We start from the raw sequence: 144,179 nt of genomic DNA on the forward strand, positions 1-144,179 counted from the left end.
ATTACCCTGTAAGATATCTACCATCCTGATTTTACAGGGGGGATTTCTTATTTCTAATTACTTCTATTTTTATTAAAAGTCTTCTTGTAAGAAAACTGAATGCTTTTTCATTGTTCTCAGATCCAAGGGTTTGGGTCTGTGGTCACCTATGCAAATTGGTGAGGCTTTTTATCCAACATTTCCCAGGAAAGGGGGGGTGCAAGTGTTGGGAGGATTGTTCATTGTTCTTAGGGTCCAAGGGTCTGGGTCTGTAGTCACCTAGGCAAATTGGTGAGGCTTTTTACCAAACCTTGTCCAGAAAGTGCGGTGCAAGGTTTTGGGAAGTATTTTGGGGGGAAAGACGTGTCCAAACAGCTCTTCCCCAGTAACCAGTATTTGTTTGGTGGTGGTAGCGGCCAATCCAAGGACAAAGGGTGGAATATTTTGTACCTTGGGGAAGTTTTGACCTAAGCTGGTAAAGCTGCTGCATCAAAGCCAGCCCTGGCTAGGAGTGATCAGCGACACTGCACTGGCTGATAGGTGCCATGAGCTGGGTGGGTCTCATCATCCTTCTTCGGGTGCCGCTGCAGAGGCACGCTCCTAGACCAAGGGGGAGGGAAACAGGCACAGGGAAGGGGAGTGACCGCACCCCCTCCTTCCGCACCCCACCCCCTGCCCCATCCCTGAGCCCAGTCCAGCACTTCAAACGCTTTGGCCCCAGCCCATAGCCCCTGCCTGCACCACAAACCCCTCATCCCCAGCCCCACCCCAGAGCCCACCCCCCCCCCCACAGCCGGAGCCCTCACCCCCTTCCCCAGCCTGGAGACCCCTCCCACACTACAAACCCCTCGGCCCTCTCCCCCAGCAGCAGGTCAGAGCCAGGCATAGAACCCAGGTGTCCTGACTCCCAGGCTACTGCCCGCTAGGCCGATGTAGCTGGGCCACCCAGATGATGCTTAGCACATGGCTCCCCCATGTGATGGGTGTCATCACCCCTGTTTCACAGAGGGGGAAACTGAGGCACAGAGCAGGTGAGGGGCTGGTCCAGTGGGTGCCTGAGCCAGTGTTCGGTGCTCCTGGCTCCCAGACCTGTGCTGAGACAAACATCCACCCCCTTGGCACTCGCTGGGTGGGCTGGCAAAGGGGATGCAGCAGGACAGCTGCAGCCCCTAGTTTGAACAGGCTGCAACCCCAGCACCTTTCACCAGCCTCAACCCCCAAAACAAAGGCCCCTCCTAGCACCAGCAGCTCCCTCCTGAAGTGTCCAGCCTGGAGCGCCCCCAGAAGGTCCTGGGAACAGCTCAGTAAAGAGTCCCCTGTTTGCCTTCTCTGTATGCCCCCTGCATCAGCCCCCTACCCCAGGCCTGTCCCCCCAGCTCCAGGGAGTCACACCCGTCAGCGACCTCCCTTTTTCCACCATATGCTTTTCATTTTAGCCTGACTTGAGAAACTGGAAGAAGTGGGGGGGGGGGCAGGGTGAGGCAGTGCGATGGGGGCAGGGGGTAAGGAGGTGGGGTGGGGGAAATGAGGGGTGAGGAAGGGGTGGAACTGCAGTTGTGGGTGGGGGGCATGAAGAGTAAGGGGGGAGTGGGGCTGTGGTTGGGACAAGGAGGCGTGTGGGTCAGTAGGGTGGGGCAGGGAGGAGGAGGTGCGTTGGTCAGTGGGATGGGCGCAGGGAGGAAGCATGTGGGTCAAGGAGGAGGAAGCGTGTGGGTCAGTGCAGTGGATCAGTGGGGTGGGTGCAGGGAGGAGGCGTGTTGGTCAGTTGTTCCATGTCAGTCAGTGAATCATTCCCCCCCGCCCCTGTGTACTGCATCCCTATCGAGGACCCCCCACCCGCCAGGTGACCAGGCCATTGAACAAGCTGCAAGAGGAGCCAGTGAGTGCCCCAGCTGGTGCAGGGGTGCCAGGGCGAGGGAGAAGCTCGGAGCTGTGCTCTGGCTGCATTTCTGTGCCCTCTGGCTCTGCTGGGGGTGGGGGATGTCTGCGCTGTCAGCCCTGTGCTGCGGGGAACTGGGCTGAGACCAGCTCACCTCTGTGTCTTCTGGGCCACACCTCAGAGGCCCTTGCCCCCTGGAAGCTGAGTGAGTCAGCTGGGGGATGGCAGAGCTGGTGAGAGAACCCAGGAGTCCTGATGCCCAGCCCCCGTGCTGTAACCCCCAGACCCTGCTCCCCTCCCAGAGCCGGGACAGAACTAGGGTTGCCAGGTGTCCGGTTTGCAACCTGAACTCCCGGTCGAAAAGGGACCCTGGCGGCACCGGTCAGCACTGCTGACTGGGCCACTAAAAGTCCGGTCAGCAGCACAGCAGGGCTAAGGCAGGCTCCCTACCTGCCCTGGCTCCGTGTGGATCTTGGGAAGCGGCCAGCATGTCCAGCACCTAGGCACAGGGGCAGCCAAGGGGTCTCTGTGCACTGCCCCCACACTGAGCATCAGCTCCATAGCTCCCATTGGCCGGGAACGGTGGCCAATGGGAGTGGTGGGGGCAGATCCTGCAGCTGGGGACAGTCTGTAGAGCTGCCTGGCCACACTTCCATCTAGGAGCCGCAGGAACATGCCGGCCACTTCCAGGAGCTGCCTGAGGTAAGCACTGCCCGCGCGCACACACCCCGCACACCAACCCCCTGCCCTAGCTCTGAGCCCCGTCCCATCCTCCGAACCCCTTGGCCCCAGCCCAGAGCCCCTGAACCCCTCATCCCCAGTCCCACCCCAAAGGCCGCACCCCCAACCGCAGCCCTAACCCCCGCCCCCCAACCCTCTGCCCCGGCCTGGTGAAAGTGAGTAAGAGTGGGGGAGAGCGAGCGATGGTGTCAATCAATTAAGGTGCTGGGGTATGACTGGTTAAAGAATTGTTTTGCAATGTGCTAGGATTAATTAGAAAATTGTTTTGTAATATTTTAGTAAAATGATGGTTAAGGTCGAGCTAAGCAAGACTCAAGTTTCACTACGTAAAGGTGGGTCCAAAAGGAAGTTCTTTGGAACCAACTCCAGGACACAGCCCCAAGGTCAGAGCTGCCAGACCTCAACACCCGCCAATCACACCGTGTGGAAGCTGGAGTCCCCCAGATGACCTGACCCTGGCTGGCAATCAAGAAAAGGTCAGCTGCCTTATTGGGAGTGGTGAGTGGTGAGCATTGTATGCGGAGCGGGTGCATTCTGTTTTGGTGACTGTCAATAAATAGAGGTTAAGGATATTCCTGTGTAAGGCTCTTTCACTGGTAAAAGACTCCACAAACCTGCAGAGTGTGAGGTTACGCCCTGAGCCCACGGAAGGGTAATGGTGGATGCCCTAGAGCGTGAGGTTACGCCTGAGCCCTAGGAACTGGGTACGGGTTGGTGCCCCTAGAGTGTGTGAGTAACGAAGTATTGTGTGCGTAACAGTCCTTCTCACACAGGACTGGAGTCAGGATTGTCACCCCCATTTAACAACAGGGGAAACTGAGGCACGGGCTAGTGAACGTGCTTAGAGCCAGCCCAGGCGGCTGAATGGCACCCGGCCTGAGCTCTGGCCCTCCACAGGGTTAGCTCGGGTCTCAGGCCAAAGAGCGCCATGCCCCTGCACCCTGCCTGTCGGGGCTGGCTGGGGCTGGGGGGACAGACCTGGTGGGGCGGGTTGACCCCTTGGCGCCAGCATGGGCAGCGTGGCCATGTGGCAGCCTGGACGTGGGACACGTGGCCTGGGGGAGTGGGGAGCTGATGGGCCGGAAGCTGGAGGCCGCTGTTCTGTTTCCTCAGAGTCACTTCCACAGGCTGCAGGCTCAGGGCGTGATTCACCCTGTGACAGCCGTCAGGAGCTGGCCGGGATGGGAGCAGCAGGCACCGTGCTGGGGCCCTGAGAGGCAGCCGCTGGAGATCACTGATGCTGTGTCACCCTCCAGGAGAGATTGGCCCTTCTGCACCAGCCAGCCCCATCTGCAGGTGGGGGGGAGGGGCGGGGGGGGTCACAGGGTACAGCTATGGCAGGGCTCGGTTTAGCCTGGGGAACCCTCAAGTTCATCTCCTTACTGAGGCATTGTCTGGGCCAAACATGGCTCCAGAGCCCCCCCCTTCCCCCGGATTACCCCCCCTCCATGAGCTGCCCCTCCGCCCCCAGGGGTGCAGAATCCCCCCTGCCCAGGCCGCTGGCTGCTCTGGCTGGCTGCAGAGGGGATTGTTCCCCCGTGCAGCGCACAGGCCCTGCCCACAGAGCCACGTGCAGCCCTCAGGTGCTGCACTGCCTCCTGCTGGCTGCACAGGGGTCCTGCCCCATCAGGGAGCCATGGGGCTCACCTGGCCAGTGCAGATACAAGAGCCTGACCCAAAGCTTTGCTGGTGAGTCCATGGGGCAGGGAGAAACTTGTCCCTGCTGAGCTCTGTGCAGGCCCTGGGGAGCCGTGCCCTGGCACTGCCCTTCAGGCCAGGCTTCCACAGGTATGTAGGTGCCTAACTGCTGGGGTTCAGTGGGACTTTGGTGCCTAAATCCAGCCCTTAGTTTCCCGTGCCCCAGTTTCCCTCACATGATGAGGGTAGTGGCCCTGCAGTTGGGGGAGGGTTGTGAGGATAAAGGCACTGAAGCCCCTGAGGGGCCCAGGCACTGGAGGTATGGGAGCCACCTTACCCAGAGCTGGCAGGATGGGAGCAGTGCTGGGTTTGGGTGCGCCCTACAGCAGGGCTCAAAGAGCCACCTCTGCCTTCCTCCCCGGAGCCCACAAGCTGACTGTTGTCGCTGTGGGTTTTATCCAGTTCAATGCACCGCCCTGGCATCACCGTGCAGGAAAACAACCCGCCCACTCCCTGGTGCACAGCTGAGCTAGGTGTGCCGAGGGGACCTGCCCTTTGCAGCCGGCGGGGCGTGGCCCAGTGCCAGCTGCAACTTGGGGCAGCTCTGCCTGTCTGTGCTGGGGCACCAGCGCCACTGGGCTCTGGGCTACTGAGGCCTGAAACTGCCGGCGCAGAAAGGCCTGTGTGCCCCTTTCCTACGACAGACACCCCAGGACCCTGCGTTAGCAGGGAGCCCCGGGGTCACGGCGAGAAGGGCAGAGCCACAGCCATGGGGAGAAGGAGCCGCGGCCTGTGGCCATGATAGCAGATTGTGGGGAACGGGGTCACTCTCCACTGGGGCAGGGTCGCCCCTCTGCCCTTCCCCCTGGGAAGCTGTTTGGGTCAGGGGAGGCACAATCTGAATCTGGGCCTGGCACTTTGCTCAGCTTTGAGTGACACCTCGGCCCCAGGGGCACTGGGCTGGGGGGGGCAGCCCCTGGGGGGATCAGCGCCTGTGCCAGTGGGGAGGCACCTCTCTGCTCTCAAGCCACCTCCTGCATTCAGATGCCCTGTGAGTGGGGCTTGTAGGCAGGCTGTGGAGGGGTCAGCCTGGGAGGGATGCTGCGGGGGCTACAGGGGGTCAGCCTGGGCTGAGCTGGGAGGATGCTGGGAGGGTGATGGAGGGTGAGGCTGGGAGGGATGGTTGGGGGGTGATGGAGGGTCGGGCTGGGCTGAGCTGGGAGGATGCTGGGAGGGTGATGGAGGGTCAGGCTGGGCTGAGCTGGGAGGATGCTTGGAGGGTCGTGCTGCGAGGGATGGTGGGGGGCAACAGAGGGTTGGGCTGGGCTGAGCTGGGAGGGATGGTGGGGGGTGACAGAGGGTTGGGCTGGGCTGAGCTGGGAGGATGCTGGGAGGGTGATGGAGGGTCGGGCTGGGAGGGATGGTTGGGGGGTGTTGGAGGGTTGGGCTGGGCTGAGCTGGGAGGATGCTGGGGGGTAATGGAGGGTCGGGCTGGGCTGAGCTGGGAGGGATGGTTGGGGGGTGTTGGAGGGTCGGGCTGGGCTGAGCTGGGAGGGATGGTTGGGGGGTGTTGGAGGGTCGGGCTGGGCTGAGCTGGGAGGATGGTTGTGGGGTGATGGAGGGTCGGGCTGGGCTGAGCTGGGAGGATGGTTGGGGGGTGATGGAGGGTCGGGCTGGGCTGAGCTGGGAGGATGCTGGGAGGGTGATGGAGGGTCGGGCTGGGCTGAGCTGGGAGGATGCTGGGAGGGTGATGGAGGGTCGGGCTGGGAGGGATGGTTGGGGGGTGTTGGAGGGTTGGGCTGGGCTGAGCTGGGAGGATGCTGGGGGGTAATGGAGGGTCGGGCTGGGCTGAGCTGGGAGGATGCTGGGGGGTAATGGAGGGTCAGGCTGGGCTGAGCTGGGAGGGATGGTTGGGGGGTGATGGAGGGTCGGGCTGGGCTGAGCTGGGAGGATGCTGGGAGGGTGATGGAGGGTCGGGCTGGGCTGAGCTGGGAGGATGCTGGGAGGGTGATGGAGGGTCGGGCTGGGCTGAGCTGGGAGGATGCTGGGAGGGTGATGGAGGGTCGGGCTGGGCTGAGCTGGGAGGATGCTGGGAGGGTGATGGAGGGTCGGGCTGGGAGGGATGGTGGGGGGCAACAGAGGGCTGGGCTGGGCTGAGCTGGGAGGGATGCTCGGCTGTAGTGGAGCTACAAAGCTGGGGGTTGTAGTCGAGGAGAGAGGTTGTCTTCACGGTGTTGCTCAAGGATTGTCTTGTAGGCAGTTGGTGCTGTGGGCTTGTGTGGAAGAATGAGGTGGGCAGTAGAGGTGACTGGGTTGGCAGTACCAAGATACCTGCCTCCATGGTGCTGCAACCAGCTTGGCTGGGGAAGCACAGGGCTGAACTTACAGCTGATGTCCCCAGTCCAGGCCAGATAGGTGCATGGTGCAGTGGAACCCAATGGGTGGGAGGAGACTACCTCTCCCCCCATGGCGCCCTCACAGACAGCCAGTGGGCAAGGGGCAGCTGTCTATGCCCGGGGGTCTTAGTGTTTGCAGTGTAGCTGTAGCCAAGTGGGGCCCAGCATACAGAGGGGGGTAGGGGGGAATCTCTTTCATTGGACCAACTTCTGCTGGAGAGAGAGAGCTTCAGAGCCACACCAAGCCCTTCTTCGGGTGTGAAGTTCTCCCAGCTCACAGCAAGGGGCAAGTGCACAGATTGCTCAGCGTAAGGAGTCAGCACATGTTGTAAGTGACCATGTGAGGTGTGGTGGTGCGTTAACACCACTGCAGGGGCAGGAGAACAAGGGGGCTGGTGGGTTACAGGTGGTTGTAATAAGTCGGAGAGCCAGTGTCTGTTCAGCCCATGATTTTCAGTGTCTAGCCGTTAGGAATTGAGCCTTAACCACTAGCCCCCCTTTTTGTCCTATGTTAACAGGCCACTCTACCGCGCCTGGCCCCTTCCACCATTTGCTAACTGTGACGGTGCACTCATATGATGTTATGAAAATATGCGAATGAACGTGAATATGATGTAACTGGAATATGCTTCATGCAAAAGGTCTCTTGTAAGGTATCATTACAAAGCTTATAATCTACCGTGTGTGTTCATCCAATGTGTATAAATGTATCGTTCTTGTATCTGAAACTAGAAATATGAAATATAACTCTGAGGTCCTATTTGTAATTACGCAAAGTGTGGGCCATTAATGGTGGCTTGGAATCTTGATGGCTCCCATTAACCAGGACAATTGGTTGTAAATGGCTCTGTTTACTTGTAAGTCTTCCTGTATACGTGTGCTAGCAAGTGGGTAATGAAGTCTTACAGTGACATGTGATCCCGTCACCTGAACTGGAATCCATCTTTAACCTGGTGCTTTTCCATTTAGAAACCCAGAAAGGGACAGAGGATTCCTGCCTTGTGCAAAAGATGTATAAGGGGGTGGAACAGAACAAAGGGGGCTGCAGTCATGAGAAATCCCCTAGCTACCACCTGAGCTGGAACAAGGGCTGTACCAGGGGAAAGGATTGTGCCCAGACTAGGAAGGTGTCCAGTCTGTGAAAGAAGCTTATTGAGACATCTCTGAGGGTGAGATTTTATCTATATTCAGTTTTCTACTGTATTAGGCTTAGACTTGCGTGTTTCATTTTATTTTGCTTGGGAATTTACTTTGTTCTGCCTGTTATTACTTGGAACCACTTAAATCATACTTTTTTTATGTAATAGAATCACTTTTTACTTATTAACCCAGAGTAAGTATTCATACCTGGGGGGCAAAGAGCTGTGCGTATCTCTCTATCAGTGTTATAGAGGGTGAACAATTTATGAGTTTACCCTGTATAAGCTTTATATAGGGTAAAACAGATTTATTTGGGGTTTGGACCCCATTGGGAGCTGGGTATCTGAGTGCTGGAGACAGGAGCACTTCTTAAGCAGTTTTTAGTTAAGTCTGCAGCTTGTGGGGGATGGGCTCCCACCTCATCTCTAGGGGATCAGTAATAGCTGTAGTGACTAGCAGCTCCAGGGCACTGGAGCAGGGACAGCCCCTTCCCACTCCCCCCAGGAGATAGCAGCCTCCAAGCATCCCCTGGGGCAGGTGTTTATGTGACTGCTCTGCCCCAGAGAAAGCCCCCAGCCCTGCCCTCCTACATGCTGCACCAAAGCCCAGCCACTGGGAGCGGGTCCCCTGGGCTGCCTGCCTAACAATGGCCCAGACCTGCAGGGCTGGGAGAGACCCTGAGCGATGCCAAGGGAATCCCCCTCTCCCTCTCCAGCAGGATGCCCAGCCCCATGGCCTGCAGCCTGGAGAGAACTCCTTAGAGCCACCCCCATCGGGAGCCAGCCCAGGACGTGGGCTGGTCCCGGAGTCACTGCTGCACTGCAGCCCCTCCTCGCTGCTACTGCTACCCCCAACCCACTGCTGCCCCCTTGCACTGCCAGCCCCATTCCCTGTGCTGCCCTGCCAAAGCAGGATGGCGGTGGGGGCAGAACAAGGTAGGGGCTGGGTCAATGCAGGTCCCATTTCATCCATCTCCTCTCTGAGTCAGCCAGTTTTTCCAGCCTCTCCCAGCTGGCCTGGGTGCCATCACTTGCTGGCAGTTTCCGAGGCTCCTGGCCCAGGGAGAGTTAGGTTTCCAGGCATGCCTGGCACCTGGAAATGCAGGTTCTGGTGGTGGGGGGGCACTGGGGAATGGAGCCCCCCTGAGCCTGGCAGACAATCCCTCGGGCACCCATCCCAGCGTGGTGCTGGTGGTGGGGTGCTCAGTGCACTCTGTAGAGCCATGTTGTTATTGATGTGGGAAGCCGTGTTCACCTCCCCAGGCAACAGAGCCAGGAAATAGAACCCAGGAGTCCTGGCTCTCAGCCCCTCCCCCTTCCTGCTGTAATCACTAGACCCCACTTCCACCCCAGAGTTGGGAACACAGTCCTGGAGACCTGATTCGCTGTCCCTCTGCTCTAACCACTTGACCACCTGCCCTCCCACCGGTGAAGAAGGCAAGGGAGACTTGACAAAGGGATTCCCTATACCAGCTCTCCAGTGCCATCTGCTGCCCCAGGAGCCCGGTTTGTTTTACAGAGGCCCTGGCTTAAGCATTTATTTTCAAGATGAAATTTTTTTGATGAAACACAAGAACAAAATCAAAACAAGTGTTTATATTAAAACAGAGTGATTCTGCAAAACAAATGGCATTATAACTTATTGTAGCCTTTTTTGGAGGCAAAATGTTTGAGTCTCTTATCTTTCTCAAGGCAGGACTAAGTATTATCTAGACCATCCCTGACAGGGGTTTGTCCAACCTGCTCTTAAAAATCCCCAGTGATGGAGATTCCACCACCTCCCTAGGCAATTTATTCCAGTGCTTCACCACCGTGATAGGTAGGAAGTTTTTCCTAACGTCCAACCTAAACCTCCCTTGCTGCAATTTAAGCCCATGGCTTCTTGTCCCATCCTCAGAGGTTAAGATGAACTACGCCACCATCCTCCTGGTTTCCAGAAATGCTCAGCCGGCGCGGGGCCCTGCTGCTCGGCAGAAGAGGGTGAGGGCTGGTCTACACGGGCACTTTACAGCGCGGCAACTTGCTCACTCAGGGGTGTGAAAAAACACCCCCCTGAGCACAGCAAGTTTCAGCGCTGCAAAGTGCCCGTGTAGACAAGGCCCCAGGCTGGGAGCTATTCCATGGGGCAAGGACCATGGCCAATAGCCAGGGCTGGTGTTCAAGGGCTGGGGTGGGACAGGCTGCACAGTGCCTGAGGCTGAGGAGCCAGGCCATTTCGTCAGGAGCCAGGGGTGCTTTGCCCTGAGGGAGGTTGCTGCGCAGGGGCACGCAGATCCCAGCTCCCCCTCACGCCCACAGGGTGGGCTGCACTCTGCCGTGGCTGGGGAGGGGTCGCTGGTGTAAGGGGCGGACTCAAACCCTCCCTCCAGAGGTCACTCCTGTCCTGTCTCCCACAATGCCGCAGGGCCATGCCTACCAGGACAGCATCTTGAGGGGCAATTGCCACCTCGCCGCCCTCCCAAGCCAAAGCGAATGGGGAGTCCCCCAGGGACCCAGAAACAAACCAGGCACTCTAAAACTCATCCTGCCATCCCCAAACCTAGTGACTCCAGCCAGCCACCCCGCCTTGGAATCCGACCTTGGCTCAGCTCACTGGGCAACATCCACCCCAGAGCTTAATCTGTTCCCCCCCGGCTCGTCCTATCCGCAGTAACAGGATAAGGCCTCTAGCTTGCCCTTCCCCCATCAGCTGCAGCTTACCTCAGGAACAGGCCTGCCCCAGCGCTCGCTGGTTACAGATAAAATGCCAAATTAACAGTTGGGTCGATGCTTTATTTTTGCAATTAAGAAGTATACCTGCCACCCTCCCCGCACCTGCAGCCTGCAGGGCTTCATGGGGATTATTCACTCCACAGTGGAGTGGGTAGTGGCTAAATGCTTTTATCCTCTCAGGCTGAAACACAAACATGAGGCTGAGAAAAGCAGGTCTGCAAAGAACCCGACTTAAACAAGTCTGGAAGCAAAGCCCAGAAGGAGATTGCACAGGCAAAGCCTCAATTGCAGCCTTCCAGCCACACAGCGCCTCGGAAAGCGTGGAAAGAAAGAAAAGCAACTCTCGGCCCCGTGGGGTGCCCGCCGCATGTGAGAGGAGTGAATGCAAGGGCTGCAAACGCTGCCTGCCCTTCAAAAGTCCCAGCATTGACATTCTGAAATAAGGTTTCCATTAGGCGGTCTGTATTTCACAGCCAACATGAAATAGACAATTCGCTGAAGCTATTGACAGAAATATGCTGCTTCTTAAGGTGCCATAAAGGGGTCAACAGTGTTTGAGATGCTTCTCCAGCCTGGTGGGATGGATGCTCAGCTTCCAGGCTGCTCTAAATGCTCCGCACATAAATAAAGGGGATTTCAAACTCCTGTCTGACAAGCACAGCTGCAGGCCTTGGAGCCGTTTGTGCTTTAAAAAATGTAGTCACAGGCAGCAAAGATAAACAAGGAGTCACACGCGTTATGAGAACCCCAGCTCTGCAGGGACCTGGGAGGGGTTATTTAAAAGTTTATTCCCCCACCTCCCCAAATCAGACATTTTTACCTGGATTAATTCTGGCAGGTGCTTGAAGTGTTTGTTTCCCTTTGCAATACCCAAAACACAATTTTGAGACTATTTTAAACGGACAGCTAAAAAATGTGATCAAAGCAAAGGCAGCAGAGCTGATGCACCGCAGCACCAGGGAACTTAACACTTTCTTAAAGAACCTTCCCAAAGCGGAATTGTCCTAGGGACTATTCAAACGGTGAGCTCTCGCTTCAGCTCAAGTTCTAAGGGCACAGCACCAAACAGCAACAGAACAAACCTATCCCAACGTAAAAGTTCTCTGCTTCTGAAAGCCAAACTCGTGTGACATGCATGGCTGACTTGTAAGCCTGGGTCCTGCAAACATGTATTTAATGTATTCAATGGGACCACACGTGACTACAGAGAAGCACATTTAGATAAGCCTTTATACAACCAGGTTTAAGTCACCTTCTTTGTTAGCTCTGGGCCACAGCTGGCTGCTGGCATAGATTGCCATCGCTCCAATGTAGAGTTCTGACAGTTTCCCCTAGCTGATGATGTCCTTCTGTTTTAAATTGTGTGTCACAGGCTTCAAAACTATGGGGATTTTTTCTTTCATTCATGAAAGATTTTAGAAATAGCTTCCAAAAGAAAAGTGTGAAGAATTACAGACAAGTGTTCAAGGAACAATCTCTGTTTACACTAAACTGGTAACAGGTTCATATTTTCAATAACTGACTTAGGATGGTGAACTCCTTTGATTTTCAATGAGCTTAGACTCAAGTTTCTCATTCACTTTTGAAAATGGGATTTAGGTCTTGGCTATCAAGGGAATCCCATGAAACTGACTGATATGTTTTGCAGACTGCCAAGGCTGAAGATTAGGTTAGTCATTGTGATTGGTATTTTGTTGACATGTAAGGTCAGTGTCTATGTTATTACTTTACCACAAGTTATACAAACTGAGGAAGATACTGACAGATGCAGTAGCTAGTGCACTTCAGACTCAACATTACGTTCATTAGAATTGGTAATTTGGTTCAAGCTAAGGCTGGGGGGGTGGGGTTGGTTTTGTGACAGAATAAATTAGGAGTCTTGCTGTTTTACGAGACAATGGAATTTATGTTGAAATCTTAATTTTGTATTTCCTAATATTGTTTGCATTGGAAACTGAGAAATGAGTGATGGGCATGACTGGAACTCAGGTCAATGCAGCTGTTTGGGAATAGTGATGCCAGTGGTGTAACCCGCCTGCAGGGGCACTCTTATTCCAGTAGAAGAGTGGGTTACTGGGGGTGGTTTAGCTTAAACCCCTTCCTCAATTGATATAAACCAAACCAAGGCCCTTTGGATACTGAACTCAATGTCCACGAGCATCAGACCCATGCAGCTAGAAAGTCTGAATTTTAACCATTCACTTAAACCAAAAAATATTTTCCCACACCAACAAGGCCAAAGGCTCTTAAGTAATTTAAGCACTGGAAATGTTACCTACAGCCTAAAATCTATTTGTGCTGTTCTAGGTTGCCACTACTGGGGGCTCATTTTCCTCTTGCTAGACTGGATCAATTACCTCCTTTAAAATCAGATTTATTCTTCAATGCACCACCTTGTTAAAGGCATACACAGCTCATTCACACCAATCTCACTATAATCTAGAATTCACCAGTCGGTGCTGGAGGTAATGTAATCTACCATTCTGAGACGATGGAATTCTTGAGAGCAGATAGGGCTGCTTATAGGATTAGAGAGATGCTATAAACAGGTTATTTTTCTTTTCATTTTTGTCGGAAGACAAAGGAAAAGGAAATAAAATGGCCTGCTAAAGTGGTGTAAGATGAGAAGGCAGTGTGAGCAATCCAAAAAGCAGGTTTTATTGAAATACGAACAAAATTACAGCCATGGACAGCTTTTAGGAACAGCATTTCCAAAACATGGGGAACAAAACAAAAGCTCAAACTCAGGTTATTTTCACCCCTGAGAAATGAACTAAACTCTTAACGGTGTCTCTTTTCTCTACATGGCTCATTGTTTTAGCTTTATGCAGTGTAACATTACGGCGCTGTGCAACGCGCAAACAAAAACGCACAGTGATGTCCCCAAAAGCACTTAAAGTGCAGCCAAAGCAGCTCCCTCCACAATGCTGATTTGAGCGCGTTGGGCCAGGTTTCCCGGTAGCCTCCATTCTTCTTCAGGGGCGCTCCTGGGTCATCTTGAAAATCTGCTACCAAGTTGTTAGCATTTTCACAAGTGCATCTAACCAGCGCAGGAATGGTGGCCCAGCGGCTATTAGCTAGTACCACTGTTGCTAATGGCCCTATGTACCCATAATCAGACTAGCAAGTTGTAGGTTTTCAGCCCATCCTGAACACTTCCACAAATAAAACTTTAGCTCAACGCACTTTTTTTTTTTTTTCAATAAAGGAAACCAGAGAGTAACTTTTGCCAACGGGCTTCTCAAACTTCCCCTTGTTTCTAACCCTGGAGGAGCATCAAGTTGCTGGGTGGTCAGGTGAAGCTTTCTTGTAAGGAAGACCACCACTGATTTATCCTGCATACAGACATTCTGCCCCAGCTCACTGCTGTCCTGTGCCTTGAGACAGTCACTCCCACCACCGCGAAGCTGCTGCGACATGCTACCACAAGTGCAAGGGCACCAAGGAACTGGGCCCCGTCTCTCTCTGCAGGAGGCACTCTCCAAACACCAGATCTGGCTCCGATTTTGGAAAAGGGCTATATTTCTACACAAGGCAGATGGTGCTGGGCAGTCTCTGACAGCATAGCCCTGGTTTCCAGCTCAGGTACAAGTGCCTTTGGTGGGTCCTAACTAATCCTAACTAACCCAGGATAACTAACATGGAGAGAGGGTTGAAAAGAATCAATAGGATTGATTCCTCACAATCCAAACCCACAAATGAAAAATGTGCGGGTGTTAGAGCAGCAGAGAGCTTGTAACCTCAAGAGACAAGAGCAGCTGAGTGCAGAGTTCAGGAGCGCTTTGCCTAACTCTGCCAGAGCAGAGGGGACATCAGAGTAGGTTTCCTTTTCTCTAAGATGTCCCCTTGCAGTTGCAGTACCTTATCTGCAATCTACAAGATAAAAGGTTATAAACAGCCTGCTTCTATTGCAGTTAGGCTCCCCCAAACTGCCAGACCCCTTTTGGGTATGCTTTGAAAGGGGGAGGGGTGTGTGTGTGTGTGTGTATGTTGGTTATTTATTGCATGGATCTTTTAGATCAAAACTCAACCCAGCTTCTGATAACAAGTTAGCTGTAAGGTCACATGTACATTTTGTTAACGCCCTACTAAGGTGGGGCAGGCAGGGTAAGGTCAGAGCTTGTCAGTATGAGTGCTGCAGGTGACAGGCTGGGACAAGACACAGCATTGACTGACAACAGGGGATTATTTCCATGATCACACAGTGGGGGGAAGGGGTACTCTGCCCTAAACCCAGCTGAGAATTTTCTTGCCCTTTAATACTGGAGAGTGGGAGTTTGAGAAACATGCAGCTTTGGCCTAACTGCTCCACTGAAGCCAGCGCCTTCCACTAGCGTCACCAGGAGCAGTCAGGGTCTCTACACACGGAAGTCTCCCAGAATAGCGACATCTGTCTCAGGCCCCATGCAGACATACTGTTCTAGAATACGAGTGCCTTTTTCTCATTTAGCTTAATCCACTTTGGAGGTGGATTAAGTTTTAAACTAAATTAGAAAACGATACTCTTATTCAGCAGTAAATGTCCACACAGGGAGTTAATCCGGAACAGCTATTTCAATAACTTTCCCACTGTAGACAAGCTTGAAGGCCAACACCAAGCCCTTTGGGAAATCCCAGCGGTAGCTCCACGCAATGCTGTTTCAGTTCCTGCCCTGGTGCTGATGGGCACGCTCAGTGTCTGAGGTCTGTGCACCTTCCTGCCTCCACAAATCTTTGAGGCAACGCATCAGAATAGCTAGCCTAAAAGAAGTCCCATGACATCTGTCCTCTGGAGGAGAACATGCTGACCTAACAGGACACGCAGAATGTATTCTATGGAGGCGCTACAGACTGCGCCAATCTGGAGTGCGGAGGTTAGTGACATGCTGCCACTATGTACAATTGTTAGGGAGAGTTATTCTGCATACACTGGGATCTTCACAGACTAGTTTTAATGGCCAAACTAAAGATGTATAGTTTGCTTTGCTGCTAAGAAGTTGACTACTTAACTCTGCCCTCAAGAGAAATATGTTCAAGTTGCAAAGACTTAAAAAAACTACGCAACAAGTTTTATCACAGAGCTGCTGCTAATGGAGGGGAAGGTGCTACTTACCCGTTATCACAACTTTTTAGACATTGCTCTCATCAGGTTTGCAAGTGGGACCTACTAAACCACAATGCCAGGAGTGGAACTCTGAAATCCCTCCCAAGAGAGTATCTCGTGGATACAACAATGGGTGTATGAAGAGCTCACTAACCAGAGCACATATTTATTTCTTGTCAGAAAGGCAGGGTGGCAAAAGCAGATTTTGCTACACTTGCCTTCTGACCAAACACACTTCACTCCCTCAAAGGGCCAGCCCTATAGTTGTTTCCACGGTGACAAGCGGATGTCAGGCGCAGGATTATTCTTCCTGTACAGGATCAAGCAGTGATGCTCGGCTAAGAGCAAGGAGGGGCCTTTGCTCTTTACTCAGAATATCAAATCTTCTCTTTTGTGCGGTGGAGGGGAACAGGACAAGACAGGTTTGACGAGAATGTGATGGCCAGATCCTATGTCTGGCTGACATGCAGATGCTGGAGCCAGCTGGGGATAGAAATATCTTCTAGTGTAATTAATGCAGGGTAAGGACTACCACAGTTCTCCCGAGACTGCTCTTTGGGCCAAGAATGGCTGGAGCGTATGTTGCTTTAGGGAGGCCCACTCCAGCACTTCTCTGCCCAGGAGAAGGGAGCAGGTAGCATGAAACTCGTTATGATGTCAGGGAAATTCCTGGCTGCCCTCTGTTCCCTTTGCTCTGCTGGACAGACACAGATGGGACAGAGCTACAGACCAGGATCTGGCTGGATATTCTCACGCTTTAATGTTGTCCAGATCACGTGACACCAGGTGTTAGACTGGGTGGATGTTCCAGGATGCGTAATGTTCCTGCCACCCCAGCCCTGTTCTTACAACAATTAACATTCCCTCACCTTCTCCATGAAGCACAAGGACACCCACACATGCCCCTGCTCAGAACTAAATGGCACTCCCTGTGACGGAGTACAAAAATCATTTGCAAGTCCCCACAGCCCAAGAGAGTCTGAGCGAGACTAGAGAGGGGCACCAGGCCAGAGGTGCTCAAGCAGCGGCATGCACTGGGCATCACATATGTGAAGTGTGGTGTTAGGGCTGCCACGGTGGGAGGGCACAGTGCAACTGTTTTATTGATAAGGCAGCCACTTTTCAGCAGAATCCCCCATCCCAGCTCTCTTACAGATGAACTTTTAGGCCTAATCTAAACAGCAATGAGAATATTTTGTTTTAAGACTTTTTGCTTTGACTCCCCCATACACCATCTACAGTCTGAATGGCAGCTCCTTTTTCACATCTAGGTGGGTGCGCATAACAGGCAGGCCTTAGAGCTACAGCTGATCTGATCTTGGGACACACAAACACATTCAAGGTCTCTGGAGGGAAACAGAGGGAACCAAACATTCAGGTGCCTAACTCCCCATCGGGGAGAGATGTACCACCGAGAGCTTACCCCCAGTGTGGGCTCACATGGACCAATGGTCTGACCTGGCACAGCAATCCCTATGAGAGGGACGTACCATCAGCACCATGCAGTGGTAAACAGCTGCAACGCATTTAAATCCAAAGACGTGCAGGGCTTGAGCAATGATTTACACAAACACCCTACAGGAGGTAACTTGTAGAGCATGCTGATCCAGACAGTTTGAACTCTGCTAGCTCCTTGGCATCAGCGTGTGTGGAGTTAGTTTTTGAGGGTTTGATCTCTGATATCAAGGGTTAACAGCATTCTGTCTAATTACCTTGGTCGGGATAATTTCGGGACAGCAGCCGATATATGAAGAACAGTTCTGCAGGAAGGTTAGGGCTGCGAGTGCTTAGCCAACACAGAGGGAATTTATAAGTCTGAGTCTCCTAACCAGCACCTCACATTTCTAAAGGAAACAGATGATGAGCACTCAATAGCAGCCTCTTCTCTGGTCTTCAGTTACCGGCTCCTGCAATTAGATTAAAAAGCAAGACATTTTAGATAGTCAACAATAGCAGCTCTAACATCATCCCCCAGTTGTAAGCAACAGACAAGCTGCTTTGGACTCAGTCTAGGTCCACAAGCTACCCCCTCACCAAAGTCAATCACTGTGTTGAAACGCAGACACTTGGACTGTTCTTGCACACTCGTGCTCACAGCCAGGCAGTTTGCGGTCTCCCCAAAGCAGCGACGCAGCACTCCTCACGCTACCACCACCAGAGCACAAGCAACACCTGTACTAGCACAGGGAGCTAGCGTTTTGCTCCTTGGTCAGCACACCAGGGAGTAGGGGAATGGGACTGGAGGCCTGGATAAGGGCTTAGGGGCCCTTTCATATACACAGAGAAGGGGGGAGTTTATTAGACAAACTGTTCTCTGTTTACAAGCAACATGCAGGAAAAGCTCCTTAACTGGGAGAAGCAGATGTCTCACTGCTCTATATAGAGTCCCAGTGTATGGTGACGATGCTCTTATTCCTGCCTCTTTGGCTGTGCTCATGCAAGATCAGGACTAGTGCCCAACCTGAGCCCAGAGCTCAGCATTAGTTCCTTCCCAAAAATAGACCCAGCCTGTCTGGCTGGAGCTCCAACACCTTCAGTGGAATGAAAACCAAGCAACCGTCCTTACTGCTGTGTCTTTGGGAGCTGACCCAGCAGAACAAGGCTGATCCCGTGCATCAGCCCATAGTGCAATGATTCATTAAGAAAGATCAAATATGAAGCACAGGTACGTTCTGTAGGTCTCCAGGAAGCCCTGCTAGACTGGATCCTCACCACACCTTGGCTAGAAAGCTGACTAAAGCTTTATATGACCAGCTGCTCTATTTGGGCATGTTAAGGGTCGTTACCACAGACTTGGAGTAAGTCCTTTAGCTCACTCTCAACCAATCCAAATGTACACAGACACATCTGAACTCATCTCCAGTGTGTGTTTATCAATGCTGTGACCTTCAGGCACTGAGCTAAGCCATTCCCGCTTTCACCCAAGTATCCTCCTTAGAAAACCTCATCTCACAAGATTAATGTACTAGAAAATCTAATCAGATACAGGTGCACACAATCCCAAGGTGGCCTGCCCATACAGCGACAAGACTGATTGCAGGTTTTGTCTGTGAAATGTTCCAGTACCTGTCCAATGATACGTGTGGACTCTCCACCTGAAATCAGGACACCTACTGTCCAGCATCTGGAAATGGTCGACTATTCCATACCACAGCCAGCCAGCCCATAGTGATGACCGTAGCAAAAGCTGATGAGCAGTCATTTTTCAAGTACCAATTTCCCATCCATGCACCTCAGCATAAAAAAAAAGCAGAGGGCTGCCGACAACGCACCCTGTACTCCCTAGACACATGCACCCCGCAGATTTTATTGTGAAATTGGTACAATATCCTGGGCTGCCTGGCTTTTTAATCATGGGAGGTGATTAAGCATCTGGTTGTACCTAACCGGTCTGCTTAAAAAGGAGTCCAAAAGAGGTGTTTTCAAGGCAAAATGCAAGCTTCACTGCTGCTCTAAGTACTGGAACATTTTTAAAGTTTAGTTCTGGCTTGAAAAGCGAGGATATTAGACAGTTCCCTTTACTCTGACCTGCCACTTATGTGCATTTGTTTGTTATCTTTCTGCTTACTTTACTGACCAAACTACTTCTGCTAGCACTGCAAAGCCAGCAAAGCTGAGAGGGAGAGCTGGCTTGCGTATAGCCAGATTAGTCAAACTGAGTTCCAGCTGCAGAATCTCTAACTCTTGGCAATGCACAAGCCAGCGTGACTTTCAGATTCTTACTTGGATTCTAAGCTCTTTGGGGAAGGGACTGTCTTTTTGTTCTCTGTTTGTACAGCCCTTAGCACCATGAGATCCTGGTTGTAACAACGATATAAATAATATCATCATGAATTTTCTGGCCTAACACCTGAGGAAAACTTGGGAATTAATCATCTCTCTCTTGTTCCCCCGCCCATGTGTTTTATGTAAGGCTGCTTTTGACAGGACAACTGCACTTAAAGGGTAAAAAAAAATACCCTGCTTGGTGCAAAGAAGGAGTTGATTAGCATAGTGTATTACAATTTTCAGATTTTTCTTAAATCAGATTGCAACCAGACTATTAGACGTTATGCTTTTGAAACGTACTCATCGCTCAGCACCTCAGAGTTACAGTTACATGAATCCTGACCTACTAGCTCAAAATACAGTGATAAAAATAAACTACAGAAATAAGCTTCACACCAAGCCCCCATTTATGTGGAGTGTGTTTTGTACTGCAAATAACTGTGTCCATGATGCTGCATTCTCAGTTCATTCACGCTTTCGCCTGGCAATTTACAGCAGGCGTCAAGTAACGTGTGTATTTCAATGGGGATCTCCTGCAAAAGTGGAGGCCTTTTTTTTTAAACTGGCAAATTCCTACCCAAAGTGTAAACCGTAATAATGCTATTTTGTGCTTCTCCATCACCTTTCATCTGAGGATGCGTTATAGGTTGCATGTTTATCTTCTCAGCTAACTAGTAATACTTAACTTGCAGGGTAAGTATTACCATCCCTCCATTCTGTAGATGGGGAAACTGAGGCACGGGGAGCTTAAGTAACTTGCCCAAGATCAAGGAGACAGTCTCTGTAGCAAGAGGGGCTCACACTGGGAACAGATGCTCAGATCACAGAAACTCTGTCATATACTCAGAAGTAAAAGACCATAATCCTCCCTAATGTTTAAACTAATGGCTACTTCAAAGGAATTCTCTTGCAAAATCTTGCTTTCTTTCAAGCCACAGGCATTCCCGGAACAGGACAGCTTTATGGCCAGTCCGTCAAGGCTACAGTTTGACAAGGGGACCAAGAAAAACGCTCAATGGGTCACACCTCCTTCCAGTTAATGCTTGTTGCTGTTTAAGGGGTAAAAGATTTTCAATTAAGTATAGTGTAAGTACATGAAACTCCCTCCCTAAGATCCAAATGGCATGGAATACCACCAGGCTGTTTAATAGTAGTTACCCTGAACTCAATGCTTTGGGAATTGGGCTCTTGGGACATTGGGCAACTGAATCAGTTTTTAAAGAACAAAACCTTGTGAAGAGTCATATGTGGCAAGAGCTCATAAGAGCTGCAATACTGGGTCAGATCATATTCCATCTTGCTCAGTATCCTGTCTCCAACAGTGGCCCCTACCAGAGCTTCAAGGGGAGTAAACACAACAGAGCAATTATGGAGTGATCCACCCCTCTCTTCCACTCCCAGGTTCTAGCAGTTACAGATTTAGAGTCACCTAAAGCATGGGGTAACATCCCTTATCATCTTGGCTAATAGCTATTGATGGAGCTATCCTCCATGAACTTATCCAATTCTTGCTTAAGCCCAGTTACACTTTTGGTCACCACAAGATCCCATGTCAATGAGTTCCACAGGTTAGTTGTGCACAGTGTGAAAAAGCACTTCCTTTTGTTTGTATTAAACCTACTGCCTATTCATTTGATCAGGTGACCCCCTGGTTTTTGTATTGTGTGAAATGGTAAATAATGCTTCTCTATTCACTTTTTCTACAACAATCATGATTTTATAGGCCTCTATCACATCCCGCTTAGTCATCTCTTTAGTCTCTCCTTGTATGGAAGCCATTCCAGACCCTGGGTAATTTTTGCTTCTCTTTTCTGAGCCGTTTCCAGTCCCCACAGCCTGACATCTGCGGTTCGGAGATCCTCGTCCCCTCCACTAGCAGGACATGTGGCGGACAGGAAAGCACGGCAGCCATGCAGCAAAGGGCTGAGACAGGGCATTCAGAGTAAGGCATGGAGCTGAAGCTCAGGATCTGACTTTGGGAGGGATAACAGCCATTTCAGCTCACCAGGGATGGACTCAGATGACTGAGAAAAATGCCAAGTCTTGAGCCCACACTCCCCAACAACTACAATAGACTCATCCATAGACACCATTGGGAACAGACCCAGGCTTGTATATAGGGGAAATTACCAACATTTACTCCAGGGGGAATTTTGTGCCACAACACAGTGCAGAATTTGCACATAATTTCATTTCCCCCCCTCCTCCCAGAGCAGAATTAGTGCTGCAAAGCTGCTGGCTGTCAGTAGCAGATGCGGGACCTAGCAGAGCCTGGCTCTCCAGCTTGCAAATACATGACACTGCCAGGGCGAGGGGGAGCTGGACTTTTCCATGCAGGTGCAGTTCCCAGCATGTCCTGAAGGAAGAAAGTGGCATGCAGGAAACTCTGTACAAGCCTGGGACCCAGCATCAGGCTGTTTCTCCCTCTGGATCCCTGGGTTCTGGGTAGTAGGGGGTGCAGGTGTCTGGGGGACTAAGGGGGTGCCCCACAGCTGGACTCTGGGAGGGTAGGAGGTGTGGATGTCTAAGACTGGAGGGACAGAGATTTCTCCCAAGATGGGCCCAGCTGATGTGTGTGACACACTCAGACAGGTGCCCAACAAAAGCATAACAGAGAAACAGGAACTGGGTTGTTGTAGGAGTTTCTTTGACTCTCTACTCCTGGGGGAATCTTTTTTGCTGTCTGTATTGTTACAGACATACTGGCTGACAGGTAGTTTGAAATAAGATACCAAAATAACTGAAACTGATGTGATTATATTATTATTTTGACAAATAAAATATACAGAATTTTAAAATACTGTGTGCAGAATGTTTAATTTTTTAGTGCAGAATTCCCTAAGGAATACACATTACTACACCACTATGTGGGTGCCTTCCTACGTGAACCCTTATTCCAAACAATGGCCTTTTTAGTTTAGATTACATCCCCTTGGAAGTAATACTGGTAGGTTTTCCTGCATAGACACACCCTAGCTCTGAGATTTCAATCAAGTTTTGCAAAACCAAACCAAATGCTACAGCTGCTACAAACATGTACAGCTTCCATTCTTGCCAGCAAGTTAAAGAAGTATGGGCTGGATGAATGCACTATAAGGTGGGTAGAAAGTTGGCTAGATTGTCGGGCTCAACGGGTAGTGATCAATGGCTCCATGTCTAGTTGGCAGCTGGTGTCAAGTGGAGTGCCCCAGGGGTTGGTCCTGGGGCCGGTTTTGTTCAATATCTTCATAAATGATCTGGAGGATGGTGTGGATTGCACTCTCAGCAAATTTGTGGATGATACTAAACTAGGAGGAGACATGCTGGAGGGCAGGGATAGGATACAGAGGGACCTAGACAAATTGGAGGATTGGGCCAAAAGAAATCTGATGAGGTTCAATAAGCATAAGTGCAGGGTCCTGCACTTAGGACGGAAGAACCCAATGCACTGCTACAGACTAGGGACCGAATGGCTAGGCAGCAGTTCTGCGGAAAAGGACCTAGGGGTGACAGTGGACGAGAAGCTGGATATGAGTCAGCAGTGTGCCCTTGTTGCCAAGAAGGCCAATGGCATTTTGGGATGTATAAGTAGGGGCATAGCGAGCAGATCGAGGGACATGATCGTCCCCCTCTATTCGACATTGGTGAGGCCTCATCTGGAGTACTGTGTCCAGTTTTGGGCCCCACACTACAAGAAGGATGTGGATAAATTGGAAAGAGTCCAGCGGAGGGCAACACAAATGATTAGGGGACTGGAACACATGACTTATGAGGAGAGGCTGAGGGAACTGGGATTGTTTAGTCTGCAGAAGTGAAGAATGAGGGGGGATTTGATAGCTGCTTTCAACTACCTGAGAGGTGGTTCCAGAGAGGATGGTTCTAGACTATTCTCAGTGGTAGAAGAGGACAGGACAAGGAGTAATGGTCTCAAGTTGCAGTGGGGGAGGTTTAGGTTGGATATTAGGAAAAAATTTTTCACTAGGAGGGTGGTGAAACACTGGAATGCGTTACCTAGGGAGGTGGTAGAATCTCCTTCCTTAGAAGTTTTTAAGGTCAGGCTTGACAAAGCCTTGGCTGGGATGATTTAATTGGGGATTGGTCCTGCTTTGAGCAGGGGGTTGGACTAGATGACCTCCTGAGGTCCCTTCCAACCCTGATATTCTATGATTCTATGATTCCACTGACTTCAGTAGCAGCTATCCCCGAAGAGCTACAACTGTGTTGAGCTCCACTGTGCCAAACTCAGACTGTTTGTAAGCCTCGACTTTTGTTCAACCAATAGCGGTGACAGGTTTCAGAGTAACAGCCGTGGTAGTCTGTATTCGCAAAAAGAAAAGGAGTACTTATGGCACCTTAGAGACTAACCAATTTATTTGAGCATAAGCTTTCGTGAGCTACAGCTCACTTCATCGGATGCATATTGTGGAAAGTGTAGAAGATCTTTTTATACACACAAAGCATGAAAAAATACCTCCCCCCACCCCACTCTCCTGCTGGTAATAGCTTGATCAACTTGATTATCATACACATTGTAAGGAGAGTGATCACTTTAGATAAGCTATTACCAGCAGGAGAGTGGGGTGGGGGAAGGTATTTTTTCATGCTTTGTGTGTATAAAAAGATCTTCTACACTTTCCACAGTATGCATCCGATGAAGTGAGCTGTAGCTCACGAAAGCTTATGCTCAAATAAATTGGTTAGTCTCTAAGGTGCCACAAGTACTCCTTTCGAATAGCGGTGAATAATTTAAATGTCAGATGCTACAGTAATGGGGGCAATACATGGAGCCTGACAACCTTTGACACAATGCCACCTACAGCAAAATAAAACCTGGTTACAGAAGACACTCCATCCACTACAGAAATGCAGCTGCTTCTAGGGAGGATTGTGTTACAGAGCTCTCCATCTCCACTTGCTGATGGTGGTAATAAAAGCATTTCAGTTTATGGAGGAGAATGCTGACACACGGAATAAAAATACAGAGAAAAGTTATCCCGTTCCACTTTGAGCTAACATGTAGGTCCCAGCTTACAGCATGAGGAGACCACCAGCCATTGTACTTACTGCTTTTCCAGGATAGGCTATATGGCAAGGACTTGGGTGCTCTCATGCCTGACGTTAGGTTATTCTTTTGTTCCATTATTACGCTGGACCCAGGGCTGAAAGAGATCAAATACGAATTATCCTACACATGTGTACTTCTTTTAGCCAAGTACCTTTTACTATAAATATTCAAGTATCTTTCTAAAACTGAAGACAACAGAGTATGTTAATTTAAACAAACCTTCATGCAATCAGAAGAGTTACTTCTCCTCACAAAGGCTAGAGAAAAGTGTACAACATGTTGATGCCATCTACTTTGACTAAAATCCCCAGAATCAGTCATCCAGACAAGAAAGAAATAAGCCAAAGACAGCAAGAAAAAACAGAGTTAAAGCTTGATTATCAGTATTGCACTGCCCTCAACTGAAAATGGCATCTCAGCACACATGCCCTAGTCATCTCTATACATGCAGACTTCATGCAGACGTCTAACAGTGAATGCCAGTGAAAATGAGATAGGCTCAGAGGCTAAAATAGGGAAAGAACAAGTTAAAAATTACGTAGACAAGTTAGATGTCTTCAAGTCAGCAGGGCCTGATGAAATACATCCTAAAATATTCAAGGTGCTGACTGAGGAGATATCTGAGCCATAAGCAATTACCTTTGAAAAGTCATGGAAGACAGGAGATTCCAGAGGCCTGGAAAAGGGGCAAATATAGCGCCAAATCTCTAAAAAGGGGAATAAGGACAACTTGGGGAATTACAGACCAGTCAGCTTAACATCAGTACCCGAGAAGATAATGGAGCAAATAATTAAGCAATCAAATTGCAGAATCCTAGAAAATAATAAGGCAATAAGGAACAGTCAGCATGGATTTGTCAAGAACAAATCATGGCAAAACCAACCTAATAGCTTTCTTTGACAGTGTAACAAGCCTTGTGGATGGGGGAGGGTAATGGTAGATGTGGTGTATCTTAAGTTTAATAAGGCTTTTGATATGGTCTCGCATGACCTCCTCATAAACAAACTAGGGAAATACAACCTAGAGGGAGCTCCTACAAGGTGGGTGAATAACTGGTTGGAAAATCGTTCCCAGAGAGTAGGTGGCTCACAGTCAAGCTGGAAGGGCATACTGAGTGGGGTCCCACAGGGATCAGTTCTGGGTCCGCTTCTGTTCAGTATCTTCATCAGCAATTTAGATAATGGCATAGAGAGCACATTTATAAAGTTTGCAGACAATACCAAGCTGCAAGGGGTTACAAGTACTTTGGGGGATAGGATTAAAATTCAAAATGATTGGGACAAACTGGAGAAATGGTCTGAAGTAAATAGGATGTGCAACACTCCATATTCATCATAGTATTATTATTAGGATGATTATGGCATAATTATGATGTTTTGTACAAGATCGGTCATGTAAGGTGTCATTGGAAAAGTTATGATTTGCTGAATATGATTATCCTATTTGTATGCATGTATCATTTTTGTATCTGAAGTTATGAATATTGACTAGGTATCTGTATTTCAAAGGGGCTTACTCTGGAAAACACCCACAGCCAGCCTTTCAGGTACAACAATGAAGAAGCCAAACAGTGCTAATGGCTCATCAACAAAGACAATGGGCTGTGGAATAGCTTAGCCTTCCTGTGGAAGGCCAGTCTGTAAGTTATGGCTGCTATGACTCTGCAAGGGCATGTGACCAGACCATGCTTCTGGACTCCATTTGGGGTACCTGAATTTTTCCACAAACTGGTCTGGGAACCAAGTTTGAAACAGAGCTCCTGCCATATGAAAAAGCTATATAAGGCAAGGAGTGACATCGTTGGTTGTTTTTCACTTCCCCACAACTCAACAGAGAGAAGCTCTAAAAGAAAAAGTCTTGGAACAGGGTAGGAGATCCCAAGCTGCAAAACAAATGCAGCTTGTCCCTTAAGAATCTGCAAGCCTGACTGTATCATCAACCAGGGTGAGAATTTGTTAATTCATATCCAATCTTTCTAGTATTTTCGGCTTATAGTTTGCAGTTCTGTTTATTTACTAGGTAATCTGCTTTGGTCTGTTTTCTATCACTTAAAATCTCTCTTTTGTAGTTAAACTTTTTTGCTTTATCTAAACTGGTATGCCTGTGACCAAAGCGTCTGGGGAAAAATCTCAGCCTGGTTAACACAAGTATGCATTGTCCTCTCCACATTGAAGGAATGGCGAACTGGGTAATAAATTCATACTGATTGGGGTTTTGATCAGGGCGGGATGGTACAGCTCTGGGGTCCCAGACTGGGGGTTATTTTGGCTGTAGCCTCTCTATTGCTGGATCATGCAGTGGCTGTCCAAAGCCTGCATGAAACTGCAGCTGGGTGTGTCCCTGCCTGTGTGAATGCTGCTGGGAGTGTAGGTCCAGGAGCAGTCTATAGTCTGTCACAGCAGCACAGTGCTGAGAGGGAGCCCAGGCTGGTGAGTCAGTGGGCTCAGTGGAACCCCAGTCCCAGGTGGCACCCCTGGGGGAACCCGTCACAGGATGAAATTCAATAGGAACAAATTCAGAGTACTCCACTATCAGTTGCACACATACAAAATGGGAAATGACTGCCTAGGATGGAGTACTGAAGAAAAGGATCTGAGGGTCATACTGGATCACAAGCTAAATAGGAGTCAACATCATTCTGAGATGCATTAGCAGGAGTGTTGTAAGCAAGACGCGAGAAGTAATTCTTCTGCTCTAGTCCAGGCTGATTAAATGTCATCTGGAGTATTGTGTCCAATGATTGGTGCCACATTTCAGGAAAGATGTGGACAAATTGAAGGAAGTTCAGAGAAGAGCAACAAAACTGATTAAAAAGAAAAGCCACTCCCAGTCTCTATTTAAGCCTAAATTAATGGTATCTAATTTGCAAATGAATTCCAATTCAGCAGTTTCTCGCTAGAGCTCACGAAAACTCATGCTCAAATAAATTGGTTAGTATGGGAGTGGCTAAGTCATTATGCAAGGTAGCCTATTTCCCCTTGTTTTTTCCTACCCCCCTCTCCCCCCAGACATTCTGGTTAAACTTGGATTTATGCTGGAAATGGCCCACCTTGATTATCATACACATTGTAAGGAGAGTGGTCAGTTTGGATGAGCTATTGCCAGCAGGAGAGTGAGTTTGTGTGGGGCGGGGGGTGAGAAAACCTGGATTTGTGCTGGAAATGGCCCACCTTGATTATCATGCACATTGTAGGGAGAGTGGTCACTTTGGATGAGCTATTACCAGCAGGAGAGTGAGTTTGTGTGTGTATGGGGGTGGGGGGTCGGGTGAGAAAACCTGGATTTGTGCTGGAAATGGCCCACCTTGATTATCATACACATTGTAAAGAGAGTGGTCACTTTGGATGGGCTATTACCAGCAGGAGAGTGAGTTTGTGTGTGTGTGTGGGGGGGGGGGGCGGAGGGTGAGAAAACCTGGATTTGTGCTGGAAATGGCCCAACTTGATGATCACTTTAGATAAGCTATTACCAGCAGGAGAGTGGGGTGGGAGGAGGTATTGTTTCATGGTCTCTGTGTATATAATGTCTTCTGCAGTTTCCACAGTATGCATCCGATGAAGTGAGCTGTAGCTCACGAAAGCTCATGCTCAAATAAATTGGTTAGTCTCTAAGGTGCCACAAGTACTCCTTTTCTTTTTGCGAATACAGACTAGCACGGCTGTTACTCTGAAAACTGATTAAAGGTCTAGAAAACATGACCTATGGGGGAAGATTGAAAAAAATGGGGTTTGTTTAGCCTGGAGAAGAGAAGACTGAGGAGGGACATAACGGTTTTCAAGTAGAGAAAAGGTTGCTACAAGGAAAAGGGAGAAAAACTGTTCTCTTTAACCACTGAGAATAGGACAAGAAACAATGGGCTTAAATTTCAGCAAGGGCGGTTTAGGTTTGACAGGAAGTTTTTCCTTTTGTCCAAGTGGTTGAGCACTGGAATAAATTGCTTAGGGAGGTTGCAGAATCTCCATCACTGGAGATTTTTAAGAGCAGGTTAGATAGACAGCTGTGAGGGATGGTCTAGATCAGTGGTTTTCAAACTTTTTTTCTGGTGACCCAGTTGAAAAAAATTGTTGATGCCCGCGATCCAAAGGAGCTGGGGATGAGGAGTCTGGGGTGTGGGCTGCGGCCAGGAATGAGGGGCTCAGAGTGTGGGAGGGGGTCAGGGCTCTGGGCTGGGGCTGCAGGAGGGGGCTCTGGGTTTGGGGGGTTCAGAGCTGGGGCAGAGGTGTGGTGTTACCTCGGGAGGCTCCTGGTCAGCGGTGCAGCTGGGGTGCAGAGGCAGGCTTCCTGCCTTTCCTGGCACCGCGGACAATGCTGCACCCCGGAAGCGGCCAGCAGCATGTCCGGCTCCTAGGCGCAGGGGTGCAAGCAGCTCCGCACGGCTCTCGCCCACAGGCATTGCCCCACCCAGCTCCCACTGGCCGGGAACTGGCCAATGGGAGTGCAGAGCCGGTGCTCGGGGCGGGGGCAGCGCATGGAGCCCTGGGGCTCACCCCCCACCTAGGAGCTGGACCTGCTGCTGGCTGTTTCCAGGGCGCAGTCCAGTGTCGGAACAGCTAGGGACTAGCCTGCCTTAGCTGGGCAGCACCACCGACGGGACTTTTAACGGCCCGGTCAGCAGTGCTGACGAGAGCCGCCGCGACCCAGTGCCTTTCATTCCGCAACCCAGATCTGGGTCACGACCCACAGTTTGAAAACCACTGGTCTAGATAATACTTAGTCCTGCCATGAGTGCATGGGACTGGACTAGAGGACCTCGAGGTCCCTTCAGTCCTACAATTCTATGTCACTGTTACAGGCTGTAGAAGTTCATATGTTGATGACCTCTGATTAGACAGGTAAGGCACAGTACAATGATTTGGGTGTTCAGGGGTGAGACAGAGATAATGACCAGACACATTATGCTTCATTTTCCAATCCCGCATTGTGATTACACAAACAACAAAATGATTATTTCTGACTCAGGCCATGAGAGATTAGATTAGCTGTCAGAAGTTTTAGGCTTAAACAGCTGACATCAGTCTGCATTTCTATCAAGCCCAGCGTAACAGTTTAGTGTTTAATAACCCCCCCCACAAATACAGAACCAGTGGGGATTGAACCCAGGGCCATCAGCACTAATAGTACTATAGTAGAACTAGAGGAGTAACCATTATCTGGTAGCAACAGTATGTTCGTATACTCTCATATGGATCTGCCACTAAAAGGAGACAGGAAACATTGACCCAGGGGCACAGGAATGTTGAGTCATGCCAGTGGGAACGCCCCCACCATCACCCCAAAAATAGGATTCATAAAGTAAATTGCATCTTCCCAACAACACAGCAGCATGAGTTCAAAGTAGTCTGAAAGCACATCATTTATGGAAAGCACTGTCACAAGAAATACACCTTTTGCTACCTGTTGTTTACGCCACTACTGAACGTGCCCCAAACGAAAGTAGAATTTGATTGCTCCTGTAGATCTGCCAAAAGGAAACAGACATCACTGTGGCTCAGTACTGAGTAACTTCTGCAAGCGTCATAGCAACATCAAATAAGAAATACGACAGAGACGCTGCTAGGTTTACAAAACGGAATGAGAATTTTCTAAGGCTTGGCATAAGTGACAGCAGAGCAGACATTTAACTGAGAAATATAAAGTGTAAAGGTTATCATCAATTTCCATTTTCATCAAAGCACAGATGGTGCAACAGACTATATGGAAAACAACAGAAGTTCTGTAAAGAATAGAAGGCATGTGGAAGAGCCTGTGAAGCAGGGGAACTTAATTTGTTCACGGACAGTATAATTGGGTGTCCCAACACATGATCTGTGCAGAAGGATCTATGGGACCTCTCTCTCCTAGTCCATGTGACTTCTTTGGGGACAAGAAGAAGGGAATAGCAGGCGCTGACAGCCCGTGTCATCAACCTACTTCCTTACCTCTATCCCAATCTTCATCACATGGGGGCGGCTGCCACATGCTGACAATGTTCATCTTCTCTCCCTGGCAGTTATTTGAGTGACTCACTTAAAGCAAAGAAGAGTCTTAGTGAGAAAATCTTTTTGGATAAAATAAAATCCTATTTTAGGTACATTAATCATTTTTTGACCTAGCTGTAGAATAGCTCTAGGCCTTGGAGAGGAGCAGCATACACTGGAAGCTGATCAGGTACTCCCCTAGTCTTAGGAGCAAAACTCTTGAGGCCAGGGATGGGCATCTTGAAGGTAGCAAAGGGATACAAAATCCATGAGAACCCTTTGGTGGGCCATACCTTAAGAGGCTATATATTGTCTAACTCAGAAAGGTTTGCTACAACACCGAATGTTTGGCAAGCCAAATCAAATGATCTGGCAGGGTGGATGTGGCCCCCATTTGCCAATGCCTGTTTTAGGCCTTTTCTAAAGCTAAACAATTCTGCACACATCTTTCAGCAATGGTGCAGCTGCTCCAACATACGAATTGAGAGAGGGTTCAGGTGTGTTTCTACTGTCATGTCACAAAAATCTTCTCAGGGTTTTTTCACTACTGTCATGCTCTAAGCCCTGTCTACATTAACATGCACATCATTGCTATCTTCAGTACAACTCTACATTTGCCAGAGAATAGGTACGTTTTCCAGTGTAGTGATAGCCATATAGATATCAGTGGGGGGAAGAACTGGAACACGACCCACATAACCAAGTGATTTAGGTGCTGGGCTGACAGACCTGGATAGTGAACTCCTCATCACAGAGCAGACAGCATGGGCAGTGGTAGGGAAGCTTCTCCATAGTCCCCTCCCCAACTTGCCCCACTCTGAACTGGAGGAACCCAACTCCTGTTGGGAAAGTTATTCAGCCTCCCTGGCTCAGTCATGGCTTTTCTGCTAAGATAGTCAAGTAGGATGTAACAGAAGGGAGGATTGTTATGATCTAGACACTTGTCCATTAAGAACTGGACTGAGACCAATTTATTTCACATATGCCACTAGACAGGCTATAAAGATTTTTGGTCACTATCAGGTCAGATCTGCACTGGAGACCCACCTCTCTCATGGCCACTATCTTTCCTCTCTAAGCCATCCAGATTCCCAACTAGATCTCATTCAACACACACAGTTTATGGCATAATGCACAGTTCCCATTTTAATGCTAAAATCTCTGGCAGATAACACATGTAATGCAAGCCAGTTGCCTCTCAGATGCTTAGGAGAATTTGCATGGACACAGAATGAATGAAACTCAAGCCTTCAAGGACTCCTGCTACTTCAGGATCATGAAGCACTACAGGTAAAGGGTTGCTTATGGAATAATAGAGCATTAAAACAATCTAACATTAACAGCAAAAGTTACGTTAGAACTCCGTTAGCCCAAGAGTTCCCAAAGTGAGTTTACAGAGCCAAAGGAGTCTACTATTTTCTCACCAATGTCTTCCTCAATGCAGCTTTTGTCATCACAGCTTGATATATGACGGCTGATCTCAGCTCGGGGAACCTGATGGCGGGCATTAAAGGGGCATGTGGCTAGCTGCTTTGCAATTTCAGGGTGGTTCTAGAGAAACAGAAAAAGCATGTGCTATCTCACTGAATTCACCCAAACCCTTGTGTTTTCTAATCACCAGTGAAGGGTTTGTGCAATCTGCATCCTGAAATAGGTTGAAAAAATTAAAACAAGGAAAATCAAACTTAGTTCAGGTCCTGAGCACAAAAGCAGTGGAAAAACAGCAAAGCATATGCATCCTTTATGATACAGCCTATGTTTGTTTATTTTTACATTTAAACTACGCCCTGAATTTATCTGACTGAAGATCAGCCCCAGAACAAGCACAGTGAAACTGTTGCAGTGTCAGCACTGGCATGGTTCAATGCACAGATGAAATTGCCCTAAGAAGCCGACCTGGGGAGTAAGTGCTTTGAAACCCTAAATAATTCAGCCACTTTATTTTTAAATTAAGTAAGCGACAAACTAGAGAACAAGAAGAAAGTCAAGGAAAGTGTGAATGATGGAGGCAACCTAGTGACAGAGGATGTGGAAAAAGCTAATGTACTTTTTTTGCCTCTGTCTTCACGAACAAGGTCAGCTCCCAGACTACTGCACTGGGCAGCACAGCGTGCGGAGGAGGTGACCAGCCCTCTGTGGAGAAAGAAGTGGTTCGGGACTATTTAGAAAAGCTGGACGAGCACAAGTCCATGGGGCTGGATGTGCTGCATCCGAGAATGCTAAAGGAGTTGGCGGATACGACTGCAGAGCCATTGGCCATTCTCTTTGAAAACTCATGGCGATCGGGGGAGGTCCCGGATGACTGGAAAAAGGCTAATGTAGTGCCCATCTTTAAAAAAGGAAAGAAGGAGGATCCAGGGAACTACAGGCCAGTCAGCCTCACCTCAGTCCCTGGAAAAATCATGGAGCAGGTCCTCAAGGAATCAATTCTGAAGCACTTAGAGGAGAGGAAAGTGATCAGGAACAGTCAGCATGGATTCACCAAGGGCAAGTCATGCCTGACTAATCTAATTGCCTTCTATGACAAGATAACTGGTTCTGTGGATGAAGGAAAAGCAGTGGACGTGTTATTCCTTGACTTTAGCAAAGCTTTTGACATGGTCTCCCACAGTATTCTTGCCAGCAAGTTAAAGAAGTATGGGCTGGATGAATGAACTATAAGGTGGATAGAAAGCTGGTTAGATTGTCGGGCTCAGTGGGTAGCGATCAATGGCTCCATGTCTAGTTGGCAGCCAGTATCAAGTGGAGTGCCCCAAGGGTCGGTCCTGGGGCTGGTTTTGTTCAGTATCTTCATTAATGATCTGGAGGATGGCGTGGATTGCACCCTCAGCAAGTTTGCAGATGACACTAAACTGGGAGGAGAAGTAGATAGGCTGGAGGGTAGGGATAGGATACAGAGGGACCTAGACAAGTTGGAGGATTGGGCCAAAAGAAATCTGATGAGCTTTAACAAGGACAAGTGCAGAGTCCTGCACTTCGGAGGGAAGAATCCCATGCACCGCTGCAGACTAGGGACCGAAAGGCTCGGCTACAGTTCTGCAGAAAAGAACCTAGGGGTGACAGTGGACGAGAAGCTGGATATGAGTCAACAGTGTGCCCTTGTTGCCAAGGCCAATGGCATTTTGGGATGTATAAGTAGGGGTATTGCCAGCAGAGCTAGGGACGTGATCGTTCCCCTCTACTCGACATTGGTGAGGCCTCATCTGGAGTACTGTGTCCAGTTTTGGGCCCCACTCTACAAGAAGGATGTGAAAAAATTGGAAAACGTCCAGCGGAGGGCAACAAGAATGATTAGGGGACTGGAACACATGACTTATGAGGAGAAACTGAGGGAACAGGGATTGTTTAGTCTGCGGAAGAGAAGAAGGAGGGGGGGATTTGATAGCTGCTTTCAACTACCTGAAAGGGGGTTCCAAAGAGGATGGATCTAGACTGTTCTCAGTGGTACCAGATGACCGAACGAGGAGTAATGGTCTCAAGTTGCAGTGGGGGAGGTTTAGGTTGGATATTAGGAAAAACTTTTTCACTAGGAGGGTGGTGAAGCACTGGAATGGGTTACCTAGGGAGGTGGTGGAATCTCCTTCCTTAGAAGTTTTTAAGGTCAGGCTTGACAAAGCCCTGGCTGGGATGATTTAGTTGGGGATTGGTCCTGCTTTGAGCAGGGGGTTGGACTAGATGACCTCCTGAGGTCCCTTCCAACCCTGATATTCTATGATAAGTCTCTGCCTGCGCTAGAGCTTAAGTCTTCGCAGTTAATTTAACCCTCCTGAAACAGGAGGGAAGTTACTCAATGTTCCAGCTGAGGCCACATCTATATTGGGAGCATTTTGCCAGGATAGGTAAACTAGTGTGGACATAGAAGAGCACTACTGGCCCCCACTGAATGAAGAGCCTTTACCCTTAGAAAAGAGCAAGAATACAAAGAGGAAGAACCCACTGCTCAGGCTTGCTCTGCATGGCTTTTATATTACTAGAGCTATGTTGGCTAGGGGTGTGATTCCTCACCAATACAATCAGACCAGGACATCATCTTTACACGTGGATGCAGTTATACCGGTATAAGTGCGCTTATACCAGTACAACTAATATACACTAGCACTGGAGAGCTTAAAATAAGATACTAGACTGAGAGGACAAAAGAAAGGAGCAGATTCTCCTCTTAAATATACAGCATTCTCGCCCAGGATAGAAGACTGAGAAGAGGGAATTTCAGACAGATGTACACTGAATAGAGTTATTAGCAATATAAAAAAAAAAGATGGCTTAGCAGCTCTCCTGCTCTGATTGCAAAGTAAAGAATTAACTGCAACATCAGATCACTTCTGCTTTGGCCAGCCAGAAGGCATCCATATAACACTGGCTGCATTTGCTCCATGGCCTGAAGTGGGAAGTAAATACCCTGGTCCCATGAGTGAACTGTTGGAAGAGAATAGGATCCCATCACTGAGCTAGGTATTCTGAAGAACCTGTTTCGCCTTTCTTCAGGGTAAATGCACTGATCTGAAGTGCATTACTAAATATGAACTGGATGCTTTTACGAAGTGGTAAATGGATGAGCGATATAAATATGAAATAAAGACGGCTTCTTCCAGCCTAATAGCAAGTGAATGCATCCTTCTAGCAAAAGGCAGCACAGCATACTGAGCTCACCATGCATTAGCATTTACAAAAATATGATTTCCCAAGTGCATTAGAGCCTTAACATCCCATCCTACCTTCCTGCACTTTATAAGACGATAGGGAAACCGACAGGCCCTGATTTGATGATATTTATCATAGGGACATTGTATTAACCTCTCTGGATCCAAAGCATCAACTGGAAGCGAAGGAATAAAAAGACAAAAGAAAAAACATTCTGTAAAACAAGATCTAAGTTCATCATCAACACAATTAACAAGAGTGGAAACATACTAGGTACTGGAGCAGCCCTCTAACAGGGTTAAGCCATCAATTTTTAATAGCCGAGACAAAAATGCTAAACTGCTAAGTTGGCACTCACTGTGTGTACCCAACCAAATTCACTTCGGATTTTGGGTGAGTAGAATATTAAATTAAAAATGAGGAAAGGGCAATCAGTAGTGCAGAGTGGCCAGTACATATTAATGACTATACTTATGCAGAACAGTGAGCTAGAAATAAACATTACTATAAAAACCCTTGAAGCTACCAAATTAGCTAGTTGTGCAGTAGTGACATGCTAAGGATTGGCAGAAGCACGGCATTCTGAAGTAAATCCTTTTGCATTTACCTTCATACTCCAAGGCCATCTCTGCTGGATTAAGAAAAAAATCAAACTAAAACAAACATGTCTGGAGTTAAGGATGCAATTTGCACTACAGTGCCCTTGGTCCTGTAAAGTGCAGAGGCTGGCAGGTGCTTAAGAGCCCAACACTCACTGAACATAGTGAGGGCCTAAGTCACAGGCACTTTTTGAAAATGTTCCCTCCTAGTCCATACTATGACCCAGAGACAGGCATGAGTCACCTTAATCACTTAACAGTTACACAGAAGGGACAAGGTAGGGGAGGACCAACTTCTGATAGTGAGAGACACAAGCTTTCAAGCATACATACACCTCTTCTTCAGGATTCAGTTTGTGTTCATGCAGCAGCTTTCTTGCCATCACAAATGTGTCTCCCCTCACGCCTTCCATGCTATTTATCCGCGTTTGTATCAGTGTACAGAGGGCATGCACAGAAAGGAACATGGGCCAACGGACTGTGGGAGGTTTTCTAGATAGCTGGAAGTAAGGGGGACGGGCCAGATTGATTACATAAATCAGTGTTTTTCAACCTTTTTGATACCAGGGACTAGCTTAGAATCATAGAATATCAGGGTTGGAAGGGACCTCAGGAGGTCATCTAGTCCAACCCCTGCTCAAAGCAAGACCAACATCAACTAAATCATCCAAGCCAAGGCTTTGTCAAGCCGGGCCTTGAAAACCTCTAAGGATGGAGTTTCCACCATCTCCCTAGGTAACCCATTCCAGTGTTTCACCACCCTCCTAGTGAAATAGTGTTTGCTAATATCCAACCTAGACCTCCCGCACTGCAACTTGAGACCTTTGCTTCTTGTTCTGTCATCTGCCACCACTGAAAACAGCCTTGCTCTATCCTCTTTGGAACCCCCCTTCAGGTAGTTAAAGGCTGCTATCAAATTCCCCCTCACTCTTCACTTCTGCAGATTAAATAACCCCAGTTCCCTCAGCCTCTCCTTGTAAGTCATGTGCCCCAGCTCCTTAATAATTTTCGTTGCCCTCCGCTGGACTCCCTCCAATTTGTCCACATCCCTTCTGTAGTGGGGGGACCAAAACTGGACGCAACACTCGAGGTGTGGCCTCACCAGTGCCAAATGGAGGGGAATAACCACTTCCCTCGATCTGCTGGCAATGCTCCTACTAATACAGCCCATTATACCATTGGCCTTCTTGGCAACAAGGGCACACTGCTAACTCATATCCAGCTTCTCATCCACTGTAATCCTCAGGTCCTTTTCTGCAGAACTGCTGCTTAGCCAGTCGGTCCCCAGTCTGTAGCAGTGCATGGGATTTCCTTCCTTCCTTCCTAAGTGCAGAACTCTGCACTTGTCCTTGTTGAACCTTATCAGATTTCTTTTGGCCCAATCCTCCAATTTGTCTAGGTCACTCTGGACCCTTCCCTACCTTCCAGCGTATCTACTTCTCCTCCCAGTTTAGTGTCATCTGCAAACTTGCTGAGGGTGCAATTAATCCCATCATCCAGACCATTAATAAAGATGTTGAACAAAACCAGCCCCAGGACTGACCCCTGGGGCACTCTGCTTGATACCAGCTGCCAACTAGACATGGAGCCATTGATCACTACCCGTTGAGCCCGACAATCTAGCCAGCTTTCTATCCACCTTATAGTCCATTCATCCAATCCACACTACTTTAACTTGCTGGCAACAATACTGTGGGAGATGGTATCAAAAGTTTTGCTAAAGTCAAGATATATCACATGCACTGCTTTCCCCATATCCACAGAACCAGTTATCTCATCTTGGAAGGCCATCAGGTTGGTCAGGCATCACTTGCCCTTGGTGAATCCAAAGCTTGCAGCCTTTCTAAACAGTGTCAGGGGGATCTGAGGGACAGGCCATTGAGAAAGACTGACACAGGTACTTAGGACAAATGGCTACTTGTGACGAAGTGGAAAATGTCCTGGTGTTTGTATGAATACTGTGCGCGCCTCAGTTTTCCCTATGTGTTGCACAAGTATCTAGGTGGGGGGATAAGGGTGTGTGACCTTTGCAGATACCCCGAGAGGGAAGGTGCAAGTGCCGTCTAGCTCCCTGGGCCCAGACAATAGTTGTATCCTGGCAACTGATTGCCGGGGCCCATCCTCTGCAAGAGCCAGTTGGAGGAATTGGAGAACAAAGGGAGGTGGAGGCCAGGTGACCAGTTTGCCTGGGGAACAGCATACAAGATGGAGGAGGGGCAACTGGGTGTGACTGTAGGTGGACTGCTGGAGGCTGGTTTCATAAATATAAAGGGAAGGGTAAACCCCTTTAAAATCCCTCCTGGCCAGAGGAAAAATCCTCTCACCTGTAAAGGGTTAGGAAGCTAAAGGGAACCTCGCTGGCACCTGACCAAAATGACCAATGAGGAGACAAGATACTTTCAAAAGCTGGGAGGAGGGAGAGAAACAAAGGGTCTGTGTCTGTCTGTATGCTGCTTTTGCCGGGGATAGAACAGGAATGGAGTCTTAGAACTTTTAGTAAGTAATCTAGCTAGGTATGTGTTAGATTATGATTTCTTTAAATGGCTGAGAAAAGAACTGTGCTGAATAGAATGAATATTCCTGTCTGTGTGTCTTTTTTGTAACTTAAGGTTTTGCCTAGAGGGATTCTCTATGTTTTGAATCTAATTACCCTGTAAGGTATCTACCATCCTGATTTTACAGAGGGGATTTCTTTACTTCTATTAAAAGTCTTCTTGTAAGAAAACTGAATGCTTTTTCATTGTTCTCAGATCCAAGGGTTTGGGTCTGTGGTCACTTATGCAAATTGGTGAGGATTTTTACCAAACCCTTCCCAGGAAGTGGGGTGCAAGGGTTGGGAGGATTTTGGGGGGAAAGACGTGTCCAAACTACGTTTCCCAGTAAACCCAGTTAGAGTTTGGTGGTGGCAGTGGATATTCCAAGGGCAAAGGATAAAATTAATTTGTACCTTGGGGAAGTTTTAACCTAAGCTGATAAAAGTAAGCTTAGGAGGTTTTCATGCAGGTCCCCACATCTGTACCCTAGAGTTCAGAGTGGGGGAGGAACCTTGACAGCTAGTCAGACTCCTGGTTTGGGACTCAGGAGGAGACACCCATGGTTCTGGGTCTCCTCAAGTTGAACTTTGCTGTAACTTTCTGCTTTCTGTGCTAACAAGATTCTGCTCTATGCTGTGTTCCAGACGACTAATAAACCCTTCTGTTTTACACCACTGGCTGAGAGTCACTCCTGACTGCTGAAGTCGGGGGTGCATGGCCCCTTTGGAAGGCGTGTAAGGTTTCCCCAGGTGTCCTATTCAGGTGGCTCACTGCAGGGAGCTTATGGTGTGCGACAGGGATGCTGAATGCTCCGAGGTCAGACCAAGGAGGAGCTGAAGCCCAGGAGGCTTGTCCTAGTGAGAGTGTGCCCCAAGGGGTAGTCACACTGGAAGAGGGTCCTGGTCTGGGGGCTAGTCTTCACCAGACTCACTGCAGCTGCGCTAATGTAGGGCAGTAGTGTAAACACACTATGAAGACCAGAGAGCGCTTTCCTGTCAGCATAATTACTCCACCTCAGCGAAAGGTGGAAGCTATGACAGAATGAGAGTGTGTCCCACTGACTTAGTGCTGATGCGGACAGCTCAGGGGGGTGGCTTTTTCATATCCGTGACTGACATAAGTGACAACAACTTAAGCGGAAGCGTAGACAAGCCCTGAACTTCATTCAATGGTTCCAGAGCACCAAGCCCGTGCATCCATGAACTACTATGGGGGGAAAAAGTCCCCAATGCCTCAAACCAACACCATATACCTGGCTAGGCCTCTGGAGAGGGCAGCACCCTTACCCGACCATGGTACTAATTAGGGCTGTCGATTAATCACAGTTAACTCACGCGATTCACTCAAAAAAAATTATTAAAAAAATGAATCGCACAGTTACATTTCAATTGGTATTCCATTGTGTGTGTGTGTATTAAACATTTTCGGATGTTTTCTACATTTTCAAATATATTGATTTCAGTTACAACACAGAATACAAAAGGTACAGTGCTCACTCTATTCTATTTATTACAAATATTTGCACTGTAAAAATGATAAACAAAAGAAATCGCATTTTTCAATTCACCTCATACAAGTACATGAAGTGCAATCTCTTTATCGTGAAAGTGCAACTTACAAATATAGATTTTTTTGTTACATAACTGCACCCAAAAACAAACCAATGTAAAACTTTAGACCTTACAAGTCTACTCACTCCTACTACTTCTTCAGTCAATCACTGAGAGAAACAAGTCTGTTGACATTTATGGGAGATATGCTGCCCACTTCTTATTCACAATGTCACCTGAAAGTGAGAACAGGCCTTTGTATGGCACTTTTGTAGCCGGCATTGCAAGGTATTTACATGCCAGAGATGCTGAACATTCGTATGCCCCTTCATGCCTCGGCCACCGTTCCAGAGGACGTGCTTCCATGCGGATGACACTTGGTAAAAAAAATAATGGGTTAAATAATGTGTGACTGAACTCCTTGGGGGAGAGCGGTGCACCCCCTGCGCTGTTTCACCCGCACACTGCCACAGATTTCCTGTTATAGCAGTCACGGATGATGACCCAGCACATGTTGTTCATTTTAAGAACACTTTCACTGTAGATCTGACCAAAGGCAAAGAAGGTACCAATCTGAGATTTCTAAAGATAGCTACAGTACTCGACCCAAGGTTTAAGAATCTGAAGTGCCTTCCAAAATCTGAGAGGGTCGAGGTGTGGAGCATTCTTTCAGAAGTCTTAAAAGAGCAATACTCCAATGTGGAAACTACAGATCCAAACCACTAAAAGAGAAAATCAACCTTCTGCTGGTGGCATCTAACTCAGATGATGAAAGTGAACATGTGTTGGGCCACACTGCTTTGGATCATTATTGAGCAGAACTCATCATCAGCATGGACACATTATCTCCTGCAAATGTAAACAAACTTGTTTGTCTTAGCAATTGGCTGAACAAGAAGTAAGACTGAGTGTACTTGTAGGCTCTAAAGTTTTACATTGTTTTGTTTGAGAATGCAATTTTTTTGTACATATTTCTATATTTGCGAGTTCAACTTTCATGATAAAGAGATTGCACTATATTACTTGTATTAGGTCAAGTGAAAAACACTATTTCTTTTGTTTTTTTGTACACTATAAATATTTGTAATAAAAAATAAATATAAGTGAGCACTGTACACTTTGTATTCTGTGTTGTAATTGAAATAAATATATTTGAAAATGTAGAAAACATCCACAAATATTTAAATGGTATTCTATTATTTTTAAGTGCGCAATTACATTTTTTAATTGCTTGACAGCCCTAGTACTAACAGGATATTTATCATGTTGCGTCTGTAGGAAAATGCATTTTGGAGCCAGCAACTGGTAATAAAGTAAATTATGAATTATGGCAAGGACAGGGCCTTAATAAGAAGAGTCACTTCACTGGGATGATCCCCAGGAAATTAATTTAGGCCCAGGCTGCACAAGACATGACTGTAGCTTTATAACCAGTTTGTACCCCACACAGCAAATTTGATCTGCTAGTTGGATCATCCATTTCTCCACACCACAGACATGCTGCAGCTGGGGGACATAGTCCACTAGGTCAATGTGGGAACCCACAAACCATGATGCACACTGTGGAGGACTGCAAAATGGCAACTTCCTGGAGGTCTTCATGCCTTGAACATCACTGATAAGAACGCTGCGACTTGGCCGGATTGCATACACTAAATAAATAAAACGAACCACACACAGCTGCAGTTACGCCCCCACTCCAGCCTTCCTGGCTCACAAAGGTTGGGGCATGATGTAGAGTATCTGCACCCAATACACTGCCTAGAAGCATTTGTCTCAGAACACCCAGTCCCCGACCCAACAACTACATATTATCCAGCCAGTCTCACACCCACCTTGCAAAACCTAGGTATTGTTTCTTGCTGTGATATTGACCCACATCATCCTTTATTGCCTCTAAAGTTTGTGTGGTTTTGAATTGCAAGACCACCACTGCACCTGGTTTTGGGTCCCAGAATGAAAGAAGTTGTGAACTGCTGCTCTAATACACAGAGGCATATATTCACCAAACTTAGTGCCTATAGCAGAAAGTTACTCCACTCCCTCCTTTAACCAAGTTTAAGATACTTTCATACTTTCAAAGATCTAAGCTGTCTCTCATTGTATCTTTGCAGGAACCATGAATAGAAATATAGAATTGTAGGACTGTAAGGGACCTCGAGAGGTCATCTAGTCCAGTTCCCTGCATGAATATTAGAAGCCAGCAAAGAAACACTTACCATAGTAGCCTTCTAAATCCATTTGACTGATGCTGAAAGAACTGAAGCTTTGTTGGAGGACGCTTTGAGCCAGTCTCTGAGTGTCACTCTCCTCCTAAAAATATCAACCCTACAGACGAAAAATGAGGAGATTCACAGATTTCTAAGGCCAGAAGAGACAATTATGATAATCTAGGAGTGGTTTTTAACCTGCCACCCGCAGACCCCTGGGGGTCCACAGATTATGTCTAGGATTTCCAAAGGGGTCCTGCACCTCCATTCAAAATTTTTTAGGAGTCCTCAAATGAAAAAAAGTTGAAAACTACTGATCTAGGCTGACCTTCTGTAGAACACAAGGCATAGGACTGCCATGAATTAATTCCCATTTGACCTAGAGCAGATCTTTTTGAAATCAAAATTGGATGTCTTTCGAAAATTTGATGGAGAATCTACAACAGTTGGTAATTTTTCCAATGGTTAATTATCCTCACTGTTAAAAATAAACCTTATTTCCATTCTGCATTTTTCTAGCTTCAACTTCCAGGCACTGGAAATAACTTTAAAGTCATTTCAATTTATCCATCACAGCTATTAAGTGTCAAAGATCAACTGCACTACAGCAAGTGGTAGACTTTACAGCTACGCTGTGCAGGCATAGGATACAAGCTTATTCTTGGGGGCCCACGTATAATGTAGGGTACCGGGAACCACGTATTCTTGTGCTCCACAGAGAAAAGGTTTCCTCCAAGATGCTAAAATCCACAGATTTTTGTCTGAAACTTCCTCTTTTCCCAATACATTTAAGAGGATTCAAAGAACCAGTTCCCAAGAAAAATTAAGCCATGTATTTGGGCAGCTCAGTTATCTTTTCTTATACACACTTAAAGTAATACTCCATCCTGAGCCCCTCCACCTGCCTGAGAGGTCAACACTTTTACACCTACCTTGTGGCTCATGATCTGTATGAAGAACTTGGTTCCTGATGTTTTAGTTAAAACAAACAAACAAACAAAAAACGCAAAGAGTTAGATTCTCTCCTGTCTTCACTGCAATTCATACAATTTGAATGCATCAGTCCTCTAAAAAAAATCCTTCCCTCCAAGATTATAAGTCTAAATAAGACAGAATTTAAAGGACTGCACAGTCTAGAGACAACCTGAATCTCAGATTTGGTTGCCCATCAGAAAATATGTTTGCTACCCCGCCGGCCCAGCCGGGGAAAGGGGAAGGGGGAGGGAGGGGGAAGGGCTACCCGGCCGGGGGGAGGGAAGAGGGAATAGGTTACCGGCCCGGGGGAGGGGAGGGGAACCCAGCAGGAGGCGTTACTTTGCGCCGAACCGGAGGCGCGTGGTCTCAGTGCGAAGGCGGCTCCTGGAGCTCCGGAGCAGGCACCGCGAAGCTCCCGCGTCCTGCGCCGTGAGACCACAGCGAGGCTCCAACCCCCCCCTCCCCTCGGGCACCCCAGCGAGGCTCCAACCGCCGCCCCCCTTCAGGCACCACAGCGAGGCTCCAACCCCCCCTCCCCTCGGGCACCCCAGCGAGGCTGCTCAAGTCAGCCCGCCCGCGGAAGGGGCGGGGCAGGAGGGGCCTGGGCACTCGGCGCAGGGGTTAGCTGGTGCCCCCCAGGGTCGGGCTTGGATTGGAGCAGGCCGTGTTGGGAGGGCGGTGTGAATGGGGGAGTGCGGCTAAGGGGCCATGGTGCAGGCTGGGACAGCAGTGGTGGCAGGGGATGGAGCGCAGCCTGGATGGTAGAGCAGTGCATGCTGGGAACGTGGGTCAGAGGTGGAGCAGTGCAGGCTGGGACAGCAGCTGAGGGCAGGAGCAGTGCATGCTGGGAACGTGGGTCAGAGGTGGAGCGGGGCAGGCTGGGACAGCAGCTGAGGGGCAGGAGCAGTGCGTGCTGGGAACGTGGGTCAGAGGTAGAGCGGTGTAGGCTGGGACAGCAGCTATGGGGCAGGAGCAATGCGTGCTGGGAACGTGGGTCAGAGGTGGAGCGGTGCAGGCTGGGATAGCAGCTGAGGGGCAGGAGCACGCCTGGTCCCCGTCAATCCCCCTTCGTTTTACTGCTCCCCAGTCACTTACTGCAGGAAGTGCCGTCCACGGGGTGCAGTAGATCCCACCTCTGCCACCAGTTGTCACGGAGTCCCTGGGCGATGCTCTGGAACTGCTCCCCATGAAGCCAGTCAGGACACTGGGGAAGTCTCCTTTCTGTGAGCAGCCTGTCTTCAGGACACACAGCTCACACAGCTTCCACCTTCCTGGGTCTGACCTCGGAGCATTCCGCATCCTCTGCCCCTCCGTGCACTTCCCACAACGAGTCCGCCCAGGCGGGGTCCTGGGGAAGCCAACTTCGCAATCAGACATGACTCTCAGCCAGCCAGTAAAACAGAGGTTTATTAGACGACAAGAACACGGTCTAAAACAGAGCTTGTAGGTGCAGAGAACAGGACGCCTCAGCTGGGTCCATTTTGGGGGGCAGTGAGCCAGACAACCACGTCTGCCCTTCACTCCATGTCTCCAGCCAGCCCCAAAACTGAAACTCCCTCCAGCCCCTCCTCTTCTGGGCTTTGTCCCTTTCCCAGGCCAGGAGGCCACCTGATTCCTTTGTTCTCCAACCCTTTAGCTCTCACCTCGCAGGGGGGAAGGGCCAGGCCATCCGTCGCCAGGAAACAGGGCGTTGACCCTTCTCTGTGTCCAGACTCCTGCACACACCTGCCCTCTAGGGCTCTGCAATGATCATACACCCTTACCCCACCACCTAGATCCTTAAGTACTGCATAGGGAAAACTGAGGCACCCCCACACTATTCAGAGGAAACATTAAGAATAGTCCCACTTTATCACACTGGGTATGAGATTTTGCTGTTTGTGCAGGGAGCTGGGAGCCCCAGGGTGCCCTGTTTAACCCTGGGACTTGATGCCTCGGCAAGAGGCCCTGCAATGAGTGTTGGGCTGAAACCCAGCCAGCTTGGTTAACATCCGGCCCACAACAGCGTCAGATGGAGTGAACAGGCCAAAGTGAAAGCAGAGCCACTCCCCAAGCCTCTGGGAAAGACTGACCTGCCTTGAGGGGCGGGTGTGCAATTCCTAGCTTCTCCCTCCCTCCTGCCTGCTGTTAACGGGAGGCAAACAGAGACTGCAATAGACCCCTCTGGTAGGAACGAGCCTGCGCCACTGGGGAACGGAGCCACCCGGAGCGGATTAAAAGCCCTAGTCCCAGAGCCAGGGCAAGCGTTCTCCTCTGGAGAGCGGTTGGGGACGTCATACAGGGAGGCTTTAGGGCCCAGGGTTCTCATCCTGGCGCTTCAGCTGCTAGTGACCTAGGGCCTCCTGTTCTGCAGCGCTGAGTCCCACAGCTGCACTGAAGTCACTGGGGCAGATCCACTGCTCGTGTCAGTGACCACGGCTCCAGGAACGGGGCTGGAGAATGTGCTGTGCCCCTGAACAGGGCTGGGAGAAACTGCCCCAGCCGAGGTCTGCCCCGATGGGAGCTGTGGGGAGCCCAGTGTACTGGAAGCTGCTGCTGCCCCGGGGTTTGTGATGGACAATGTGGGGTGACGGGGGGGGGCAATTCAGCACAAACAGCTCCTTTCGATTTCCTCCCAGCCACCCCAGCATGCCTGGGGACTCCCCTCCCCAATCAATCAAAGCCCAAGATGGGGATCTGAAGCTCGATATGAAGTTACTCCTCCGCCAGCTGATGTAACCCACGTATCTTCTGGGTGTAGTGTTGTGTCCCATCCAGTGGCACCAAGAACATTCGAGAGAGAGAGATGAGTCTGCTCTGCAGCCGTCGCTACCAGCCAGGGGGCTTTTAGCTCATGCAATAGAGGCTCATGCACTAAGCACCAGAGGCCCCAGGTTTGATCCCCACCCGCCGACGACCAGGGTCTGTGGGTGTGACGCTGGCGTGGCTGGCAAGTGGCAGCAGGAAGGGTTTCCACTGAGCGTTAAGGGAAAGGAACTTGCTGGCGGTGACACGGTGCAGCCGTCTGGTTGGCACACCGGGAAAGGAACATGGAGAAGAGCTCCAGCCCTGGCTGCGTCCCCAGCTCTTGTCTTGGCCTTGTAAAAGGCTAACAGATATAGTGCGAGGTTTAAAAGGGAACACACCGTGTTCTGGGCCTGGAGCAGCAGCTGGGAAGCGTTCCCAATAAAAAACCGCCCCGGGATCCCTGTAATCCGCACCAGAGTGCAGGGGGAGGGGAGGGAGCTGGAGGGCCTTTGAAAACACAGACAGCTTGATGCCAGCCTTCCCTGGCTGCATGAAGCTATCCTCCAGAACCATGCCACCAAGGGCCCAGTCCTGCAGCGGGACAGCCGGAGGGTTGGTGTCGCTATCCTCCCATTCTACAGAGGGGGAAACTGAGGCACAGAGCTGGGCCACGTCAGGGCGCAGCTGGGGATGGAGCCCGTCAGATCCTCACGAGCTGCTGTGCGGCGCTAGCGCTTGTGTCTGCGCCAGGTATAAACACAGGCCCCCTTGTGCGGGCCCAGCCGTCCGTCCCCTGGCGGGCAGCAGTGCCCATGCGGGAGCACCCACGCAGCCCCCCATCGCCCTCGGCTGCAAAGCAGCCCCAGCCCCACGGCAGGGTTACGTTCTCCTCCCCTGCCCTGTGTTCTGACTCCTCCAGGACCCTTCACGAGGCTGGCAGGGGAGCGCTGAGCTTGGAGCCTGGCCAGGCTGAAGCTGGCCCAAAGGAAACACCTCCACGGTCTTTCCAGGTGCCACCCGGTCCCCCGGTGCCTGCAGGAAGGTTTGGGGTAATCACACACACGCTGGGTCTCCCAGTCACCAACGCTTTGCCCGGAGCCTGGCTCGGAGGGAAGCGCAGACCCAGTCCAGCCAGCCTTGACGTCCCTCTCTGCGGAGCTGGGAACGCACCTGGAGCTGCCAGCCCAGTCCTGTCTACTCAGCGAACGGCTTGCTGCTGCTCTTTCCCGGGTCTCCTCCTCCCTCCCCAGCCCTGGAGCCAGACGAACACCCACACACAGGCCTACTGTGCCCATGGTTGTACAGCGGCTGCAGGGCTGCAGCCATCGCGTCCTGGACATATTCAAGGGGAGCCCGATGGGATTGGCCAGGCAAGGAGGGCATGAGCCCTGCCCAGCTAGGATGGGGCACCGTCCCCAGGCTGCTGCATCAAAGCCAGCCCTGGCTAGGAGCGATTCTGCAACCCAGGAGAGATTCTGCAACCATCTGCCTGCTGGAGAAAGACATCAAGGTGAACTTGTCCCAGCTTGGAACTCCCTGTAGCCAATGGGATACATTTGGGTTAGGAAAAAGAAAAGAAGTACTTGTGGCACCTTAGAGACTAACCAATTTATTTGAGCATAAGCTCCCAGTGTCAGCTGTGCCAGGGCCCCCAAGACCTTTGGGCCTGGATTGGGGGGATCATGACTAGGGCGGAGCTGGGACCCAGGGACAGGTGAAGCTGCACCAGGCTTGCAGAAGAGCTCATCCTGCAGAGACCTGCATGCAGACCCTGCTGGAGGGAGATTGTTTGGGGCAGAGCGGGGTGACTTGGGGGGCTTACAGCAGGGCTGGGGGGAGGCAGTGGGGGTAGCAGGGAGGTTTACAGTAACTGCAAGCTGTACACAGTGCATGGGTGGAGGGGCCAGGGGGTGATTTGGGGTGGGACAGTGGGAGGCAGGAGGTGCGGGTGGGTGATACCCCCATGCAGCGGCAGTGCCCCCTGTAGGCAGCACGGGTGCATCCAATCGGCCCTGGAGGAAATATTGTCTAAAGATCGGAGTTTACCAAACCCAGGCTGAGCTAGCCCTGTCCCCAACCTGCCCATTCCTTGTGGGTATGGACTGCAGCCTGGTGCCCCCTGCCCTGGGCCTGGCCATGCTGGGGGCTGAGCGATCCCAGAATGACGCCCAGCGCACACCCCTTCTCCCGGGCAGGGACCCAGCATCTCGTCCCCCAGCCCTCCCCAGAGTCGGCCCCCAACCTCCAGGGCTGGGCGGGGGGTGTAGAAGGCGACCGGCCTGAGCCAAGTTCACAATTATGCAACCAGCCCGTGTGATGCTGCTTATCATCTTACCGCGCAGCCCAAAGCCGGCTCACCCGCCACTTTCGTGGCATTTCGTTGTCTGAAATTAAATCACATTTCCTAATTACTGGGTGGGCTCCAGCTGCTGGGCTGGGCTGGGCTGGGCTGGGCTTTAAGAAGGGGGCAGCGTAGTGCGATCAGCATCAGTCACAGAGATAGCCTGTTGGAGAGAACCCCCCCAAAGCCCGAGACCCCCCTCACCACAGCCAGCCCCCCAGGCTGCATCTAACGAGGCCCACTCACCTCCCTCTGCCCTGCAGGAAACTCAGCCTGGCTGGTTCCTACAGGGCCCATCCAGCCCAGTATCCCCTCTCCCTGCTGTGAGCAAACGTCAGGCCCTGCCCACTTGCACGTTCCCAGAATCTGGCCAGCCCAGCGCTGATCGTGCAGAAACGCGCAGTCCTGGACAGTGCTCGGCACAAAGGACTCACACAAACACATTCCAGAAGCGTGGTACAAAACCCACAATATCAAGAATGGCACAAAAACATTCCCCAAGGATAACAGGAACACACTGAGCCCTCCTAAAAGATAAGGTCAAATAGCAACGTAATAAATACAAATGTTTTAATCAAACCAACATGTACAAAAAAGTGGACAATAACTAGCCAGGTCAGAGGGCAGTATCTAAGTCAGAGGGGCAGCTTGTTTGTATCAGGGTATCTCTGAGAGAATGTGTTGGTCCAGCCAAGGGGGAAATGGAAAGTCCCGCCATTCACTGAGCTGCGTCCATTGTCACAGGCATACTTGTCTTAGTATCCTCGTAGAGTCTGCCAGGTGCTATTACCATGCCTTGTCAACAATAAACCTGGCCGGGTGCCTTCGTCCCTTAACGGATCTTGTGGTCATTGGGCGGTTCACTCAAGGTCTGCTGTGCTGGCTGTCTGCGCAGAGCTGGGGCAGCACACAGGGAGAACACACACACGCAGTGAAATATCTAACAACAGAGGCAATCAGTAAGGATGTTTCGCAATAGCTCGTTTGGTTTCAATGGGCAGGCCCAGCACTTTCCACTAATTCATGCTTCTCCCCTGTTGGGGGAGTTACACAGGCCATGGCTACACTACAAAATCAAATCGCCCTGCGTGCAGCCGCCACAGTAGTTACAGCACTTGTGTGTGCGTACACCTGGCTCCTTGTGTTTGTGGTGTGTGGTATCGATTGTACTGTCAGTGTGGGGCATTGCGGGACAGTCGATGTAAGCAATGCAGTATGTACATTGACACTGCATTGACCTAACTACGCTGACTGGGGGCGGTGGCATGATTAAGTCGGCAAAGCAGGTGAGTTACATCAGCGGGAGCCAAATTTTAGTGTAGACGCAGTGTTAGGTGGATGTAAGCTGCCTTGCAAACTCAGTGGTGTAGAGCAGTTACAGAGGTTTACGATGCAAACATTCATTCTAACTTTATACCACAGGCTACAGAGGTTATGGGAGAGATCAATCCTGCAAGCAATTCCACAAGTCGAAACACTCCACACACGCTGATCAGCAGCTGTTTTCACACGGCTAACACACAGGCTGGGTCAAGCTCTGCATTTGTCAGTGTTCAGTGAGGCCTAAGGGCCTGGGCATGAGCTGGCACCTGGTCTGCTAGCGTCACAGGACCCATCTAGCCCAGTACCCTGCCCTCTCCCTGCTGCCTCCTTCCCCAAATCAGATCAATGGGGCCAGCCACCCCAGCACCAGCTACTTCAGAGGAAGGTGCAAGAACCCCCTCCTAGTGGCTAATGATGACATAACCAGTCGGGGGAGGGGGGGAAGGGGGGCATATCCCCCTCATCCTGACAGTCAGCAGTGGCCTTGTGCTCTGTTTTCTAAATTCTGTCCTGACACCCTTGCTCCGCCACCCCACACCATCCTTGTCTGAATCCTGCCAGGCTCGCAATGTCAGTGACATCTAGTGGCAGTGAGTTCCCCTGGCTAATTATGTAACTTCCCTTGACATTTGCTTTCACAGAGCGTCCCATTGCTCTTGCAACACTAGGGCAGGTGAAGGGGGGGGGCAAATAGGAGCACCCCCCTCCTTTCATTATATTCTGTACCTATTTCAGCCCTGCTTCTTTCGCTCCTCTTTTAACTAAAGCCTGAGCTTTTTTGTTGGTAAATTGGCCTTTTTCTTGACAGTGTTGTAGAAAAAGTTTGCTTCTTTCTAAACATTTCTGGTTTTTGATGATCAATTTAAAAAAAGCCTTCAAAAATTACCCCTCCCTCCCCCATTTCTTTGCCCTTTGTCCTTTTCTCATTTGCCACTGGAAAGTGGATGGGAGGGGATGAAAAAAACCACACACACACACACACACACACATATACATTTTTGGCTTTTGAAAATTTTTTGCAAGGGGTGAAAACATAAGGGTTCCACACACACCCCCAAATTTCCAAGGCAGCTCAACTGTGGGGCTGCTGCTCTTCCTGCTGCCCTTCTGCTGCCCTGAGTGTCTCTGGATTAAGTTTAGAAGTGTGTGCAACAAGAGTGATGTAGTGGTGGGAGTCTGCTATAGACCACCAGACCAGGGGGATGAGGTGGATGAGGCTTTCTTCCGGCAACTCACGGAAGCTACTAGATCGCATGCCCTGATTCTCATGGGTGACTTTAAGTTTCCTGATATCTGCTGGGAGAGCAATACAGCGGTGCATAGACAATCCAGGAAGTTTTTGGAAAGCGTAGGGGACAATTTCCTGGCGCAAGTGCTAGGGGAGCCAACTAGGGGGGGCGCTTTTCTTGACCTGCTGCTCACAAACCGGGTAGAATTAGTGGGGGAAGCAAAAGTGGATGGGAATCTGGGAGGCAGTGACCATGAGTTGGTTGAGTTCAGGATCCTGACGCAGGGAAGAAAGGTAAGCAGCAGGATACGGACCCTGGACTTCAGGAAAGCAGACTTCGACTCCCTCAGGGAACAGATGGCCAGGATCCCCTGGGGGACTAACATGAAGGGGAAGGGAGTCCAGGAGAGCTGGCTGTATTTCAAGGAATCCCTGTTGAGGTTACAGGGACAAACCATCCCGATGAGTCGAAAGAATAGTAAATATGGCAGGCGACCAGCTTGGCTTAATGGTGAAATCCTAGCGGATCTTAAACATAAAAAAGAAGCTTACAAGAAGTGGAAGATTGGACATATGACCAGGGAAGAGTATAAAAATATTGCTCGGGCATGTAGGAAAGATATCAGGAGGGCCAAATCGCACCTGGAGCTGCAGCTAGCAAGAGATGTCAAGAGTAACAAGAAGGGTTTCTTCAGGTATGTTGGCAAAAAGAAGAAAGCCAAGGAAAGTGTGGGCCCCTTACTGAATGAGGGAGGCAACCTAGTGACAGAGGATGTGGAAAAAGCTAATGTACTCAATGTTTTTTTTGCCTCTGTCTTCACTAACAAGGACAGCTCCCAGACTGCTGCGCTGGGCATCACAGAATGGGGAAGAGATGGCCAGCCCTCTGTGGAGATAGAGGTGGTTAGGGACTATTTAGAAAAGCTGGACGTGCACAAGTCCATGGGGCCGGACGAGTTGCATCCGAGAGTGCTGAAGGAATTGGCGGCTGTGATTGCAGAACCCTTGGCCATTATCTTTGAAAACTCGTGGCGAACGGGGGAAGTCCCGGATGACTGGAAAAAGGCTAATGTAGTGCCAATCTTTAAAAAAGGGAAGAAGGAGGATCCTGGGAACTACAGGCCAGTCAGCCTCACCTCAGTCCCTGGAAAAATCATGGAGCAGGTCCTCAAAGAATCAATCCTGAAGCACTTACATGAGAGGAAAGTGATCAGGAACAGTCAGCATGGATTCACCAAGGGAAGGTCATGCCTGACTAATCTAATCGCCTTTTATGATGAGATTACTGGTTCTATGGATGAAGGGAAAGCAGTGGATGTATTGTTTCTTGACTTTAGCAAAGCTTTTGACACGGTCTCCCACAGTATTCTTGTCAGCAAGTTAAGGAAGTATGGGCTGGATGAATGCACTATAAGGTGGGTAGAAAGCTGGCTAGATTGTCGGGCTCAACGGGTAGTGATCAATGGCTCCATGTCTAGTTGGCAGCCGGTGTCAAGTGGAGTGCCCCAGGGGTCGGTCCTGGGGCCGGTTTTGTTCAATATCTTCATAAATGATCTGGAGGATGGTGTGGATTGCACTCTCAGCAAATTTGCGGATGATACTAAACTGGGAGGAGTGGTAGATACGCTGGAGGGGAGGGATAGGATACAGAAGAACCTAGACAAATTGGAGGATTGGGCCAAAAGAAATCTGATGAGGTTCAATAAGGATAAGTGCAGGGTCCTGCACTTAGGATGGAAGAATCCAATGCACCGCTACAGACTAGGGACCGAATGGCTAGGCAGCAGTTCTGCGGAAAAGGACCTAGGGGTTACAGTGGACGAGAAGCTGGATATGAGTCAGCAGTGTGCCCTTGTTGCCAAGAAGGCCAATGGCATTTTGGGATGTATAAGTAGGGGCATAGCGAGCAGATCGAGGGACGTGATCGTTCCCCTCTATTCGACACTGGTGAGGCCTCATCTGGAGTACTGTGTCCAGTTTTGGGCCCCACACTACAAGAAGGATGTGGATAAATTGGAGAGAGTCCAGCGAAGGGCAACAAAAATGATTAGGGGTCTAGAGCACATGACTTATGAGGAGAGGCTGAGGGAGCTGGGATTGTTTAGTCTGCAGAAGAGAAGAATGAGGGGGGATTTGATAGCTGCTTTCAACTACCTGAAAGGGGGTTCCAAAGAGGATGGCTCTAGACTGTTCTCAATGGTAGCAGATGACAGAACGAGGAGTAATGGTCTCAAGTTGCAATGGGGGAGGTTTAGATTGGATATTAGGAAAAACTTTTTCACTAAGAGGGTGGTGAAACACTGGAATGCGTTACCTAGGGAGGTGGTAGAATCTCCTTCCTTAGAGGTTTTTAAGATCAGGCTTGACAAAGCCCTGGCTGGGATGATTTAACTGGGAAATTGGTCCTGCTTCGAGCAGGGGGTTGGACTAGATGACCTTCTGGGGTCCCTTCCAACCCTGATATTCTATGATTCTATGATTCTATGATTCTAGTGCCAGGGTAGACCAACACCCTGTCACACTTTAACCCTTAAATGGCCAGCGTCGGCAACGCCCATCATTGCATGGTGAGCCCAGCAGTGAGTGGGTGGGTGAGTTGGAATGGGATCAGTAACGAAGAATCTTCGCTTTCGTTAGATAAAGTGCCCACCCTCAGCGTGGAGGAAAAGCCCCAGACCTCGAACCTCCCAAACACAGCCATGCCAGAATGCAAACAAATATTAAAATTTTGTGATTTTTTAAGCAAATCTCATGATTTTGAGGCCTGACTAGTTACTTCTGAATGTTGGGGCACAAGAGGGGCACCAAAGCTGATGGGCCCGCTCGGCCTTCGTGCCATCTCGACAGAGGCACCTGTGTGGGACCTGGGGTGGCTCGTGCCTCCCCACACTTGGGACAGACAATACTAAACATCTCATGACTCCCCCTGGCAGTGCATGGAGGGAAAGCCGCTCCCAAGCTATGGCCACAGAGTCAAGAGAGGCAGTGTGGCCTAGTGGGTAAAGCACTGATCTGGGATGCAGCAGACTGGAGGTCTATGTCTGGCTCTGCCACTGGGTGACCTTGAGCAAATCCCTTCCCTGCCCTCTGCCTCAGTTTCCCCATGTGTACAGTGGGGATGATGACACTGACCTCCTTTGGGAAGTGTTTTGCTGGACAGTGCTATGTAAGATGAATAATAATATTCTGGGCTGGCGGGGGTAGGGGGTGTCTCTCCTCTCTGGGGCATGGGTTCGAATCTGTCCCAGGGGAGCAGTGTCTGACAGTGGGTGGTGGCTGTGGAGAGGGGCTCAGTCCAGTTCCTGTTGGGACAGCACCCGCGTTGCCTGCCGGCTGTGGGACTGGCACGCTGGGGCTACAGAGCCTGAGCTCCGCTCTGCCCCTAGATGGGTCCCTTCAGGGCAGGGCCGTTGGCGTGGGGGATGGGGGTGTGACGCAAGCCTTGGGCTCTGGGGCAGTCGAGCTGGCCCTTTCCCCAGTGCTGGAGTCCCCTCCACAAGGCCCAAAGCTCCCCAGGCCTGAATCCTGGCCCCACGGAGCCCAGCTCGAGGGGAGGGGGGCGGGTTTCCTGCAGCCGCACGGCCTCTCTGGTACAGCCAGTGGCCTTGGCACTGTGGGGCAAGGCAAGTCACTTTCCAGCCCCCACCCTGGTGCCAGGGGGCACAGGCCAGCCCAGGGCTCTGAGGAAGATGGGGCGCGCCCTCCGCCCCTCTGATTTAAACGTCTCTCTGTCCCTTCCCCCCGGCTCCATGGCCCCGTGCACAGCTCTCCTCTTTCTGCATCTTCCCCTCCTGCTCTTTAGGATCTCGCCCCCTGGGGTACCCAGGTGTCAAGGAAACCCGCTCCCGGCTGGGGAGCCATGGTTGGCTTTTGGGGCCCAGGCTTCTGCATGGCCCTGGCTAACGAGCCCCCTGGGAGGGCAGCGCTGCCCTGCATGGGCCCTGGGGCCTCGGCAGGAGCTGCCACAGAGTGCCAGCGGAAAAGCTGACAGTGGAGGCTTCTCCAGTGCCCTGCAGAGTGGGGGAACTGGGCTGAACTGGGGCCAGTGTCAAGGCCATGGGAGGTACCAGCCAGGTAAGAGGCTGGGTTCCCCACTGTTGGGCCCTATGGGGGTGAGGGGTCCGTGTTCAGCTCCCATCTCCCCACACACGCTTCTGATCCAGAATGGCCTGGGTGCGAGACTTTCCCCTGGCTGGTACCAAATGGCCAGTGTTTGCTGGGATGCTTTGGACCCGGCAGCTGCTCCCTGCTCCTGGGGGAGGTTCATCGCTGGGGCAGTGCTGCTAGCCCCAGAGTCTGAGGGCCTGGGCCCCACAGCAGATCACTCTGTACTCCACCCCTTGCCCTGCCCGAGAAGGCGGGGAGGGCACTCTTGGCCAGTCTTTGGCTGTCAGCTAATGCCCGTCAGAGCATGGACCCATCCCCCTAGGGACGGGGTTGAGACCCCCAAACTCATGTCACACTTAGGCCTGCTGGGCGCTGGCAGTGGGGCAATCCCTTCCCTGCCAGGGACTGCGGGGGGAGGCTCTTGGGGCAGAGATGGGACCAGCGGGGCATCCCTGGTACAGCGGGGGAGCAGGTCTGTAGTCCTGGCGTGGAGAATCCGTTATCCACCGCTCATTACCCGCTGCCCAGTCGAGGCACTGAAAAGAAACCATGTGATTGTAGGTGACCTATCGAGTGGCACCTAGTGCGACTCAGAGCGACATGGCTGGCACGAAGGGCTCGGTGAATGGGGAGGGCTGGCTGGGAGCGGGGCACTGACTGAGTCACTGGGCTCCCACGGCCAGAAGAATCTCGGCCCCGGCCTTGCACCACCCCAGGGCCCCAATCTCTGCTGAGGCCTTGCCCACCTCCCTGGCAAGAGGCCCAGCAGCCCTGCTCACTCCCAGGACTAGAGTCACTTGTATTCCAGTCACTCAGTTCATCCCTGGGGTTGAGATGTAGCCACCTCTGGGGTGGGGTGCAGGGGCTATTTACACAGGGATCCTTTGCCCAGCACTGAGATGCAGCCACCTCTGGGGTGGGACGGAGCAGCTGTTTAACAGCCACACAGCAAGTAGATTAGGACAAGTGAAGAATCCCACATCTAGTTGCACTGCGCTGCACAGAGCGTGGGGAGCTGGGCCAGGGAGCCAGGGGGGAGGGACAGCTCAGTGGTTTGAGCATTGGCCTGCTAAGCCCAGGGTTGTGAGTTCAATCCTTGAGGGGGCCATTTAGGGATCTGGGGCAAAAATTGGGGATTGGCCCTGCTTTGAGCAGGGGGTTGGACTAGATGACCTCCTGAGGTCCCTTCCAACCCTGATATTCTATGATTCTATGACCAGGCTGCACTGCACATGGGCTCCTTAGTGACAAGCGCTCAGGAGCTTAGATTTACAACCCCCAAAATAGCACAAATTGAGCACTATGCTGGGGCCGGCACAGACTAGAAGGGGCGAGTGCCCCCTACTGGGTCCTCCCACCCCACTCACTGCAGCCCCTAGCACCCCATAAGCTCCATCCATGCATAGTAAGGGGACTGGCACATGGAATTGCAAGCCCAATAGCAAGGATTTCTGATGACTCTGTAAACTCGGGGCGGGGGAGTGGAGAATTGCTAATATAGTTCCTATTTTTAAGAAATGGAAAAAAACGTGGTCCAGGTATCTCCAGGCCTTTTAATTTGACCTCAGCTGTCTGCCAGGTCTTGGGACAAATTCTGAGAGAGAAAGTAACGAAGGACAAAGGGGTGAACGGTAACTGGGATAAAATACACCCTGGTTTTACAATCGGTAGGTCCTGCCAGGCCAACCTGAGCGGTGTCTCTGCGAAGATAACTGAGGTTTCAGACAAAGGAAACGCAGTAGATCTAATCCAGTGGTTCTCAAACTTTTTGTATTGGTGACCCCTTTCGAACACCCAGCCTCTGAGTGCGACCCCCCCTTAAAAATTAAAAACACATTTTTGATATTTAACACCATGTTAAATACTAAATTTAAACCCTATTGCTTAAAATGAATTGACCTTTACTCACTGCTTTTAAATTAAGACTAAAACACAGCGGGTGGCGGGGCTCGGGGCTGACAACCCTGTGCGTGCTCCCGGCTGATAACCCTCAGCATGGCCGGGCTCCGCCTGAAACCCCATTACAGGGGTCGGGGCTCCCAGCGTCCTGGAGGCCCCAGCTCAGGGCTCACAGCCCCACTCCTGGTTGGGGTCAGGACCTGCAACCCCATGTGGCAGTCGGACTCAGGGATCACAGGCCCGCTCCTGGCCAGGGTTGGGGTCTGGGCTTGCAGCCCTGTGTGGGGGTTGGAGTCGGGGCTCGCAGCCACGATTCCCTGTCGGGGTCGGGGCTCACAGCCCGGCCCAGGGGTCAGGGTCAGGACTCACAGCTGCACACCGGGGTCGTGGCTCACAGCGCGGCGCAGGGGTCGGGGTCGGGACTCACAGCCGCACACTGGGGTCAGGGCTCACAGCCTAGCACAGGGGTCGGGACCCACAGACGTGTGCCTGGGTTGGGGCTCGTAGCCCCGCAGCTCCACACAGGGGTCTGGGCTGACAGCCTGGCGCAGGGGTCAGGGCTCGCAACTTACAGCCGCGCGCTGGGGTTGGGGCTCGTGATCCCCCCACTTAACCGGGTTGTGACCCCCAGTTTGAGAACCAATGATCTAATCCACCTGGCTGTCAGTGAGGCATTTGATACAATTGGGAAATTATTAGTTCAATTGGAGAAGATGGGGTTTAATATGAGAATTGAAAGGTGGTTAAGGAACTGGTGTAAAGGACCTGCAGAAAAGGACCTGGGGTTACAGCAGATGAGAAGCTGGAGATGAGTCAGCAGGGTGCCCGTGTTGCCAAAAAGGCTAACAGCATATTGCTCTGCATTAGTAAGAGCATTGCCCACAGATCGAGGGAAGTGATTATTCCCCTCTATTCAGCACTGGTGAGGGCCTCATCTGGAGTATTGCGTCCAGTTTTGGGCCCCCACTACAGAAAGGATGCGGACAAATTGGAGAGAGTCCAGCAGAGGGCGATGAAAATGAGTAGGGAGCTGGGACACGTGACTTATGGGGAGAGGCTGAGGGAACTGTGGTTATTTTGTCTGCAGAAGAGAAGAGTGAGGGGGGATTTGATAGCTGTCATGGAGTCCCCGGGCGATGCTCTGGAACTGCTCCCCATGAAGCCAGTCAGGACTCTGGGGAAGTCTCCTGTCTGTGAGCAGACTGTCTGCAGGACACAGCTCACACAGCTTCCTGGGTCTGACCTCGGAGCATTCAGCCTCCTCTGCCCCTCCGTGCGCTTCCCACAGCGAGTCCGCTCAGGCGGGGCAGAGGAGGCTGAATGCTCCGAGGTCACCCCAACTTCACAGTCAGACGTGACTCTCAGCCAGCCAGTAAAACAGAGGTTTATTAAACGACAGGAACATGGTCTAAAACAGAGCTTGTAGGTGCAGAGAACAGGACCCCTCAGCTGGGTCCATTTTGAGGGTCAGTGAGCCAGACAACCACGTCTGCCCTTCACTCCATGTCCCAGCCATCCCAAACTGAAACTCCCTCCAGCCCCTCCTCCTCTGGGCTTTGTTCCTTTCCCGGGCCAGGAGGTCACCTGATTCCCTTGTTCTCCAACCCTTTAGCTCTCACCTTGCAGGGGGGAAGGGCCCAGGCCATCAGTGGCCAGGAAACAGGGTGTCGGCCATTCTCTGTGTCCAGACTCCTGCACACACCTGCCCTCTAGGGCTCTGCAGTGATCATACACCCTTCTCCCACCCCCTAGATACTTAAGAACTGCATAGGGGAAACTGAGGCACCCCCACACTATTCAGAGGAAACATTAAGAACAGTCCCACTTCGTCACATCAGCGCCCCCCCAACTTGTCTAGGATTTTATCAGTGGTAGGCATCAGACACGGTGATGGCACTGAACTTCCGATATCCACACAGAACCGGATTGACCCATCCTTCTTGGGGACCAGCACCATGGGAGAGGCCCAGGGGCTGGAGGACGGCTGGATCACCCCTAAAGCCAGCATGTCTCCAACCTCTCTCTCCAGGTCCTGGGCTGTTTTCCGAGTGACCCTGAATGGGGAACACCTGATGGGAAGATTGGCTCCTGTTTCCACCCGGTGAACAGCCAGGTTAGTGAGCCCAGGCCGGCTGGAGAACAGCTGCCGGTGTGAAGGCAGCACCTCTCTGATCTCTGCCTGCTGGGCAGGGGTTAGCTGGTCTGAGGGGAGAATTGATTCCAGAGAGGGGTCAGCCCCCACCTCAGGGAGGAGTCCCACCAGGGGATCCTCTCCCTTCTCCTCCCACTGCCCACACCCAGCCAGCCCCAACTTCTCCCTGTCCCAGTATGGCTTCATCATGTTGACATGGTGCACCCGGTGGCGGTGTGCCCGGATGGATAGTTCCACGACATATTTCACTTCATTTACCTGTCTGATGACCTTGAAGGGGCCGTCCCAGGCAGCTTGCAGCTTGTGCTTCCTCATGGGGATGAGAAGCATCCCCTGGTCCCTGGTAGCCTAGAAGCAGGCACGTGCTGAGCGGTCGTACCAGACCTTCTGCTTCCTCTGTGCCCTGGCTAGGTTTCCCCTGGCCAAGCCCATGAGCTCCACGAGCTTTTCCAGAAAGGTCAGAACATACTCCATCGGGGGAGGCCTTCCCCCCGCACTCGTCCTTCATCAAGTCGAGGGGTCCCCTCACCCTCCTCCTATTTCTGAAAGGGGAAAACCCTGTGGATTCCTGGGGCATTTCCCTGTATGGGAACAGCAGGTGGGGTAAATACTTCTCCCACTCCTGTGGGTGCTGGTCCAGAAAGGTTTTCAGCATCATCTTTAGGGTCCCATTGAACCTGTCCCCCAGCCTGTTGGACTGAGGGTGACACGCCGAGGCCGAGGTGTGTCAGACCCCACACTTCTCCCACAAGCACTGGAGCAGGGCTGACATGAAGTTGGACGTCTGGTCTGTAAGGACCTCCTTGGGGAACCCACTCTGCTGAAAATGGTGAGCAGCGCGTCTGCCACGGTGTCTGCCTCCAGAGAGGACATGGCCACTGCCTCGGGATAGCGAAATCTACCCCCACCAGAATGTATTTCTTCCCCAACTGGGTTGCCCTGCTGAGGGGCCCCACTATGTCCATGGCCACCCTCTAGAAAGGCTCCTCTATGATGGGCAGAGGTCTCAGAGCTGCTTTACACTTCTCCTGGGCCTTCCCCCCCCTCTGGCAGGAGTCCCAGGCCCTGCAATGCTGTTGGACGGCGTCAAAGGCCCCAGGCCAGTAAAAGTGCTGCAGCAGCCTCTGCCTGGTGCGCCAGATGCCCTGAAAGGGGAATATTGTGGGCCAAGTACAACAGTCTGTGGTGGTACCTCTGGGGGAGGACCACCAATTGCCTCCTGGCTTTCCAAGGTTCAGTTGGCCCTGAACCAGCCCATTCCCGGCACAGGAATCCCTTCTCCCACAGGAATCTCTCCCGGCGGTCCTCCCCCGGGGATCCTGCACCACTGTGGCCAGCAAGGGCCCTCAGCTTCTCTAAGGAGCGATCCTCCTGCAGCTCCATCTGGAATTCGACTGCTGGGTTTGAGGGTACAGCCCTGGTTGGTGGTGCCTCAGTTTCCCCACTTTGGGACAGAGGCTCTGGCCCAGCGCTGTCAAGCCCTACCCTCGTGCTTCGGTGTGTCCCCCGACCCCAGCATAGCCCTATCGACTGCGGCCCCCTGGACCCGCGGTGCCCCCTCTCAGTGGGCTTCCACCCAGTTGACACCCCGCGGGTTCTGCTTGGCTGCCATTTCCTCCATCTTCAGGCATTGAGCCACCTTGTGTCCTTTTTGGCCACAGTAATTACATTTCAGGTCCCTCAAGTCCCACGGGGGGTCGGCGTGCCCCAGCCTTCAGGGGCACCTGTGAGTTGGGCTTCCTGGAGTCCCACCCTGGAGAGGTTTCTGTGTGACTCCCCTTCTGAGTCCCTGATGTGGGTCTCCCTCCTGCCCCCTATCTGCTGTTCACAAACTCATCCACTAGTGCCCCTGCACTGCCCAGATCTTTAGGCTTCCGGTCCACTAACCACACCTTAAAGTCTGGAGGGCAGATGTCATACAGCTGCCCCAACCCCACCAGGTTACACACCTCCTCTGCGGTAGTGGCCCCTGTGCCCTTCCCCCACCTACGGAGATATTCCCCCAGCAGATTGGTGACCTCCTTGTAAGTGACACCTGGGGTCTTGCATACACCCCGGAATTGTTTCCTGGACGCCTCGGGGGTCAGTTCAAACTTCAGCAGCAAAGCCTGTTTGAACAGGTCATGGTCCCCCATCTCAATACCATCCATTTGGCTGAATGGCTCTATGGCCTTGGGATCCAGCAGGGGGGTCAGATAGTGTCATAACCATACAGCTAAGGGTAGCCTAGAATTCCTCCTTACCCAGTGTTGGCCCATTCCCAGCTTCTGGCAAACAGAGGCTAGGTACACTTCAGAGCTTGGTTTTGCATCCCTGCTCATCCTGACTAATTCATGAACTTATCTAGTTCCTTTTTAAACCCTGTTATAGTCTTGGCTTTCACAACTTCCTCTGGCAAGGAGTTCCACAGGTTGACTGTGCATTGTGTGAAGAAATACTTCCTTTTGTTTGTTTTAAACCTGTTGCCTATTAATTTCATTTGATGACCTCTAGTTCTTGTGTTATGAGAAGCAGAAACAACACTTCCTTATTTACTTTCACCCCCTTAGTCATCTCTTTTCCAAGCTGAAAAGTCCCAGTCTTCTCTCTTCTTATAAGGAAGCTGTTCCATACCCCTAATAATTTTTGTTGCCCCTTTCTGTATCTTTTCCATTTCCAATATATCTTTTTGAGATGGGGCCACCACATCTGCACACAGTATTCAAGATATGGATGTAGTGTGGATTTATATAGAGGCAATATGATATTAATTCTGCTTATGCTCAAATAAATTGGTTAGTCTCTAAGGTGCCACAAGTCCTCGTTTTCTTTCTGTTAATGTTGCATTTGTTTAATCACTGTACAGTGCCTAGCACAACAGATCTTTGTCCATGACTAGGGCTCCTGGGCACTATGCTAATACAAACAAATAATAACAATGTTGATGCAGAATAGACCTGCGCTCTCCCTCCTGTAGCTGGGCTTGCTCTGCAGAGTTAAGATGAGGAAAATGCAACAAATCCTCTCCCTTCTCATTTTTGTCACGACCGTCACAGCTCTGATTCAAATACACAAACACAGAGCAGGCCAGCTAAGGAGATGCCATTTTTAGCCGGTCACGTTTCAGAGCAAAAGCACATCATGGTACTGAAGTGACAACTTGCCGGCGGGGTAGCAAACATATTTTCTGATGGGCAACCAAATCTGAGATTCAGGTTGACTCTAGACTGTGCAGTCCTTTAAATTCTGTCTTATTTAGAATTATAATCTTGGGGGGAAGGATTTTTTTAGATGACTGATGCATTCAAATTGTGTGAATTGCAGTGAAGACAGGAGAGAATCTAACTCTTTGCGTTTTTTGTTTGTTTGTTTTAACTAAAACATCAGGAACCAAGTTCTTCATACAGATCATGAGCCACAAGGTAGGTGTAAAAGTGTTGACCTCTCAGGCAGGTGGAGGGGCTCAGGATGGAGTATTACTTTAAGTGTGTATAAGAAAAGATAACTGAGCTGCCCAAATACATGGCTTAATTTTTCTTGGGAACTGGTTCTTTGAATCCTCTTAAATGTATTGGGAAAAGAGGAAGTTTCAGACAAAAATCTGTGGATTTTAGCATCTTGGAGGAAACCTTTTCTCTGTGGAGCACAAGAATACATGGTTCCCGGTACCCTACATTATACGTGGGCCCCCAAGAATAAGCTTATATCCTATGCCTGCACAGCGTAGCTGTAAAGTCTACCACTTGCTGTAGTGCAGTTGATCTTTGATACTTAATAGCTGTGATGGATAAATTGAAATGACTTCAAAGTTATTTCCAGTGCCTGGAAGTTGAAGCTAGAAAAATGTAGAATGGAAATAAGATTTATTTTTAACAGTGAGGATAACTAACCACTAGAAAAATTACCAACTGTTGTAGATTCTCCATCAAATTTTCGAAAGACATCCAATTTTGATTTCAAAAGGATCTGCTCTAGGTCAAATGGGAATTAATTCATGGCAGTCCTATGCCTTGTGTTCTACAGAAGGTCAGCCTAGATCAGTAGTTTTCAATTTTTCTTCATTTGAGGACTCCTAAAAATTTTTGAATGGAGGTGCAGCACACCTTTGGAAATCCTAGACATAGTCTGTGGACCCCCAGGGGTCTGCAGGTGACAGGTTAAAAACCACTCCTAGATTATCATAATTGTCTCTTCTGGCCTTAGAAATCTGTGAATCTCCTCATTTTTCGTCTGTAGGGTTGATATTTTTAGGAGGAGAGTGACACTCAGAGACTGGCTCAAAGGGTCCTCCAACAAAGCTTCAGTTCTTTCAGCATCAGTCAAATGGATTTAGAAGCAACTATGGTAAGTGTTTCTTTGCTGGCTTCTAATATTCATGCAGGGAACTGGACTAGATGACCTCTCGAGGTCCCTTACAGTCCTACAATTCTCTGTTTCTATTCATGGTTCCTGCAAAGATACAGTGAGAGACAGCTTAGATCTTTGAAAGTATGAAAGTATCTTAAACTTGGTTAAAGGAGGGAGTGGAGTAACTTTCCGCTATAGGCATTAAGTTTGGTCAATATATGCTTCTGTGTATTAGAGCAGCAGTTCACAACTTCTTTCATTCTGGGACCCAAAACCAGGTGCAGTGGTGGTCTTGCAATTCAAAACCACACAAACTTTAGAGGCAATAAAGGATGATGTGGGTCAATATCACAGCAAGAAACAATACCTAGGTTTTGCAAGGTGGGTGTGAGACTGGCTGGGTAATATGTTGGGTTGGGGACTGGGTGTACTGAGACAAATGCTTCTAGGCAGTGTATTGGGTGCACATACTCTACATCATGCCCCAACCTTTGTGAACCAGGAAGGCTGGAGTGGGGGCGTAACTGCAGCTGTGTGTGGTTCGTATTATTTATTTAGTGTATGCAATCCAGCCAAGCCGCAGCATTCTTATCAGTGATGTTCAAGGCATGAAGACCTCCAGGAAGTTGCCATTTTGCAGTCTTCCACAGTGTGCATCATGGTTTGTGGGTTCCCACATTGACCTAGTGGACTATGTCCCCCAGCTGCAGCATGTCTGTGGTCTGGAGAAATGGATGATCCAACTAGCAGATCAAATTTGCTGTGTGGGGTACAAACTGGTCATAAAGCTACAGTCATGTCTTGTGCAGCCAGGGCCTAAATCAGTTTCCTGGGGATCATCCCAGTGAAGTGACTGTTCTTATTAAGGCCCTGTCCTTGCCATAATTCATAATAGACTTTATTACCAGTGGCTGGCTCCAAAATGCGTTTTGCTCCAGACGCAACATGGTTAATATCCTGTTAGTACTAGGGCTGTCAAGCAATTAAAAAATGTAATCACGCATTTAAAAATAATAGAATACCATTTAAATATTTGTGGATGTTTTCTACATTTTCAAATTTATTTATTTCAATTACAACACAGAATACAAAGTGTACAGTGCTCACTTATATTTATTTTTCATTACAAATATTTATACTGTACAAAAAAACAAAAGAAATAGTGTTTTTCACTTGACCTAATACAAGTAATATAGTGCAATCTCTTTATCATGAAAGTTGAACTCGCAAATATAGAAATATGTACAAAAAAATTGCATTCTCAAACAAAACAATGTAAAACTTTAGAGCCTACAAGTACACTCAGTCTTACTTCTTGTTCAGCCAATTGCTAAGACAAACAAGTTTGTTTACATTTGCAGGAGATAATGTGTCCATGCTGATGATGAGTTCTGCTCAATAATGATCCAAAGCAGTGTGGCCCAACACATGTTCACTGTCATCATCTGAGTTAGATGCCACCAGCAGAAGGTTGATTTTCTCTTTTAGTGGTTTGGATCTGTAGTTTCCACATTGGAGTATTGCTCTTTTAAGACTTCTGAAAGCATGCTCCACACCTCGACCCTCTCAGATTTTGGAAGACACTTCAGATTCTTAAACCTTGGGTCGAGTACTGTAGCTATCTTTAGAAATGTCAGATTGGTACCTTCTTTGTGTTTGGTCAGATCTGCAGGGAAAGTGTTCTTAAAATGAACAACATGTGCTGGGTCATCATCCGCGACTGCTATAACAGGAAATCTGTGGCAGCGTGCGGGTGAAACAGCGCAGGGGGCGCACCGCTCTCCCCCAAGGAGTTCAGTCACACATTATTTAACCCATTATTTTTTTTAACAAGTGTCATCCGCATGGAAGCACGTCCTCTGGAACGGTGGCCGAGGCATGAAGGGGCATACGAAAGTTCAGCATCTCTGGCATGTAAATACCTTGCAATGCCGGCTACAAAAGTGCCATACAAAGGCCTGTTCTCACTTTCAGGTGACATTGTGAATAAGAAGTGGGCAGCATATCTCCCATAAATGTCAACAGACTTGTTTCTCTCAGTGATTGACTGAAGAAGTAGTAGGAGTAAGTAGACTTGTAAGGTCTAAAGTTTTACATTGGTTTGTTTTTGGGTGCAGTTATGTAACAAAAAAATCTATATTTGTAAGTTGCACTTTCACGATAAAGAGATTGCACTTCAGTACTTGTATGAGGTGAATTGAAAAATGCGATTTCTTTTGTTTATCATTTTTACAATGCAAATATTTGCAATAAATAGAATAGAGTGAGCACTGTACCTTTTGTATTCTGTGTTGTAACTGAAATCAATATATTTAAAAATGTAGAAAACATCCCAAAATGTGTAATACACAATAGAATACCAATTGAAATGTAACTGTGCGATTCATTTTTTTAATAATTTTTTTTTGAGTTAATCACGTGAGTTAACTGTGATTAATCGACAGCCCTAATTAGTACCATGGTCAGGTAAGGGTGCTGCCCTCTCCAGAGGCCTAGCCAGGTATATGGTGTTGGTTTGAGGCATTGGGGACTTTTTCCCCCCATAGTAGTTCATGGATGCACGGGCTTGGTGCTCTGGAACCATTGAATGAAGTTCAGGGCTTGTCTATGCTTCCGCTTAAGTTGATGTAACTTATGTCGGTCACGGATATGAAAAAGCCACCCCCCTGAGCTGTCCGCACCAGCGCTAAGTGAGTGGGATACACTCTCATTCTGTCATAGCTTCCACCTTTCGCTGAGGTGGAGTAATTATGCTGACAGGAAAGCGCTCTCTGGTCTTCATAGTGCGTTTACACTACTGCCCTACATTAGCGCAGCTGCAGTGAGTCTGGTGAAGACTAGCCCCCGGACCAGGACCCTCTTGCAGTGTGACGACCCCTTGGGGCACACTCTCACTAGGACAAGCCTCCTGGGCTTCAGCTCCTCCTTGGTCTGACCTCGGAGCTTTCAGCATCCCTGTCTCATGCCATAAGCTCCCTGCAGTGAGCCACCTGAATAGGACACCTGGGGAAACCTTACACGCCCTCCAAAGGGGCCATGCACCCCCAACTTCAGCAGTCAGGAGTGACTCTCAGCCAGCGGTGTAAAACAGAAGGGTTTATTAGTCGTCTGGAACACAGCATAGAGCAGAATCTTGTTAGCACAGAAAGCAGGAAGTTACAGCAAAGTTCATCTTGAGGAGACCCAGAGGCATGTGTGTCTCCTCCTGAGTCCCAAACCAGGAGTCTGACCAGCCTCCAGCAGCCCACCTACAGTCACACCCAGTTGCCCCTCCTCCATCCTGTATGCTGGTCCCCAGGCAAACCAGTCACCTGGCCTCCACCTCCCTTTGTTCTCCAATTCCTCCAACTGGCTCTTGCAGAGGATGGGCCCCGGCAATCAGTTGCCAAGATACATCTATTGTCTGGGCCCAGGGAGCTAGACGGCACTTGCACCTTCCCTCTCGGGGTATCTGCAAAGGTCACACACCCTTATCCCACCACCTAGATACTTGTGCAACGCATAGGGAAAACTGAGGCGCGCACAGTATTCATACAAACACTAGAACACTTTCCACTTCGTCACAAGTAGCCATTTGTCCTAAGTACCTGTGTCAGTCTTTCTCAATGGCCTGTCCCTCAGATCCCCCTGACACTGTTTAGAAAGGCTGCAAGCTTTGGATTCACCAAGGGCAAGTGATGCCTGACTTGTGGGAGGCAGTGACCATGAGTTGGTTGAGTTCAGGATCCTGACGCAGGGAAGAAAGGTAAGCAGCAGGATACGGACCCTGGACTTCAGGAAAGCAGACTTCGACTCCCTCAGGGAACGGATGGGTAGGATCCCCTGGGGGACTATCATGAAGGGGAAGGGAGTCCAGGAGAGCTGGCTGTATTTCAAGGAATCCCTGTTGAGGTTACAGGGACAAACCCTCCCGATGAGTCGAAAGAATAGTAAACATGGCAAGCGACCAGCTTGGCTTAATGGTGAAATCCTAGCGGATCTTAAACATAAAAAAGAAGCTTACAAGAAGTGGAAGGTTGGACATATGACCAGGGAAGAGTATAAAAATATTGCTCGGGCATGTAGGAAAGATATAAGGAGGGCCAAATCGCACCTGGAGCTGCAGCTAGCAAGAGATGTCAAGAGTAACAAGAAGGGTTTCTTCAGGTATGTTGGCAACAAGAAGAAAGCCAAGGAAAGTGTGGGCCCCTTACTGAATGAGGGAGGCAACCTAGTGACAGAGGATGTGGAAAAAGCTAATGTACTCAATGCTTTTTTTGCCTCTGTTTTCACTAACAAGGTCAGCTCCCAGACTGCTGCGCTGGGCATCACAGAATGGGGAAGAGATGGCCAGCCCTCTGTGGAGATAGAGGTGGTTAGGGACTATTTAGAAAAGCTGGACGTGCACAAGTCCATGGGGCCGGACGAGTTACATCCGAGAGTGCTGAAGGAATTGGCGGCTGTGATTGCAGAACCCTTGGCCATTATCTTTGAAAACTCGTGGCGAACGGGGGAAGTCCCGGATGACTGGAAAAAGGCTAATGTAGTGCCAATCTTTAAAAAAGGGAAGAAGGAGGATCCTGGGAACTACAGGCCAGTCAGCCTCACCTCAGTCCCTGGAAAAATCATGGAGCAGGTCCTCAAAGAATCAATCCTGAAGCACTTACATGAGAGGAAAGTGATCAGGAACAGTCAGCATGGATTCACCAAGGGAAGGTCATGCCTGACTAATCTAATCGCCTTTTATGATGAGATTACTGGTTCTGTGGATGAAGGGAAAGCAGTGGATGTATTGTTTCTTGACTTTAGCAAAGCTTTTGACACGGTCTCCCACAGTATTCTTGTCAGCAAGTTAAGGAAGTATGGGCTGGATGAATGCACTATAAGGTGGGTAGAAAGCTGGCTAGATTGTCGGGCTCAACGGGTAGTGATCAATGGCTCCATGTCTAGTTGGCAGCCGGTGTCAAGTGGAGTGCCCCAGGGGTCGGTCCTGGGGCCGGTTTTGTTCAATATCTTCATAAATGATCTGGAGGATGGTGTGGATTGCACTCTCAGCAAATTTGCAGATGATACTAAACTGGGAGGAGTGGTAGATACGCTGGAGGGGAGGGATAGGATACAGAAGGACCTAGACCAATTGGAGGATTGGGCCAAAAGAAATCTGATGAGGTTCAATAAGGATAAGTGCAGGGTCCTGCACTTAGGATGGAAGAATCCAATGCACCGCTACAGACTAGGGACCGAATGGCTAGGCAGCAGTTCTGCGGAAAAGGACCTAGGGGTGACAGTGGACGAGAAGCTGGATATGAGTCAAGAGTGTGCCCTTGTTGCCAAGAAGGCCAATGGCATTTTGGGATGTATAAGTAGGGGCATAGCGAGCAGATCGAGGGATGTGATCGTTCCCCTCTATTCGACACTGGTGAGGCCTCATCTGGAGTACTGTGTCCAGTTTTGGGCCCCACACTACAAGAAGGATGTGGATAAATTGGAGAGAGTCCAGCGAAGGGCAACAAAAATGATTAGGGGTCTAGAGCACATGACTTATGAGGAGAGGCTGAGGGAGCTGGGATTGTTTAGTCTGCAGAAGAGAAGAATGAGGGGGGATTTGATAGCTGCTTTCAACTACCTGAAAGGGGGTTCCAAAGAGGATGGCTCTAGACTGTTCTCAATGGTAGCAGATGACAGAACGAGGAGTAATGGTCTCAAGTTGCAATGGGGGAGGTTTAGATTGGATATTAGGAAAAACTTTTTCACTAAGAGGGTGGTGAAACACTGGAATGCGTTACCTAGGGAGGTGGTAGAATCTCCTTCCTTAGAGGTTTTTAAGGTCAGGCTTGACAAAGCCCTGGCTGGGATGATTTAACTGGGAATTGGTCCTGCTTCGAGCAGGGGGTTGGACTAGATGACCTTCTGGGGTCCCTTCCAACCCTGATATTCTATGATTCTGACCAACCTGATTGCCTTCCAAGATGAGATAACTGGCTCTGTGGATATGGGGAAAGCAGTGCATGTGATATATCTTGACTTTAGCAAAGCTTTTGATACGGTCTCCCACAGTATTCTTGCCAGCAAGTTAAAGTAGTATGGATTGGATGAATGGACTATAAGGTGGATAGAAAACTGGCTAGATTGTCGGGCTCAACGGGTAGTGATCAATGTCTCCAAGTCTAGTTAGCAGCTGGTATCAAGCAGAGTGCCCCAGGGGTCAGTCCTGGGGCTGGTTTTGTTCAATATCTTTATTAATGATCTGGATGATGGGATTAATTGCACCCTCAGCAAGTTTGCAGATGACACTAAACTGGGGGGAGAAGTAGATACACTGGAGGGTAGGGAAGGGTCCAGAGTGACCTAGACAAATTGGAGGATTGGGCCAAAAGAAATCTGATAAGGTTCAACAAGGACAAGTGCAGAGTTCTGCACTTAGGAAGGAAGGAAGGAAATCCCATGCACTGCTACAGACTGGGGACCGACTGGCTAAGCAGCAGTTCTGCAGAAAAGGACCTGGGGATTACAGTGGATGAGAAGCTGGATATGAGTCAGCAGTGTGGCCTTGTTGCCAAGAAGGCCAATGGTATATTGGGCTGTATTAGTAGGAGCATTGCCAGCAGATCGAGGGAAGTGGTTATTCCCCTCCATTTGGCACTGGTGAGGCCACACCTGGAGTGTTGCATCCAGTTTTGGTCCCCCCACTACAGAAAGGATGTGGACAAATTGGAGGGAGTCCAGCGGAGGGCAACGAAAATTATTAAGGAGCTGGGGCACATGACTTATGAGGAGAGGCTGAGGGAACTGGGGTTATTTAATCTGCAGAAGAGAAGAGTGAGGGGGAATTTGATAGCAGCCTTTAACTACCTGAAAGGGGGTTCCAAAGAGGATGGAGCTAGGCTGTTTTCAGTGGTGGCAGATGACAGAACAAGAAGCAATGGTCTCAAGTTGCAGTGGGGGAGGTCTAGGTTGGATATTAGGAAACCACTATTTCACAAGGAGGGTGGTGAAACACTGGAATGGGTTACCTAGGGAGATGGTGGAAACTCCATCCTTAGAGGTTATTAAGTCCCGGCTTGACAGAGCCTTGGCTTGGATGATTTAGTTGGTGTTGGTCTTGCTTTGAGCAGGGGGTTGGACTAGATGACCTCCTGAGGTCCCTTCCAACCCTGATATTCTATGATTCTAAGCTGGTCCCTGGTATCAAAAAGGTTGAAAAACACTGATTTATGTAATCAATCTGGCCCATCCTCCTTACTTCCAGCTATCTAGAAAACCTCCCACAGTCCGTTGGCCCATGTTCCTTTCTGTGCATGCCCTCTGTACACTGATACAAATGCGGATAAATAGCATGGAAGGTGTGAGGGGAGACACATTTGTGATGGCAAGAAAGCTGCTGCACGGACACAAACTGAATCCTGAAGAAGAGGTCTATGTATGCTTGAAAGCTTGTGTGTCTCACTGTCAGAAGTTGGTCCTCCCCTACCTTGTCCCTTCTGTGTAACTGTTAAGTGATTAAGGTGACTCATGCCTGTCTCTGGGTCATAGTATGGACTAAGAGGGAACATTTTCAAAAAGTGCCTGTGACTTAGGCCCTCACTATGTTCAGTGAGCGTTGGGCTCTTAAGCACCTGCCAACCTCTGCACTTTACAGGGCCAAGTGCACTGTAGTGCAAATTGCATCCTTAACTCCAGACATGTTTGTTTGAGTCTGATATTTTTCTTAATCCAGCAGAGATGGCCTTTGTGGGATTCATACACGGTTCATGCGTTTGGCAACATTCAGGGCACACCCAGAGTGTTGTGCTGGAGCTGTGCACACACAGCTCCTCTCAAGGGCATGAACCTTGGAATCTCGCCCAGATGACATGAACCGTGGGAAGCCTCCCAGGACTGGGCTCAAGGCCCGAGAGCAAGGAATGCGGTAGATAGAAATTGGTAAATAAGAATGTTAAACAAAGCCAGTGTATTCCTTTTATCGGTTGGAGAATGTAATGCGCGGGGGGAGAGAAAGAATAAAGGGGAAGGTGGAAAGCTGACAGGCAGAAGTCCGTTGGCAGACCAGCTCGCTTGCTTGCTAAAAGCTCTGTGCTGTCTTGTATTTGAACCGCCACAGGCCTTGGAGTATGAAGGTAAATGCAAAAGGATTTACTTCAGAATGCCGTGCTTCTGCCAATCCTTAGCATGTCACTACTGTACAACTAGTTAATTTGGTAGCTTCAAGGGTTTTTATAGTAATGTTTATTTCCAGCTCACTGTTCTGCATAAGTATAGTCATTAATATGTACTGGCCACTCTGCACTACTGATTGCGCTTTCCTCATTTTTAATTGAATATTCCACTCACCCAAAATCCGAAGTGAATTTGGTTGGGTACGCACAATGAGTGCCAACTTAGCAGTTTAGCATTTTTGTCTCGGCTATTAAAAATTGATGGCTTAACCCCGTTAGAGGGCTGCTCCAGTACCTAGTATGTTTCCACTCTTGTTAATTGTGTTGATGATGAACTTAGATCTTGTTTTACAGAATGTTTTCTTTTGTCTTTTTATTCCTTCTCTTCCAGTTGATGCTTTGGATCCAGAGAGGTTAATACAATGTCCCTATGATAACTGTCATCGAATCAGGGCCTGTCGGTTTCCCTATCATCTTATAAAGTGCAGGAAGGTAGGATGGGATGTTAAGGTCTCTAATGCACTTGGGAAATCATATTTTTGTAAATGCTAATGCATGGTGAGCTCGGTATGCTGTGCTGCCTTTTGCTAGAAGGATGCATTCACTTGCTATTAGGCTGGAAGAAGCCGTCTTTATTTCATATTTATATCGCTCATCCATTTACCACTTCGTAAAAGCATCCAGTTCATATTTAGTAATGCCCTTCGGATCAGTGCATTTACCCTGAAGAAAGGCGAAACAGGTTCTTCAGAATACCTAGCTCAGTGATGGGATCCTATTCTCTTCCAACAGTTCACTCATGGGACCAGGGTATTTACTTCCCACTTCAGGCCATGGAGCAAATGCAGCCAGTGTTATATGGATGCCTTCTGGCTGGCCAAAGCAGAAGTGATCTGATGTTGCAGTTAATTCTTTACTTTGCAATCAGAGCAGGAGAGCTGCTAAGCCATCTTTTTTTTATATTGCTAATAACTCTATTCAGTGTACATCTGTCTGAAATTCCCTCTTCTCAGTCTTCTATCCTGGGCGAGAATGCTGTATATTTAAGAGGAGAATCTGCTCCTTTCTTTTGTCCTCTCAGTCTAGTATCTTATTTTAAGCTCTCCAGTGCTAGTGTATATTAGTTGTACTGGTATAAGCGCACTTATACCGGTATAACTGCATCCACGTGTAAAGATGATGTCCTGGTCTGATTGTATTGGTTAGGAATCACGCCCCTAGCCAACATAGCTCTAGTAATATAAAAGCCATGCAGAGCAAGCCTGAGCAGTGGGTTCTTCCTCTTTGTATTCTTGCTCTTTTCTAAGGGTAAAGGCTCTTCATTCAGTGGGGGCCAGTAGTGCTCTTCTATGTCCACACTAGTTTACCTATCCTGGCAAAATGCTCCCAATATAGATGTGGCCTCAGCTGGAACATTGAGTAACTTCCCTCCTGTTTCAGAAGGGTTAAATTAACTGCAAAGACTTAAGCTCTAGCGCAGGCAGAGACTTATCATAGAATATCAGGGTTGGAAGGGACCTCAGGAGGTCATCTAGTCCAACCCCCTGCTCAAAGCAGGACCAATCCCCAATTAAATCATCCCAGCCAGGGCTTTGTCAAGCCTGACCTTAAAAACTTCTAAGGAAGGAGATTCTACCACCTCCCTAGATAACCCATTCCAGTGCTTCACCACCCTCCTAGTGAAAAATTTTTTCTTAATATCCAACCTAAACCTCCCCCACTGCAACTTGAGACCATTACTCCTTGTTCTGTCATCAGCTACCACTGAGAATAGTCTAGAGCCATCCTCTTTGGAACCCCCTTTCAGGTAGTTGAAAGCAGCTATCAAATCCCCCCCTCCTTCTTCTCTTCCGCAGACTAAACAATCCCTGTTCCCTCAGTTTCTCCTCATAAGTCATGTGTTCCAGTCCCCTAATCATTCTTGTTGCCCTCCGCTGGACGTTTTCCAATTTTTTCACATCCTTCTTGTAGAGTGGGGCCCAAAACTGGACACAGTACTCCAGATGAGGCCTCACCAATGTCGAGTAGAGGGGAATGATCACGTCCCTCGATCTGCTGGCAATGCCCCTACTTATACATCCCAAAATGCCATTGGCCTTCTTGGCAACAAGGGCACACTCTTGACTCATATCCAGCTTCTCGTCCACTGTAACCCCTAGGTCCTTTTCTGCAGAACTGCTGCCGAGCCTTTCGGTCCCTAGTCTGCAGCGGTGCATGGGATTCTTCCCTCCAAAGTGCAGGACTCTGCACTTGTCCTTGTTAAAGCTCATCGGATTTCTTTTGGCACAATCCTCCAACTTGTCTAGGTCCCTCTGTATCCTATCCCTACCCTCCAGCCTATCTACTTCTCCTCCCAGTTTAGTGTCATCTGCAAACTTGCTGAGGGTGCAATCCACGCCATCCTCCAGATCATTAATGAAGATACTGAACAAAACCAGCCCCAGGACCGACCCTTGGGGCACTCCACTTGATACTGGCTGCCAACTAGACATGGAGCCATTGATCACTACCCACTGAGCCCGACAATCTAACCAGCTTTCTATCCACCTTATAGTTCACTCATCCAGCCCATACTTCTTTAACTTGCTGGCAAGAATACTGTGGGAGACCATGTCAAAAGCTTTGCTAAAGTCAAGGAATAACACATCCACTGCTTTCCCCTCATCCACAGAGCCAGTTATCTCATCATAGAAGGCAATTAGTTTAGTCAGGCATGACTTGCCCTTGGTGAATCCATGCTGACTGTTCCTGATCACTTTCCTCTTGTAAGCAGAATCGGGATGAGCTCTACCCTGACATCTGGTGGTGAGGTGTGGCAAGTTGTGGAAAAGAACTTCAGGGGCCGATCTCATTTGCATAGGCACACCCAGCCCGCCTAGAATGAGGCCATAGCTGCCCAAATGGTCACTTTGGCTGCTGTGGGATCCCCATTGTCTCTGTTATTGGGGCAGGAAGAATAAATTGTTATTATCCTGATTATGGGAATCAAGGACAATGGAACTGTACTTGGCCTTTTGTTACGATGGAGCGACTCGCCATCAACTAAGTAGCACTCGCTAGGCAAGGGACATGGGTTCCAAAACTCTGTGAAGGGAGAGAGGCTGGGGACAGGTATTAATACCTGGTGGTATGGCAGTCCCCCACCCCCTTTCATGAGGGCCTTACATGCTAATTGCACTTCTTCCTCTTTCCACTATAATTTTGATTCCATTAGGAGTCTAGTTACAGGCTGCTGAGCTGAATTCACTTTGGGCTAATGGTGCACCCACACTGAGGCTCCCCTACTACAAGCTGAAATCATGAAAGAGCTAAACTTACTAAGAGCTGAAATCACTGAGTGTTGTGTTAAGTAGCGGGGGAGCCTGAAGATATATGGTAGAGCAGTTTGCGGGATGGCGAGCAGAGCAGTTTGTTGGATACCTAGAGCAACTTATGGGGCGGCTGGCAAAGCAGAGCCCCATGGAGAGGTGGGGCCATCAGCTTTGGACCACGTAAGGTGCCCCTTAACCCCAATCTCCACCCAGGTTGGGAGGTAAAACTCTGCAGGTAAACTTTTGAACTCTGGGGCTGCCCTGACCAGGGACAGAGACTTTTCGGTTGTTGGACTTTTGGGACTTTGGGTGATTTTGGGTTGCTGGACTCAAGAACCAAATGGAAAGGACATGGCCCAATTTGCTTGGGGTGGGTTTTTTGCTCATGGGTTATATTATGAATCCTGTTGGTGGTGTTTCCCCAACATAATGCCACATTGTTTCTCTCTGTTACTGAAAGGTTTTTTGCTACACTCAGACTCTGTGCTTGCGAGAGGGGAAGTATTGCCTTGTGGAGGCGCCCAGCGGGGGTGGTATATATTTGTCCCAGGTCACTGGGTGGGGGCTTGAGCCGGTTTTCCATTGTGTTATTGGAATGGATCCCCTAGATACTGAACCCGGCCCTTGTTGCTGCCAACTCTGACAGGCAGAAAGGTTACACTTATGTTCTTAAGATACAAAGGCTGACTTTAGAGAACTGGCCTGGAGAGCAGGCCCCCGCTGCCCCAGCGGCAGAGCCCTTACCCCACCCGCAGAGTTCATTCTCCACATCACAGCGTAGAGACCCACCTTGTGGGACTCAAACAGCTGCACCGATTTGGCTCAAACATTAGAAGAAAACCACTCGCCACCTTCAGGCGAACGCCAGGTGGCAAAGCTCCAGGCCCAAGGTGACAGCATGAAGCAGAGTTCAAATCAGAGTCCTGGTGTTACCGTAACACCGGCATGGCAGTCAGTGGCAGGCTGCCAAAGCTCAGGCTCCAGGCCCAGCCCTGCCCTCACCCTGTAGCCCCCTTATCGGCCAGGGAGAGGCTACAGATAACGAGGGTGAGGGATCAATGAAGAGCAGCCGCCCTCTATCCCACACAGGCTCACAGACGAGCCCATGATGCTGTTAACAGCCACCCAAGGGACAAAGGGTGTTGGATCAATGGGCCCCAGATTCCTGCCAGGGCAGCCATCTCCTCTCACCCCAAAGCTCTGGCACAGAAGGAAAGGCTGCCTGGGAGAATCCCTTGGCAGGGAGCTTTGCTCAGGACGCAAGGGTCCCTCTGCTGGCTCTCATGCAGGGTGCCCACTGAGGCATGGGGCAGAAGCAGTCAGGTTAATTCAGCTCTTGATTGCCTTTGCACTGCAGCAGCAGCCTCTGAAGACTGATCAGCAAGCAAGGCCATGCCCTGATAAGAGGGCTGGACAGACAGATGCTGTGTGGAAAGGCCAAGCAAAGTGCCCGTGGCCTTCCCCACCCCACCAGCCCAGCCTTCCCTGCCCGGCATCTGCCAATCCCAGCCTAGCCTTTGCCCCTTCTAGCCCACCGCCCATGCCCCCCATGTCCCAGCCCCCCAATTTTTCCCACCCAGCACCTGCTTCCCCCAACCCAGCCTCCCGCAACCAACACCCCCTCAACTTCCCACCCAGTGTCTGCCAGCACCTGCTGCTGCCACCGCCCCACCCCCTTCCCCACAAGCCTTCCCTGCCACCCTCAGCCAGCCTTCCCTCCCCCGGCCCAGTCAGTCTTCCCCACTTGCCATCTCACTCTCTCCAGCCTGCCCTGCCCCACCCAGCATCCCACCCCCCAACCCACCCTTTCCCACCCAGTGGCTCAGCTAAGCCTTGCAGCTCCCCTCATTAACAGTGGCAGCTACTTCAGAGGAGATCTCTGTGCTGGTTGTTGCTAGCGTACTTTGGAGCTAATAGGCACACAGAGCCCACCATCTATGCAGCGTCACCAGTTTCAGAGCTCAGAAGTGAGGCCCCCAAAATCATGGGATTACAAAACTGATCAGTTTGGGTTCTTTATTCATCCCTCCTTGGAGCTGCTGGACTGTGCTCCCCAGCCATGAGCGCTAGACACTGACTTCATTGGCTAGGCAAAACCTGGAATTCTCACAAATTCACATGACTCCAGGAGCTGGGACTTTAAGAAAGCCACCAGTTCTCCTGAGAGTCAGTGACCTTGGCTGTGCTCAGGGGAGGCTCAGCTCTGTTCCCAGGTGCCCAGCTGTGCCCTGCTTGGGAGCACTCTGTCACAAGTGTGATATTGGGGAGAAAGGAGCACACAAGGGGCATGGCCCATGCCTGAGAGACAGTTGGACACATTTCCATGTGCAGCATCAGGTTTAAAACCTACCAGAGTATAATAAAGTGGGAATTTTCTGTAATATTTTTAATTAATTCTATGCATGCCTCAGTTTCCCTCTGCACTTCACACTGTTACCCAATGGGTCTGGAGGGTTAAAATGCCCATGGGGCAAAGCAGGAGACATGAGGTTCCTGGACTTTCAGAAAGCCTTTGACAAAGAGCCTTTGGTGGGGGTCCTAAGCAAAGTAAGCAGTCACGGGATAAGAGGGAAAGTCCTCTCATGGATCAGTAACTTAAAAGACAGGAAGCAAAGGATAGGAATAAATGGTCAATATTCAGCATGGAGAGAGGTAAACAGTGGTGTCCCCCAGGGATCTGTACGGGGACTAGTGATGTTCAACATATTCATAAATGATCTGGAAAAGGGGGTAAATGGTGATGTGGCAAAAAGTGCAAATGATAGAAACTTACTCAAGACAGATAAGTCCAAAGCAGCCCGTGAAGAATTACAAAGGAACCTCAGACAACTGGGTGACTGGGCAACAAAATGGCAGATGAATTTCCATGTTGGTAAGTGCAAAGTAATGCTCACTGGAAAACATAATCCCAACAATACATAGAAAATGAGGGGGGTTTATCATATCATTGATGAGCTGTTACCACTCAAGAAAGATCCTGGGGTCACTGTGGATAGTTCTCTGAAAGCATCTGCTCAGTGTGCAGCAGCAGTCAAAAAACTGAACAGAATGTTAGCAACCATTAGGAAAGGGATAGATAATGAGACAGAAGATGCCATAGTGTTTCTATATAAATTCATCGTTTGCCCACAAGTTGTATACTATGCACAGATGATTGACCCATCTCAAAAAAGGTATCTTAGAGTTGGAAAGGGTACCGAGAAGGGCAAGAAAAATGATGAAGGGGGTAGAACAGCTTCCAGTAGGAGGGGAAATTAAAAAGACTGGGACTTTTCACAAGCTTGGAAACATCGACAACGACGGGAGGTCTATAAAATCACGAGTGGTGTGAAAAAAATGAAGAAGGAAATGTTCGTTCTCTCTTCACATGTCAGAAGAACCAGGGGGTCACCCAATGAAATTTATCGGCAGCGGGTTAAAACTACCATAAGGAAGGTTTCAGAGTAACAGCCGTGTTAGTCTGTATTCGTAAAAAGAAAAAAGAAAAGGAGTACTTGTGGCACCTTAGAAACTAACCAGTTTATTTGAGCATGAGCTTTCGTGAGCTACAGCTCACTTCATCGGATGCATAGCATATCGTGGAAACTGCAGAAGACATTATATACACACAGAGACCATGAAACAAAACTTCCTCCCACCCCACTGTCCTGCTCGTAACAGCTTATCTAAAGTGATCATCAAGTAGGGCCATTTCCAGCACAAATCCAGGTTTTCTCACCCTTCCGCCCCCCCCACACACACATACACACATACAAACTCACTCTCCTGCTGGTAATAGCCCATCCCTCTTTGAAACCTCTCTTTATAATGCGCATGATAATCAAGGTGGGTCATTTCCAGCACTAATCCAGGTTTTCTCACCCCCCCCCACACCCCCCCCTCCAAAAACCACACACACAAACTCACTCTCCTGCTGGCAATAGCTCATCTTACAATGTGCACAGCAATAATCCAAGTTTAACCAGAACGTCTTGGGGGGGGTTTGTAGGAAAAAAACAAGGGGAGATAGGCTACCTTGCATAATGACTTAGCCACTCCCAGTCTCTATTCAAGCCCAAATTAATAGTATCCAATTTGCAAATGAATTCCAATTCAGCAGTTTCTCTCTGGAGTCTGGATTTGAAGTTTTTTTGCTTTAAGATAGCGACCCTCATGTCTGTGATTGCGTGACCAGAGAGATTGAAGTGTTCTCCGACTGGTTTATGAATGTTATAATTCTTAACATCTGATTTGTGTCCATTTATTCTTTTATGTAGAGACTGTCCAGTTTGACCAATGTACATGGCAGAGGGACATTGCTGGCACATGATGGCATATATCACATTGGTGGATGTGCAGGTGAACGAGCCTCTGATAGTGTGGCTGATGTTGTTAGGCCCTGTGATGGTGTCCCCTGAATAGATATGTGGGCACAGTTGGCAACGGGCTTTGTTGCAAGGATAGGTTCCTGGGTTAGTGGTTCTGTTGTGTGGTATGTGGTTGTTGGTGAGTATTCGCTTCAGGTTGGGGGGCTGTCTGTAGGCAAGGACTGGCCTTTCTCCCAAGATTTGTGAGAGTGTTGGGTCATCCTTCAGGATATTGCCAGCAGGAGAGTGAGTTTGTGTGTGTGGTTTTTGGAGGGGGGTGTGTGTGTGTGGGGGTGAGAAAACCTGGATTAGTGCTGGAAATGACCCACCTTGATTATCATGCGCATTATAAAGAGAGGTTTCAAAGAGGGATGGGCTATTACCAGCAGGAGAGTGAGTTTGTATGTGTGTGTGTGGGGGGGGGAAGGGTGAGAAAACCTGGATTTGTGCTGGAAATGGCCCTACTTGATGATCACTTTAGATAAGCTGTTACGAGCAGGACAGTGGGGTGGGAGGAAGTTTTGTTTCATGGTCTCTGTGTGTATATAATGTCTTCTGCAGTTTCCACGATATGCTATGCATCCGATGAAGTGAGCTGTAGCTCACGAAAGCTCATGCTCAAATAAACTGGTTAGTCTCTAAGGTGCCACAAGTACTCCTTTTCTTTTTTCTTTTTACCATAAGGAAGTACTTCTTCACACAGTGCACAGACAAGCTGTTGAACTCATTGGCAGGGGATGTTGTGAAGGCCAGAAATACAGCTGGGTTCAAAAAGAATGAGAGAAGTTCCTGGAGGACAGGTCCATCCATGACTATTAGGCAAGATGGTCAGGGATGCAACCCCATGCTCTGGGTGTCCCTAAACCACCGAACGCCAGAACCTGGGGCTGGATGATGGGGACGGATCACTCAAAATTGCCTTCTTCTGGTCATTCTCTCTGAAGCGTCTGGCACTGGCCACTGTTGTAGGGGCACTGGCACCATTTTTATAGTGGAGGTGCTCAAAGCCACTGAACAAAACTAAATGCACTATATGAGGGAAACCACTTCAAGCAAGAGGGTTCTGCCACACCCCCAGCACTCCTAGTTCCAGCACCTTGGCACTGCTGGAAGACAGGATACGGGCTGGATGGACCTTTGGTCCGACCCTGTATGGCCGTTCTTAAGAGGTGTTGGGTCACGCTGTCTGAAGTTGAATGAATGGGTCATTAAGGACTGGTTGAAACTGACCCAGGTCAGTGGAGGATCTGAAAAGACAAGGGGAGCCCCAAAAACCAGGGCAGTCACACCTAGCAACCGAGGAGGAGATTTCCCCCACCTCTCTGCAGGGCCCCCAGCCAGCAGTTTTATAGCCCCTCAGCCCAAGTCAGCTGACCCAGGCCAGCTGTGGGTTTCACTGCAGTGTAGACATAGCCCCCTCCCCACCCACCCACCCACTCTCCCTGCCCGCTCCCAGAGCTCAGTGCAGAGTCTAACAAGTGCAGCACACCCACCCTCCTGAACCTGCTGCTGTCTAGGGCCACAGGAACTGCCAGGTGGAATCAAAGCCAGGGTCCCTCTTGCCCAGCAGCTGGTGCGAGCCCCACACTGATGGCATCTCTTCAATCATGGCCTGGCCTGGAGCTGCAGGGTCAAGGTCTTTGTTCACATTAGGGGCTGTGTCCACACACAACACATTAGCTGAGAAGGGCAATGCGAAAAAGAGACTCCAAGTGGGGAGCAGCGACCTGTGAGGAGAACTGCTCAGGGAGTGACCTCACCCCTGCACAGGATGGCAGTGCCCGGTGGGAGGCAGTGAGGTGTCAACTTGCTCCTGTGCACAAGGTTTGTGCCTTCGGCTGCAAGCTAGATGCAAAGGAGGATGCTCCAGAAGGCCAACAACCTTAGTGAGAGCTGGTGCCGGGCAAAGGAGGGAACTCAACACCCCAATGAAGCAGCCCCCACGCTGGGCAGATCAGCCACAAGACAACTGTGAGATGGACGCTGACTGCACCCCCAGAGGGGCTGACAGCATTGCATGCCGCTGTTCAGACAGAAGGGGGAGTTGGCCACAGACAGGCTTCTGAAGGCAGGAGATCTGCCACCCTCCTTAGCTGGAGTTGGGGGCCCAGGCTGGCATTCCCAGAAGCACTGGTATCCGGCTTGGCATTCATTCTGCCATTTTATCTTTTCAATTCGTTGCCAAGTACACTTTGCCCTGGTGACTGGCCCCAGCAGGACAGGCACTGCCAGATGCTCCCCATCAGGAACCAGCATCTGCCCTTACAGCAGCAGCAGGAGCAGGAAATGCAGCTGCAGCAGGGTCTAAAGGCAGGGCTCCTGCTGAGAGCTGCCGCAGGGCGTCTGGCTTGGGAAGTGCCAGGCATGTCTCTCGCATAGCAAAGGAGGCAGCGTGTCCACACCAGCTGTGAGCAGCAGCCCGAATACCCAGGCTATGCTCTCACCTGGCTGTCAGTGCATCCGCATTGCTGCACATGCACTAGGACACAGGGGGCCTGGCACAGCCAAGCTGGGCTCCTCACACACAGCCGCCCCTAGGTTAGCTCTGCGGGCTGCACGAGTGCCCGTTCCCTAGCACGTTTCCTGGCCCTGGACCCACAGCAGAGCTAGGCAGCAGCACTCTTGTGATGCTGGCACTCAGGCAGCTCGCCAGTATGGTGGGCACCCTTTATTAATACTTGGCCTTTCATCAGAGACACCACGCCCACCACAAACCAGCTACTCAGCCCCAGTGCCCCTACTGGGGGGATGACTGGCCCCATGTGACAGAGGGGAGCAACTCAGCTGAGGTGGCCCGGGAGTCAGTTGGTGCTGCAGAGCCTGTCTCCTGGGCACTGTCAGCTTAGATGAGGGTTTTCATCGCATCACACACCCGTCACTCGCCCAGCCCTTGCAGAGTGCAGAACTGGCTGCAACTCTGCCAGACCTGGCCCAAAGCAACATGCTCAAGGGGGAGAGTTAGCAGTGGACACAGGGGAGCAGCCTCTCGACTCTCACCTCTCAGGCTCTGGCCTTCAATCCCCTTCTGCCCCACCATTACTCAGGGTAACAGATTCCTCCCAGGCTCAGGGAATCCTGGCCTTTCATGCACGTTGCCCGTACAAAGGCAGATGAACAGCCCGGCCTTCACTGGAACCATGTAGGTCAAACCAGATAAGACACCGGGGGTTGTGGAGCACCATCTCCCCTGGTGGGCAGGGGACCAGGACTCCAGCTTTTCATGCTCAGCTCTGCCACCAACTCCCTCTGTGACTTTGGGAGAGTCATTTGACCTCTCTGTGCCTCAGTTTCACAGTCTACAAAACACGCCTAATAAAACCCGGGGAAGCGTGCTTTATGGGTCAGGTCCCAGGCAGGAGAGGGGAGAGCCGCATTGAGAAGGCCAGAGGTTGTCGTTCTCTGCAGCAGAATCACGGGGCACAGCAGGGGCTTAGCGCTCTCCTCGGTCTACAGGACTCAGACCGGGGGTCATGCTGGCGTGTCTGAGAGCTGACGATGATCAGGAGCCACATGGCTCAGAGAAGCACAGAGATCTCATGGACCAGTTTCCAACTGGCCAGGCTGCGCCTTCACTCTCAGAGCCATGAGCCAGGCCCACTGTGTCACTAAGGCAGGGGTGGGCAAACTTTTTGGCCCGAGGGCCACATGGGGTTGTAAAACGGTATGGAGGGCTGGGTAGGGAAGACTGGGCCTCCCCAAATAGCATGGCCCCCCACCCCTATCCACCCCCTCCCACTTCCCCCCCCCGACTGCCCCCCTCAGAATCCCCGACCCATCCAACCCCCTGCTCCCTGTCCCCTGACCGCCCCCTCCGGAGACCCCCCCACCCTAACTGCCCCTGGGACCCCAACCCCTACCCAACCCCCCCTGCTCCCTGTCCCCTGACCGCCCCCTCCGGAGACCTCCGCACCCTAACTGCCCCCGGGACCCCAACCCCCCCCCACTCCCTGTCCCCTATCCACACCCCGGGGGAGGGGAGGCAGCGGGGGAGGGGCCGGGGATTGGACAGGACGGTCCTGCGGGCCGGACGTCGTTTGCCCACGTCCTGTCCGGCCGCCTGAGCTCCCGGCCGGGGAGCGAACCCCGGCCCCTCCCCCGCAGCCGCTCGCCCTCTGCCCGCTGCTCCTGCCGCGGAGCGTTGCAGCGGCGGGACCGGCTCCGGCGAGCGGGGGGCGGGATTGGATGAGGGGCAGGGGTTTGCGGAGAGAGTCAGGGAGCCGGGGGCGTTGGATGGGGCGGAGACGGGGGGAGGGCGGTCGGGGGAGGGGCCGGGGCTCGCCTCCTTGGCCGGGAGCTCAGGCGGGCCGGACAGGCCGGTCCCGCGGGCCCTAGTTTGCCCGTGTTGGTCGCAGGCCGGGACTCAGAAGTGAGGGTTCCGGGTGCAGGGGGAATGGGACTGTGCAGGGGGTCTAGATGAAGGTGGTTGGGGGTCAGCAGGGGAGTCTGGGTGCTGAGGACTCAGCATGGGGGTCCAGGTGCTGGGGGGTTCAGTGGGATGGGGGGCTCATTTGGGATAGTCCAGGTGCAGGGGGCTAGTCAGGGCATGGGTCTGGATGCAGGGAGGAGGAGCTCAGCACAGATCCAGACGCAGGGGGGGCTCTGTGGGGGTAGGTCTGGATGCAGGGGTCGCCATCCCTGCTGAAGGCAGCACAGAAGTGAGGGTGTCAATCGTGCAATGCCCCTAGAGCAGCCTTGGAACACTCCCCCATCCCCTTTTGGGTTGGGGCCCCCACTATTACAACAGCCTGAAATTTCAGGGGTAAACTTCCAAAAATGTGAAATTGTCTTATTTTCAAATCCTATGGCTGTGAAATTGACTAGAATGGACTGTGAATTTGGTAGGGCCCTAGTAATAACAGAAAGTTTATCACTGCTGTACTCAGTCTCATAGTGTGCTCCATCGCAAACGTGACAAAACCCAATACAAGAATACACCACCAATTATGGGTTTTGCTCACAAGAGTGAAACAAGCCTAATCGAGGAAAGCATACACTCATGCCCACACAGCAGTCTCAAATAGATAGATTACTCTGCGCTTCACCCCACATGTAGTGAAGGTTGACGGACATGTTCCATCCAAGGGCTGGCTGCAATTCAGCAAAGGATAAAATAATACCATGTGTAAAGCACTGAAATCCTTCTGGATAAAAGGCACCAGATGATCATAAAGTGTTATCAATAGTCACAACCACACATCTAATAACCAGAGGACTAAACCTACTAACCAGAGTTTGCTTCAAATAATTCCTTTCCTACTCAGTGGAGTCCAAGGGCTGTGTTATGGTGGGAACGCCAAATCCCACCCCCTTTACTTCACTACTGGTGGAGGAGAAGGGCTTCCTGCTCAGGTGTTGTCCCTGAATGTTCTTTGAGACTCACACATTTTTCTGTTAGACTTGGCTACAAAGTGCCTCTTTAATTTGATGGTTTCCCAGTCTGCTGAGAAGAATGGAAACCGTCTTCTCTCCAAGACACAAACCCATCCCTGCTGTCTAGTTAGAGGGAACCAATACCATTCTCTCCATCCGTCGATCCCCATTCTCTCCCATCCCTATCAGCTGCTTCTTCCCGTCTCTCTGAGTTTTCTTTTTCAGGCTAAAGGTACATTACAGCTCAGTGCAGATGGGCAGAGTCCCTGCGTGTTTCTGGAGAGGCTCAGCCCTGGCCCTGTGTCAGGGTCGGGTGCAGCCTCACCTCTGAGTCCATGTCTCAGGGGAGGCGGGGGGCTTCAGGGTGATCTCCCACCTCCATAGAGCCAGTGAGCGACTCTTGCCCCTGTTGCTGCACCCGCCCTGCAAAGGTGTGGGGATGACACAAGCAGCTGTGGGGAAGCCGTGGGAGCCCTGGCCAGGACTGCCATTTAGGGAGGGTGGAGGGGCACCCCCATCTCGAGTTCCATACCAGAGGTCTGTTCGTGGCACATAGTCGGAGCTCTTACCTGCTGCGCCATGCAGGTGCCCTCCTCCAGCTCCTGCGGTCTATTTCCTCCACTGCACTAGGGTGTCTGGGGGTGGGCAGGCAAGGAAGAGGTCAGTCGAGGGGTGGGGGTGGGGAAGCACGGGGGCCCTGGGGATGGGGGAGGGAGAGAAGCAGAGAGTCCCCAGTGGTGGGACAGCTTCAGAAAAATCTAGAGAAATTCTGCTCCTAGGTTTGATATTGTTTTATCATCTATTTAGTATGAGCATTTAATTGCATGTCATGGCTTGGGCTTTTTGGCAAGCAGCGTATGGAATGCTTAAACCTTGATTATGTATCTTAGATTGTTGTTACAATTGGATGTTTCTGAAGACCTTAGATTGAACTGCTACTGTACATAATAGAGCCATGATAAGTGCATATTTTGCTCCACTTTCCACATTTTAAAATGTGTCTAGATTAGGAAAAAGTGTCAGGGTTAGGTAAACCTCCTGTAGATGCAAGGGTGTAGTTTGTGGGGTGGGAGGGTTGCCCCTCCTCCCCAAACTGCAGGCCTCGACAGTTGTGGAATTTGCGCACCCCTCCCCATGCAGAGTCCTGTTGGCCTGACTGAAGCTGGCCCCCCAAATGTAGAAGTCAAACTATGCCTATGTGTAGACCTTTTACCTCCAGTGAGCTGGTTGACGTTGATTGCCGGGTACTCCTAGAATTAACCCACGAAAAATTCTACCAACGTTACCAGCAAATGAAAAGGATATCATTTCAATCCCATGGTATTCTTATATTCTAGCATTGATTAAAAATCCTTTTGTTTCAGATCAGCCCAAATGAAATTGAAAGATTTTCAGATTTCCCATTGTCAAACAAAACATTGAAAGGTAAGTACACCAACAGTTCTTCGGAAAGTATTTGAATAAAAGACCAATTTTCATCAGTCTTCTTCATTGGCTGTTTCAGGAGGTTTTGTTTTTAAATATCAGAGTTCCAAGATAATGTTGCCACCTGCAGGATTTTTCCTTATGGGAAAATGTATCATTATCCAAGGCAAAAAGTAAGAATCTTTTTTTTTCTCTCCCAAATACTAGGTTTGCAAGAAGCACAGTATCGCATGGTTAATGAGATACAGAGGCAGACCATAGGCCTGTCGTTGCAAGGTAAAGATGTACTGGGAGCTGCAAAGACTGGATCAGGCAAAACCTTGGCATTTATTATCCCAGTAAGTAATTGACCTTCTCATTGGAAGCTTGAGCTTATGTAAAGTGAAGGTATTGGACAGTAAACAGCATATTTTGGTTCACCTGGGCCAGGAGGAGACGTATAATTTGACTGTAATATTTGTTCACGTAAAGCTATGAGAGACTGACGTATGTTTTGCTGTCTGAGGTTTTGTAAGATGGCCTGGGTATATTTTTGTCTCTAGAAATGTTTTGACACTTTGATATCTTGTTCTGACATTTTTATTAAGACTGATTTTTTTTAAAAAAAGTTTTTTCTTGATAGTCCTTTACCCATATAGTTGTCTGCTAAAATTATTTAAAACTGAATGTCTGTATGGAATAAGTGTAAAATTGATCAAGGAACCTCTTTACAATTAATCTTCACTAAATATGTAATACATTGTTCATTGTAGGTTAGGCTACAGTTCATGAAAATGGTTTGCAAAATAGACTGAAAATTGGCTCACAACCAATATTGCTTAAAGGATAAAAGTTCCTAGTGGTTCAGCTGGAAAGTTAGGCTTTGCATTTCTTTTCTTTCGTATTCTAGAAAGGGATTTTTCAAGTTGGCATCTAAATTGTTTCCTCAATCAATGGTGATCAGGTTGGGAGGGCTTAATTTGGTTTTAAATTATGAGATTAGTGATGAGCATTCAATGTAGATTATTAGTTTAGGGCCCAATCCACTTCCATTAAAGTCAATGACAAAAGAGTGGGAACAGAAATGGGTATTTAGGCAAGCTCTCAGCAACCGGAATGTGCTTTATGCTAGATCTTATTCATGCTGATTCGAAAATAAATGTCTAAGTTTTGGAAGGGGGTGGGGGGAAACAATCTTCTGCATACGGTAGAAAGGAAAATGAGGTTGCTTAATTTATATCAGTAATTGAGAACTAGAGCTCTTGAAACAATTGTATGCATTTTGAGGTCCACGCATTTAAAGGGATTTGTAGAGAAGGGGCCTAGTGATAACTGGGACTTAGTGTCATCTAGAAGGAGGCTAGAAAACAAGTTTTGTTCTCCTGTGTGGCTGTGGAAATCACCATGAGTAGGGGTATCACGTCAGCTCTGGTGAAATCCTTTTGTTGTACAGCTGACCACAACAATTTGACAGCGTGTGAATCTGTAATAGCAGAAGTGGACCTGCATCATGGCTGCAGTACCTTTAGTTGGAGTGCTCTGTTTCAGCCATGGTACTGCCTTCTAGGTGTGAGCCCAGTACTGCTAAGGGCATTCTACACCCAAAAATGAAAAATTCTGTGCACAATATTTTAAAATTCTGCAAATTTTATTTGTTAATTAAATGTGGAGGCTCCAGCATGGCATTGGAGAGCACAAGCCACTGGCTGCACAGAGGTGGGAGATCATTGTGCAGCCGCCCCTCCCCACCCCCCCCCGCCCCCAGGGGACAGGGACTCACCGGTGAGGCTGCACCCAACCCTGACACAATGCAAGGATTGGGTCTGCCCCAGAAACACCCCAGAGTCCTGCCCCACCATGCCAGGTGCACCAGGTGTGGACAGAGAGGCTCACAAGGTGGGATCCAAGTGTGGAACGAATCCAGCTGTGGGGTGAGGGAGTTCTGTGTGGGGCAATCTGGGAGCTGGCGGCTCAGTGGGTGATCTGGATGCCCAGGAGCTTGTTGGGGGTTCTGGCTGCAAAGGCAATGGGATTCTGCATTGGGAGTCCAGGTGAAGGTAGTTGGGGCTCAGTGGGGGGAGGGGGTTGAGTTGCGGGGAGATTGAGCTCAGCAGGGGTGTCTGACTGTGAGGGGATGTCCAGATGCTGGAGGAGTGGGGATCAGTGAGTTAGATACGATTGTTGTTATTGGGTCTCTGCATGAGAATAAAATATATGCATAGACTGTAACCCAGTTCTTCCTCTCCTTGAACTTGAGCCTGCTATGGTGTCATTATCCTGGGTTTGTGGCATCACACGATTGTCATGGAAAAGCAAATGGAGTAAATTCAGCATTATTGTGTAACAGCAGCTTCTAGCAGGACTCCTGAGAGTTTTCTCAGTATTAAGTGACTTGCCTGAAATGTGTCAGGCTGTGTGTGCCCGCTTTTTTCCCCACGAGTATGACGGAATGACTTGTCTCACACAGGTGCTCTTGGGAATGCTTCTAAAGCACTCTGGAGACTAAAGCAGCCGTACTAGTGTTCTTAAAAAGGGTAAAGGAAATGGGATTTAATTCTAATCCTGCTGAGATCACTTTCCAGTGTACAAAGGGGGCCTTTTCAGAGAGCCTCTTTCAAATGAGACGTTTTCTGTGGTCGGGTAGTGGTAGAGGTACCGTGAATAGAGCTTAGCTGAATATTGGGGACAGAAGGCCTGTTTCTTGGTTGAGAAGCTGTACCCTCTGCTATACGGACTGACTACCCCTTGACTTCACCACACCTGTGTTGGGATCTCCTTTCAGACGAATTCTGCCAGGGCCTGTATTTAAGGCTTTGCTGAAGTTTCAAGGGAAGGCTGATAAGAACCAGCCTTCAGCTATTTTTGCTGGCAGAGTGGTGATTTGAAGAGAGCACTTTCCTTCTGTAGGAAAAGCTTTACAGGCAGTGGCGTAGCTAGGACAGGGAAACTGGGTGGGCAATGATGGGGCGGTTGGGGATAGGGAGACCGGCCTCCCCCACCAACTCTAGCTGTCCTTTACTGCTCAGCAGGCACCTGACCATGAGGCTGCCTGGGGGAGGCGGGGGTGTACCTTGTAGGGGCAGGGCTGGAGACCAGGGCAGCAGCATGTGGCGCTGGCAGGAGCGGGACACGGATGGACACCGACCCGGTGCTGGGAGTCCCAGCCTGTGGATTCGGGGGGCTCCAGCCCCGATCTGGGTGGGCCTGGATGCTAAGTGGGTGGGCCGCAGCCCACTCAGGCCCACTCATGGCTACAGCCCTGTCAGGTGCTTGCTGACTCCTAATCTAATGCACAGATTAACGGTAAAGCTGCCCTGCATTAGGGTTTCATTGTGGGGGAATCTGCCAAGTTCTTCGAGTGCTTGCTCATGTCGATTCCAAGTAGGTGTGCGTATGCCGCGTGCACAGTCATCGGAAGGTTTTTCCCCAAGCAGTACCCGTCGGGTCAGCTGTGGAGCCCCCGGAGCTGCGCCTTCATGGCGGTGTATATAGGTCCCTGCCGACCCGCCACCTCTTCAATTCGTTCTTACTGCCTCTGACGGTCGTTGGAGCTGTGTGTCTCTCTTGCCTCCGCAAGCAGTTTCCCCAGTGATTGGACTTTCTGTTAACCTGTAAATAGTTAATTAGTTAGTGTTAGTTTTCAGTAATTAGTTTGATAGAAGTGGGGGGTTCCCCCAACCCCAATTCCCTCCCCTCTTGGGGTTCGGCACATGCCTCCATCCCAAGAGTTTAAGCCGTACGGGACCTGCTACAAGCTCATGTCAATGGGCAACCCCCATGACTCCTGCCTAAAGTGTCTGGGGGAGGCACATCAAACAGATCGCTTCAAGATCTGCAAAGTTCTCCGCCCGAGAACAAAGAAAGAAAGGGACTTCAGGCTCAAAGAACTCCTTATGGAGGCAGCCCTCCATCCCCTGCCAGCTCTGGGCGAGCAGGACTTGGCATTAAGCACCTCTGTGCGCAGCGCTCTGGCCTCTGTTAGAGAAACTACGGCTCGCAATCACCGGTGCCACCTAAGCAGCACAAGAAGACGAATAGAGGGCGCTCACCCATGGTCAGAGCACTGAGTCTGACAGCATAAGCGGTATGCATCCTACGCAGGGATCAGCACTGTCGACTTTGGGCCTGCAGAGGGATCCGTCAAGTCTGGTGCCACTGGACCCTCCTGCTAGAGAGTGCCAGGTGGAGGAGCAGGAGCTCCCTTCCATCCTGGACACGTTTGAGGTGGCCAGGGACTTGATTGCTATGATGGTATCGCAGTTTCCATCCAGGCAAGATAGACCTCCGGCACCACAAGGCACGGCGCCGTCCAGAAGCAAGCCCATGATGATGAAGCTCTGCTCGCCTTCCCCACGGCACCATCCTCCCACACTGTCCTGCTTGGACCACCCTGCCAGATTGGCTGAAGAAGTTAGCTGTCTGGTTCTTAAACTCAGCAGCAGCAGTCGCTCGCTGGGTGCTCAGTGATTCTCTGCCTCCCTGTGCTCAGCTCTTGCCAAGCCCTGCTTTTGCTCTGTTCCTCCACAGCTTCAGCCCAGATCCTGTCCTACACCCAGCCTTGCTCCTGCCTCAGAACCAGCCCTGCTCCCTTCTTCCCTGCCCCCGGTGATCCGGTTCTGACCCTTGGCTCTGATTCCTGACTCCGACTCTCTCTTGATTCTAGAGTGACCAGATATCCCGATTTGATAGGAACAGTCCTGATCTGGGGGTCTTTTTCTTATACAGGTTCCTATTTCCCCCCACCCCCATCCCGATTTTTCACATTTGCTGTCTGGTCACCCTACTTGATTCTTGGCTCTGGCATTTGGATTCTGACTCTAGTTCTAATTTTTGGACCAGCTTCTTGGTTTTGGCCCTGTCTCAATCCCTGCTTTTGGCATTTGGACACTCACCACTAGGCATGACTCCCACTCTGACCACTATGCCTGACCGCCTACAACCCGGTCTCCTGACATGTGCTCAGTCTGGTTTGTGGTTTAACCATCTGGTGAGTTCCATGTAACCTTGTGCATGCCTTTGTGAGGAAACCAAGCATCACCAATAATCACTGCATGTTACTGCACAGCGATTCTCAAACTGTGGGTCAGGATCCCTTTTTAATAGGGTTGCCAGGGCTGGAGTTAGACTTGCCTGGACCCAGGGCTGAAGCCCAAGCCTGAGCCCTGGGCAGCAGGGCTGAGACTTGGGCTTCAGCCCTGGGATCAGGTTACAGCTCCCCCCACCCCCTGCCTGGGCCTGAAGCCCTTGGGTTTTGACTTTGGCCCCTTCTGGCCCAGGGGAGCTAGGGCTTGGGCGGGCTCAGGGTTTGGTTCTCCCTCCTGGGGTCGCGTAGTAATTTTTGTTGTCAGAAGGGGGTCGTGGTTCAATGAAGTTTGAGAATCCCTGTTATAGCAAGTTCTTATCTTTCTCTGCTATCGTTTGCTATCCTAATGCCATGTGGGAAGTAGTTTTGTTTTGCTCTATAGGGGTGGCTTGCTGCATCAGGGCCTCTAGTGGTGGAGCATGTACGGGCTCTGGCTGGGAGTTCAGATGTGGGAGTTCAGTGGGGACACTGGGGCATGGCCACTAGGTAACTCGAGGGGATGGAAGACCACGAGTGTCGATGAAGCCCCCTCGCACTAGGCCCAGGTGTCCTTGGCGCCCCCTGCCCCCCAGCCTAGAGGCACTCGCAGCAGCTCTGTGTACTAGGCCCAAGTGTCCTTGGCCCCCCCGCCTGGAGGCACTCGCAGCAGTTATGCTGAGGATCTGCAACAATATGTTGCAGAGTCAGACTGCCTGAAACTAAACAAGGCCAAAGAGGGCAGATATGGAAGAACAATGCTGAATAAAGCAGCTTTATGTATGGTTTAACAAATGATACAGAGAACAAGGGAACTAGCCGGGAACTGGATTGGCTGGCTATATGGATACTTAGGACAGCTTGCTATTGGATAGGTATGCTGGGAAAAAGGATGTATAAAAGCTTGTGTAACTTCCTGCTCTGGGTGCAGGATTGGAGATTTTATTCTCCCTGTACCTTTTTGCAGCTGCAAATAAACTTTTCTGCTTCTCCACCCCGTTGTGATTATTGGGTGTAGCACACCGGGTAGCGAACCAACCTCAGCTGTTGTTTAGCCTCTCGGCACCGGGTGCCGGCAACAATAACAATTATCAAAAAGTGTCATGTTTTCTCTAGTGACCTGCTAACATATTTTGCCACCAGGATAAATATGGAATAATTCTAATGAATTACCACAGATTTACATTGGTGTAACTGAAATTATGCATTCAATATCCTGTTTCAGGTTAGTAAAAATAAAAGAATGCTGTGGGTTTTGCGGACGTGTACAAGATACAGATTTATAAAAACAACATGAAAACAGGTAGTTATGCTGGGGAAAGGGGAAGCCTTATTGAAGCTGGTGGGCATACCAGTTGTCCTTTATTCAGGATCAATGTAAAAACAATCAAGCTCTTTTGTGGAATAGATGGCTGACTTAATAGAAGTCACCATCAAGTAAAGCTGGAATAGGAGTTGAGCCATACAGTGGAATGGGCTTTCACTGGGGTCTGAATGCAAATGCAGGGGGATGGGGTTCGGGGCGGGGGGGGGGGAGGAAGCGAGGGAGTGTGACACCGCAGAAGCACAAAGAAGCCCCAGAGAAGTATTTGTAGTGTGATCTCAGAAAAAGTTGAGAGAGAGAGAGAGAGAGAGAGAGAGAGCGCGAGCGCGAGCGCTTTATGGTAGACTGCTGGATAGAAAGAGGCTTGGAATTGTGAGCCAAGAAACTATTCCTGCTGTCGTTAGGGAAATAGAACTTTGTGTACATTCTTTGTAAATAAGCAGGATTGTGTCAAAAAAATACCTGACTCCATCATCCATTTCTCCCCCTAATGGAAACAACTCACAAGACCCAAAATATTCACTAATTGCTCAGGTCTAAAGGGATAACAATATTGTGAATTCTTTTGTTTTCCTGTTCTGAGATAAAGAATAGACCTGCTTCAGTAAAGAACCATAAACAATGAAAATACTGTTTTGTTCTCTCAGAGCTAGCTCTCAGTAGATCTAGAAAATAAGAGTGTTTGTTGTTACACAATCCTTAGAATTCAATTATTTGCACAAATCCTTTTAATTTTTCTCTGATTAGGATTTAAAAATAAGCAATTTGATATTCTGTATAGTGTTTAGGAAATTTGTAGGATTAAAATCAGCATGTATTCTGTATACATGGCTTTACCATATATGCAACCTCACATCTACACTTGTAAGAGGACCACATTTCCTGAAGCAGTTTCAAACCACTTCAAGCTAGGATAGTTTTAAGCTACTTTATGTTTCAAATGTGAATGGTGTCCAACTGTGTCAATTAATTTTTTTAAATTATGACCATGATCTAAGATCCACATTTTCAGAATTTTCTTACATCATTCATATGCTCGGATGAATAAGGCTGCTTTCCTGAACTGCGATCCATATTTGGAACTGTCTTTATAGTTTAGACTCAACCACCCTTCTTCTACAGTTTGGAAGTTGTTCGATACTCCCTCGGGACCAGATTTACTCTTCTTTACACAGATTTGGGCCCTAGTCGGGGAGCGACATACTCATGTAACCGAGGAGCAGAATTTGGCCCTCATATGGGTTCAGTCTCTCAGTTAGGCCTGTCTTTTTATCTTATCTATTGATATGGCATCCATCCCGAGAGTAGAAGAGCAGCTGTCCCATTTCAGACAAGATACATCAATACCTATATTGATTATTCACAATGTTTTTATTTTTGTTGTACTGTTCCTTTTGAGAAATAAGAAAATAGAGTAAAAGTAAAATGTACTTTTTCTCCCAAATCTATGTGGCATTCCTGATCTTGACTGAACAGGGGAGAGCGTCTTTCCTCTGGATTAAGAATCCAGCTGAGACAACTACCCCAGCCCCACACATTCTACAAGGGAATCCAAAGTCAGAGCAGTGGCATTCAGTGAAGGGTAGCTGCTCTCTTTGAACATCCTGATAGATGAAATAAAGGACTGGGGGGTCATCATTAAAAGTACCTTAAATGGGAGCTCAATCCCCAGAGCTATGATTGCCGAATCAGGAAAAAACAAGAAAGTATGTCCTCTCAGGGACTGGCATATTCAAGTTTACAAGAGAGACGATAAAGACTGGCCATGACGTAGAAAAATCAAAATTCAAGTTTGCCAGTAAGAAAAGAGCCTGAGTAATAGTCAGCTAAAGAATGGAAGGGACCAGTTTACCCAGGAAGTTACAAGAGCCTTTATGAAAATGGAGAGCTACTTTTGTCCTTCTGTCTGCTTGCTTCTGGCATAGGTTGACTCAGAAATAGAGGGGGAATCTCTTGGGGTCCAGCAACTCTGCTGGCTTGGGAAAGTGTGCACTGCATCACCCACTCCTCCCTGTGTGAGACAATCTCTGGGCCTCTGTTTCGACAGTTCAAAACCCTTAAAAATATCTTTCTTTACAGCTCAATACAGAAATTGCCAGAACCTAGTCCTGTACTTTTTTCTTTAAAAACAAACAATGAAATGGGAATGTTTGCACGACAATGATATGAATCGATGTCTGTATTTTTATATCTTTAGACGCCCAACAAATATATAAAAATCTGCATTAAAACAACAATTAGTAAGTTTGCAAAACTGAGCAATGGAAAGTTCAGAAATGCCAGGATTCAGGGAGTCTGAGTACTGCGCACGTGCATTTTGACACAGTCTTTAATTGCACAATTGTACTATTTTTTTCCACAGGCCCCTCATTCAGTGACCATTGAAGTGTTGTTTGCCTTCAGACACTGTGTACATACTTCTGCAACGTGAACACATCAAGTCAGGTTCCAGGTCGCAGTCCTTCTCTTCCAGGGGCTCAGTGGCCAGGGCCCAGTATATCTAAAATATCAGGTAAATCCCTGGGATTAGGGTTGTGGCTGACAGGGCCTATTTCTCAGGCACCATGAAGTTTTCTACTATAAGGATGAGGCTTGTCTGTGCAGTAGATAGAGCTTTCTCAGGGGACAGCCTGTGACAGGAGAACAAACTCCTATGTCATTCCAAGGCTATTAGAGAGACAAGGTGGGTGAGGGATAGGGTGACCAGATAGTGAGTATGAAAAATTGTGATGGGGGTGGGGTGGGATCGATAGGCGCCTAATCCCCGAATATCTGGACTGTCCCTATAAACTTAGGACATCTGGTCACCCTAGCTGAGGTAATATCTTCTCTTGGACCAACTTCTGTTGGTGAAAGAAATAACCTTTCAAGGACCTGAAGGAGAACTCTGTGCAGTCCTTTCACCAACAGAAGTTAGTCCAATAAAAGATATTACCATGACAAATGTGAGTCATATTATTAATGTACTAGAGGAAGCTGCTCAGATACTTCATTGATGAAAACAGTAGAAAAACCTATATAGAATAAAGTGAAGGAGAAAGAGAGAGCCTCTTTCTGAGATTATCCTTTTCCTTCTCCCTAATGATCCTATTTGCTAACAAATACATACATTCTTAGTGCTGTTGTGGCTTTGTGCAGAAGTGTGAATTGTCTCAGTAGATTCTGATGTATTTTATCTTTTAGGCAAAGATATCGAAAACAGGGAATACAAACAACACCTGTTATGCAAACCCGCACCACTAGGTGGAAGCAGATATTTTGAGTTGTCATTAATTGAGAAACCATTTCAAAAAGCGAAGTAATGTTCTTGGAATTCTGCTTTAAGCCACAAGGCACACAGCTAAGCAGAGTCATCTTTTGCGTGCTGGATCTTTAATTTTTTTTCCATACGAGAACCTGCTTAAAATCCCATTAATAAACTGTGTTCTCTTCACTCTCCTATTTGTCTGTGCTGTGACAGAAAAATAGAATTGTCTGTCAATAATGGCTTTTATTTGAAGCAGAGAGTTAGAAAACATGTGTGTAAAATGCTTTGAAGAAGAAAATCTCTCTAGAAATGCAAATTATTATTATTATTGTTGCTATTGGGTCAAATTCTACAGTAGGGATTTAGGCTCCTAGCTTCCACTGATTTCAGTGGAAGTTAAGAGTCTAAAGACCTTTGAGGAGCTGAGCCTCATACCCTACTCAGACAAAACTTTGACTGACTTTAATTCAGCCTAGCCCTGCATTGGGTTAAGCCCAGTATCTTACTGTACATTGTACAGAAGCTTCTTGCTAGCAGGAGTCAGTCTGCAGCTGTTTTTTCAGTAATGCTGTCAAGGTTCCTTCCCCACTCTGAACTCTAGGGTACAGATGTGGGGACCTGCATGAAAACCTTCTAAGCTTACTTTTACCAGCTTAGGTTAAAACTTCCCCAAGATACAAATTAATTTTACCCTTTGCCCTTGGAATTTCCACTGCCAGCACCAAACTTTAACTGGGTTTACTGGGAAATGTAGTTTGGACACGTCTTTCCCCCCCCAAAAATCCTCCCAACTCTTGCACCCCACTTCCTGGGGAAGGTTTGGTAAAAATCCTCACCAATTTGCATAGGTGACCACAGACCCACACCCTTGGATCTTAGAACAATGAAAAAGCATTCAGTTTTCTTACAAGAAGACTTTTAATAGAAGTCAAGGAATACCTCTGTAAAATCAGGATGGTAGATACCTTACAGGGTAATTAGATTCAAAACATAGAGAATCCCTCTAGGCAAAACCTTAAGTTACAAAAAAGACACACAGACAGGAATAGTCATTCTATTCAGCACAGTTCCTTTTTCAGCCATTTAAAGAAATCATAATCTAACACATACCTAGCTAGATTACTTACTAAAAGTTCTAAGACTCCATTCCTGTTCTGTCCCCGGCACAAGCAGCAGACAGACAGACAGACACAGACCCTTTGTTTTTTCTCCCTCCTCTCAGCTTTTGAAAGGATCTTGTCTCCTCATTGGTCATTTTGATCAGGTGCCAACGAGGTTACCTTGAGCTTCTTAACCCTTTACGGGTGAGAGGATTTTTCCTCTGGCCAGGAGGGATTTTAAAGGGGTTTACCCTTCCCTTTATATTTATGACAAATGCATTTTCTGTATTTACCAGCTTTGTTTTCTTGCATCCTCAGTCATTTTGGGCCTTGTACATAATGTGTATAAATGGAATATTTATCATCCTCTCTGACTGTAATGTGTTTTAAGTGATGGTATATTGTCAAGCTGCATTCAGTATGGGTTGATCTGTTGATCCTCATTAGTGAGAGAAGTGTATGAATTACGAGCCCAAGCAGGATCCCGCTGCTCATTGCTGCAGCTCAACTTGCACTGCTGCAGAACACTGTGCTGTGTGTGCACAAGGCTTGTGTTGTGAAAACCTTGCCCCCTGTAAATACACTCAAAGTCAACCTCTGATCCAGCTCTTGTCAAATGCAGCCAGTTAACATCACAGTGACCACGGGTGTAAAGCTGTGGCCTCCTCCTTTTGAGGGTCTACTGTTGCCCAAGCTCTAAGTCAAGCTGAGGCAGTGTTGGGGTGATGAGGTGCTAATTTATGAGCTCCTTGATGCCTGCACAGTGTTTGTCATGGCTTTGCCACACATACTCTTGTTCTGTTCTTGATCTTAATTTGTTCTGTGGCATTACATAGTTCATGGTGTTCCTTGTCACATGCATGAACACTCTTCCCATCACTGGTCCATCCGTCGTGGACTTATATGTGGATGCCTTGCCCGGATGGTAACAGCTGCAATGAGCAAGCATTCTTACAATTACCTGTGCTCCTACCTGATGCTGCATTTTGGAAAGGCCCGACTTTATGGAGCCAGGTGTAGACAGCGAGGGCTGCAGAACACCAGCCCAGAGACAGGCAAACTCTCTGTGCTGACCAGGCCCTTAGCTTCTTGCAGAGTGGCCTGCTGTTTATGTACTAAAAATGGAGTAGGCCTCAACGGTGTGCCACTGGATACTTTCCATCTTGTGCAAATGTACGAGTCCCCAGTTTACACAATGGCATGGAACAGGGGCTGAGTCACATCAGACCCTGAATCAGGAAGAAAGTTCCCGAAATAGGTAGCACTATATTAGTTATCTGCTGGTACCTGGTCAAAGGGGGCTTTTTTGCTTGCTTTATTATCCTCTTGTCTGTTTGTTGTGCTGTTAAGATGTGTTAATTAATTAATGACAGTTAAGGACCATCTTGTTCTCTGTTTGTACAGGTCCTAGCACAATGGGATCCTGCTCTGTGACTGGGACTGTGAGGCAGGACTGCAATACAAATAATCACATGCTGATCTCCAGAAATATTTTTATACCGTGGCCATCCCCACTAGCTTAAGAGATTAGTCACGGAAAATGGAAGTTTGTGAACCTGACATCTGCAGTTTAACTCAGTCCCCTTGTCTCCTGCACTGAGTGTTCTTTCTGCTCAATACACACTCAATGGTAGGCATGCCCACAGAATAGGGTTATGAAGATGGGTCTCTGGGAGGCTTTGACTTCCTCTACCATGGGATGCTATTGCAGGAAGGAGGTTTGCTGGGAAGAGATGGGGTCCGTCTGACCAAGAAGGAGAAGAACATCTTCATGCACTGACTCACCAACCTTAGGAGAAGAGCTTAAAACTAAGTTCAGAGGGGGCAGGTGAAAAAAGCCACCAGGTAAAAAAAGGTGGCCTTAATAGAGGACTAGCTGCGTGGGGAGAAGTAGATGTGGAAAATTGCAGTAGAATTATAGGAGAAACAAGAGGGAAATCCATGGGGGCATCTGCTTAACATCTTAGATGTCTGTACACACAAGCAAGGAGGAATAATAATGGGGAATAAACAGTAAGAACTGGGAGTTTTAGTACATAAATCTTAACTGAGCTTAACTGCATCACAGATACTTGATGGGGTAAATCTCATGACTGGACTACTGGTATAGAGGACTATAGCTTGTTGAGGAAGGACAGGCAGGAAAAAAAAGAGAGGACATATTGCATTGTAAACCTGTTCTGAGGTCCAGAAGGAGGTGAGAAGCAGACCAGTTGAAAGTCTCTGAGTAAAGATAAAAGAGGGAATAAACAGGGGTGAGGACCTGGTAGGGGTCTATTACAGACCACCAAATCAGGAAGAGGAGGGAGATGAGGCATTTCTATAACAAACAACAGAAATATGCAAAACACAAATCCTGATCGTAATGGGGGACTTTACCTACCCAGACATCTGCTGAAAAAGGAATATGGTAAAACCCAAAATTCCCCAATAAGTTCCTGGAATGTACTGGGGACAATGCTTTGTTTCAGAAAATGGAGGAAGTAACCGGGGGGACAGCCATTTTAGACTTGATTCTGACCAGCAGGGAGGAGCTGGTGGTGAATGTGAAGGTGGAAGGTGATTTGGTGAAAGGGGTCATGAATGATAGATTTCATGATTCTAAGGAAAGGAAGGAGTGAGAATGACAGGAGAAGGACTGCCAAAAGCAGACTTTAACATCCTGAGAGAATTGGTAGGTAGTGACCCATGGGGCAAAAGTCTAAGGCATAAAGGAGTTCAGGAAAGCTGGCAGTTTCTCCAGGAGACAATATTAAAGGCACAACTGCCAATGCAAAGGAAAGAGAGGAAGAATAGTAAGAGGCCAATGGCTCCATCAGAAGTTTTGTAATGACCTGAAAATCAAAAAGAAATCCTACAAAATGGGGAAACTTGGACGAATTACTAAGGAGGAGTACAAAAGAATAGTGTGTCCATGTAAGGGCAAAATCAAAAAGGGTAAGGCACAAAATCAGTTATACATAGCAAAGGACACATGTAACTGGAATTCTTTTTCCATATGGTTTACTACAAAGAGTGTCATCACTCTGAATGCTTTAAAGGCAACATCATCTCCAAAATCAAGTGTGGGCTCTACATATGGCCATACATATGACACCACACTGTATTAAACGCAACAAAAAATAATTTAGTTGATTTGTTTGGCAGGACATGGAAATGAAGAATAAATTTCAATTCATTGTAAAACAATATAAAAATCAATATTTGTAATACAGTCCAATAAGATTTCATCAAGCTTTTTAATCAACCGAATTAAAAAGCAAAGGAAACCAACCACCCACACTCAAGTGTCACTGTGCATTCCAACCAACCAACCACGCTCAAGTGTCACTGTGCATTCTCCAAGGCAGTTTCTTCTCTTTCTTTGTTCGGTGCTTTTATTTTCTATCCATTCAACCAGGAGCAGATTTTCCAATAAAACCAATATTGGAAAGTGTGGCAAACTGAGAGAGGGACGGAACCAAAATTCAAAATGATTTAGAGCGAATGAGAAATTCTACACTGGAGCAAATTTAGCCACCTATTGGACTGCGTACATGGATGGGCCCAGATATTGAAATGTATTTAGGTTCCTCACATCTATTGATTTCAGTGCGAGTTAGGAGCCTAAATACCTTTGAGGCTCTTGTCCATGTCATCACAGCACCTACCTGGTCAGCGGCAGTTTATGTGCTATGCCACAGTCACAGCGATGTCATAATAGTGCTTGCATAATCTGAACTGGCTATCCTGGACAGGACAGCCTGAGAGGCCAGCTGCCTATCAGTACTGGAGCTCTTTGGAGACAGGACTGGAGGAAGTGTTGAGGAAAGATTAAAACATGAATAAATTTGTGAGTGAGCAGGAGGTAACCGACAGAGGTAAGGGTCAGCATTGTATTCTCTATATCCATTCTATATTCACACACACATTTAGAAAGCATAGGCATACAGATTAGCTGTAATGTTCTCCATTTGTATGAGCAGAACCTCAGCTGCTGTAAACCAGTGTCCCTCTGTTGACTTCCTTGTAGCTGTGTTGATTTACACCAGTTGAGGAGTTGGCCTACAGCCTCTGGACCTGGAAACTTTCCTGAGAATCTGAGTTTCTAGGGAATGTTATGGGGGAGGTCTTCCTTCTTTTCTCCCAGTTGTTTTATGTTTGTTATGGGTCCTCATTTTGTGTCTTCTGCATCCATGGAGCCAACTCCATCAGAGATAGGGGAAATTAGAACAAAAAAGGCAGAAGGACTTCTCCTCTAGCTGTCTAAATGAAGCTCTGCTAATATCTTAAATGCAAAAGAACAAAGCATGGGGTCACATTTCTTAGCAACACTAGTGCTCCTCATCCCACACAGATGGGCAGAGTAGGTTACAGTTATGATTCCGTTTGCATCTGGGTGTTACAACTGAAGGATGCAATTTGCATAACGGATGGGCAATCACCTAACCTCAAGCAGTCTTTCCTGGGAAGGGGAAATCTTGTTAGTTCCTCCTTCATGCTTGGAATGCTGTTACAATGGAGACAGATAAATACGGCCTTTCAGATTTCTTGTGAAATATTAAGTCTCCTGGAGAATTTCTGCCCAGAGCGAAGAGATACATGGGAGATCAAATCCTGATTTTTTTCATACACCCGCTATTTCATTGTTTCCTAGAGTTTAAGGCCAGAAGGGACCATTAGATCCTCTAGTCTGACTTCCTGTATTTCACAGGCCACTAAATTTCACCTAGCAACCCTACACTGAACCCCAAAACTTGTCTTGGACGAAACCATTTCAGTCTTTAGGAGACAAAACTGTTGTGTGCCATCGGCAGAGGACAGGAGAGACTGAGGTTCCACCAATGCCTGAGGCCCTTGCAATGGTCGAGAATTGATTAGGTCAGATATACTCAGATTATCCTAGCAGGTGATCAGTGCCCCATCCTGCCATTCAAAGGTCCCTGCCAATCCGAGCAGGGGGAAATTCCTTCCCACCCACAACTCTGGAGATCAGTTGGACCCTGAGCACGTGAGCAGGACAGCTAAGGAAACAGATTCTCTGAACCATCTTAGAGCACTGGTCCACCCTAGCAGGTGTCCCATCTCCTGCTACGGTCAATCCCTGATGCTTCAGATGAAGGTTGGAGGGACCCACCCCACCCCACCCCACTCACAACGTACACCTCACCAATTGTGCATTGGGGTGGGGGGGGCGGGGGCAGGGGAATTCCTTTATGACCTCTACAGGCAACTGTACAGGGGGGAGGGATAGCTCAGTGGTTTGAGCATTGGCCTGCTAAACCCAGGGTTGTGGGTTCAATCCTTGAGGGGGCCATTTAGGGATCTGGGGCAAAAGTTGGGGATTGGTCCTGCTTTGAGCAGGGGGTCGGACTAGATGACCTCCTGAGGTCCCTTCCAACCCTGATATTCAATGAACTGGATGAACTCCCTTCCATGAGTCTTCTCTGCAAGTATTTCAACTACCATAAAAGAAGATTAAAGGCTTTCTTCAAAACAAGGGGCCTAAAGTTAAGCTTCTAAATTCATACTGAGGTCTACAACAGTGGCCTGATTTTCAAGAGATACCGAGCCCCAAAAGTTCCCAGCATAGCCAATAGGTACATCTGGGTGCGCAGGATTTTTGAAAATGAGGCCCTGACTAAGCAAAACTCTTAAGCATGTGCTTAACTTTAGCTCTATTTCTTGGCTTAGAGTTAAATTATTATTCTGTATGCTATCAAAACTCATCAATTGACAGTAAAGAGGGAAAGGAAGATTATTTTACGTGGGGACCTACTTGAAAGGAGCAAATTTGCTTCATTATGATTTCCCCCCAAGCACACTGGGTAGTTCAGCAAACAAACCTGGTCATGAGGAGGAAGGAAGAGGATTTCCAGGATTCCCAGGTCTACTTCTCACAGTGTTTGGGCTCCTGCAGAATCTTTACTGGATAGTGAATTAAAGAGGCCAGCACCAATTTCTGCTATCAGTGGTAACCAGCCGAATCCTTTTATTTAATTTCAGGTGTTTATAATGAGGTTGTTTCCCTCCTGGCACATATGGGTGACCAAGATAATGGCAAAATTGCCCTCAGGATTGCCTTTATAGCCGAGAGCAAGTTGGCTATCGTTCTGACAGTTCTGCTCGAGAAACTGCAAAAGGATGAGGTAGGGCAGTTTCATGAAATTACATCCGCTTTCCAGGTGTCCACACCAAAGTCTGCCTGACTTCATGGGGGTACAGGGGACTGCACGGGGGTAATTCAGTGTAGAACTTGGCCTGGCGCACCATCAGGAGAATCAGTATTCGCCCTTCTGTCCTCAGGCGTAAACTCATCATGCAAAATGCTGTTCTTACAGATCAGGATGATATAATGCTCTCTAAAGAGAGCATTGTCCTTTTACACACAGTGGAGTACATGGGCTGTAGACAGTAAAAGTACACGATCGGACTAGCAGTAATCTCTTCTAATAATACTTTGCCCTTCTTTAGCATCTTCGTCCAAAAATCTCAAAGCACTTCCCTAATACTAATGAATTAAGACTCACAGCACCCTGGTGAGAATGGGAAGCATTATCCCCATTTACGGATGACTTGTGTCACAGGGAATTAAGTAACTTGCTCAACACCACTTAGCAAGTTAGTCAAAGAATGTGAATAAAACCCAAGTGAACTGACTCCCTGCTCTAAATCCTAGCCAACACTCCTTTGTTATGATGACATATTATTGAGATTATAGCATCGAAGGGACCCTTATCTATATATTTTCTACTGGGGGAATTCTGCAAGAAAAAAATAAAAATGATGCGTACAATATTTGAGAAGTTCTGCAAAATTCTGCATATTTTGTTTGTCAAAATAATACAATATGATTACACCCGTTAAAATTATTTTTGGTTATTTATTTCAAAATACCTGTCAGCAAGTATGTCTGTATGAATACAGACAACAAAAAGGATTCAGGAAATGTTTTTTGACAAACCAATTCCTTACTATGCATGTTAATACAGAACTCTGAGTAATAATTCATTTAAACTCAATACAGAACCATATTTCTTGCACCCCTTAGGCCCAGTGCAAAGGCTTGGTAGAGTCAGGGGTAATGGAGGGAAGTAAATTGCTGGGAAGGAGCCTGGGTGTGAACTTGGAGCGTTGCTGGGTATGGGTGGGAAAAGTATGGAACAGTTTTTTTGGGAGGGGCGGGGAGGAATTGTTAGGCAGCTCCCCCCATGCAGACCCTGTCTGACCCCTAACCTCTCCCATTCAGTAAGGCACATCTGCCCCGTCTCCATGTGTTCCTGCACCCCCATGGGTCCTTGCACCCCCGTCCACGTGTCCCTCCACTCCCACTCAGAAACCCACTCCCCCCCATCCCCATGTGTGTTAGGGGGCTTATTCCTTCACCCACTTACTTCCCTGGTCCTTCTCGCATGAACAGAGAGCAACAATACCCGAAGTCCAAAGGTGCAAACAATTCGATGTTTATTGGGTGAACTTCCAGCAAGCATGATTTCAGTTTCCTTCCTTAGTGTCCCCCTTCCCAGCTCTGACACCACAGAGCCTTACAGCTGTGTCCCTGTTCCCATTCCTGCCCTTAGCCAAACATGATTCCAGTTTCCCCAGCCCCATTCCCTGTTCCCATTTCCCCCTTTAGCAAAACATGATTCCAATTTCCACACCCCCATTCCCTGTTCCCATTTCCCCCACCCACACACCCACCCCCTCACTTCCTGATTGACTGCAGACTATATAGTAAAACGTGACTTCTGCTTAGCTATACCTTAACCAATCCTTTTCCTGAAATTTAACTAACCAATCCTAACATATTGTAACATGATTATGTAACCAATTATATCCCACCACCTTAATTAGTTTACACCCAGCAAAATTAATTATACAGCAGAGAGAAACAATCACAGAACCAGACAGAGATTATACAGACAAACAATGGGGAAATGGGGACTACAGTGATAGAACAAACACAGAAATGAGGATTTCACATCCCAGCTAGTGATAAGTGAGTTCTTGCCAGACAGGATGCTATCAAACTAAGTTTCCTTTTACATCTTCTAGGCCCTTCCCTTTCTCTGGAGTCAATAGGCATTATCAGAACAGGATTGTGTTCCTAACAGCCCAATAGCACCTTATTTCAATGTGACTAGTTGGGAATGTGAAGAGGTGACCGGTCGCTTCTGTGACGATGTGACGCAGCAGGGAGGGGGGAGTGTTGACCTGGGAATGTGCCCTGGGGACGGGAGACCTGAGAGCCTGTCACCTGAGCCAGGAGGGGGAGGGGGAGGTAACACCTCTGCCCAGGAATGTGGACGGAGGCTGCAGCAGGGAACCTGCTCGGTGGGTTTAGTTTCAGTTTGGGGCTGGGTGGAGGAACACAGGGAACCCCAGGGCTGGGGTCTAAGCTCCCTGCTCCCCCAGAAGGACTTCACTGAGGGGTCCTGGGTGTACCCACAAGCTCTGTTTTGGACTGTGTTCCTGTTGTCCAATAAACCTTCGGTTTTACTGGCTGGCTGAGAGTCTCAGTGAATCCCAGGAAGAGGGGTGCAGGGCCTGGACTCCCCCACACTCCGTGACAACTGGTGGCAGCGGTGGGATCTACTGCACCCCGTGAACGGCGCTTCCTGCAGTAAGTGACTGGGGAACAGTAAAACGAAGGGGGATTGACGGGGACCAGGCGTGCTGAAGATTCAGAGAGAGAGACGGTTTCAGGGGGCGGTTAACCCCTGGGAGTGTGTCACCAGAGAGAAGGACTTTTGCAGTAACAGGGTCCCCCGGGGGATTGCAGCGAGCGGTCCCAGGGGCGGAGGAGTCTGCAACTCGACCCTGGCAAAGAGGTGGTGACCTCAAGAAGGACTGGCACACTAGGGGCTTTTCCTGGAAACCGTGGACAGCTGCCCGGCCTGCGAGTGGCCAGCCGGGAGATGTACGCTAAACGCCTTAAGAGCGACCTGGTGGAGCTGTGCAGGCAGAGGGGGCTGCGCGTCGGGAGGTCCACCAAGGAACAGCTGATTGCCCAGCTGGAGGAGAGGGATCGCTTGGATGACCCGATCCCTGTCCCTGAGGGAAGCCGCCCGGCGGACGCAGCGTGGGCCCTGGGGCCTGACCAGGCTGGGAGGGGTCAGACTGCTGCCCAGGACACCCCGAGACCCTTCCTACCTATGCCTGGGGGAGGGGTTGTGGGAAGCCCAGCGAATACCGAGGGCCCCCTGACCCCAGCAGCCAGCAGGGGATCCTCCCAGCGGAGCTCCCCATCCCTGGAGCGGATGCGGCTGGAATGGGAGAGGGAGAGGAAAATGAGGGAGCTGGAGGATCATGAAAAACAACGTCAACATGAGGAGAAACAACGTCAACATGAGCAGGAGGAGAAGGAGAAACAACGTCAACATGAGCAGGAGGAGAAGGAGAAACAACGTCAACATGAGCAGGAGGAGAAGGAGAGGGAGCGTCAGGAGAAGGAGAGGGAGCGTCAGGAGAAGGAGAGGGAACGTCAGGAGAAGGAGAGGGAGCGTCAGGAGAAGGAGAGGGAACGTCAACATGAGCAGCAGGAGAAGGAGAAACAAAGACAGCATGAACTGGAGCTGGCCAGGCTGAGGAGCAGTGGGGCCCCGGCTGCGGTGAGTGAGGGGGGACCCAAGACTGCAAGGAGCTTTGATAAGTGCTTCCTGGCCCAGCGGAAGGAGGGGGAGGACATAGATAGCTTCCTGACGGCCTTTGAGAATGCCTGCGAGCTGCACAGGGTTGACCCTGCAGACAGGCTCCAGTTCCTCACCCCCTTACTGGACCCCAAAGCCGTGGAGGTCTACAGCCGGATGACAGGGGCAGAGGCAGGGGACTATGAACTGTTCAAACAGGCTCTGCTCCGTGAGTTTGGGCTGACCCCCGAGATGTACCGGAGAAGGTTCCGGAGTCAGCGTAAAACGCCTGAGGTCACCTACCTACAACTGGTCAACAGGATGCAGGGATATGCCCGCAAGTGGACAGCGGGGGCCCAAACTAAAGAGGACCTGCTTGACCTGTTTGTACTGGAGCACCTGTATGAACAGTGCCCTTCCGACCTGAGGCTGTGGCTGGTGGACAAAAAGCTCGCGAACCCCCAGCATGCAGGGCAGCTGGCCGACGAGTTTGTGAACAGTCGGTCAGGGGGTAGCCGGGAGGAGTCCCAAAAGAACAGGCCCCCCCCGATGCAGAGAGAGAGTCACCATGGGGCCTCCCAGCGGGGAAATAGGGAGAACCCCCTCCAAAGGGGAACGCCTGGTGTCGGGCCCCTCCGACCCGTTCGAGGGGACCAACGTGACCTGAGCTGCTATCACTGTGGCCAGAGAGGCCACGTACGGGCCCAGTGCCCCGGGCTCAGGGACAAACTGAGCAGACCCAACCTACCCAGGGTTAACTGGGTAGGGACTCAGCTGGACGAGGGGCAGGCGACCCAGGAAAGGGGGGCTACCAGTTTGCCACCTGCTCAGGAGGGAAGAGTACCCCCAGCCAGCCCCGCCAGAGGGCTGGAGGCTCTGGACTCAGGGTGCTCGGTTTACAGGGTGGGTGCGGGGCTGTCCCTCCGGAGAGAGTGCCTTGTTCCCCTGGAGGTGGATGGGAGGAAGGTCAATGGATACTGGGATACGGGCGCGGAGGTGACGCTGGCCCGGCCCGAGGTGGTGGCCCCAGATCGGGTGGTGCCCAACACCTACCTGACCCTGACGGGGGTGGGCGGGACCCCATTTAAGGTGCCCGTGGCAAGGGTACACCTGAAATGGGGGACCAAGGAGGGCCCCAAGGATGTGGGGGTACACCACCATTTGCCCACTGAAGTTTTGATGGGGGGAGACCTAGAGGACTGGCCAAGCGACCCCCAGACCGCCCTGGTTGTGACCCGTAGCCAGAGCCGGCGAGGGGCACTGCGACCTGACCCTGGGGAGGGTACCACACTGGAGGCGCGAGACCCTACTCGGGTGGGGAGGGAGCGCCGAGGGGCACGGCTCAGAGAGGCTGCGGCCTCAGACCTGGCCACGGAGGGGGAACCGGGCCCCATCCCTTCCCCAGCCGCTGAGTTCCAGGCCGAGTTGAGGAAAGATCCCTCCTTGCAGAAGCTCAGGGACCTGGCCGACCTCAGTGAGGGACGGACCATGAGGAGAGGCTGCCAGGAGAGGTTCCTGTGGGAGAAGGGGTTCCTGTACCGAGAATGGGCTCCCCCAGGGGAAGGGGAGTCCTGTGGGATCAGGAGGCAGCTGGTGGTCCCCCAGAAGTACCGCCGCAAGCTCCTGTCCCTGGCCCATGACATCCCCCTCGCAGGGCACCAGGGAATCCGGCGCACCCGGCAGAGGTTGCTACAGAACTTTTACTGGCCCGGGGTCTTTACCACCGTCCGGCAGTATTGCCGATCCTGTGACCCCTGTCAGAGGGTGGGGAAGGCCCGGGACAAGGGGAAAGCGGCGTTGAGACCTTTGCCCATCATAGAGGAGCCTTTCCAGAAGGTGGCCATGGACATCGTGGGGCCTCTCAGCAAGACGACCCGGTCGGGGAAGAAATACATTCTGGTGGTGGTAGATTTCGCCACCCGCTACCCCGAGGCAGTGCCCTTAGCTTCCATTGAAGCAGACACCGTGGCAGATGCGCTCCTGACCATTTTCAGCCGAGTGGGGTTCCCCAGGGAAGTCTTGACAGACCAAGGCTCCAACTTCATGTCGGCCCTGCTCCGGTGCTTGTGGGAGAAATGTGGGGTCCGGCATGACTGGGCCTCAGCGTATCACCCCCAGTCCAATGGGCTGGTGGAGAGGTTTAACGGGACGCTAAAGATGATGCTGAAAACCTTTATGAACCAGCACCCGCAGGATTGGGACAAGTACTTACCTCACCTGCTGTTCGCGTACAGGGAGGTGCCCCAGGAGTCTACCGGATTTTCGCCTTTCGAACTGTTATATGGAAGGAGGGTGAGGGGCCCCCTGGACCTGATGAGAGACGAGTGGGAGGGGAAGGCCACTCCCGATGGAGAGTCAGTGGTGGAGTATGTCCTGACCTTCCGAGAGAGACTGGCTGAACTCATGGGCCTGGCCAGGGAGAATCTGGCCAGAGCCCAGAGGAAGCAGAAGGTCTGGTATGACCGCACGGCGCGGGCCCGTGCCTACGCCACCGGGGATCAGGTGATGGTTCTCATCCCCGTGAGAAAGAACAAACTACAGGCCGCCTGGGAGGGCCCGTTCAAGGTCGTCAAGCAGCTCAATGAGGTAAACTATGTGGTGGAGCTGTCGAACCGGGCCCACCACCGCCGGGTGTACCATGTGAATATGATGAAGCCATATTATGCCAGGGGGAATGTGGTGTTAGCTGTGTGTGGTCAGTGGGAGGAGCAGGGAGATGACCCTTTAGTAGATCTATTCCCTGGGACCAGAGCTGGTTCCCCCCTGGAAACAATCCCCCTCTCGGATCAGCTCACCCCTGCCCAGCAAGCTGAGGTCAGGGGGGTGCTGCATCCGTACCGACAGCTGTTTTCCAACCAGCCTGGACGCACTAATCTGACTGTCCACCGGGTGCAGACAGGGTCGCACCCGCCGATAAGATGCTCCCCCTTCCGAGTCACAGGGAAAACTGCTCAGGACCTGGAAAGAGAGGTCCGGGACATGCTGGCTTTGGGGGTGATCCAGCCATCGGCCAGCCCTTGGGCCTCGCCGGTGGTGCTGGTCCCCAAAAAGGATGGGTCAGTCCGGTTCTGTGTGGACTATCGGAAGCTCAATGCCATCACTGTATCGGATGCCTACCCCATGCCCAGGCCGGACGAGCTCCTAGACAAGCTGGGAGGAGCTTGGTACCTTACCACCATGGACCTTACAAAGGGCTACTGGCAAGTGCCGCTGGATGCAGATGCCCGGCTGAAATCGGCCTTTATCACCCCTCTGGGGCTCTATGAGTTTCTGACCCTGCCTTTCGGCCTCAAGGGAGCGCCGGCCACCTTCCAGCGCCTGGTGGACCAGCTCCTGAGGGGGATGGAGAGTTTTGCCGTGGCGTATATTGACGACATCTGTGTCTTTAGCCAGACCTGGGAGGACCACGTGTCCCAGGTTAGACAAGTGCTGGACCGACTCCAGGGGGCTGGGCTGACTGTCAAAGCGGAGAAGTGCAAGGTGGGGATGGCTGAAGTATCTTACCTGGGCCATCGGGTGGGGAGCGGCCGCCTAAAGCCGGAACCGGCCAAGGTGGAGGTGATCAGAGACTGGCCCGCTCCCCACACCAAAAAGCAGGTCCAAGCCTTTATTGGGATGGCAGGATACTACCGAAGATTTGTGCCCCACTTTAGCGCCATAGCCACCCCCATCACTGAGCTATGCAAGAAGGGGAAGCCAGACAAGGTGGTCTGGACCGAGCAGTGCCAGGAGGCTTTCCGGGCGCTGAAGGAGGCTCTGGTCAGTGGCCCAGTTCTAGCAAACCCAGATTTTGACAAGCCCTTTGTGGTGTTCACCGACGCCTCCGACACGGGACTGGGGACGGTGCTAATGCAGGAGGATGAAAAGGGGGAGAGACCCCCCATCGTGTACCTGAGCAAGAAGTTGCTACCCCGGGAGCAACACTACGCGGCCATCGAGAAGGAGTGCCTGGCCATGGTGTGGGCCCTCAAGAAACTAGAGCCCTATCTCTTCGGGCGACACTTCACCGTCTACACCGACCACTCTCCCCTGACCTGGCTGCACCAGATGAAAGGAGCCAACGCCAAGCTCCTGAGGTGGAGCCTGCTCCTGCAGGATTACGACATGGACGTGGTCCACGTGAAGGGAAGTGCCAACCTGATAGCGGATGCGCTGTCCCGGAGAGGGGGCCCCGAACTTCCCCAGGTCACTGGTCACAGTGACCCCGCTCAGTTCAGTCTCGAAGGGGGGAGAGATGTGACGATGTGACGCAGCAGGGAGGGGGGAGTGTTGACCTGGGAATGTGCCCTGGGGACGGGAGACCTGAGAGCCTGTCACCTGAGCCAGGAGGGGGAGGGGGAGGTAACACCTCTGCCCAGGAATGTGGACGGAGGCTGCAGCAGGGAACCTGCTCGGTGGGTTTAGTTTCAGTTTGGGGCTGGGTGGAGGAACACAGGGAACCCCAGGGCTGGGGTCTAAGCTCCCTGCTCCCCCAGAAGGACTTCACTGAGGGGTCCTGGGTGTACCCACAAGCTCTGTTTTGGACTGTGTTCCTGTTGTCCAATAAACCTTCGGTTTTACTGGCTGGCTGAGAGTCTCAGTGAATCCCAGGAAGAGGGGTGCAGGGCCTGGACTCCCCCACACTCCGTGACAGCTTCCCAGCTTATGGCTGCCTCTGCTGCTTAGCCAAAGGCCTTAGCCTAAGAACAGGGCCTCAGACTGTCACAGTAAGAGAAGGACCTTACCCTGGCAGACAGTGATTTTGATTCTTTCTTTTATACCTCTAGAACTAGCCAAGTGATAAGAATACACCTAAATTCTTAGATGATAGGCCTTTACAGACAGGTCTGAACATCTGTATCCTAACAATGTGTCCCTGTACCCCCTCCCCCTGTCCCCATGTGTCTCTGTGCCCCCAGCCAACCACCCCCTGCCCTTATGTAGCTCTGCACCTCCTCCCCCATCATTATGGGGCCCTGAACCTCCCTCCTCCTCTAACTCTGTGCCTCCACTCCCATTCAGCCCCTGCCCCAGTCTGTCCTCCCCCACTAGCCCTTATGAGCCCCTGACTGACCCCACCCCAGCATCCCACACTGTCTGTCTCCCCATAGCCCCTGTCTCCTGACCTGGCCTGCTGTGAAGAAGACAGGCTCTCTCTCTTCCTGCGCTGATAGGGAGTTGCTCCTTTGTTCTATTGCCACAGCACCCTTTGGTGGGCAAGAGATGGAATGGCAGCAGCATTTCAGCAGAAGCTTTTTACTGTGCAAAAAAATAAAAATATGCGGGGCTCATTAATTATGCACGTGTGCAGTAGTGCAGAATTGCCCCAGGAGGAATATTCAGACCCCTTTTTTCCATTGATTAATACTTGCATCCGACAAAGTCCATTTCTCTATTAAGGGCCAACACAGAAGGCATTTTAGTTTCCATTAAAGTACTAGGAGGCCAACTGAACTGCTTGTCTTGGCCTCTGACTCCTTTAATTATTTGAATTACTTGATTAATTATAAAAAGAAAAGGAGTACTTGTGGCACCTTAGAAACTAACCAATTTATTTGAGCATAAGCTTTCATGAGCTACAGCTCACTTCATCGGATGCATTCAGTGGAAAATACAGTGAGGAGATTTATATACACACAGAACATGAAAAAATGGGTGTTATCATACTCACTGTAAGAAGAGTGATTAATTATGTTAATTCACGTGATTAATTACTTGAATTACTTGAATTATGTAGTGCTTATGTATTGATAAGTTATCAGTGACAATTTTCAATTAAAAAAATCCTCCTTACATTTAAAAATGAATGGAAGGGGCTTCTCCCCAGTGGAGCTGTCTGTTATGATTGCAGTTTGCAGAAGCATGCCTTTTAAAGCAGAACCACTGGAACGTTTAGCCAATCAAGAGATCTGATGCAGACCCTGTCTGACCCCTAACCTCTCCCATTCAGAGATCTGATTGGCTTTGAACATTCCAAAGTGGGCTATGACCTTGGCATGCAGGTCACACAGATGTCTAGACTCACAGGAGACAGAGATGGAAAAGACCTATTGGATCATCCAGTCCATTTCCCTGCTAATGCAGGAGCATTCCCAGCAGCCATTTTCCACTGTTTTGGCCAAACTAATTTGAAAAGCCCCTAAGGACTGAACTTCCGCCTCTTTCCTAGGAAGACTATGTCATAACCTAATAGCCCTGTCTCACAGTTGGGGCATTTTTCCTGTTGTCAAAGTCTACATTGAATGTCCTTTTTTAGCTTAATCCCATTACCACTACTTTTACTGAAATGTATTATCCTAAAAAATTCCTCTCCCTCCTTGGTGTTCACACCCTCCAGGTAGTTGTATGGTATTATCCTCTCTCCCTCAGAGTCATCCCTTGGCCGCATCGGACACAGACAGCTCTTTCCGTCTGTCTGCAGAAGTAGGGGTCTGCTCGGGCCCAATTTTTAAGCCCAACCTGAACTGGCCCCCGGCCCACTCACCTCACCCTGAGAGGGCTGAATCATTTTCCATCCTGGTCCCAACCCTTCCCCCCCAACCGGATCCTGCCGCTGCATCCTGCTCATGGGGCTGGTGCAGCGGCCACTGTGTGCAGCGATGGCTCCATCCTCTGACACGGCCCCTGCTGCGCTGGGTCTGCGCTGCAGAGAGAGAGGGAGACGCTGTGACTCCTCGGCATCCTCGCTCCACAGCGCGTGCAGCGCAGGAAGGAGGTGGTGGCTGGCAGGAACACGCAGTCATGGTTGTGCAGATCCCAGGGGCTAAAGGAGGAGAGCCGACCTGACCCGAGCCCAAGAGGGTCCAGTTGTTTTCTCATCCAACCTGACCCGGACGCCTGTGGTCAGGTCCCCTAGGATTTGGGTCAGGTTGCAGGGCTCTAACCAGGAGTCACTTCTGCCAACCCCCTGCATTCTGTTTTGCTCTCCCAGGAATGACTTCCCATTTGTTGATCTCTCTGGGAATGTGGTGCTAGAAAAGGCACTCATCCAGATGCAGTCACAGCTCAGCTGAACAGAGAGGAACTGTTGTCTTCCTGCTTTGTGCCATGATCCCTGTGTGTAAAAGACCCAACCCACATGGCTCTTTGTGGTAGCCATCACACCTTGCATATACCTGTTGACTTTGTTTTCCACTGTCACCCCCAGGGCACTTGTTGCTTCCCACTTGTCTCCCTCCCATTCTGTCAGTTACTTCTACCTCCTTTCCAGAGGTGCTAGTTTGCAGTTTTCTGAAATGAATCTTGTTCTCTCCTCAGGCTTTTAATTGCTCTGTGTCCCGCTTTATTTTTTCTCGGTCCCAACTGATCCTACAACTCCTCCATAGTTAGTCTCATCTGTGAAGTTCTACACTGATGGGCCGCATAAAAGACACCTTCGAGCGTGTTACTGTCAGTGTAGATCTAACGGCTGAGCTCATTGCCCCTGGGAGCGGTTGAGGACTTACTGCAGGAGTTGGGTATTTTATATTCCACATTTACAAATTCTGCCTGGAGTGGCTAGAGCAAGGGCAAGGGGCTCATTTTTATTGTTTGTTCTGAATAAATGAAACTAGAGAAGGGGGCAGTGAAGGGCGCTTCCTCTGGCTCTTTTCTCTCCAGGAAGATTAAACGATGTCAGTTGCTCGGCTGCTTCTGAAGCGCTGCTAAATGCGGTGCTTGTGGAGGGCAGGGCATGTTTTACACCAATTAAGCCACCAATTAGGGCAGGGGCTTATTAGCCAAATTACTGTCTGGTCGTCAAGAAAAACTTTTCCCAATTCTTCTCTTTTATGTTTTGTCCCCAGCAAAACAGAGTAGACATTTACTGTGTCCTGGAGAAAGTCTTACAGCAGGACACCCAGGGCCTAGAGAGACGGCTTCTGGAGAAAATAATAACACTAGCCTCAAACCACATGACAGAGACTCAGGTAAGTTAGTTCTCCTGAGATACCAATCAAAGGATCCAAAGCTTTAACGCATTCAAACTCTCTTTTTGGGGGATAAACTATATACTGAAATGAAAATGTATTCTTCTGTTAGAGGTCCACACCTTCCTCCAGACCAAAGCCCAGGTCCTAGACAGCACTTGTGCACATGCATAAGATGGGACAACTCACATGCTGAAAGTTACACATGTGCTGAAGTGCTTTGCAGGATCAGGACCTGAGACACATGATCTCAGACCCAGAGACAAGCCTATGGTGTCTTAAGGAGCAAGTCTTTCCCGAAGTCTACTCGGGATTTCATTATTGAGACTGATTTTATGTGGAAGGCGCTCTGATACTGTAGCGATAAGTGGCAGTATAAAGCCCCAAGACAGAATCTGAGCTATCTCCAAAAGAAGCAGCATTGGATTTAGAATATAGTTTGCCAGCAGGAAAACCCATGGAAAAATCCCTCTCTTGTTCCAAAGGAAGTCAGCCTCCTTTTGGGGGACAGTTTATTCCAGGAAAGCTCTCGGAATATCGTGAAGCTGCCCAGTCTGTGTCTCACTTACCGCCTCAGGGAAGGGCAGGGAAAATATCATGTGACTATGGTGACCAGTCACCCACCACAAGTAGCTAACAGCGAATAGGCTAACGAAGCAGCTTGCAAGCAACTCAAAGGCTGAAAACTGTTTCGCCAAGTGACTCAAGGAATATTTATGACGAATGACTCTACCCTTAGAAAGTTGGGTTGGTTCATTCACAACTTGTGCACAGAAAGAAGGACTTGACTCATGTAAACAACTCTGGCTAGTGCAACCGGCTTCAGTCACCTCAGTCTCTCTCTTTTGGTTTTTGTTTTTAGGAAGCAAGAAATGAACTAAAAGTGGCAGCTAGCAACACCTTAGTGACTCTGGCACGCTGCTATTTCAATGATGTCATGTTCAAGCTGGTGTATCGTCTGGAGCTGCCTGAAGAGTTTATTTTCATTACGTTGGGCAACCTGTCATCCGCCTATGGTATGGTCACTTCCCTCTTTTCTTTCAAAGTGATTGTTTTTCATTTAAGGACAGGGGATTATCTCTCTACCTAAAAATGTTACCGCTAAACAGAGCTCTGTTTGAGTGTGTGTGTGTGTGTGTGTGTGTGTGTAGAAACACAAGATTAACTGCTGTTGCTAGTTCTGGCCTCCAGATCATGAGCGATCCAGATGGAGGTGCAAGCTCTAACTTATGCCCCTGAGTGAAGTACCTTAAGGATGGGAATGAGTGGAAGATCAGGTCTAGTGGAGCTCTTCTCCACCCCACTTCCCATCCCGCCCCAGTGCCCTCTCCCTTTACTCTGGGAGCGAGCTGGGCATTGGGCACAGCTGTACACTTGTGGAGGATTCCCCTCTTCAGGGTGAATCCCCCACTGGCTTTCAATGGCTGCTTTAAAGCCATTCTGCTCTGCTTACGCAGCGCCAATGGCCTCGGAACCCATAGCATCCTGCCCCACAGTGTTTCTAAGTGTGTTGTCAGAAGGCAGAGAGCAGCTGATTGTCTGTCTTCCTTCTCTTCTGGCCTTTCTCTGCAGCACTTAAGTGTATCCCTTTTGTGGGAGTGATCCTGAACGACATGATCTCCATGTTGGAGTTAGTCAAGGACAGCAGGATGAGACAAGCATTTTGTGGTGGTAAGTGCCAGCACTTCCTGTAGGTGCCCCAAATGGATATTTAGGGGGTCTTGGTACAGATTTAAGTGACTGACCAAGTTTGCAAACAGGCCCTGAACTGTGCTCCCTTCCCTGGATTGCACCAGGTGCTGCGTTCCTTGGCTCCCATGGCACTCAGTGAAGTTGAGAGTGCTCCTTACTTTGCAGGAGGTGCTGAGCATTTGTAAGTTCAGGCCCTTTGTGACTCAAGCATATCGTTTAAAATAAACAGACACAAAGGCTGAAGCTGTCCCTCTGCCAGGAGGCTCCTGGGGGAGGAGGTGAAGGGAGCAGATTTCATTACTGTACATTTAAAAATCCCCTGTTTCCCACTCCTCCACCCATTCTCTCTCCTTAGTTTCTTCATCATCTTCATCTCCTTTCACCCTCTTTCTCTGTCTTCTCTTCTTCTCCACTTCTCTCTTCCTTTGCTTTTCAGGTGATGCTCAGTAAGGGGTTAATCCTGTGCCCTTGAGGGAAATGGGAATTTTGCCATCCACTTCATAGAGAACAGGATTGGGCCCCAATTCGTCTTAGCAAGGACACTAGATACACCTACTTTTAGGGCAAAGTGCTTCCCACTACCTTCAAATCCCAGGAAAGCCAATGGCAGTTAGGGGCACTGAACATCTTTCAGACAAACTGTAACTCAAGATGAAATCATACAGTGTTCGGGTTGAACAAACAACAACTGCAGAGGACGCGAGTCTTCAAATGATGGTAATTGAAAAAAGATGGAGAGATGTACAAAGAAAAAAGCCTTTTAAGAAACAAGAAATGGAATGGGGGAAAGAGAAATAGCTCCAGATTGATATGGGATTTCAGCATCTAGTCCTGATAGGAGTTGCCATGGAATTGGAGTAAACGATAGGCCTGGGTGTCTTCTCTGAGAAAGCAACTTCTCCTCATTATTACTATGTCCTTTTCACATTGCCTGTCTTCTCTCCTTCCGTGCAGTTCTGGAAAAATGGTCAAGGGCAGTGAATGGATATTTTACGAACTGGGAAAAGTGCTCATTCCCCAGAATGGGTGAATCACAATTCTGCCGTCAAATTCTTCCCTTATATTGTCATGTGACCAGCAACTGGCTGACTTGTGAGGAGCTGGAGGTGAGAATTGCTGGCTTTCTAAACCTTTAGCGGAAATTGTGATGTTACATTCTGTGTGTCTGGCACTCTTTGTGATGATAGCATTTAATGGTAGGTCCTTTTGGATGGAACAGATTGTCATGTAAAACATCGAAAACCCATACGTTTATAATGTCACCACATCATGGAAATTCGGTCTGTACCCAGTGTACATGGAGTCTAGTTTTGTGCACCTAATGTGCAGATGAACCCGGGATAGTGGGCTAAATTAATTCCTGGTCTAAGTCCATTCAGCCCCAGTGGAGTTACAGCAGGGATGAGTTGGCCTAGAATGCATACTAATCTGGGGAAATATTTTACGTGGTCTGGTTGTGAGGTGCATTAGAATATAATCCTGACACCAACCCTACGAGTCCTGGTTCTTTACCAGGAAATATTGGGATAGGACCGTTCCGACAGTGGAACAAGGGAAATTGCACTCATTAGAAGTAGAAAAGGTGTGCCTATTGGAAGATATTGAATGAATTCGTAGGAACATAAATTCTGTGTCTCATCTATGCAGCTCAAGCAGGCCATCATCAAAGCCCTTGGTCCCATGATGGGCATCCTGCTACACAAAAAGGAGCCGCAAAATCCCATATTTAAAGAGATCTCATGGCTCCTTGAGCAATATAAGGAGGAAATTGATGTTTTTCACGTCACCAAGGTGAGGTACCACTCATTAAGGTAACTGTCTCTGTGTGTGCATGTGTGAACTGCAGGAGGAATTTGCTGCCAGTGGGGTTTCCTGGTCTAGATAGTGACTTGTTAGATAATAAATATGCACACAAGTTCTGGGTTTATACACATGGTGACCCAGGCAACAAGATTTGTAGGTAACTGCCTCTGATGAAAAGCATCCTCTGTTTCCTGGGGGGGAGGAGGAGGAGGAGGAGGAGGAGGAGCTAAAAAACAAAACACCTGCACAACAAGATACTCCCTCCTTGTGATTTCCCAAAACATCCTGTCAACTCTGTGTCTCTCTTTTAGATCATAAGCTCCTCAGAGCAGGGGCTACCATATGTTGTCTCTGGTCGGTACCCAGCCAACTGTCAAGGGTTGAAAATTAATAATAAGGAGGCTTGAGGGTCATTGCTTTGCACTGCATAACTCGATAGATATAAAATCATTGCCCGTCTGTTTCATCTACCGTTCTTTGCAGTGTTGTTGTAGCCAATTTGGTCCAAGATATTGGAGCGACAAGGTGGGTGTGATAATCTAATTGAAGATATTGTCTCACTCACCTTGTCTCTCTATTTCATCCCCCCTCAGTACCACATGAGCGAGAAGTAAGGGGCCATATTCTGTCTTCAGTGGGGCTACACAGTTGTAAATGAAGTCATGAGACAGCTCTAACTTCTTGGTAGTGATATTTACTCACCGTCTATGTTGGTTGAAGCTTTCTAGTACAGAGTATGTGGTCACTTTGGGGGTTGAAATACCCATGATTTGGAGGGAACCAATGCATCATGGACTTGTTTGATAGCATCAGGGCACTACGCAACTGTGTAAACATAGTAAAGTATGTAGATGGCATCCAAGACATTCGGGAAGCTTCAAGCAGCAAAGGAGAAAAGTGTGTTAGATGCAGGAAGGAATTCGATTTTCACCTTTTTTTTAATCAATAACCTGGCAGAGGACATAAAATCATCACTGATAAAGTTGGCAGATGAGATAAAAATGGGGGAGTGGTAAATAATGGAGAGGACAGCTCACGGATTCAGAGTGATCTAGATCACTTAGCAAACGGGGCGCAAAGAAACAATATGCCTTTAAATACGGCTGAATGTAAATGTATGCGTCTAGGCACAAGGGATTTAGGCCAGACATACATGATGGGGGATGCTGTCCTGGGAAGCAGTGACTCTGAAAAAGATTTTGGGGGTCATGGGGCATAATCAGCCGAACATGAACTCATGCTGTGGCCAAAAAAGCAAAAGCTGGGATGCATAAAAAGGGGAATCTCAAGGAGGAGCACAGTGGTTATTTTACCTCTAAGTCTGGCACTTGTCTGACGACTGTTGGAATCCTGTGTCCAGTTCTAGTGCCCACAATTCAAAAAGGGTGTTGATAAATTGACAGAAGAGCCACAGTGATGAAAGGATTAGAAACTATGCCTTACAGAGGGAGAATCAAGGAAGTCAATCTATTTAGTTTAATACACAGAAAGTAAAAGGGTGTGTGATGGGGTTTACCTACCCCGCCTTGGTTCAGCAGGGGTTAATCATGCTTTGTGGGCCGAGGAGGCCATGCCCCCTCATCTCTGCTGGGCATGCTTCAGCTGGACCCAGGATACAAAAGAGAGCCGCTCAGCTCAGGCTGGGATGGCTGCCGAAGGGAGCGGAGGCGCATTGCAGGCTCCTGCAGAGAGACTGCCAGTGCTCCAGGATTCAGAGGCCAGCTGGACTGTGGCTGCAGCTGACCCCCAGCCACCCAATGCCAGAGATTGAGGAGAGACCCCAGAATCCCTGAGACTCCCAGCTGCGGAAGAACGGGTGGGAAGCAGCCTAGGTGGACGAAGCATTGATCCAGTTGAGGTAGCAGGCTTGACTCAGCATGCTTTGGAAGGATCCCCGCTGAGTTGGTGGCAGATACCCCTGCGCCCTGGGCTGGGGCCCTGTGGAATAGGTAGGACCCAGTGGAGAAGGGCTCACCACTAGGCAACACTTCCCTGCCGCAAAAGGTGGTTCTATCGACTCTGGCCACTAGGCCGCATTGCCCTGCAGCCAAGGGTGGGTCTAGTGACTTTGACCACTAGGCCGCACTGCCATCCCTAGGAGGGCAGCCCAAGTGACTCAGGCTGTTGGGCCGCGGACCCTCACCCAAGGGCTGCTGCACTGATCCCGACCATTAGGCGATGTTGCCCTAGGAGCCCAGACTGCTGTGGTGGCTAGGGAGACTAGGCCAGTTGGGCCGCTCCAGATCTACTTCAATTCCTCCTCAACCTGATACCACCCTGACGGGGTGGACCTATCCTGTGACAGGGTGACTTAATTACAGTCTATAATATCTTACATGAGGGACTCCTATTATCTAATGGGCTCTTCCGTCTAGCAGAGAAAGGTGTCACTTGATCCAATGGCTAGAAACTGAAGCTAGACACTTTCAGACTGGAAATACGGTGTACATTTTTAATGGTGAGATAATTAACCATTAGAGCCATTTATCAAGGGCCGAGGCGGATTCTGACGATTTTTCAATCAGGATTGGTATGTTTTTCTAAAAGCTCTGCTCTGGGAATTATTCTGGGCAAGGTCTATGGCCTGTGTCATACCGACCAGAGGTCAGACTAGATGATGGCAAGAATCCGGTCCGGCTTTGGAATCTAGGAATCCCCTGAATCTGCTTCAGTCACTACATATGGCTCCTTTGTGTGCCCACCATCTGACTTTCGCCCTCTGTTGCAGAGTCTGAGCCAGCTCTTGGAGGTCTCTGGTGAATATAAGATCCCTCTACCTAAAGGGACGTTTCAAGCCATCTGCAGTGCTCTGCACAACCAGGTGAGGGGTGGTTTTGCTTGGATCCCTTGAGCTTAGGCACAGCAGATCTGAAGCATATTAACACTGAAAAATCGATGGAATGATCGTGCAGAGCCTGGGGACCTCCTCATGCCTTACTGATTTCTGCAGGCTCAAGAGTAAGCAGGGAGCGCTCTCATTTTCTTAGCTACTATCCAGCTCAGTTTGTAAAGCAATTTCACCATAAGCCGATTACCAGGGGGAGTCAGAGTTGTAAAGTGAAAACTGTGGCTGTGTCTTGATTAGGTCAGCTCTGCTGCTCAGAACACTTTAGCTTCTCTTATCTAATGGATTGGTCATTGTCTTTGAGTCTTGCTGTGCGTGCAGGACCATCTCCCTGCGGTTCAGACCTCTAGTTGGACAAGCAGGAAGTGGAAGCTCAGAAACTAATTGCACATTTTTCTTTTCCATTGCTTCTGATTAGTTTTTCTTTGACCATTTCCCTTCTTCCCACAGATCTGTTCTCCAGCTAAGCAGCTCAGCATAGAAAACCACAAAGAGCTCTTCCATTGTGTACTTCTGCTAGGTAAGGGGAAGAAACTCTGAGTTACACAGTGGTTTCTTTGTAACTTCCTTACCTTTGTGAGGTACGGTAAGAAGAAGAGTTCTGCAGACAGTGAGGACGTGATTTCTTCCCTTGCAGCCCGTTCTTCTCCTGATGACCTGCTGGCATTCCTACACGAGCAGCTGGAGATTGAGCATGAGGCCGTTCGTGTGGCGTCTTTAGAGCTCCTGAGAGCTATTGTTGGGGCTGACTGTAAGTAACACAGGAGCAACTGTGCCAGCTGCCCTCTTGGCCGACATGCTGAGGGTTGAGTTGAGGACATCCAGAGCTAAAAGCTTGAGCTACTAGAGATTGAGCTAAAGAACCAAGGCTCTGTAGGCACGGCAGGGCTGCAACAGACTCATCACCTCTGCACCTGGGGCACAGAGGCTCTAGAACACACAGTCACCAGTGGTTTGGAGATCCACTAAGGGACCAAATGCTGCCCTAAGTTACCCCCATATGGCCCCATATGGAAATCAACAGGTTCAACTAAGTGCTGAATGTAGCCCAAGATATTTGTCAAGGTCTTTTTCAACTTCCAATATAGAAGTTAACTTGGGGCTAATGCATGATAACAATAATCAGATAAAAATAGAATAATACTCCTGACTCGAGAATCCTAAGTATTATACACTCTAGACTAGATTCTGAGTCCTGTTATGCCGGTGTAAACACAGATTAACTTCAGTCTCCTCAGTCTATCAAACTCCTTTATAATATTTCCATCATGGTAGTAGGATGGCACTATTTAGAGAAATGGAATTACTTTAGATTTACACTGGTGCAACTGAGACCAGAATCTGGTCCTACGTTTTCCCCGCTGATTCTGTAGAGGAGAGAAGCTTGGTACTATTCTTAACTAGGGCCCTTTGAAATCCAGGATTAATTCCAGTGTGGAAAGTGAGTGTGTGTGGAACAAAGAAGTACTGTACACCTCTCCTTATCTTTCAGTGCCTGAGACAAGAGGTAAAAAGCTTCTGATTGTGAAGGCAGTGAAATCCACTCTCAGTGATCAGAATGCTACGGTAAGATTGTGTGTGGAACAGTGAACTATTTCAATTTTTTCAGTGTTATGGGATGAATGGATATCTGGGTGGAGCTTTCATTCCGATCCAGATGAGAGACTGCAGAATAGAGAAGGCATGTCATTCTCCTGCCGGTGTTAAATGTATCCATGTTTCTAATCCAAGGAGACAAAATCAAAAGCATAAGGACTCTCATATCATATCCTAGCTCCTATTTCAGGCAGAAGGGCTAACAAGAAGTGCTGTGTGTAATCTCTACCCTTGCAGGTGAGGAAGGCAGCTCTTCATTTCATCAGGACGCTGCTCAGTTCAGGAAATGTGGAGAATTGTGCAGCATGAGATCTGGTAGCATATGTTTTCAGCGAGTTCAGTGTGTCCACCAGCAAACTGGTAAGGAGAGTTCTTATCACTCAGGACTCGGTCCTACCATTCTTGCATGCTGATTGCTCCCCTTGACTTCAGTGGGAGTTTTGACTCCAGGACAGCTGGACTGAATGAATAGAGCCAGAATCGGATCCGTGATATTGGTGTAAAGTCAAGGTAACTCCACTGACTTTAGTGGTGTTACTCTGGATTTATACCAGTGTAACAGAGACCAGAATCTCACACTGGGTATTTCCATCTAACAGAGTTATCTGTGCTGCTCCAACCTCTGATGAGTCATTGAACAGTCAGAAAACACCATTCTTCAGTGCAATGTTCTTGTACAAGGAAGCACATCTTTTTGTTTCAAATAGACTCTCCAAAAAACAGAACGATGCCCCGTTCTGTGGCTGTCAAAGCAGACCTAAACTATCAGCAAAACACTCAGTTATGCAGGCTGCATCACAGACTGTCTCAGGAGCCTGGACAAGCTTGCTGCATCTTTCACTCCCTACATGCTCGACTCTACATGTACTAGTTTAAAAATATCTTCAATCCGTATTTCTATCCATGGACACAGCCCCGGGCTCCAGACACTTTGTGCTCCATGACCGAATCCATGATATGTATGAACATAAAGAGTTCAACTTGACAGTAAGTTGTTGAAGATCTTAGCTCTGCCTGGCCCCTTTTCTACAAAGCTGGAGCTTGTGGCAACACACACACACACACACACACACACACACACACACACACACACACACACACACACACACACACACACACACACACACACACACACCTTAAAGAAGGCTGCTTTTTCTCATCAGGCCAGTTTTGGTCTCCTTTAAACTGAAATCAGTAGAGAATTAGGCCCACTGATAGAATCACACTCACTACACACAGAATGACCAAGCTGGTTGGGGCATGAGAACAAAGAGATTGGATCCCCCTGGTTCTGCATATTTGTTTCCCTTGGGCAGAATCGGAATGTTTTTCCTCAGAGATCAAAAGATGAAACAGTTTTTCAAATTTTAAAAAATTGAACACTGTTGGGGGAACTCTTTTGTGTTCAGTGAATCATTCCCTTCATTTTAGGGTTTTCCTAAGCCTGGGATCTGACCCACCAGTTCGGAGTTTCTATTATTCCCTTCCCTTCAGATGTTTGTGCACTTCCAGTGCCGTAGAAAAGCAGGCACAGGTCAATGCTCAAGATGGCTTTGTAAGAGAAGGACACTGGTTCTATTGCCAGTGTCTCACTACTAGCGAATAAGTTCTATGTAGCTATCTCACAGCAGGGAACAACACTTCTCGCCCAGAGTGTTGAGGAAGAAAGCACGATCCAAACCCTGTGCATTGACATCCTGCAATCTCTGGACACCTCAGTCAATGGAATGACCCAAGTAAGTGATCTCTTGCTACTGCTTCTTGAAATAGGGACCTTCTTCCTTACGTTCCTTGTACCCCTCCACAAGGAAGCTTTCTGAAAGTCAGCATAATGGAGGATCAGCATGTCAAATTCATGCCAGGGACGATGTGACCCCTTCATCATGGAGTAAGTGGTTCACATTAGAGAAAAGATATAAAGCAACTTAACTGGAAGGAATCATGTTGCAGAGATCGTCTCTTAATTCTTTCCACTGTCTGAGTGCGACTTCCCCTTAGATCTCCCATGAATACTTCTGAAATGTAGAGTTGGTGATCCTGGATTTGAAGAGATATTGGGGCTGGGACTGTGCCTTATATAGGTCTGTCAAATTCTGGGTAAGCTTATGGTACTATCGAAATATCTCCATAATGCTCTAATGCTGGGAAAGAGGATTCATCTCTGGGTGAGAGCCCAATTGCTCACCAAACAAGATAGTGTCTTTAAAAGACAGAGTGAGGGGGCAGCGGAGAGGTAGAGTGAGCTAATGGGGAGAGAGAGATGAGGTGATAGGTTAGGGAAGGGTCCGTGATGAATCAAAGGAGAAGCTACATGACAGGGAGGGATTCAGACAGCAGGATACTGGAGGTCGGGGAACGGAAATAGCTCCGTACTGAAGAGTCTCGCTCTTCTGTGCAGGTGTTATGGCCAAGGCTGCTGGAGTATGTGGTGCCAGCTCAGTACACGGGTACTTTGAAGCCTCTCTGCAGATGCCTGAGGGAACTGGCTGAGAAAAAGCAGCAGGAAGGAGAAGCAGCTGCTTGCCTCGACTACAGTGGACGAGGTTTATAACAGAAACTCTTTCATTTCTTCTCTCCAGGCACTATGAAATGAACAGGTTCAGTCTGCTCCAGTTCTCTCATCTGTGATCAGGAGGCTCAAATGAATGAGGGATGGTCTTGTGATTACAACACGGCCATGGGAGGGAGCTAGGAAATGTGGGTTCTGTTCCCAGCTCGCCACCAAAATTCTAATGTGACCTTGGGGAAATCACTTGATCTTTCTCTCTCAGCTTCCCCACTTGTGAAATGAAGGAGTAATTCATGCCAAGCTCACAGAGGTGCTGTGAGGTGGAATTCATACATGTTTGCAGAGCATTTTGAGATGCTCAGACTGAAAGCACTATGGAAATGCAAATTATTATCAGCTGTATTCAACATTGGTGGGCATGTTGGAAATGGATAGGTGAAGAACATCAGCAGGACTCTCTGCAAAGCCTGGCATAATTAATGCTATTCTGTTTCTTTCCCTAGTGCAACTCCCTACACCCCAGGGGCTGCTGGCGCGACTCCTGGTGAGTAGACCATGAGAATAGGTTTTCTGTGGAATGGGACAGTTAACCGTACAAATTGGTTTTGTAGCTAGATGCTTGACTTAGGCTGAGGAATGTGTATGATTGGCTCTCTCTCTCTCCGGCCTCTCCTGAGACACACTGTTCTGCATCCTCCTACTAGCTAGAATGCTTTCTTCTTCAGGAAGGCACTGCAGTAGAAGCAACAACTCTATTGGATGGTCTCCACAATGAGAGTCTCTGAACTATTCCCTCCCTCCGGAACAAACGGGTATTGTGCCGACAAAACTTAGCCTGTTTTTTCTCTTTCATTGACAGGTAGTAGCCTCATCCCCTTATGAAAGAGAAGGACACGGATGTGCTGCCTTGCAGTTACTAAAGGCCCTGCACCAAACTATCCATGCAGCAGTGGGTGAGATGTGGGGAGTAAAGATCCCATCTCTGCTGCAGTACATTGAAGGTAAAGTGCTAGTTAGGAGGAGTGTGGTCCATGGAGAATAGAAGGGAAGCCAGAAAAAGCAGCTTCGTATTGACGTGTGTTGTGCCATTCCTGTTGCAGTACGTAGGAACAGTGGGGAATTGAAATGGGGCTTCTAGGCCCACACTTTTGCTTCCTCTGGATAACTGTGAACCACTGAGGCCAATTCAAACAGGGCAGAATCAGGCCAGGAAGGTTTCAGCTGAATGGAAATTTCACAGCAGTTTCCCCCACACCTTTGCTAGGTTATTTTTTGGGAAGGTCAATACGCATGAAGCTGGAGGTTAATGAAAGATTTTGGGGTTACATGTAGAGTCTGATTTTGCAAACGGACTTTTTCTGAACATTAAACCCCATGTTTACTTTCAAGGGGGATTCAATTAAAAAACCCAGAGTTTGTCTTTCTGTAAGGAAACCTAAGCCATAAAAGCTAGGTTGGCCAAGTGGGTGCCCTAGGGAGAATCTAGGTATTGTGGGCCTAATAATGTCTTTCACCAATTTTACAGTGGTATGAATCTATTGACGTCCATGGAAAAAACCCTTCAGTCAGTGTAGGCTGCGTCTACACGATGGCATTATGCCAGCAGAGCTCCAGTGACGTAGCAGCGCCTGTCTACTCTCTGTGGAGCAGGACAGACCCTAAGTGCAGCACAAGCCCGATATGTTTCTCATGAACGTCGAACCCCCCAATGGACAAGTGGGTTTGATATTCCGAAAAAGATTTTAAAAAATGAGCTGTATCTTCCCTCCTTGCTGTGGCTGTACAGAGTCCCCAGCGCTACATTGTGCTGACATTAAAGAAGGCTAGGTTAGAGCTGGACACTCAGAAACAGGGCCAGATTCTCAGCTGATGTAAATCAGTATAATTCCATTGACTTCAGTGAAGCTACACCAATTTACATCCAGTTCGGATCAAGTCCAGAATCTCTGATTCTGCAGGAAAAGTTTGTATTCCTATTAAACCCAGTCTTCTGATGTGCTGAACAGTTTTGTGAGGTGCTCAGCACCCTCAGCTCCCATTCAAGTCAAGAGGAATTGGGAGGGCTCAGCATCTCACTCCTGGTGGGTTGACGGACCCTGAATAAAAATGCCAGCAGGGTACGTAACATCTGACGAAGTGAGCTGTAGCTCACGAAAGCTTACGCTCAAATAAATTTCTTAGTCTCTAAGGTGCCACAAGTCCTCCTTTTCTTTTTGCGGATACAGGCTGACACGGCTGCTACTCTGAAACAGGACATTTTCTGTTGGTCCAACAAAGAACGTTGGCGCAGGTCCCTGTGACGGCGCAACGACTCACCCCTGCAGCGCCTCCTGCTGGCCATCTGGGAATTAGCTCTTTCCAGCACAGAGCACCCTCTGCAGGCCCGTGTCCCTCTCAGACCCCGGTGCCCTTTTTACCCAGGGTGCTGCCCCCTGGCAGTACCCGCTCAGTCTCTATGGGTCTCCCTTCTCTGGGGAACGCCCAACCCTCTAATCCCCACCTTGCCTCAGTCTGGGCTACTGCCCATCATCATCATCACTATCAAGCCCCTGCACCTTGGGGCAGATTGCAGTGTGAGAGCCAGTCACCACAGGCAAGGGGGTTTGGGTCTGCTGCCTTTCCCTGCAACCCAGTACCCCTATGGGCCTTGGACCAGGCCCGATAGCCTGGGGAGTTGCCAGCCTAGAGCTTCCCTGCTCCTCTGGCCTTTCCCCAGCCCGCCCTCATTCCCAGTACCCTTTCTGCAGGCAGGCCCTGCTCCCTTCAAAACTAGAGAGAAAGACCTTCTCCTACTGGCCCACGGCCCTGATTACCCTGGCTACAGCTGTGGCTGCTTTCCCTGTCAGCCCAGCTGTTGTTAATCCCTTTCCTAGATTCATAGATAGCAAGGTCAGAAGGGACCATTATGATCATCTAGTCCGACCTCCTGCACAACGCAGGCCACAGAATCTCACCCACCCACTCCTGCGAAAAACCTCTCACCTCTTTCCCTCCTACAGCCCTCGCCCAGGGCTGTTTTAAGTCCCTCAGGACAGGAGCGGGGTGACTCTCCTAGAGCCCAATAGGTACAGTCCCATTTCGCCTTGAAAGCCCAGGTATGTTACAGCTTGGCAGACCAGGAGTTTTAGAAGGACTCATCGCAAAGGAGATACCTGGGATGACTCTTCTTGCTAATCTAGGTGACATTATTGTTTTGCCTCCTGCTTTATAGGAAACACAGAGAATTCCCTGGACCATGCACAGTGGGAGCACATGCTGCTTCAGGTAGAGGATGGCTTTCAGATGTATTGTCACAGGCCTCCCTTCCCCCTCCAAATGTATCAGCTGGGGAAAAAAATAATGATAAATTATTCATTATAAGCAGAGCTGGTCAAACCATTTCATTTGCAACTTTTGTTCAATTAAAAATGGCCTTTTTTTTTTCATGGGACATTTTCAAATTTTTCAGGGTTCTTTTTTTTTTTTTTAAACACACACACAAAAAAAACAAAACAAAATAAGCCCAACCCAAATAGAAAATGTTTAGTTTTTTGAAACTGAAGCTGATTTTTTTTCCAGTTGCTTTGCTGTTTGTCTCCTTCCCCCTTCCCCCCCCCCCGACCTTTTCAATTACAAGTGGAAGAGGGGGGAAAAAGCACGGGGACGAGGGATAAAGGGAAGGAAATGGGGAAAACAAAGAATGGAATAATGGTCATTTTTGATTTTGAAAAGCAAAATATTTTTGTGTTTTCACTTTTCATTTGTATGTTGAAAAATCAAGAAAACAAAAAAATCCCACTTGTTTTGTGAAATGGACTTACTATTGTTCAACCAGCTCTAGTTATAAATCCCTCTGTATTACCCCTGGGAACAACACAAAACTTAACCAGAAACCCAGCATGCTAATGGTGCTAATGCATCACTGGGGGACGTCTAAAGGATTTTTTTTTCTATTTGCCACTCAAAAGAAAACTTGCTCTGAGAAACCCAAAAAGGAAAAGAGACAAGACAAGGTTTGGTGTCTGTATCTCATGGAGAAGCCTTTGTGGTCAGAAAGAGCTCTTTACAGCCTCATGTAAATCCAGACAAGGAAGATCTTTATGGCGAGGGCTGAAAATGAAAGGAAAGGACCTAGTGACAAAGAAGCCCCAGAAGGTTTGGAGTTCCATTTGGGGTTGGATTACACTCTAGAATTTCCCATTCCAGATCCAGCCTCATTTGAAATTCTTTGGGCTCAAAAATCAACTAAGATTAGGTTCTCTTGTGAGGCTTCTGATATTTCCTGGCTGCTGTTCAAAAGTCGGGCCTGAAACAGCAAAGTGCTGAGAGTTACTAACCTCTGGCTGACTTCAATGGGAGTTGAGGGTGTGACCCCGGGTCCTTTGGGTACCCACTGACAGAGGCCACAGGAGTGCATAGGGTTCCCAGGATTCCCTGGATCTGATCTCTATATCATCAAAGGGTGTCATGTAAAGCCTTTCCTGGATGCCTGTGCCACACGGCATAATCCTCATAATCATTGCACAGTGACTGGATGGATAATATCTAAGGCGTTCTGGTTGTCTACTGAAATTGATGCTTTGAAGGTCTGTGCGTTGCGGCTGGTCACCAGAAGGTGATAAAGAAGTTTCTTTCAGGCAGAAGATGCTTAGCTGCTTGAATGGCTGTATGTAGACTGAGTAATTATTCCCAGTGGATGCTAATCAATAGAGCAAAATTCTAATCAAGTGATTGCAAAGTCTCCAGAGGAGATTCGAGACAAGAAAAACAAACAAACAATAGGGGGTACCCTGTTTACAAGCGAACAATGGATGCTTGGAACTATATCTGGAGGTCCAGAGGTATCCTGCACCAGGTATCCTTCACCTATTGGACAAATTGCCAAGTGGCTTGTCTTATGAATGGAGGATCACATTTGGTCTGGGTGTTTCCTGCTGGGAGAGAGATTTGGGGGAGCTATCCCTTGTGAGACAGGGGACTGTTTGGTTCTTTAAGTTGAAGCTCTAGAAGTGTGTTAGGATTTTCTTTTTATGTAACCATTTGTTTCCATTAATTTTTCTTGCTGCTTCTCAAATCTCTGATCTTGGTGAATTAAACTCTACTTGTTTTCATTGTCAATGTATCGAAGTGTGTGAAATGGAGCGGTGATGCTGAGGTGAAACTGGTAAGGTGGTGTGTAGCAAACCTCTGAATTCTGTGAGTGTCCAGTGGAACAGGGGCTGGACATTCTGGGGATGCCCAGAGGGCTGGGCGGGTGGAGTGTACCGATTGCTTATCTGTAGAAGGACAGTGGAGCCTGGATGGGGTGAGAAGGGTGTGCTTGTGTTTCCTGTGACTGGCAGAGTCAGGAGCTGACACTTGGCAGGCACAGAGAAGGCTTCCTCGTGCTAAGGGCAGGTGGTAGTGAGGTCCCTCACAACCCTGGGTACCCTCGGGAGGTGTCATAAAGGGTCCATAGCACTTCAGAGAAGGTGCCTGGTCCTTCGTAGTCCAGGGCCCTTTGTTCAAAGTTGACTAGACCCATCGTCCATCCACTCGAAAATCATTCCTCAATGGTCAGATGTCTTGGCTCCATCTCATTCTCCAATTCACTGTCCATCTGGGTTTGGGGACTGAGAGGAATCCTCAGGCAAAGGTTCAAGAACAAGAGGCAGAGGAAGTCTGGATTGTCGATGTTTATAGTTCTCAATAGGGAAATAATCTTCCCATGACACCTGAATATTGGAAAGTTTACAACAGAACAAGGAAGCAAAAACCAACCAACCAACCAAAACCCCAAACCCCACAACAACCCCCACATTTTTGCAATTAACCATCTGCTTTAACTCTGGTTTTACACTCAGTTCCTAAGAACATCTCTGGAGATGATAGACGACAGTGCCTGGAGCAGCCAGATATCCCTTGAGTTGAGCTGGCAGATGGGCGGCTATGCCAGCCCCTCCAAAGAGAAGGTTTGTTCTCTGTTAAGGTTTAGTTTCTAGTTACTTTCCCCTGAAATTCTGATTGGAGGGCTGCATAAGGCTTCTCTCAAGGCTTCATTATTTGATATTTTATTCTGCGTATAAAATGTGTTTGTACTTCTTCCCTGCTCTCTTGCCCCCCTGCCCTTCCAATATTTGCTTGGACAGGCTGCTTGTCTGTACTGCATTGTTGGTTCTCTGGCTGGGCTAGACGATGGGATGTTTCTGCAGCATGGGTGCTTGGACTTGGCTGTCTTGTTCCTTCCTGAGTGTTGCTGAGCTGGGTCTGTACTGACAGGCACATTGTGTTCCTGATATCCCAGGGCTGGTCTCTTTCTTTCAGAGTTTCCTGTATAAGGCGCTAGGAATGTCCTTAGCAGCTTGTCAGGACCTGGTCCATGTTAAATCACAGATTCATACACTTCTGACAACAGCAGATTATATGGAAGCCCCTGAGAGACAGGTGAGGCCTCTGTCCCTCTCCCCATTTTACTAAGTAATCCCTGAATGCTCCCTGTGGGGCTCAGCTCTGAGTTGGCCTGGGACAGATGCCATTTTGCTTCCTATCCTCTTGATTGCTATTTCACTCAGCGCCCGCTCCCCATGTGTCTCAGGCCTGATTGGCACTTTACACCACTTTGGGTGAAAGGAATGGACTCGTGGGATCTATCAGGCACCTGGTTCGATCCTAACCTGTATTTCTCTTGGGTGACAGGGAGTCGTTTCCATCCTCGCAGTCTGTGCTGCGAGCCACTTGGACCTCAAACGGATATCTTCCAGAAGTTCACAAATGCAAATATTCCGTAGGATGGCCCCTGATCTTGACCTCTGCAAAACACCCCCTCTGGATACATTTCCTGCCTTTTGGAAGATTTAACAATCATGATTTCTCTCTGCTCCATAATTCACCAGCCAGGCCATTTTGAGGATGTGTGTTATGTGGGACTATAGACATTGCTAATAGCTGTTTTGCATTTCGTTTTTCAGGTGCTGGGCATCGCTCTTACAAACAAGGTAAATTCTAAATAATCTGCCCTCAGCTCTTGCCTTTTCTATCCACAAGTTGCTTGTTTAAATTGCACAGAGCTTGATTTCCTTGCTACATCAAGCAGGAGTCCTGGCTGCTCTGGTGTAAGTGGCCCTGGATTTCTTTCATGAACCTGGGTTTTCTCTTCTTCTGAGGTGGGTGCAGAGCCAGGGTCCTCTGCCTTCTGGGGTCTGTGGACACCTCTCTCCTCTCCTGAGGCTAGATTTAATTCCTGATCTTTATCTTCTGGACTCTGGTTCTTCTCTCCGTTTCTCATCCACATCCTCTTGTTTCTCCTTCTTGATTATGTAGGAAATGCACCTAAAATTAACCCTCATCCAGAATGTCACGGAGATTAGCTGTGCCATTTTGGAGACCAGAGGCTCCCAGAAGTTCAACTTCTCTTACAAACTGGAGCTCCTTGGCTACATGCTGGTGAGTGATTAGGAGCTTTGAGGACTGAAGTACAAAGGAGTTTGTTGTAATGTCATAAGACTGGTTTTCCAGGTAGATGGTGTTTTATCCATTGGCTGTGACTGTACCACTGCAGTCTCATGAGCTACCTGCACGGCACCCAGAATGCTGCTGGGTCCACTCTGAGCTTGGCAGGGATGCCGACCTATTGTGGGCTGTTAGTGACAGGAATGGCTTGTGTCTGGCGAGTTATCTTTCTGTCCTCTATATAGCCTGCAGATGGCCCTACGGTCCATTTCTGAGGCAGAGAGCCTGCCGAGCATGGTGTCTGTTTATTACAGATCTGGCATATGGCCCTGTTTCAGGGTGTGAGAGGAAGGCCTCTCTGCCTTTCAAATCCATTTCCCATTTTTATGTCCCTATTCATGCATTTCAGGACTTCATTAAAAAGGAACCACTGGATTCCCTGGCATTTCCAGTTCGCTACAAGGCAATTCTTGCCATTAGACATCTGAGGTAGGCTATTTTCTGCCATATTTCCTGGCACTGTGACGTCGTCTTTGTTAGTTCATGAGTGCCAGGTTGGGAGCAGTTTGATGCCTGCCGGGTTTGGCTCACATGCTGCTCACCAGCAGAACTTTAGTTCTTGAGGGTTTGAATGTGTCCATTTGGAGGTTTGTGCTTGAAAGACACAAACTTGGAGGTTGTGGGGCATGCAGTACAATGCAGGAGAGTTCAGATGGGAAGGGAGGTGTCTGGCTAACTGGCAGGGGGAAGGAAGTTTGTGGGTTTCTCTAAAAAGGGGACTTGAAGCTTTAGCTTTACTTCTCGATGAGCCAATACTTAATAGAGGTGCAAAGAGGTGCTCAGCTGCAAAGTGAAGGGTTGTTTGCATTTGGGGTTTTAGATTGGGACAATCTCTAGTCATTGGACCCATTTCTTTTACTTGGAGGTGGTACTGAGTCTAATGCATGACTTTTCTCTCTCTCTCTTTCTTCTGCCAGCAAACTCAAACCATCTTTGACCTTGAAGGAAAACCGTGAGCTCCTTCATCAGTGTTTCAAAAGTTTGTTTCCCCTTCCTCCCTTGGAGAAGATGATGAAAGAGGAAGGTGAGACAGCAAAGGATGCTTTGCCTGTACAGGTACGTGACAACAGTTCTCCTCAGGCACCATCCACTGTATTTCTGCCCAGCAGGCACTGGGTGATGGCAGTCACACATGGCCTCCCTGGCAAGGTTATGGTTAGCTTTCCCCAGCCCCCAGTCCCCCCCCCCCCCACACACACACAAATTATCTGTGCTGAGCCTCACTCCTTCTCTTCTGGTTTCAGTCACTGTACGTAGAGTCCTTGGAAGCCCTTGGCAAGCTAATGAAGACTTTGCTGGAGGAAGAACCAACTGCACACTGGTTCCAGGAAATGTTTCAAGTGAGTAGACCATTGAACCATTGTGGAGATTGTTTGTTTGTTTGTTTGTTTCTTGTTTTACTGCAGGGAAAATTCAGGGATTTAGGGGGTCAAGCTTCAGTTGTGGAGGAATTTTCCACAATGGAGTGAATTGTTGGCGAAAAAGCACCAAATTCTTCCTGGGATAAGCAGGCATGTGCCCCGCTGAAATCCACAGAAGCTATGCCATTTTATGCCAGGGCTGGATTGGGACCAACTTCTTACAGTGTAGTTGACACTACTTGGACCGGCAAGAAAATCACCACTGCAGTAGCCAAATCCAAGAGAACCAGTTGAAACTGATCACTTCTTCAAAGAGGAATTCATTCATATTGAGTTAAGCCCTGTGTATGGAAACTCATCCAGAGGAGACTTCCTGTTCCTCAGACATGAACAGAATATCTTGAAGAGCTGAGGGGTGGGGAGTTTGATGCACCTTCAGTATACAAATGAAGTTCTAAAAGGAGCTGGGCTGGGGGGGACTTCTCTGCTCTTCTTCAAATTAATAAAAAGAAATGCTCCTCTCTGTCATTTGGCCACTCCACGTGGGAGAAGTTGCCCAGGAAACAGAACACAGCAGCAGACATCAAACAGCATGCAATGTGGTAGACAGCTCCCATCAGACAGTCTACAGGAGACCTCACATACACGGGCCCAGATTCATCTCTCATGTAACTCCTTTGGCTTCAATCACTCAGAGGTGAATCTGGTCCCTGGGACTTCCATTAGACATGTAATTCCTTCGTTCCATGGAGGTCGGATGCTTTGGAGAGGGATTTTAGTGACAATTAAACCTGTTTAAGAGGAACTTTTGGGAGGGATTTTCTGGTACTAACTCTGTCCATTCCCCTGCTCTACCAACAGCTACTAGAGACGTGGCTCAGTTCAGAGAAGGAGTGGGAGAGAGAAAGGGCCTTGCAGGCCACCATCCAGCTGCTGACTGCCTATCAAGAGACAGTTCATAGCACAGTGAGTATAGCCTTCCTCTTCCTTGAGCTGACTTCCCTGCTTATATCCGATCTGACACTCAACGCAAATGCATGAAGAACGCTTCCAGGGCAGCAGCTAGGATCTCAAAGTGACTAAGATCCCTCTGCTTCCATAAGAGAGAGGTTTACACAACAATGCTGTGACCACACTCCGGGCAGATTGCAAGAAGTAGAGGGCAGACAATCCCCCAAACGGATGGCTTATTCTAGAATTACATTCACCAAGTCAACAGCAAAAGACCTTCCACCCTAGTTAACAAAATGCCAAACACGGTCCCCTTTTGGCATTCCAGACCTAGGCTCCCATCTAAACAGCCAGTCTAATATAGTGAGGGGTTACTGAAAACCTGATTCACCATATGTGAGGTTCACCCATCATCAAGGACCAGATGCTTATCCCCAGGTCAATGTGAATCTCAGGTCTTTCCCAAATAGCATGCTGTCAGCCAATCCTTAATAACTAAATTGAAGATTTCTTCTTAAAAGAAAGAGAGTTACAAATGGTTAAAAGATCAATATCCATACAAGTGACTGTCAATGTTCATAGTTCAGGATCACAACAGTGATGGAATAAACTGCTGGCTTGTACAAGTCTCTCTGGAATCATCCCAACAGATCAGAATCCAAAGGCAGCTTAGATGTAAAGTCTGTTAGTTTTTCCATGCATTTTCCAGGTTCTTTCAAATGATGATTTGGAAGCTCTCTGTCCTATGGCTTACACTTTCCCTGTTCAAAGTTTCAGCAGACTAGAGATGACAGGAGGAGGCCCGAGCCTTCTCTTTTCTAGCTATTCTAGCAGGCTGACAAGCCTATCTCACAAAAATGGTTACAGCAGGACCTTCCTGTACTTTGCTTTGAAGCTAATCTTCTGTTTCCTGTGCATACACAGTAAACTAGTTACTCATTCGCATAAGGTGATTAGCCGTTCTTCCATTATAACACAGAGAGTTAAGCTGAAGACCAAGTAGAAATTATTAGTTTCCTGCAGTATCTTACATCTTTGATTTTAAGGTTAACTGAACACCTTGCATACATAATGAAGACCTGAAAGGGAATGAGCATCTACAAGCTAATTTGGTTACATTGTGAAACTTCTAACTGCATATAGATCAACACAGACAAAGACACTTAGCATCTATTGTTCATTTTTGAATGAGTTGATGATTGCTAGTCTAATCCATCTCTTTGAAATTCACATGGAAGTGAACTGTCTTGATACAGTGGAAGTGCCTCTTGTTAAGTTATTATGGGTCATACACAGGTTGCCTGGTCTGCCAGTGTCACAAATGCATTCTTGGTTCTTATGCTCCCAGGGTGGTAAAGGAAAATTTCTATTTAACCAGCTAAGAACATAAAACATAAGAATGGCTAACCTGCCTCCCGCAAAAGAATGGTTCATCTGGCCCAGTATCCTGTCTTCTGACTGCATTGTGTGAAGAAATGCTTCCTTTGGTTTGTTTTAAACCTGCTGCCTATTAATTTCATTGGGGGACCCCTTGGTCTTGTGTTAGGTGAAGGGCTAAATAACACTTCCTTATTGACTTTCTCTACACCAGTCATGATTTTATAGACCTCTAGCATATTCCCTCTTAGTCATCTCTTTTCCAAGCTGAAATGTCGCTCTTTTTTTAATCTCCCTTGGCTGAGAAGTTATCCCATAGGCCTAATTTTTGTTGCTCTTCTCTGTATTTCTTCCCATTCTAACACATCTTTTTCTGAGATGAGATGACCAAAACTGCACGCAGTATTCAAGGTGTGGGGGTCCTGTAGATTCATATCGTGGCATAATGATATTTGCTGTCTTCTTATCGATCCCTTTCCTAAGGGTTCCTAACATGTTGTTAACTTTTTTGACTGCATGTTGAGCGGATGCTTTCAGAGAACTGTACACAATGACTCTGAGGTCTCTTTCTTGAGTGATAACAGCTAATTTAGACCCCATCCATTTTTATGTACAATTGGGATTATGTTTTCCAAAGTGCATTACCCAGTACAGTACAGGAGTCAGAGGCACAATGTTACCAGATGTGCCTGTTACTTTGGGGTAGGCTCATTGATTAGGGTTACTCTTCTTGGGGGGAGGGGGAGGGTCTGTAATTCTATTACTGTGCTGCTTATGTCACTTGTGTGTTCCTATGGAGCTCTACTCCTTCCTTCTGCAAGTCCCCTCCCAATGGAGCTGCCCTGCAGGACCTCGGTTCCCCAGGGCTGGGTCCCTCCAGCCCTAGAACTAGATGAACACGCGCGCACGCACGCACACACTAGCAGAGCAAGTCTGAGCGGACCAGGTCCATCAGCCCTCTCCAGCTGATCCTCTCGTGTGTCCCTGTGCTCACTGGGCTGGGTTACGCAGCACTTCCAGCTGCTCCCCTCTTATGTGCCCCAAGTTTAACACATCCCTATCCCACTTTCACGTTATAATTGTACTGGTAGTAACCCACTTCATGAGCAAACCCCACAGTATTTTTGGGCGCTACCGGGATCTTTAGCTTAGGTAAAAGAAGGGTTGCTGCAGAGTAAATGGGGGAAGTGGAAAATACAGAGTAAAATTTGGAGAGAGAGAGAGAGAGAGAGAAGCAACCAGCTGAACCATAAAAGTTATTTGTTGAATAATAGTGATAACTACACAAGGAGGGCTAAACAAACATAATGGTTACATTTGAAAGGTTAATACCTGAGGAAGAAAAGAAAACGGAGGGACGGGGGGGGGGATCTCACCCACTCCATGAGGCTTGAACTCGGCGGGGTTCCCAGGTGATGGTGGTAGCTCAGGGTCCTGAGTGCTGGAGACAGGCAGAGCCCCCACCACGATCAGTCAGGAGATGGAATCCCAGTGGAACTGAAGCAGAGTTTGGGTCTATACATCAGAACCCTTACTTGGGCATAGGTAGGGGGTTTTGTAGAGAAAATACAATGGTTCAAGGGAGAACACTAGATTTGTTTATGGGTAAACTGATGGGTTTTCAAGGGTTTTCTTTAGGCTAGGCAATAGGAGCTGATCACTCTTGGCTATGGGTGGTGTTTTTTTCCAGGGAGCTCACAAGGCAACTAGGCTGCTTCAGTATTTTAGGATAATAAAGATTTATTACTAGAATTGGTCTGATAATTGCTGAGCTAGGTGTGTGCAGGCGTAGGTTCATTAGCATCTGGAGCAGGGATTCCCATGATGCAGTGCGTCCCTGCTTTTCTGGTCCCAGAGTTGAGTGCGGTTCTCTGTCCCTCATTCTTCATGCTAATTCCTATCCCATCTTTCATGCAGATGAGGCTAGGGGAGTTGTCTCTGTTCTTCATTCTGTATGCAAATGGAGATGTCTTAATATTGTCACCCTTCTCAGGAGGGGTCTAGGTGTGTCTCCCAACACCCTTCATTGTTCTCTGCAAGCCTTTTCTGTGGTGGGTTTTGGTTCCAACAGAGACTGGTGGGGGCGGGGGGTGTCTTTCATGAGTCAGACAGGCTAGATACTGTGCCCTGGTTCCCCAAAAACACAGCGCTGACTGGTCTGAACAATAAGGATGGCAAGTGAAGTCTAGTCCAACTGGAGACCATTCATTCTTCGTTCTTTTTTCATTAGACTCAGGGAACTTTTGATGGGTTTGGATCTCTGATTGGACTAATAGCACCATACAGCTGTGATTCGCTGGCCACGTCCCGTCAGTGGGTGGTTGACTGTATCAGCTGCCTTCTCTGTATACAAGGTGAGGAGACCATTAGCAGGTATAAGGAATTCTTCACCTTCTTTCACTGTTGTAATGTCCATTTGTCTGCCTATCTAGTTCTTTCTGTCCTGTCTGTTGTCGCTTAGATAACAGAATGGTGGGCATCTTGTAAATACCTCATTAGAAGAGAAGATTTTGATGTGTAAAGAGCCTAGCACACGTTTGGGAACTGTACAACTAATAAATGGTCTGCATACAGGTAGATAAGCGCTAAATTCCTTCGGGCTTGTCTACACAGGGACACTAAGGAAAGTTAATCCAAATGAACTAAAGTTGTCCATTTAAAGTGCATGAGGTAAATGTCATTAAACACATGTGTGGATGCTCGGATTCTGAATTAAAATGGGCCTTATTAATTGTAGTGAATTCCATGAATGAAACTAACCTGAATGAAGGCCACTTTAATTCTAAATAAGTGTGTCCCCATAGGTGTTGAATGAAGTTTAACTAATGCATTTTGAAAATGAATGGGGATTAGCTTTCTTGAATATCTCCATGGAGACAAGCCCTTGGTACTAAACATTTTCATTCTCTTTCCCCTGCCACTGGCTGGATTGGAGGGGTTTCCTGGAATAATTCTGTAAACAAAAAGTTCTTCCAGCAGCCCTCTGTCATGAGCATTCAGAGCTATTGGAGTAAGTAGAGGCCATTTTTCGCCTTTGTGAAAGAGTAGGATATTCTTTTCACCTAATGGTTAGATGTTAAGGGATAGAGCTTGGTTAACGTTTAAGGCCATTTCCAATGAGGGTGACCAGACAGCAAATGTGAAACCTCGGGACAAGGGGTGGGGGGGAAGAGGAGTCTATATAAGAAAAAGACCCCAAAATGGGGACTGTCCCTATAAAATCAGGACCCCTGGTCACCCTATTTCCAATTATTCTTAATCAGTCCTAAAAACAGTGTTGGTGATTCAGAAACAGAATAAAGGACTCCAACCTTTGAATGTACGACATAGTAATCCCAGCATTGTTTAGAAGTGACTGATGAGCCTGGGTTTCTTGCTGAAGTTTTTTGTCTATCCCCGTCTCTTTTACAAGGAGAGTTTGGGGGAGGGATTCACCTCTGAACTGGAACCTCTGATCTACCTGCATGAGTTGTACTTGAATAGGAGCTGAGATGTAAATAGTGAGAGCAGAGAGACTACTGAAACCAGACACCCACAGAAAGCTGCTCCAAGCTGAACACAGAGCTTGTTCAATCCTGGATCATTCACAATAACATACCACGACTGGTAACGTTCAGACATTTCAGGGTGTAATCCCGACTCCATTCCAGTCACCAGGAGTTTTGCCATTGACTTCAGTGGGGCCAAGATTTTACACTATGCTGATGACAACATAGCACATGGATCCTCCCCTATGAAGAACCATGCAGTAGGGGTTCAGTTTCCTTAATCGTTACAGTACTTTTTCTCCTTTTCTCCACTCCAGGCCAGTCCATAAACCTGGGCTCAGCAGAGGAGGAGCTGAGATGTCTCCGTGAAGCAGTAACAGCTCCAGACCCCGAGGCTCTGTTTCAGGCATCTTCCAAAATGGCCAGGGTAACTGACTCAAAAAGCTTGTGCGGATGTGCGAGTGACCGGGCACCGTTCATTTGACGTTTGCTCTTTCATGATGCCTTTCCATACTCGGAGAGAGCTGTGGGAGCGGGGCATTGGTTGCTAGTAACCAGCAAGATGCTTTTCATAAATGTGTGCTCTGAATGCCACGTAAAAACCAGATTCCACAGAATGTTGCACGCCCATGAAAATGCGCACGCGGATGCACACACATGTACCTATCCAGCAGGGCCGGCTCTTGCTTTTTCACTGATCCGGAGCGGTGAAGCACAAAAAATAATGAAATAAAAGAGCCCCCATGCCGCCCTACGATTGGCCGGAACACCGCCCCTTGCAATCTGCCGCCCCAAGCATGAGCTTCCTCGGCGGGTGCCTGGAGCCGGCCCTGTCATCCAGCCATCCAGGAGAAAAACTGTGTTAGTGGAACATCAAGCTGAGAAACCACCCAGGATTCATTCTGTCACCTTGTGGGTTTGCCTTCGCCGATATTTGTGTGCACGCCTCTCTTGACTGACTTCTATGTGCTGTAAAAAGATGCAGTGTATGTAAGAGACTACAAACGGGAAACTTACCTCCTGCATATCCAGTACAATGTTGTGCTCGCTGTGCAACAGAGTCTTTGCCTCTAACCTCATATCATCAGTGTAGAAGACAAAAATGTAGTCTATAGACTAGAGAGAATTGTAATCCCAAATGGCGAGCTAGACAGGAGGCTAATTCTCCATTTGCTGATGCAGGTATCTTTTTTTCCATTTTTAAAAGTGCTGGAGCCAAACATCATTGCGGTCTCTCCTGGTTTTGATTTGTTCCCAGGTTGTTAGTGAGTACTTTCCCTCCGAACAGGCCACAGACTTTATTGCGGCCACATTGGGTGGTCTGCTGTCTGCTAGCCCCACCTGTGCCACGGCAGCTGGACTGTGGATGAAGATCATCCTGAAGGAGTGTGGAGATGCCATGCTGGACCAGGTAAAACTGGGAACTGGAGAGCTTTTCTGCCTGAACTCTAGGCTTTTTGATCTTTGCCCTCATGTGTAAGGAAGAAAAATCTTGCTGTTTCTCCCCCTCGGACATAGAGTCGATTCCATCTCTGTTCCTACCCTAAGATAGGCAATGGCCGAATCAATAGCAGTAGACCGAGATAATCCAAGGGAAAAGGAAGATGGTTGGTTATTTATTGGTCTAGCTTGTTGCCACAGTATTCAGCCAAGAAAGGCTTGAGAAAACAGACTCTGGGGAAAATACAGGAAGACAGAATGACTGGCACTTGGAGGCCTCCAGGTATTAGGAGGCCTATGGCTAAGGGCTACATGGATTAAAAAGAGCACTGGGCTATTGCCACCCTCTTGCCAGGTTTCTAAGCCTGGGCTCCAGCCCGAGCAGGAACAGCTCCACTTTTAGCCCCATCGTGCAAGCCCCACAGGCCCAGGTTGACCTGAGCTCTGAAACTCAGTGCTGCGGGATTTTTTTGCTGTGTAGACCTACCCTCCCTTTAAGAAGAGAAGGAGGGAGGGAGAAAACTCTAGTGTCTTTGGGATCCACTATTTATATGCCTTATTCTGGAGCCCAGTGCATTAGGGCTAGATGAAAGGAGCTCTCCACAAATCTTCTAACAAGGCTGGTGAAAGGCCTCAGGACAGGGAACCCTCGCAGCAGAACTGCCATGTTTGCACAGTGTTTTGAAGATGTGAAGGGCTAGGAATGAATATGAGAGGTAGTCACCTGTTCATAGTCCCAGGCATTTACACACTGTCTTTAAAGCACTTGCATATTTTGTGCTTGTGGTTGTTGATGAGCTCTGCATTCTTCGAGGCAAATGGTCAGATTTGGCTGCTTAAATCACACCTGCAAAATCCGGGCAAGCAAAGCCGCCTTTTGTGCATGTGAACTGGTTTATGTAATGCATAGCTGGGCACTACCACATTAAATAACCTGGTATGTCTATGTGTGTGTCAGTGTTAATTTTTACAGCCGTGAGTGGGCAATTTGTGTGGGTTCAAGTTACGCAGACGTATTTGAACATTTGCTTCTTGAAGTGAGGCATTTCTAAAAAAGCAGCAAATGGCTAAAGAAAGGTTTTGATTCTGTAGACTGAATGGAGAGAAAGAAAAAGGGACATTTCTTTCTGGTTTTGTTCCTTCCAGGTGCCCGATATCCTGGCTATACTATATCGCCACATGCCTACTATCCAGGAGGGCAGCTTGAGGCAGTTCCTGGTGGAGGCAGTGTCCATTCTAGCTCACCATCACCAAGAGGCAGTGATCTCCAGCCTCCTCAGCAAAGGTCTGCCGATGGACAGGTATATACCGCTACCTATTGCATTCTTCTTGGTAAAACATTGATCCCACAGCTTTACTAGGAGATGTAGGGCTTCATTTAAGCAGCAGACAGTTTGGGATCATTCCTAAGGGTTAATAGCCTGGCTCTTTCTGCAGGAAGGTCCAAGAACATGTTAAGTTGGGGTGCGGAGAGAAATTAAGTGTCATTCTGTTTCCATTCATTAATAGCTGCTTTGACATCCTAAAGACCTATCTTTACTGGTATAACCGGGGTGTATTGTTGGAAGCATCTACCTCTCTAGACGCCTGAATTGAGCTCACTCCGGAAATGAGCAGTGGCTGTTGGTTTCCTGGTAGCATGACAGCTTCAAGTGCAAATCCCTGGCCGATTGCAAAGACTAGGGCCAATATTATCATCAGACCTCTGCTTGGTATCAGTGAGGGTGTGGCCGCTAGAGCAGAGTTGCCACCCTTGGCACTTCAAAGTGGACTGGAAGCAGATCCATCATTTCATTTAAAGATCCCTAACTGAGTTATCAGTGATCAGTGCTGGAATCTAAGATCATAAGAACGGCCATACTGGGTCAGACCAAAAGGCCATCTAGCCCAGTAGTCTGTCTTGCGACCGTGACCAGTGCCACATGCCCCAGAGGAAATGAACACAACAGGTCGTTGTCAAGTGATCCATCCCCTGTTGCCCAGTCCCAGCTTCTGGCAAACAGAGGGTAGGGACACCATTTGTGAAGGGGACATAGGATGGCCATGAACATTCGTTCTCATAGTTGTATGTCCATCTAGTAGGAATCTGGCTTTTCTTTCATCCACTTGCCTTCCAAACCCTAGCTCTTTGGGAGCCACATGCTCATGATTCCATATTGACTGGGAAGTGGAGCAAACAGGAAGTGAGGTTGGCGCTCTGTGTCCTGTCCTTCTGAAGTCTAGTATTAATGGTTAGGCTGCAGGAAGACTAGGTCACTTAACTTAGTTCTGTAACTGGAAACTCCATATTTAAACACGAGGAGCGTTAAAGGAGGACAGGACTCCTAACTCTCTCATCATAGGCAAGGAGAACATTTGGTCTTTACTAAAATATGACGCATTCAGTGTGAGCCACAAAAGTGTCCAGGGCTCACCTGTAACTTCTGTTAAACTGCAGTGACACCGCTGAGCTGTGGAGATCTCTGGGGGGAGACCCCTTGTTTGCCACTCAAGTCCTACAAGCCCTAATAGAGAAGATAAAGACTCCAACAAGAACAGAAGGCAGCATCACCTCAGAGACAGAAATTGACAGGCATTTGGCAGCTGCTGAACCTCTCTCAGTAAGTTAGATGACAGACACGTCTTTCAGGCTTTCCTGTGCCCTGTGACAATCCTGCTGATGGAAAGCAGGAAGTGTGGTATAATATTGGTGTGTGGGCACTTCTCCTCTGATGGACTGTTTCCCTGAGTCCGGCTCTGCTGTCTGTGGAACAAATACGGCAGTTTTAGCTACGTTACTGATTTACTTAATACTATCTGGCCCTTAGAAAGTCTTTGGAGCAGGTTTCTCACAGTGCTTTGCAAATCTTCCTTTGGACTCACAGCATGCCTTGGGAGGTCATACACATTTGTACAGATGTGGGAAAGTGAGCCACGAGTTAAGCAAGTTGCTCGCTGTCATTCAAGTTACTGGCAGAAGGGAGAATTTAGTACAGCAGATATCAGAAGGGGAGACAGGGTGTGATGGCGTTGGGAAGAGATCTCCTTTTTTACCATGCTCTCCTTTCAGGCAACATGTGCCATCTTTGAGGTGGTGTCAGCCCTGCAGTCGAGCAAAGTTGTGCAGGAACTGCTCCCAGAGTTGTTTCCCGTTCTCCTGCAGCAAGTCAGCCAAACCCTCAGACAAAAGTTGCCTTTGCCAATGAGAAGCAGCCCGAGCCAACTGCGAAGAGGGCTACAACTTACTGAGGGGAACCCTTGCCGGTAATTAGAAGGAAGGGAGAGAAACAAAGAGAATTCCAGTAGAGTTGTGTGACGCTCCCCAGGAGCTCCCAGGGTTACGAGGCACCTTACCATCACATGCCCTTCGAGTGAGGAAGTCTTGTCTGTGCCTGCTGTGGGTCAGTTCCCTGAAACTACCAGGCTCTGGCAAAACGAACGCTGCCACCCAGGCCTCCTCAGACCTCAGTCTCTTTGTACAGGTTAATGACAGGCACACACCAACTCCCGAGTCTTCTGACCATTCCGTAGAGTGTCCAGCACTTTATCCACTGAACTCCCACAGAATGATCAGGCCTGCTGTTCCCAATGGAACAGGACACACCAGTTTATTACTTCTACTTTAGACTCTACACTAGATACTTATACTCTGTACTGCAAAACTCACAGCACCTAGATATATTTCTAGTGAAAACAAGAACCGAGATTCTCAAAGAACAGAGATTCCAGTGACCGTGAGTAAGAATGCAAGCAAAAAATGGTTACATTTCAAACGAAATCATAACCTGCTCCTAGAAACTAAACTTAACCAAGAGGTTAACCTCCTGTCTAAAGATGTTTCTCACCCAAAGTTCTCAACCAAGCCTGATCGCGACCCCTCTTTCATGAAGCAAACTCGCGGTCCAAATAGATGTCCCCCAAATAGACTAGAG

At 49.0% G+C, this 144,179-nt stretch overlaps 1 protein-coding gene across 1 annotated transcript; it reads right to left on the minus strand.

Annotated features, from left to right (window-relative positions):
• Window positions 1-17,097: 17,097 nt before the first annotated feature.
• On the minus strand, window positions 17,098-84,665 carry LOC141975284 (gametocyte-specific factor 1-like). Its single transcript, XM_074935580.1, has 7 exons — window positions 84,644-84,665; window positions 35,053-35,153; window positions 31,762-31,888; window positions 30,299-30,385; window positions 29,775-29,838; window positions 24,379-24,473; window positions 17,098-17,474 (listed from the first exon to the last, which is right to left on the minus strand). The coding sequence occupies exons 1-7, from the start codon at window positions 84,663-84,665 to the stop codon at window positions 17,461-17,463; spliced, it is 510 nt and encodes a 169-aa protein (XP_074791681.1). The 3' UTR covers window positions 17,098-17,460.
• Between the last annotated feature and the right edge of the window lie 59,514 nt (window positions 84,666-144,179).

The sequence above is a fragment of the Natator depressus genome, chromosome 20, assembly GCF_965152275.1.
Source record: "Natator depressus isolate rNatDep1 chromosome 20, rNatDep2.hap1, whole genome shotgun sequence".
Lineage (NCBI taxonomy): Eukaryota > Metazoa > Chordata > Testudines > Cheloniidae > Natator > Natator depressus.

What these genes read in the sequence shown, in the direction of transcription:
- LOC141975284 (XM_074935580.1), bottom strand. Translation starts at nt 84,665, where the DNA reads ATGTGCCACGAACAGACCTCTG. An exon ending in GTCTTATAAAGTGCAGGAAG is followed by an intron (nt 31,889 to 35,052) that starts GTAGGATGGGAT and finishes CTGTTTCTCTAG; the next exon opens with AACCACCCTGAAATTGCAAA. An exon ending in AGTAGTGGCGTAAACAACAG is followed by an intron (nt 24,474 to 29,774) that starts GTAGCAAAAGGT and finishes GATCTCTTTCAG; the next exon opens with CCCTGGGTCCAGCGTAATAA.